This window comes from Pelobates fuscus, chromosome 1 (assembly GCF_036172605.1).
Source record: "Pelobates fuscus isolate aPelFus1 chromosome 1, aPelFus1.pri, whole genome shotgun sequence".
In the NCBI taxonomy this organism is placed as follows: domain Eukaryota; kingdom Metazoa; phylum Chordata; class Amphibia; order Anura; family Pelobatidae; genus Pelobates; species Pelobates fuscus.
This window is the reverse complement of record NC_086317.1, coordinates 384,649,956-384,781,466: the sequence shown is the minus strand read 5'-3', so window position 1 is coordinate 384,781,466 and position 131,511 is coordinate 384,649,956. Positions and strand designations below refer to the sequence as shown.

Sequence of the window (131,511 nt, the reverse complement as noted above, 5' to 3'; positions counted from 1 at the left end):
AACTTCCAATGACACTTTTAAAAGCGCTGTATTTATTCGCACCGTGCCAGTCAATGCCCAGTCCCTATGATCCCTATGATACTGCATTCCTCCATGCCCCTAAATATGCGAAGTATGGGTTGTTATCCTTAAACTTTAACCCAGGAGTGAATAGAAGATTAAACACACCGGCAAAACAATCATAAAAGTTGCAGTTCTACTGCTGCTAATGGGACATCTTTTGGCTAAGTCTGATATTGAAAACAAAATATTTTTTTTAATACTTTTTAATTATTTAATCTAGTATTAATCAATGCCCTGACTTTTCTCATCTTCCTCCTCTAGAAAAAGGCCCCGGAAATATATTTAAATAAATAAATCTTAAAATTGCAACAAGGCATGACGACGATCATTACATCATGAAATACCAATCAAAACACATCCTGTCATATTAAATTGGTAAAATCGATATTAATAACAAGATCACCTTCTATGAAAAATAATATTAATTATTACTGGTCATCAATATATGAATATAGGTGTGTGTTTATTAAACACTGAATTGAGGTAAATATGAAAAATAGGAAACATTTTAATCTAGGTGAGCTATAGTGAACAATTGGCTATATTAAGTGAATAAACCCTCTGATTTTTGTTTGTCCCTGCATTCATTATTCTGCTTAAATAAACTAAGCAATGATGAAGAATAAGCTGACTCTCTTGTATTTAAAGGGATACAAAATATATATCTGGACTTTTGTCGTAATTACTGTTACCAGTGGATTTGCAATATAAAAGTTTCCTGATAAAGGTACACTTTACAGATACAGCCCGCTGTAGTGGTTATGGTGCCAGGAGTCCTCTGGTTTAATAACTTCTGTTATCTCTTTTTTGGTACTCTGGCAGAGAGGAGGGTTGGAACAGTGCCATGCAGACCCCAGGTACAGTCGAACCATTGCTAAAACTACTTACACTGGGGGGTAGCTGTAATGGTTATAGTGCTAGTAGTGTTCCTTTCATCCCACAGTGCTGTGGAATAACGGTAATGAGAGTATAGAAGCAGCAATGAATAACAAAGTAACTGTGCTGGACGTGATGTGATGTGATTGGATGTACGGGGAGCATCTTCGGATGACTGTGACCCTGAGAAATGAATGCTCTGACTCTGACCTTACTAGGCATTGTTCTATAGAGCTAGGACGTTCCATGGAGATCCTGTGTCACTAACCCTGGAAGAAAACAAAACACAAAAATGCACTTTTTTATGACACCTCTTGATTTCAGGTCTTATCTCTCTGCCCGCCCCTGTCTCCTTTGAATGGAATTTGTTTGCTAACATCAAACTTCCCTGGCACACAGCACATCACCTGTCCTGCTCTAAATCACTCCGAGCACCTTTGTGTCTTCCGACTCTCAGGATGAAATATGTTAACAGCAGGCAATCATAGCTGAAAGTATAATAAACATGGTGAAAATAGGCCAAGCACTGTACTTACGATTCTTTAGAAGAAACACTTGTTATTAAAACAAAGTTTTATAGCTCTATACCCAACTATATATCCACTTAACATTCCCTGATCACAAAGAATTTCTTATATTATAACATTTTGCCTAAAATGGACAACACAGAAGACTAAAATAATAATAATAATCATGACAATGAAAATAATTACATCTTAATGGCCCTAGAGTAAACAGCAAATATAAAGGGTTTGCTTCTGTCCTGATATCAGGAAATGGCTGAAATCTCTCACCCAATCATGGTCATCCCATTACGTGTATTCTTTCTATGTTTCCATGTGTGGCAAGGCTTTATGTACACATGCTTGCATAGATAGGCTTGTTGCTTGCTAGACATGTGAAGGGGGGGGAATTGGTTTTGCTTTGCTTTGCTTTGGTACTTCAGGAATTTGTTTCGGTGATATTAGGTAATTATCAAATGGGAAGGAATCAAAATTCTTCATAAGTGTTTAAGAAAATTGGAAGTCTGTCTGGTAGCTATCTCACCTAACTTTGTACCCTTACGTCAGATTGCCCCACTTTGGTATCCTAAATTGGGGTTGCCACCAGGCAGTTTGTACAATCCCACATAAGGGTACCAAATTATGGACTTATCTATTGAACAGCACCCGAATTTGGTATCCTAAATAGGGCAATCCCACATATAGGTACTGAATTAGAGAGCTATCCACTAAACCGCAGAAAGAGCAAAAAAAATAATATTTATCTTAAAGGACCAATATAGGCACCCAGACCACTTCAGCTCAATGAAATGGTCTGGGTGCCTGGTCCATCTAGGGTTAACCCTTTTTGCTATGTTTGCTATGAGAAACTGCAATGTTTACCTATCGGTTAATCCAGCCTGTAGTGGCTGTCTCATTGACAGCCACTAGAGGCGCTTCCGCGCTTCTCACTGTGATTTTCACAGTGAGAAGACGCCAGCGTCCATAGGAAAGCATTGAGAATGCTTTCCTATGAGACTGGCTGAATGCGCGTGCGGCTATTGCCGCGCATGCGCATTCAGCCGGTGACGGAAGAAGAGTGAGGAGAGTCCCAGCACGAGGGAGCACGGCACTGGAAAAAAGGTAAGGGATTAACCTCTTCTTCCCCCTTCAGCGCCACGGGAGTGGGACCCTGAGGGTGGGGGCACCCTCAGGGCACTATAGTGCCAGGAAAATGAGTATGTTTATAAAAAAAATATAAAAAGCCTTGTTTTCTTAAATTTTCTCTTTCAGTTGGTTAGTAGATAAGTCCCTAATTTGATACCACGTAAGGATAGCAAATTAGGGTGTTATCTGCTAAACAGCTGAGACGTCACAATTAAGAAAAAAGCCCTTAAATGCTTTAAAATTTGCTATTTCTGTTGCCTATAGATAAGTCCCTAATTTGCTATCCCTATGAAAGAAGATGGATCTAATAATATTCATATGCTGTTGAATTCAGAAGCTTCCGAACCCAATTGCACACGTCAAGTGCTTGCATGGCTGTGAATGGTCTGGAAAAGGGTTTGCTTAAAGGAATACTATAGCGTTAGGAATACAAACCTGTATTCATAGTGCTATAGTGCCCCTGTCCACTGTTAAATACAGCCCCTACACCGTTTGCTAGGAAAATGAATACAATTATGATTTTGCATACCTTTTTTTCCAGCACCGAGACTCCCTTTGCGCTGGTTAAAACTACTCGTCCTACAATGTCACACTGTTGGAGGCACCTAATACGTATGTGTGGCAAGCGCTGCCCTCGCATTAAAGCTTCCCCATAGGAAAGATTAAATCAATGCTTTCCCATGAGGAATTTGAAGATGTTAAACATCCTCATACAAAGCGTGAGAACGTCCAACTTAGTTTCACAGAATAAAACTGTTAGATAGAAGAAGACAGCCACCAGAGAATCACAAACCCTGCAATGTAAACATTACTGTTTCAATGAAACTGCAATGTTTTACATTGCATGGTTAAGGGGACAGGGGCACTGCACCCAGACCACTTCAATGAGATTATCTGAGTGTCTGTAGTGTAATTTTAAACAGTCTAAGACTGTGCTATCTGATCCTCTAACCAGACTGTATTGAGAATCAGCCTGCAATGGACCCCTTACCAGATCAAATAGACAGCTCACGTTGCACTTACACTACTTGTGCTGTTACATACCTCCCAACTGTCACTATTTAGGAGGCACAGTCCCTATTTGGGCCCAAATCCTTTTTCTTTTCTATCCCAATGTCCCTTTTTTTTCTAGATTCTCCATATCTGAGTGCATACCACAGCTCCACAACAATAATACTCACAGTAACGTATCTTTAAACTATATTAAAAGTGATAAGAAATCAGTCTATGTATATAAGATACAGTGTTATTGTTCTAAATTACATTTTAGTTGCATAAATTGTTATTAGTAAGTCACCTAAAATTTCTCAAAACAGCACCATCCCTGGCCACACCCATACTCGCACCCCTAAAATTAATAAAATGTCCATTGTCCATCTTTGTCCATTTAAAATGTTGGGATGTTGGGGGGGGGGGGGGGCGTGGCCAACAGTGAACCGACACAGGCGTCTTTACCCTGAGCTCTGTCCGGGCCCAGGGAAAACCCAAGAAATAGAGCAGCTAAACACAGAGTTTCCACACCAGAACAACACCCCCTACTCACAGCGACAATGGGGCGCAAAAGAGGCTCCCTGTCAGCCGGATATTCGGCTCTTCGAGAGAGACCGCGACTGCAACAACAGTCCGAAATGGCGCCGGAGCCGCGGGCGAACCAGAGCCATTAGAGGCCTCTATGGAGGAGAATGATCCTCTCCCCGCTCCGGGGTAACTACTCCCACCTCAGCATCTAGCGAAGATGAGGCACCCTTGATGAAGGGAGACATCATCAAGGGGCTCCTGATTGACCTCCGGAGGGTCTGGCAGGAAGACCTCCAAGTGGCACAGGCCGAAATAAAAAGCTGAAGAAGCTGGAGGGGAGAGAGGCTCACAGGACCAAACACATACAAGCCACAGATGACAAACTGGGGGGACTAACCACCCAGGTTCAACACCTCCACAGAGTGGTGACCACTTTAGAAGTGCATCACGGAAAGAAAAATATACGCCTCAAGTATTCACAGAGACACTGCCAATGTTTCTAAAAGAGTTGCTTGCAAACATGGACATTATAGACACCCCTGAACAACCTATGATAAAGTCCACGTTCAAAGTGTGGAAATCAGCCCCGGCGCCAAACGGCGCATCCAGAGATATTATTGCGGTGACAAGAGATATCGCAGCGAGAACGGCGATTATGAATCGCTCACGGGAGATGGGGACCATTCAGTGCAAGGGTCATGCTGTAGCTATATATGCGGATATCCTGTTCTCGGTTCTGGTAGAGAAGAGGAAGCTGGCCCCGATAGCTAGACGACTAAGAGGCCACTCCATGAAATACTGATGAGGAATTGAGGGGTCCCTTTTGGTGGATAGTGGAGAGGAGACCATTATGCTGACATCTGCAGAAGACCCAGAACTGCTCCTGCAGGCACTGGGATTGTCTGGTGACCTACGAGGAGCTCCCATAGAGGCAACAACTAGAAACCAGGACAGAGAAATGAGAGGCAACCACAAGCCTATCCAACCGCTACAGAACACACACAAGAAAGAGCACCCTCTGTCTAGACACCGGGGTGCCATCCTCGGCACTTCGAGACCACTGAACAGTCCAAACTGTATCAAACACATCACTTGAGGTTCGTCAGATCAATATGGGCCACAGTCTGGCGACCCAACCACTTCCCGCTCGGAGGCTTGGACTAGACTTACCTACCAATGACCCCATCATAACCGAGTACCATATACCAAGTTTTCCTCAGCTGAAATGCCCGGTGCCCCCAAGTGCCAGCCCAACAACGTTATGTTACCAGTAGCTATGTTGCTACTCTTTTTCTTCCTCTATTCTTTCTAATATGTTGGTACTAAACGCTATTGTCCAAGTGCTGTGTAAAATACTCAAGGCTTACAATGCTGTACTTAACTTAAAGGACCACTATAGGCATCCAGACCACTTCAGCTCAATGAAGTGGTCTGGGTGCTAGGTCCATCTAGGGTTAACCCTGCAGCTGTAAACATAGCAGTTTCATTGAAACTGATATGTTTACAATAGGGTTAATCCAGCCTCTAGTGTCTGTCTCATTGATTTTCACCGTGAGAAAACGCTGCCGTCCATAGGAAAGCATTGAGAAATGCTTTCCTATGGACTGATTGAATGCGCGCGCGCCTCTTGACGGTGCATGTGCATTCAGATGATGTCGGAAGAGGGAATTTAACCCCTTCTTCCCTCTTCAGTCCAGCGGGGGTGGGACCCTGAGGGTGGGGGGGACCCAAAGACCCTATAGAGCCAGGAAAACAAGTTTGTTTTCCTGTCACTATAGTGGTCCCTTAATAAAAAAATATAAATTGAAAAAAAAAGAAAGGATATTATGCCATATTGCCTCATCCTATTGCACACTATGCCAAATGCTTAACTAGATCAGTCAACTTGTTCTAGATTGGCTCAACTATACCCCAGATAAGCCAAGCCCCTTATGTTGAACTGGTAAGAAAACAGGAAGTTGGCTAAAAACAACATGCATAGTATTTAAAGGGACACTATAATCACCAGAACCACTGCAGCTTAATGTAGTTGTTCTGGTTTCTATAGCCTGTACCGGCATGCTTTTCAATATAAATGCTGCTTTTTCTGAGAATAGGCAGTGTTTACATTGCTACCTAGTAATACCTCTAGTGGCAGTCATTCAGACGGCCACTAAAGTTGCTTTGGATTGACTGAGCATCAAGATTGATAGGGGCATGGCATAGGAAAAAAAGTGTGTAAACTCCCCCATCCCCATGCGATTGGAGAGGGGCTGGAGACCAAAATAGTTTAACACTATGGTGTCAGGAATAGTGTTCCTTTAACTCAGTGTGTATAGATGTATGTCTAGCAGTGTGTATCAGTCTGCACCAGTATGTGTCAATAGTAAGTGAACCTCTCCCGTACAGTGCAGACCTGGAAGTGAATGCAGAAGGTCACGTGACGAAGTGGTGTGTCGTGGGAACGTGGTTGCTAGGTAACAAGTATACAGTGGTGAGGACCGTGGAAAAAAATGCACTGATAGTGCTTGCCAAAGCATGGAGAATAGAGATAACCCTCCGCTCCCAGCGACTCAGCCAGCTTTGCTCGGTGCACAATGAATGACATTGTACCAGTATGTGTGTCTGTGAAATGTATCAGTACGTGCGTTTGGCAGTGTCAGTCTGTGTCAGCAGGTATGTATTGAGTGGACATTTTTTATTTTCTAAGGGCTCGAAGATTTCGGATAGAGGCCCTGGGTGCTTCCTATTTAGTGTAAAGAATCAGATCAATGAGTAGCAGGTTCACTTGAATAAGCATCCTTTCTTTGACCCTACAGTGGAACCTCGGAACTTGAACGTTCCCTTACCTGAACAATTCGGAAGTCGACCAAAAATCTGAGGAAAAAATGTCTTGTTACACAAACAATTCTCGGTACCTAAACAAATAATGCCACAAACATGTTCAATTATAAAGTTATGTCTCACTTTAGTCATATTTGAAAGGCCAGAAGAACAGTTACCTATCCCCAACCAAACAAAAATATATCTTCTCCTTTTTACTTACGCCATCATCTCTCAACATTACAGGTAAAGTTACATTTTCATTTAATTTACTGTACATTGTGTTTATTATTTTTTTTCTATATGATTTTATGCACGTAAGGCATTATTAAACTGTAAAATTTGTGTTAAAATGCTGTAATTTTGGGGGTCTGGAACAAATTAATCAAATTTACATTAATTCTTATGGGAAATGTTGATTTGGAACAAATCCATTGTAGTTCCTAGTACTCTTTTTTTCTGAAAAAGAAATGATGAAAAGGTGTGAATGTGGACAGAAGAGGGAGACAACGTGCTACATTGTTCACTTTATCATATATTTTTTTTTTTTTAACAAAACATATAAATAATGTTTCTAAGTTTGTGTATGATTAAATCATTATTATGGTCAAATCATCTCCACCAAACTCTTAACAGATTTCTTCACTACTGTAATTGGATTCAATGCTCCAACATTCACTTGATATAATTCCTCCCAGGTTCACTGCATTCACTATCAACTGAGCAGAGTGGATCTCGTGCTGCAGTGAGATTTATTTGACAATTAGCTCGACCAAACAGTAGTTGAATTTCACTGGTAACAAGAAAAAAAATAGACATCTTTAAAAAAAAAAGAAAAAAAAGGATTTTAAAAGTTTAGGGGAGACCATTCTCACACTATACGGTGAAATCGTCCTAATCTAATTGTAATGCTTAAGTCACATCTGACACATACTGATCCCCTAGCTTGATAATCAAACTATACATCCCATAGTATACTGAGAGGGGACATGGAACCATAATGGAGTAGGTCATCTACCACCAGACAGGAATGTTATTAGACAAAGACCACCTAGCAACCAACTGTGCATGATGTATAACAGAAGAATACCTAAATATGTCTAGTGTGATGAATGAATAATCAATAATGCAACACGTGTTCTGTATCGTTTTATTGTACATGGATTTATGTTTACTCCACCCCACTTTTCCTTCCTGTACCCCATCATCCTATGAAAAGACAAATCAAAATTGTCAAATTGAAGAAAATAAAAGTTATGGGGAGGGAGAGTTATCATTATTGGTATGTATATAGTGCCAACATATTCCACAGTGCTACAATAGATAGCACAGTACAGACAAAGCAATACAGAAGGAATAGAGGACTCTACCCCGTGAGTTGAGATCTAGCATTTATTGCCCTTTCATACAAGGTACTGTGCTCACGAGCTTACAATCTAAAGGACAAGGACATTATGGAGATTTGAGATAATTACCTGACAGCTGGGAGAAAGACCTATTTTTAAAGCGGCACTGTCATGCAGAAGTTACCTTTCCCCAATCGATTCCTCTTCTCTCCCTCTGTCAGGATCTGTTCTTCCTTTCTTCCTGTCTGCTCTAGTTTTCTTTAAAACATAAGACAAAGTAGGGACTACTTTGTCTTATGGAGGTTTCCTACGCCTGACCAGCGGAGGAGCAAAGTGTGCTTCATTTCCGGTGGTCAGAGCAATTTTCCCACAATTCTTACCTTTCCTCTGTGATCTCGCGATGCTTCCTGTCAGTATTCCTGATGTCCTGTCATTTAGACATTTGCAAGCAAATCAGCTAGCACAATCTAAAGGTAAGTTTTTATGCTCTTTCAAAATACCATAAGTTGTTTTAGGCAGGACAGGAACATTCCACACACAGGGCAAGCAAAAGTGCTTTACGTGACTCGAGTCTTTCATTTTCATCCAGACAGACAGGGAGGTTTTTGTTCCACTTCCATTAGCTCCACATTGAGCTCTACTGCAGCTTAATGAGAACCCTCTGATTTAAATATTTCCTGGTAAAAAGAGGAGGGCTTGGGGGCGTGGTCTGCCTGCCAACTGTGATGGCCACCTAAAGTCGGAGCTCCGCACCTGACAGGGGAGGGCTGGCAGCCTTAGGCCTGGGGGCCAAAACCAGTCAAGTGGCCCATTGCGCCACCAAATCAGTTCACCATCCATGCCCACCTTTTTCTGGTTTTATAACGGATATTGATGTTATGCTAATCAGTAGCTCTTTGCCATACCCGCTCCTTCACGGCTCTGACTTTCAATGTTGTCAGAGCACAGGCTGAGAATCTCTGAGCCTGTGCTCTGACTCACTAACTGAGCGCCGGAACCACAAGGGAGAGGATATGATCTGACTGCACCTACTGCTGGTGCGCACCAGTGGACCACCAGCGAATCGTTTAAATTAAATATGCTGGTGTACCCAACTTGTGAGCTGTGTTGGCCGCCGGGCGCCTCTGTTGTCATGGCACCCTGCGTGACCGCACAGCTTGCCCACCCCAACGGCTGGCCCTGCTGACACACACTGATGTTACTACTTAGACATCCCTCAATATTAATACAGAGATGAGAGTAAACACCAATAAACTGTGGAAACAGAGCTGATCCCCCAAAATTTATAAAGGTTTGCCTAGAGGATTTATTCAAGATTAAATCATGCCTCCTCCTCTCTCCCCCATGCGCTGCTCTGTAGGCTGGGAGGAAGTGAAGAGTAATCACAGTCTCCCAGCACAACGCCACCTGTGGCTGCATGGGGAACAGCTGTTTAATGGAATGCTTGCAGGACGGCCAGCTGCCGCAGAACCTCTTTGTTTCCGTCTCTGCAAAGGGCTCCAGGCACTGCTTGTTGTGAGTGTGAGCCACTGTAAATTAGGGGCAGAGGGCACTTGCACTGCGGTCAAGACGGGTCTGGGCAGGAGGAGAGTGCAGTGCAATCAGTGCACTCCCATCCTGTGGGTCACCAGTAGACTGGTGCACCTGCCCAGGATCAGAGCCGGTGCAAGGATTTTTGCCGCCCTAGACAAAATATAAATTTGCCCCCCCCCCCCCCATGTGACATCACAATGCCCCACCCATATGATCTGCCATATGAACTAACGCCAGTGCTGCACACAGTGTGTGTTTACATTAAAAAGCCTGCAGGGACCAGCTATAGACACCAGAACCACTTCATTAAGCTATAGTGTCCCTTTAATGTGAGGTAAATTATAGATTAGTGTCACTAATAATATACTAGATTGCCTACTTACAATTAGATGAGGATGATGATGGGCTGCAGTTTGGCTCCACTGGTCTGGTGTAGAACAGGACCTCTGGAGGCTGTTTGCAACTGTGGTCACAAAATTCAACGTTCTGGGAGAATTGGAAGCAGCTCCATTTTTTGGGGGCCTCTTACACAGCTCAAGGTCTGGGCCCCAGTGCCTGACGGTGAGTATGCCCATAAGGCCCACTCATAAGTCCACTTATATGTTCCACCCACCCATGAGCTCGCTCACAGGGAGTGGAGTGTGTAGGGGATGTGTTATGTGTTATCTAATATGTGTGCTTATGGTATGTAGTGTATAGGGATACCAGTTTGTGCAGGTGATGCAGTGTGTTTGTGTGTAGTGGAAGCAGTGTGTATTTGTGTATAAGGGATGTATTATGTGTTTCTGGTTGTGTGTGAGGGATGCATTGTGTGAATCTGTGTTTGTATGCATAAGGGATGCAAGGTGTGTGTCTGTATGTGTGTGCATTGAGTGTAAGAGATACATTGTGTTTCTGTGTGTATGTAAGAAAACAGTGTGTGTGTAAGGGTTTGCATTGTATGTTTCTGTGTCTGTGTGCAAATGATGCATTGTCTTTGTGTGTAAGGGTTGCATTGTGTGTGTGTGTGTAATGGATGCATTGTGTGTTTCTCTGTGTGTAAGGGAAGCATGTTCTGTTTCTGTGTATGTATAGGGATGCATTGTGTGTTTCTGTGTATGTATAGGGGTGCATTGTGTGTTTCTGTGTATGTATAGGGATGCATTGTGTGTGTGTGCGCGTAGTGTTAAAGAGCTCCCTGTCTTGCCCCCTGTCCTATAGAGCTGTCCCTTCTGTCCCTTAGAGCTCTCCCCTGCCCCTTAGTGGTCTCTCCTCTCCCCCACCCTCCCCTAGCAGTCTCTTCTCACACTCACCCACCCTCCCTGTGCTCTTCTCATCCCCCCTCCACCCTCCCTGTGTTCTTCTCACTCCTCCCTCTGTGTGTTCTCACCCCCCCTGTGTTCTTCTTACCCCACTCCTCCCTGTGTTCTTCTTACTCCCCCCCCTGTTCTTCTTACCCCCTTCTTCTTATTACTCCCCCTTCTTCTTACCCCCCTTCTTCTTCTTAACCCTCCTACTTCTTCTTACACCCTCCTTCTTCTTCTTACCCCATTCTTCTTCTTACCCCCCTTCTTCTTCTTACTCCCCCCTCTTCTTCTTACTCCCCCTTCTTCTTCTTACCCCTTCTTCTAATTACTCCCCACTCTTGTTCTTACTCCCCCTTCTTCTTCTTACCCCCCTCTTTTTCTTATCTCCCCTCCTTCTTACTTCCCCTTCTGCTTACTCCCCCCTCTTATTATCCCCCTCCCCTCTTCTTACTCCCTCTCTTCCATCTTCTTACTCCCCCCTCCCCTCTTCTTACTCCCCCCTCCCCTCTTCTTACTCCCCCCTTCTTCTTACTCCCCCCTTCTTCTTACTCTCCTCCCCTCCCCTCTTCTTACTCTCCCTCTCCCCTCTTCTCACTCCCCCCTTCTTCTTACTCTCCCCCCCTCCCCTCTTCTTACTCTCCCCCCTCCCCTCTTTTTACTCTCCCCCCTCTCCTCTTCTTACTCTCCCCCCCCTCTTCTTACTCTCCCCCCTCCCCTCTTCTTACTCTCCCCCCTCCCCTCTTTTTACTCTCTCTCCCCCTCCCCTCTTTTTACTCTCCCCCCTCCCCTCTTTTTACTCTCCCCCCCCCCCTTCTTCTTACCCCCTCCCCTGTAGGTGGCCGAGCTGCACTCCGGTCCGCAATCCCGGCCGGAGTGATAGGAAGGTACTCAGTGTGCACCTTCCTGTCAGTCCGGCCGGGTACAGGAAACAAACTCCTGTTCCGCGCGGAACAGGAGTTTCTGTTTCCTGTACCCGGCCGGACTGACAGGAAGTGCACACTCAGTGTGCACCTTCCCATCACTCCGGCCGGGACCGCGGACCGGAGTGCAGCTCGGCCACCTACAGGGGAGGGGAGGGAGGGAAAAGCAGCTGCAGCCGTCTGAGCGCTCTTTACAGAGCGCTCGGCGGCTGCAGCATTTAAAGGGCCGGCCCGCCGCGGCCGGTCCTAAAATAATTTCGGGCGGCCTGGGGGGCAATTGCCTCCCTGCCCCCCGGCCCAGCCCGCCCCTGGCACCTGAGGCTCATAAACACGCACTGTAACCAGCACCAACCTGACCCATACGCGTCCAGACTCGACCCCAGCGAACCCTAGGCTACCCGCCTGCATCGACCGCGGATGTCCAGCCGCAAGCCCGCCAAAAAGAGCCCAAAGGAAGCTCAGTCAGTGGCGGAGATGTTCACGGCCCAGAGGCCGTCGCCACGTGGCAATGTTGCCGACACGGGCCTCAGTGAGACAAGCCCGATAGACACAGCCGCCACCACCACCGCACACACGGCTCCCGAGGCCTCTTTCAGCGCCATCCTTAAATCACTGACGGAGGTGAAAGGATACTTAGCAGCTGAAATAACACGCACAGCGGCGGAAGTGAAGGCAGAGATTGCCGCCATTGGGGCCCGCACGACCAAAACGGAGCGCAGAGTGGCACATATGGTCACAGCGCAGAACGATGCCACTAAGCTCACCAACACCCTCCAGCAAAAAATTACTGATCTGGAGATTGAATTGGAGGACATATCTAACAGGTCAAGATGCAATAACCTACGTATTAGAGGCCTCCCGGAGACGGTACGGGACGAAGACCTAGAACAGGTGCTCTTGCAAAATTTCCGACAGCACTTGCCTAACATACCGGACCACCTTTGGCTGATTGACAGAGCATACAGAGCCCTCAGGGCCAAAGGCCCGAAGACCAGCCCGCCAAGGGACGTCATTGTAAAATGGCATTATTTCTAGACAAAGGAAACAATACTCAAACAGAGCAGAACAAAACGGTTCCAACATGAAGGTGCCGAATTGCAATTGTACAAAGACATCGCCCCAGCAACCCTCCTCCGTAGACGGGCGTGGAAACCAGTCACGAACCTACTGCGACAGAAAGGGATCTGATTTGCCTGGGGCTACCCCTTCAAGATTATTGTCTTCCATGGACCCTCACAGTCCATACTGCTACCTTCGACCAACATCCAAGACTTTCTGAAAGACCTGGATATACTGCTACCGGAGGACTTGCAACTACCGGCGACCGGCACCACAGACCTGCCACCCTTGCCTGCTAGCTGGGAGGATCACGACTCCCGATCGACCTGCGCTGTGGTCATATAGCAATATAGTAATGTATTTGCCAACTCTGAACTTGCACACGCTTCATAGCATCTGCTTTACTACTTTATGTACTGTTGCTCATAGTTAGAGCCTGTTGAAGGGGATTTGCGGTTACACTTAGGCCTAAGGGGTTAACGCTGGGGCAAGGGGGTAAGGAGAGGGAGGCATGTGAGGTCCACTGACCAAAGATCCACGGGATGGCGGGGGCAACATGGGGGCCCCGGTACCTCCCCAGGAGCATAGTACACACTGACCCAAGGGTGCACCACGCAGGTGCTACATTATGGCACATCGAGATGGGCCATACCTGGGCTGAGAGGGGGGGGGGTCCATATCCAACTAAAAACAAGAAGAAGAAGAAGAAAAAAAAAAAGGTGGGGGAGGGGTAATCGCTAAAATGATAGCTGATGCAAGGAGTACACACATTGAACTGCATTTGCTAGGTAGAGGGAAATGTGAGCCTGCAATGCATAATATGTCGAGAACTTAGGACAGCGACCAGTAACTGTCACAGACCACTATCCGAAGAGCGGGAATCTCGGGTCATGTGACCTGGCGCTCCCGCCTAAACCAGGGACAGGGACGTAAGGATGAGAGAAGGTAATAGAGAAGGTAATCGCCCAGCTGCCAAACAACTCCAGGGAGTCAGTCCCCCATCCCCATATCGCACAGACGCACTAATGACTGAGGGGACGGTGATGGATACATAATAGTAAGATCAGCTCAAGAGGGCGCAAATATGGGGCTACAATACCACGTAAGGTCACTGAGTTTCTTGTGTGCTGCTCAACAGTCAATAGCACCAATGGGAACAGTTCCCCCCCCCCCTCTAAGGCCACAACTTAGCAGGGAAGCCTAAATCCCTAGCTACAAGGATGGTGAACACGGAATACTGAGGACATCTTAACTCGCACACGATAGCAAACTCACTGACGCCAGCCCTCCGCCATTTTACTTGGGGCACCCCCCCCGGACCAGGGGACAACTGACATAAGGCATAGTAATGTGGAACGCAGACGGCCTGAACAAGCAGGGACAGTACAGGTGGACGACCCCTCTCCCCCCCCAGGCTAACCAGTAGACACAGGTTGTTTATATTTTGGCCGAGCCTCGGCAGGGTGCATATCGGCTGAGCTTCCCCCCCGTTAGAGGAGATACCCTCAGCGCGGTGGACACCCACCCCTTATAGCTCCTGGCGACTGGTAAGACCCGGATAATTTTATTGATTGTTTTAGCTATATTACGCTCATAGTGAACTTGGTTGGTTCACACAGAATATTGAATTGTTCATTCACCTATTCATTTGCTTCTTCTTAGGTTGTATATTCGCTACAACCTCCTACCTACCTACCTCAATCTTCCCCACCCCACCCTCCTCCTCTCCTCCGTCCCGCACGCATCCGTAAGAGACTTGGAAGAGGTTGGCCTCTGAGGACACACCTGCTGGGGTGGACGGCGCCGGTCCCGGCTAGAGCGCGAGACAGACTGACAAACCGCCTTAAGTTGGGTAAGCGGACGCACTATATTCCACACAGAGACATGGACTTAAAAATAACTTCACTAAATGTGAATGGGCTAAATATACCCACAAAAAGGAGGCTACTTCTCAGAGAAGTGAGGCGACAGAGGGCAGACATCACATTTGTGCAAGAAACCCACATACCACACAGCTCCCACATAGCCTTAACAGATCACATATATACGAGGGCATTCGCATCCCGAGCCCCTTGGAAAAAAAATGGAGTAGAGATACTCATCCATAAATGCCCTATACAGATCACAAACATACAAACTGATACGGATGGCCGGTACGTGGTGCTGTCGGGCACGATTCACTCCAACACCTATCACCTAGTGAATGTATATGCCCCGAACTCCCCCACACCAGAGTTCTGGACAGACCTCGAGACGAGGATCACCACCCTCCCAAGGGGAATATTGATAGTGGGGGGACACCTTAATGCGACACCCTGCCCAGCGACAGATCGGGGAGGCGGAAAACACCTCCCACGATCACAACACAGAGGGGGTCAAGACAAACTCCTGAACAAATCCATCCTTAACACGGGATTGTTAGATCCATGGCGTATCCAGCACCCGGGTAAACGTGATTACACGTTCTACTCTGCCCCTCATGCCACCTACTCACGCATTGACCTATTCCTCACGAACAAACTGGGTATGCAATGGGTCAAGACTACTGCGATAAATCTAATCTCTTGGTCTGATCACGCAGACCTAGAAATAACCCTTAAAACCGCTGGTACGCGCACACCCTGGAAGTGGAGGATGAATGCCTCCCTTCTTAAAAACTCGCAGATCCAAGAGAGTATTAGGCATGAGATAACACAATACTTTCAAGCCAACGACACCCCGGAAATATCTCCCACTACCCTGTGGGCAGCTCATAAGCCCGTTATCAGAGGCCTCCTCATTAAACTGGCCACACACCATAAAAAGAAAAAATACGACAAGCTCACGGACTTGCAAAAACAATTACGCAGAACAGAGCTGCAACATAAACAAACTGCCACACCAACCACATATAGGGACTTACAAGAAATTAGACGAATGATCAGGGAGTTGATGGTGGACGAAGTCAGCAACGACATTCGCCACACCAAAAGACTCTTTTACGAGAAGTCCAACAAAATGGACACCCTTCTCACAAGAGCCCTACGACCTAGAGCACATAAGATCACGACAATAATCGTCCAGAATAAACAAGGAACGATCCTTACCAACCCCACCGACGTCAATGACGAAGTTACACAGTTCTGTGCACAACTCTATAATCACTCTCCCGCCCTGACAGAGTCCAACACTGAGTACATGACAGAGCTTCAGACATTCCTCGCCAGGGCCCAACTCCCGAAACTCGCCACGAACTTGAAAGAGCCCCTGGGAGATGCCATAGAAATGGATGAGGTAGTAACAGCCATCGCAGGGCTCAAGGGGAACAAAGCCCCAGGTCCTGATGGATTTGATGGCACATACTATAAGACCTTCAGAGACGAATTAATGCCACACCTAACTAAAATGTACAAATGCTGGACAGAGGGTGAAACGCCGCACCAAGAACTCTCGACAGCAGATATAACCCTGATCCCTAAACCAGATAAGGATACCACAAACATAACCAATTACCGGCCCATATCCCTCATAAATTTTGACATCAAAGCCTACGCAAACCTCCTAGCCAACCGACTGAACCCACTTCTCACCAAATGTATACATGCCGACCAAGTGGGCTTCGTCCCCACAAGACAGTTATACGAGAACACACGAAGGGCGGTGGACCTCATATGGAGGACGGGGAAGAAACAGACGCCTTCTCTGATCCTCTCTTTGGATGCGGAGAAGGCGTTTGACAGGGTCCTATGGCCCTTTCTTTTCACGCTATTGCGCGACATGCACCTACCGGACACATTTGTCAACGCAATCCACGCCCTATACGCGAACCCCAGAGCACAAACACTAATACCCGGAACGACACAACGCCCTTTCTCCCTTAAAAATGGCACACGACAGGGATGCCCCCTGTCCCCCCTCTTATTCATACTAGCGCTAGAACCGCTACTGCGGCTCATAAGGGAACACCCGGGGATCAGGGGTGTCAGGATAGCGACAGAGGAGTTTAAAGTCTCGGCCTACACCGATGACATAATGCTGACCCTCACCGACCCGAAAGACTCGGTGCCAAACCTTCTCGCTCTGCTTGACGAGTATAAACGCGTCTCGGGGTACAAGATAAACGTTACTAAATCGGTGGGCATGCCCATTGGACTCTCTGATTCAGACACCACCTGGTTGGCCCACACCTATACCCTGAACATTAGCCGACGCCCAATTAAATACCTAGGGGTGGCGCTCCCCCCCCCCGACCCCAAAGACCTATATGCGGAAAATCATAAACGACTGATGACCACGTTAATAAAAGACCTTGCCAAATGGCAAGATAAACCTATTTCGTGGATAGGCAGACTGCATAGTGTCAAGATGAACATACTGCCGCGCCTTCTGTTCCTCTTCTCAATGCTTTCCTATGGACGCTGGCGTCTTCTCACTGTGAATATTACAGTGAGAAGCGCGGAAGCGCCTCTAGCGGCTGTCAATGAGACAGCCACTAGAGGCTGGATTAACCCTATTATAAACATAGCAGTTTCTCTGAAACTGCTATGTTTATAGAAAAAAGTGTTCACCCTAGCTGAACCTGGCACCCAGACCACTTCATTAAGCTGAAGTGGTCTGGGTGCCTATAGTGGTCCTTTAAAGAAATAATTTCTGGAGTTAGTTGATTATTACTCTTCCATTTTACTCGATAAATACCAATATACTCCATTGGGTATATTGATAAATACAATTCAAGATGGAAGGACAGGAAAATTAACAAAATAGAAAGTTATCAACAGCCACTTACAGGGTTATTCACTAAAGTGAGAATTGTTAGAAATTCAAAGTGAATTTCAAATTTAACGCCAAAATAGCCAAACCGGAAAAATTCTCCAAGTCAGTAATGCTTCCAGTTTGGGTATTTTGGCGTAAATTTCAAATTCACTTTGAGACATGTTTTTAATTCAAACTGAATTCGATCTGGTGAATAACACTGTAAATTAGACATTGTTACTAGAATAAGCTGCTTTTTATTTTTATGAAGAGCATTTCAAATCTTTTTGGTGAAAAATAATTCAGAAAAGTGATGTGTTTTATAGTCTGAAATAAAATTACATAATAAATGATTTATTTTTGTTACAAACACTCATGGCCTTTCCTTATTTTCCTTCATACATTTTTATTTGGGGCCAATGTCTTCATTAAATTTCATTAAACTTTCTTGCACTCATATGATTCTTCTCCTTTTAAAGCACACTATTTACATTAACCAATGATTTGATAATATTATATTATAGCATAGTCATAATAATATCATGCAACCAGTGGGTTGCCCATGTTACACTGACTCAGTCAGTCAGAGTGTCTCGGCCGCGCGCTTTCGGTCATTGCCCTGGGGGCGTGCCCGGGGGTGGGGGGTCGGGGGCGCGCACTGTCCTTGTCCCTATATGAGCCGGACCATGGCCGGGGCACGGCAGACAGCCAGTGCTGGGAGACAATTGGGGTTTGGGAGACAAGTGCTGAGAGGGCAAAGAGTCCCATGGGAGAGTCCACACAGCGGGCACTGCGGGGGGCCCTGCGCTGTCGGGGTGCTGGGTGAGAAAGGGGCCCCTGAGGGAGCTGACAGGTGTCTGGAGAAACTCATTTCGTTGTTAAAGAACTGTGTGCCCGGCTGGCACTCTCTGGCAATGCCCCCCAGTGAGGGAGCCGGGGTGCCCCCTCTTACCCGGTGCTAAGTGCTGCCAAATTCCCGCTGGGAGATCCTTCCTGAGCTACAGATTGGGCACGACACCCACTGCCGGGGGACACTTACAGATACACAGAGGGCACGGCACCTACCTGCTGACCAGGTGCGAGTGCCAAGCGGGATCCTCGGTGCCCCTCACCGTGTGCTGACAGCTCCCCGCACTGCGGACTGTGCCCGGATATCTGGCAGTGCCCGGTGTGATAGCTGGCAGTGCCCAGTGTGATAGCTGGCAGTGCCCGGTGTGATAGCTGGCAGTGCCCGGTGTGATAGCTGGCAGTGCCCAGGTAGCTGGTTGGCAGTCTTTGTGCCCAAGTTGTGGCTGGCAGTGTGTGTGCCCGGGTAGTTGGCTGTGAGGGGTTGGCAGTGCCCTCGGCGGGATGCCCGGCATGCAGTGACCGCGGGGAGATGCTAGCAGCCCGGGTTCTCTTGCTGATTGGCTGTTGCTGGCTCCTGCTGGTGCCGGTCCAGTGCTGCGGTCCTGGCCGGGGTCCGGTTGGCCGGCGCCGCCCCCCCACTCACCGGCTGCGGCCGCTCCACTACAAGCAGTTCGTGCCCAACGTGGCCGAGAAGACCCTGGGGGCCAGCGGCAAGAGCGAGAGCAAGATCTGCCGGGGCTCGGACCGGTTCCGGGAACTAGTACCGAACTACAACCCGGACATCATCTTCAAGGATGAGGAGAACACTGGGGCTGACCGGCTAATGAGTGAGGTGGGTACTTACCTGTGCTACCAGTGTGATCCCGCCTGGGCTCTGTGTGCTCTGATACTTACCTGTGCTTATAGTGTGACCTCAACCTGGGCATTGTGTGCTACTTACCTGTGCTACTAGTGTGACCTCAGCCTGGCCTGGGCATTATGATGTGATACTTACCTGTGCTACTAGAGTAACCCTCAGCTTGAGTCCTGTCTGCTGTGAATCGTGCCTGTGCTGCTACAACTGTGGCCCCAGTCTAGGCATTGATATGTGATATTTACCTGTGCTGCTAGTGTGACCCCCGCTGGGTGTGCTGCCTGTGATACTTACCTGTGCTACTAGTGTGACCCCCGCCTGGGTGTGCTGCCTGTGATACTTACCTGTGCTACCAGTGTGACCCCGCCTGGGTGTGCTGCCTGTGATACTTACCTGTGCTACTAGTGTGACCCCCGCCTGGGTGTGCTGCCTGTGATACTTACCTGTGCTACTAGTGTGACCCCCGCCTGGGTGTGCTGCCTGTGATACTTACCTGTGCTTCTAGTGTGACCCCTGCCTGGTTGTGCTGCCTGTGATACTTACCTGTGCTACTAGTGTGACCCCCGCCTGGGTGTGCTGCCTGTGATACTTACCTGTGCTACTAGTGTGACCCCCGCCTGGGTGTGCTGCCTGTGATACTTACCTGTGCTACTAGTGTGACCCCCGCCTGGGTGTGCTGCCTGTGATACTTACCTGTGCTACTAGTGTGACCCCCGCCTGGGTGTGCTGCCTGTGATACTTACCTGTGCTACTAGTGTGACCCCCGCCTGGGTGTGCTGCCTGTGATACTTACCTGTGCTACTAGTGTTACCCCAGCTTTGGTGTGCATTTTCGGTATTTACATGTGCTGCTAATGTGTCCCCACGGTATTGCAGTTCACTAGGTATTTCTATGTGCTGCTAATGTGGTCTTTTGAATCCTGCTGTTTTCTAAACTGTGTTTGGTTCTCACCTGTGCTGTGAGTATGCCCCAGCATTCTATTTTGATTGTTATGGTTCTACTAATGTGTTCTCCTGGGTTCTAAAGGTCGGGTCATTACTCGTGTTGCCACTGTGCATAGCAGAGTACTGCCTTCCAGGATTTACCTGTTTTACTATTGTCGTCCAGATGAACATGTTGTTCGGTACTTACTTGAGCTAAAAATGGGCATCTTGGCTACATGTTTAGTAAGATGACAATTAGATGTACTGTAGCATTAAGCTCAAATTCAGGAATTAAGAGTTTAAGAGTTTAAGATGACCTTAGTGGTACTATGGGTAATTAAACAAGTATCACTGATTTTTTTTTTTTTACTTAAAAGATGATAAAATTAATTTGACAATCAGGTTTGGTTGTAGCGTGAAACCATATTCCATTAATTATTAGTTTACCATTCATAAAGGTTATTGAATGGTCATTCATTTTGCTTAAATCACAAAAAAGTCCATTGCCACTCAGCCAACAGCCAGCCCCATTGAAGTATTTCATATTCCTTACCAGTATTGTATTTATCAGTTATAAAGGTCCAACCTGTTATGACTCATTATTTAACGAGGTTATTGAGCACACAAAAAATGTGACATATGTATAGAATGGGAGTTGAATTCTAATCCATATAGCTCATAGACAATAGGGAACCATATCAACATTGCATAATTTGAATGCAATTGACCTTATTCTGATAACATGGGAGCCAAGCCATAGGCAAATCACATATATCAGTGTGTAGTTTGTACAATCAAGCAATTTGAATGTTTACTTTCAGTGTAGTGCTAGTATCCCTCCCACCCCTACCCCCAGGATCTCACCTATCTTTGCAATATTTCACTTACTCTCAAAGAGTTAAATTAAAATAAGAGCGCACATTGGCCATTGCTTGCTAATCACTAATGTCTGTACAACATAAAATATATACTTGATACTTAATATGTTTGTGATCTACACCAACCATGATGCTAAGCCAACCTCAGATGGGCTGAGCATTATATGATTTGAAAGGAGTTCACAAACATCTGGATGTTAATACTGAGAATCACTAACATGATATTTCTTCTATATCCTGGTTTACTAAATCTTGGAGACTTGATTTAAAGAACCTTTAAGAATGAACTGTAAATAAAGACATATATCTGCAGAAAATCTCCTTCTCCCCTCCCCCTCCCCTCAAAAAATATGTCTGTTTTCCACAGGTAAATTATTTACTTTGAATAACAATTCGAGTTGTAAAACAATTTGACAAGACTAATAATAGTAAATGTTTCTAGTTGGGCAATAGGTCTTCCAAAAAGGCTAAAAAAAAAAAAGCTTTTTTTATATTTTTAGAGTTTTTCAATATGTTGTGTTGTACTTTTTAAATTTCTTTCTCAAAATGTTTTAGTGAATGAAAATGGTTAAAAAAAAGAAAAAGAATGAAGTTCTATTAAAACCATAACAGATGCAGGAAGTTTTGGGGCGTATACTGAAGCTGAGGCTTATTTTACTCCTCAAATATATAGATTATTTTTGGATATTCAACAAATGACTCCTTGCCTGACACTTCAGAAAACTCTGCTCATTATCCTGTACATTATTTGTAAAGCACCGACAAAGTTTGTAGCGCTGTACAGCAAAATACCAGAACTGAAGGTTTATATCGGTCATAATTAAAATAGCTTTTTCAATCACCTTTGTATGAGATTTTGTTCTTGTAGATCAGTACTATATAAACAGAGTTTTCATGATTTTAGCATACATTATCTGATGTCCAAAAAATGTCCATCCTGGCCACATTTGAAATTTGTCCAAAATGGTTTACATTCTGCAAGTTGCTTGTTAATCACCACAATTCAGTTTTGTAAATAGATCCTGCAATGAGTGTAGTGTGACATGGATTCGATTACAGACTATATTTATTTTTATGAGGATATTTCATGTTTTAAGATGCTGTTGCCCCTTTAGATGAAGGCCAGAGTCTCTCAAAATGTAACATTTAATATATTTTTATAATTTTTTGGACAGTGGAATTGTCCACCTGCAGCTGATATGAGATGTTTGGGGTTGTAGATATAATATTAAGTTGCCCCCCCCCCCCCCACCCCCCACCCCCCTCCCCACCCCCGCCCCCCTGCCCCCCTGTACTACAGGTTACACAGAAACCAGTGTTACAGCATGTTATGATTTTTATTTTTTTTTAAGGTTTGGAATTGACAATATCACCAGATTCACAAAATATTTATTTTAGAAAGGTTTGTTTCGCAAATTTAAAAAGCCAGCTCATATGCCATATAGCAAGAGTGGTTTATTTAAAATTAACTGCTAGCTATGATAGTGAAAACTCCATAAGAATCTATAAATCACACTTTATCTAGTTCCTGTTTTGTGACTGCAGATCTGCAGAGTTGTGCAATTAATTTCAATTCTTTTGTCATTTGTGTCAGTGAAAAGGCATTTTGAATACCTTCTATTGAAGCTCTCATGTAATAACCGTCACATTTTAAGGATTATTTGGAAGTGCTAAACAAAGAGCTGTTAGTTCTTACTTTGGCTATTCCAGACAGAAGGCTCAGTGAGTAGGGCAAGGGTTAAATCTGGAGCACTAGGAATTTTAGGCTATGTGTATGCGATTTAGGTACTCTACTCAACTGTCACAATTACTGCTACATATATATGGACAGGAATGGGCACCCAAATTGAGAACATACAGTGTAATAGACATATCCGTAAACAACCATCCGTAAACAACCTGTATTATCTTTATAGGATCTAGGGAAGGTTCACCAGACGGGTCTATATAACATATCACTACTATCTGATAGTGTTGATGGCTGGTGCAGGGCTCCAAAGGTGTACTCTGTACTGTGACGTTGGGACATAGTTGCTTTTATCGTATAAATGGGTACAAGTGTATTACTGTGTTGCTTGCTGACTTATATGACATAAAGACTGTTCCTTAAAGGAACTCCGCAGGCACCCAGACCACAAGATCCTCAAAGAAGTCCATGTTCTTTTCACTCTGTTATGTTATACATTTCTGTTCTGCAGAAACTGCAATGTTTACATTGCAGGGTTTAAATGCCTCTAGTGGCTGCCACACTGTCTGCCACTAGAGACTCTTCCATCCAAATAGCCAAATGAAACCTGGCTAATTTAATCAGATGGTCTGATAGAGACCATCTGATTTGCACAGAGAGACGTTTTGCCGCACATGCACACTGGCCCTCCAATGCTTTTTGATGGGATAAAATTGGATATGCTGAGATCATCAATCTTGATAATCTCAGCCATAGATGGCAGAACGGAGGCAAGCAGTGCTGGATAAAAATGAAGTAAAAATGTTTTTTTTTTCTTTCACAAAAACTGTGTGTTTTCTTTCACTTTTACTTTACTTTAGAATGAATTTCACACTAACCTCATATCATTAGCTAGTAATAGGTATATATTAACACTACCCTAATATTCTTTTAATTAATATATATAATATATTGTGTTTGTATGTCAGCCTGTCTACCTATCTTTTTGCCTGTCTGTTTGTTTAGAGATTACACCTTCTGCTTCCAAAAGTTAAAAATATAATCCTTAGTGCACAGGTGATTCTACTGTTAACTCATGTAGTTCGGACCACTGTTAAGCCCATGGCTATGACTCTTGCATCAAAGTGTTTTCAGATTTCACCCCTAGTGCTTTCCACAGATTCAAGACTTGGCACACTCTATACACCATGGTGTTCTATAATGAATACCAAATCTTATGATAATACCTATACGATTTGGCTACACAGATTTTTATAACTGCAGTCAGCAATATGAGTGGAGGCTAGTCCATAGGGGCAGGTGGGACAGCGCCCCCACCCCAGTGTTTGTTACAATTAAAAAAAATCATATCCATGCTTGTGGTAAAGCTTAATGGGAAATGTGCCATGATTAGTTCCGAGGTGTAGTCCCTCCTTTTTTGATGGCTGGAGATGAGCCTGAAAGGCAAAGAAAGTAATTATGTTAAGATGTTGTTTTGATCGGACAAACTGACATCACCCATTGGCTTTTCATTAGGTCATCAGATCCTGAAAAGCCCTAAAAGAAAGGCTTGCTTATCGTCCTGTGTTCATTGGGTAACAACATTGGGGCAGAGTCAGACTGCCTTAAAGTAGTGTTTGTTTCCCAAATACGTGTACGGGCATCTATAAGTATATGGTGTTAAACAGGGCATGTTGTAAGAGGTTGTACTGTACTGGGGTGGAATAAGACCCTATCAAGACAGGGAGCGGAATTAAAATCTGGAGATACAGTCTCGTGCCTTACCATCTTTAAATTTTACCAGCCTCCACTGCATTACACTGAGAAGCATTTCTGATCTAAATGTGTGTTCCACTAGAATTCAATGTGAAACCTTACCGGCAGTCCTTTTTCTTTGTTATTAGGGTCCTGGGAAAAACAAACAATGCAGTCATGGGTTAAGCCTATCTGGTAGAGCTATGCCTTTAGTACCTAAGATTCAATTATATTATTGTTCTACTGTTATATCCCAGAGAGTACACAGGGAATCAATCCATTGTACTCTCATATTAGTACTTTCTTTTAACACGCGCGTTGTGTTCAGACATAAACTGAAAACGTTATGTAAGTGTGCAATTTCATTCATTTAATACCACATGTCTAGCTATTGAAATTTATCAGCTCGCTTGTGTGATTTTTTTTTTTACAGCATTTATGATGCCACCTAAAGGGATACTATAGTCACTAGAACAGCTACAGCTTATTGTATTTGTTATAGTGAGTAGAATCATTCTCTTCAGGCTTTTTGCAGTAAACACTGTCTTTTCAGAGAAAATGCAGTGTTTACATTACAGCCTAGAGATACCGCCACTTGCCACTCCTCAGATGGCTACTAGAGGTGCTTCCTGGGGCAGTGCTGCACAGTGCTGCTTACATTCAGTGTCACCCCCCTTTGCATGGAGACACTGAACTTTCCTTATAGAGATACATATGAGGAGATGCTGATTGGCCAGGGCTGTGCTTGGCTTGTGCTGGCTCTGCCTCCTTGACAGTCTCAGCCAATACTATGGGAAAGCATTGTGATTGGCTCAGAGAATCACTTCTGATGATGTCAGCCAAGCAGGCAGATCAGAGGCAGGGGCAGCAGCTGCAGACTTGAATACAAGTAAGATTTTACTATATTTAGGGAGACAACAGGGGGGGCTAGATGGTGGTTTTAACACTATAGGGTCAGGAATGCATGTTTATGTTCCTGACCCTATAGTGTTCCTGTAAAATTGGAAACCTAAATCCTGTCTGTATACATTCTGTATGAAATATTCTTATATCATGGATAATAGATTTGATATAGAGAATAACTGTAATTTGCACTGAATACAGACAGCACTGAAGATTGTAATCCTGTGTGCGCAATCTGTGGCTCTTCAACAATTAATGAGCAGGGAGCCTATTAAATTCAGCCACCCTATTGCATGTATGTGATTGGATACTAAAACGGCCCCTTACCTACTCTATAATTACACCGAAAACGTTGGTGGCTCATTCTTGTCTTTATTAAGGAGAAGTATTTATAATTGAAATTTCATATTTCCATTCAAAGTAATGCTTAAAAGGCAAAAACAATTATGCAATTTAACTAAGGGTTATCCGATCTCTTGGTATAGTAACAACACCTGGATGTTGGGCTATGGTAACATCCTCAGGATGTACTTGAAAACCAGAGTAATCTGAATGTGCCTTTCCTGGTTAAATACATTGTTGTTGTTGTTGTTATTATTATTATTATTATTATTATTATTATTATTATTATTATTATTATTTGGGGCACACAGGTAGCCTAAAACCCATGCTACTAAAAGAGATTAATTTCCTTCATTATACACTGGGTTAGTTAGCTTGGGAGTAGGTATATACTGCCCCCACTTTAACCATGTAAAGGAAGTATCTGTTACCCCTAGTGGCATGTGTTGCATAACACACATAAAAATGAAAAACAATTATGAAATGTAAAATGTGTATTGCCCATCCCACACTTTACAAGGTCTGTCTAAACGAGAAAAACCTCTCCGGAAAGCAACATCACACATATCTACTAATGACATTCACACATTTAAAGACATTAATTAGGAAACTGGATGATAACAATCCCATTATTATTGAAACAATGTTTACAAAGAAACCAAATTAGTTAATATTACCGCTTGTTCTTTTGGAAAGCCTGGCAGCTAGTTGGTAGGCTAGATGACTTCTTTATGTTTCCTCCAAGGCCTCATCAGCCCCACACATGTCTACTAGAATGTTAACCCTTCCATATAATCTGGCTATAAGACCTTCATAGTCTTAGGGTGTCCATGGATATATTATTTTCAGACAGACTTCCGAAGACCCCTTTTCTTTGAATCTTTGCTACCAGTCTCGATTTTGTCCATTTTGGTTCACTTAAAAAATCATGCTAGCTATCTTGACCTAATCTCGTTAAACAATGTATAATAATTGTCCTGAATTTAGCCTTCTACCTTGGCAATGTGATTTCTACGTGATACTGTTTTTCCCAATGAATAGTTATGATAAATAAAACATTCTTCTCATCTAGCCCCTGTGGTTCTATCACGAATTTTCACTTCATTCTTGGTTATTTCCACAAGATTCCATTTTCTTGTAAATTATTTTAAAATCAGAAGAAACTGTGATCCTCCACTCCTCTTCTACCCATTGATTTATTTATAGAGAGACTGCAAAAACATGTGAAGTTTTTTCAAACATATTTATCTGCAGTCATCTCTCCAGAAATGTATTTTGAATGTTGGTACATTTTCATGGAAGTCACTTAAATCCTGAAAAAAACCTCTACACCAGGCCACCCATTTTTACACGCACACATATAGGTCGGATATCTATAGCTCTTTCACCCTCCCTTTACTGTACCTCCAAGCTTCTTGTTTAAATAGGATCAAGGTTTTCCGTGATCCTCTCGGGAATGTGTGAGTCACGTCACTAGTGAACGGCGCTGGGTGGCGTGTGTAATCCCCAGCCCCACCGTGACCAGGAAATCCGCTCAAGGTATGAGGCATCAAGTATTTATAGTCGTGGTATAAGGCAGTAACCTGCACCCATGTAATAATGCCTTTCTCCTGGCAGATGTTTCCAAAGTGAAGGGACTTAATTAACCCTTAATCGGCAGCGATCAAGCGTATATTAAAATACACTGTGTCCTGAATTGAACTCTAGTGCCGCTTTATTAGATGCCAAAGCCAAACAAACAAATCAATAAAACAAAATGTAGTCTGTAGAATATAAGGACAAGCTTGAAGGATGAACCAAGTGCTTTGAAAGGTATGTAATACTTGTGGCCAAATGTATGTTTAGAAACAAATGGTAGTCTTGCTTAAAATTTATGAAAATCCCTGAAGCCTGCTATTAAAATTTAGGCACTTTAGCCTCTTAGAATTCATAAACTTTTGGATTAACTATGTGAGTGCCAGAAGTCACACACAATAACAGAAATGCCTTACTGTACAATAATTACATAGGGTGTCATGTGCTATACAATGGGGCACTAGATGAGGACAGGAACGAGGTTAAAGGAGCTTAATAAGCAATGGTTTTATAAATAGAGAATTATCTTATTGATTGGATATAATGTATTAGAGCCCGCAATCAATGCACATTTCTGCTACTAGACTTTGTAAATACATTTACTTTTATATTCACAGTGCGAAGGTCAGTGATATCATAGATGAAAGTATTGCTAAAAAAAGACATCCGTTAAATCTTTATAACATTTTAAATTTTTAATGGATAAAAAAAAATGGGATAAATGATCCTGCAACTTAATGATCATCATGTGTTAAAAATCTGTGTCTTTGGAGAGTGTACTCATAAATATTTCATGACTTTGTCGCTACAAGGACTCTGGATTGACCAGATTTCCACCAGAATCTCCATATTTGCCAGCCAATTGCTAGGCTTCTAGGGCAGCATGTTAATCTCCATGATGTTCATTCTATTCCCAGCGACACGTCAGTGGTTTTTTAGTGATCTGGTCCTCTTTTGGGTTGTCCTACTAATCTTTAGTAGATTGCTACGTTGTCCTCAGAATCACACCTTTGTAGCTCCAATAGAGTAAGGTAGAATAGAAATAATCCCAGTGTCAGTTTTCCTGGAAGATGACTATACTTGTAGTGGGTTGGCATAATACGTAATTAACTCTGGGATTACACAACGGTATGTAGTAGGCATACTATAAGCAAACAAACTTGTATTCCTTACAGCAGGGGTTCCCAATTATTTTTTCCCGTAGAACCCTTTGACATAGTGTATCAAGATCGTGGAAACCCCCCTCCCCCCACCCACTCCTCCACCAAAAAAATTATTTGGTGCCATAACGTAAATCTTTTAATTAGCAGAGCATAATGTTTCTACTAATTTCTACAGATCTTAAACAGATTGTAGTACTTAGTCGCAGGTGTGCTTCTGTGTGTAGAGTTGGTGTTTGTGTATAATTATAGCATTTTAATACAGGGATGTGTTTGCATGTAATGTTTGCATTTGCGTGCAGAGATGTGTTTGGATGTAGTGTTGGATTTTTAAATGCGGATGTACATTTGTGTGTAGTATTGGTGTTTGAGTGCTTGTATATCATTTTAAAATTAGATTTCAGGGGTGTCTTTGTATGTCATGTTTGTGTTTGCAGGATTGTGTGTTGTGTTGGATTTTGATTGCTGGGATATATGTACATGTACTGCCCCATACTAACACATATACACACACATTAACAAACAGAAACACGCCGACACATACACAGTCATATACACACTAACACATACACACACACTGACACAAATACACACACTGGCACATACACACACTGACAGATACACTGGCACACACATAACACACACCTTGACACAGATACACACTGGCGCATACACACACACTGACACACAGATACACACATTGGCTCATACACATACAGATACACACTGACACACAGATAAACACACTGGCACATGCACACACTGACACACAGATACACATACTGACAGATACACACACCTTGGCACACAGATACACACGCTGGCACAATTATTATTAATTTATTATTTATATAGCGCCAGCAAACTCCATAGCTCTGTACAATGGGTGGATTAACTGACACGTAATTGTAACCAGCAGGAACAGAGGGGCGAGGGCCCTGCTCAATGAGCTTACATGCTAGAGGCAGTGATACACATATTGGCACATTGGCACACACATTCACACTGACAGATACACTGACACAAACACACACAAATACAATGACACACAGATATACACTGACAGATACATTGACACATAGATACACACACACAATGACACATACACACATCCTGATACAGACACAGAAACACACTCAGATACACATACTGACCGATACACACGCCTTGGCACACAGATACACACACTGGCAACTACACACACAGATACACACACACTGGCACAGTGATACACACACTGGCACAGTGATACACACATTGGCACATATACATACACACTGACAGATACACTGACACATACACACGCACACACTGACAGATACACTGACACACAGTGGCGTACTAAGGGAGGGGCGGGGGGGGGCGGTCCGCCCCGGGTGCCATCCAGTAGGGGGGTGCAACACTCTGTCCCTCCTGCTGGTCCTCTCCCTCGCGGCTCCGGCGCTCAGTGAGTGAGTCAGAGCACAGGGAGGGGATTCCCAGCCTGTGTTCTGAGTCATCACTGAGCACCAGGGATGCTGTTATGGAGTGTGCCAGCAGGGGGCGCAGAGCGTGTATTCTGCCAGGTTTCTCCCCTGCGGCCACTCTGCCTGCACCTGCTGCACTGCCTGGGCTGGGATGGAGAGAGACAGCCCCTGAATCATGGTAAGACAATATTATTGTAAATTCACTCTCACCCCCTCCCTCAGTCACCCTGTCACCCCCCACTCAGTCACCCTGTCACCCCCCCTCACCCTCTCACCCTGTCACCCCCTCCCTCAGTCACCCTGTCACCCCCTCCCTCAGTCACCCTGTCACCCCCCTCAGTCACTCTGTCACCAGTCACCCTGTCACCCCCCCTCAGTCACCCTCTCACCCCCTCCCTCAGTCACCCTCTCACCCCCTCCCTCAGTCACTCTCTCACCCCCTTCCCTCAGTCACCCTGTCACCCCCCTCAGTCACCCTGTCACCAGTCTCCCCCCTCAGTCACCCTGTCACACCCCCTTACCCTGTCACACCCCTCAGTCACCCTGTCACCAGTCACCCCCCCAGTCACCCAGTCACCCCCCCTCAGTCACCCTGTCACCCCCCTCACCCTGTCAACCCCCCTCAATCACCCTCTCACCCCCCCTCAGTCACCCTGTCACCAGTCACCCCCCTCAGTCACTCTGTCAGTCACCCAGTCACCCCCCCCTCACCCTGTCACCCCCTCAGTCACCCTGTCACCAGTCACCCCCCAGTCACCCTGTCACCCCCCCAGTCACCCTCCCTCAGTCACCCTGTCACCCCCCCTCAGTCACCCTGTCACCCCCCTGAGTCACCCTGTCACCCCCCCTCAGTCACTCAGTCACTCAGTCACCCTGTCACCCCCCTCACCCTGTCAACCCCCCTCAATCACCCTCTCACCCCCCCTCAGTCACCCTGTCACCAGTCACCCCCCTCAGTCACTCTGTCAGTCACCCAGTCACCCCCCCCTCACCCTGTCACCCCCTCAGTCACCCTGTCACCAGTCACCCCCCAGTCACCCTGTCACCCCCCCAGTCACCCTCCCTCAGTCACCCTGTCACCCCCCCTCAGTCACCCTGTCACCCCCCTGAGTCACCCTGTCAGCCACTCTGTCACCAGTCACCCCCTCCCCAGTCACCCTGTCACCAGTCACCCCCTCCCTCAGTCACCCTGTCACCCCGTCACTCTGTCACCAGTCACCCCCGTCACCAGTCAGCCCCTCCCTCAGTCACCCTGTCACCCCCCCTCAGTCACCCTGTCACCCCCCCTCACCCTGTCACACCCCTCAGTCACCCTGTCACCAGTCACCCCCCCAGTCACCCAGTCACCAGTCACCCTGTCACCCCCCCCTCAGTCACCCTGTCACCCCCCCTCAGTCACCCTGACAACCCCCTCCCTCAGTCACCAGTCAACCCCTCCCTCAGTCACCCTGTCACCCCCCCCTCAGTCACCCTGTCACCCCCCCTCACCCTGTCACCCCCTCAATCACCCTGTCACCCCCTCCCTCAGTCACCCTCTCACCCCCCCCCCCCTCAGTCACCCTGTCACCAGTCACCCCCCTCAGTCACCCTGTCACCCCCTCCCTCAGTCACTCTGTCTCCCCCCTCAGTCACCCTGTCACCCCCCCCAGTCACCAGTCACCCCCCCCAGTCACCCCCCCTCAGTCACCCTGTCACCCCCCCCAGTCACCAGCCACCCCCCTCAGTCACCCTGTCACCCCCTCCCTCAGTCACTCTGTCACCAGTCACCCCCTCCCCAGTCACCCTGTCACCAGTCACCCCCTCCCTCAGTCACCCCGTCACTCTGTCACCAGTCACCCCCCCAGTCGCCCCCCTGTCACCAGTCACCCCCTCCCTCAGTCACCCTGTCACTCCCTCCCTCAGTCACCAGTCAACCCCTCTTTCCCTCACTCTGCTACCTGTCACTCCCTCCCACGCTCTGTCAGCCCCTCCCTCCTACGCTCTGCCACCTGTCCCCTCCTCACTCTGCCAACCCTATCCCACAGCACACTATGTGCCTTACAATGCCCTACACACACTACATCTCACCCCCACACTATGTGTCTTACCCATACTACATCCCTATCACCCCTACACCAGGTCTGTCTCCTAAATTACTATCAATAAAGATTTGTATCAGGACAAGTAGGTTGTCACGGCAGACAAGTAGATTGGGCAAACACTTTAGTCCCTGGACAAGTATTTTTTTTTATTTTTTATTTCAACACCTCTGCCCTCTCTGCCATATACACCCCCGCCATATACACCCCTGCCTCGTCATGATACCGGAGAAACTGACGGAAGCGAAGCACAGAGAGATGGACACAGGTTTCTTCAGGAAGGAAGAGATTCTTTATTGGATCACCGATCGGGACTCAGAGGGACTAACGTCACCAAAATACAGCAAGTTCTGAGCCCCGGACAATAGTGCAGGCTCCTTATATAGGCACATAACTCCTCCCATATTAAGCTCCACCCGCACATTCTCTTAACCAATCAACACAAATAAGAATTAACTTCCTGTTTGACCGCATGGCTTGTCCAGCACAATGGAGGAGGGGGAATACTACATCCTGTATTCTTGCACATGCTCCGTACACTACTGATCGTATCTTGCCTCGTGCAACCAACTGATCGATACGTCAGCATATGCACGTACACATGCCACGTGGTAATCTCGGCCTACTAAATTTATTTTTACCGAGATTCCACCACATTCCCCCCTTTGATGCCTCTTGATATTTCACAATTACTTGAGGCATCACTTAACCTTGGTTTGCATACACCGCAAGTTACCTTGAACCAGACCAGACTTATCTTATGATGTGAATCTTCAACACTCATCTTCTTGCATTGGTTCTCCCTGATTTAGAGCCTTATACTTATAAATCGCCATTATCTGTGCAGCAGCCTTCCTCTCTGCTATATTTTCTATCAGGCTTTGCACAGACCTAACTACTAAGGGTATAAGACACGGCAGGAGTAGACACAACATTAAAATCAGTAGGACTCCACCTACCACTGCCTTAAGCCCTCCAAACCACTCATACCAGCTACCAAACCAACTACTTGGATTATACCCTTTCCATACCTGAGTAGGCACATGCGCTAGTTTAACCATATGGCTAGTAAGCTCAGCTATTGCTTGCCCTTCGTCATCTATTTGAAGACAGCAATTGCTCAGGTTAAACTTCCCACATACACCTCCCTCTACTGCCAAAAGGTAATCCAAGGCTAATCTATTTTGGTAGACTGCTGTCCTCATCCTGGTGTTATGCTTTGCTAGAAGATTGAGCGCTTGTGATGTCTCGTTAGTAATAATCTCAACCACCGCCTGTAATCTTATAATACGGTTGAGCATATAAATAGGGGTTCTGTAACCAAAGGTACCATCCTCAGCCCACGTGGCTGGCCCATAATAATCTATGATACGCTGGGGAGGCCATTCATTATCTTCCCAGGCGCCTATCTCTATGGGTCCCCTTTTCTTCCTATGATTCACATCATACACTTTAACACCTAAAGTCTCACCTGTTTCAATCGGTAACAAGAAGAAGGATGGTTTGAGCATACCCAACACACATGCCCCTTCCCAGTCCTGTGGCAACTCCGAATAGGCTTTCTTACCACAGATCCAGTACAAATTTGCTGGGGCTCTCCAGGTAGATGTGATGGATAAATCAAACCACACATCCTTTAAATTGGCGTATCTAGCAAACGGGTTAGATGGTTCCGAGACATTTGAAGCCGACCACCAAGTTGTATTCTTTGTATCATCATCATAAGCTTTTTGCCCTAGACAAGTTAATTCTCCTACAGAAGTATTATACATTATTCCTTTCCTTGCTATGCAAACATAACCTATGATGGAGGTCTTTAATCTCCACTCAGATTTACTTCTAACACTCATATGATAATCGGCTTGTGTAGATATCAGTTGGTCAACTGCCTCAGAACCGGACATTACCTCCTTTGCTTCCCAAGGCCATTGGTCTCCCATGTTAGTACCTCCACACACATAGCAGTTGGTAACATTAAGACTACCGGCAATACTTTCGGCTAAATCGATGAACAGGTTTTTAGCATTATGGGGGATCTTATTATCTATACTCATCTCTTCATAAAAGGAATGGTATACTTGATGAGTTTGGGGGGATACCGTATCAGTCTCTATCCCTATAAACAATAATGTCCCAGGATCTAAACCCGTCCCGTATATCTGAAACCCAAATAAATTGCCATATTTGTCTAAGAACTTATCGGGGTTATTTATAAGTATATGGATGGGATTACATTCCATAGACTTACAATATGGGCTAGTCGGCAACTTAGTCACTATCATGTCTTTGTCTACTGTCTGTCCCCAAGTCGCCCACCCCACACAAGACCAATATGGGCAAAAGTTATAATCTTTATTTGGGCATCTAGGACTCACATATTTATTTTTACTACTGGGACAAATATATTTATCATTAGACCCATACGTCCTCTCCCATCTAAGATCCCCACATACATTCCACGGCTTTCTACCACTCGATATCGCTTTACACGCATCAAATAGCAGAACACCCGAAGAATGTACGGATTCTAACACCGTCTTGTTAATTAGGGTCCCCTGAGGATCTCCATTCCTGAGAGTCAACCAAATTGTACGAGGTTGATACTCTGGACTGAAGCACTTAGGTTCTCCTACTCCTAAATGGCACACACTATAGTCTATATTTAAGTATCTACATCTCGATACATCTCCTTTACACTCGTATTGTGAATGCCAAATTAGGGTTTGGGAAATATGGTTACCTGTTCTCGTAGTCTTAATGCATACCTCACAGCTAGGAGTGTCGGTACCTCTACCTTCCTGAATATAAAAACACATATAAATAAACACTATCAAAAGCACATCTTTCGCCGTCATCCTCAGTCTTCGTCCGTGCGAAGGCGCCTCAGCTTCCAGGATGTGAGGGCTGCAGGGAATGGAGTCCTGCTCGTCTTCACAGGTGTCCCTTCGAGACTTTCCTGGCTTATATACTATGTGTTGGTAAGCGGACAGGCTTTATTATGGCCTTCTCACTCACGCACCAAATCCCTGTAACAATAAAATTTGTAATCCACACGATTCCTCGTTACTCCGACTGAGTAGTGCGTTTTAACCGGATCTTGCAGGGATTCTCTGGATCTGCTGTAACTTGCCAAGAATCGACTGCTGCTGGTTTAACCCTGGAGTGATGTATCCACGGAGTCACTTCGGCTACTTTTATCGCTGTAGGGGTAGACAAAAGAACAACATAAGGACCTCTCCACTTGGGCCCTAACGGTACATTATTCCACTCTTTAATCCACACTTGATCTCCTGGATGATAACTATGAACAGGGGGATAAATATTCACAGGTAATCTATCTTGTACCCATTTCTGTACCTCCTCCATAGTCTTACCCAACTCTACAACCTGCTGCCGGGTAATTCCTTCTCCCAACTGACTCAAGTCCCCCCTTAAGTTACCAAGTACGGGAGGTGGTCGTCCATACATGATTTCAAAAGGAGAGAGGCCCATCCTTCTGGTAGGGGTACTGCGGATTCGCAATAGAGCTATGGGTAAGAGAACGTTCCACTTAAGTTGGGTTTCCTGACACATTTTAGCCAACTGATTCTTAATAGTTCTATTCATTCTCTCTACCTTACCAGAACTCTGGGGTCTATATGCAGTATGAAGCCTCCACTTTATACCAAGCATATGAGTCAGTTGTTGTAGGCACTGATGAACAAAAGCTGGACCATTGTCCGATCCTATAGAACAGGGTAGTCCATATCGGGGTATTATTTCTCGTAGCAGGAATCTTACAACTTCTCCTGCTTTCTCTGTACGAGTAGGACATGCTTCTACCCAGCCTGAATAGGTGCACACAATTACCAACAGGTAACGATGTCCACCCGATTTAGGCATCACTGTAAAGTCTATTTGTAGATCGGACATGGGGAGTCCCCCCATAAACTGGACTCCTGGTGGCTTTACTGGTCCTTGTCTTGCATTATTTTTAGCACACGTTACACATCTTCGTACAATGGCCTGAGTCAAGTTGGACAATCTTGGTATGTAGAAATGTTTTCTAAGAGATTCTTCAGTGCTGTCTCTCCCAGAATGTGTCCCGTTATGATAATTTTGGACAATTTCTACCGCTAGTGATGCTGGTATGACTATTCTTCCATCTTCTAGCTGATACCACTTGTTCTCCAAATACTTTCCTGGTTCAGTCTTTAACCACTCCTCTTCTTGAGCTGTATAAACTGGAGTCCATTGGGACAGTGGAGTTGGTATAAGAGCAGCTATATGCCCCACATACTCCTGTCTTCCTGATTCAGCAGCACGCTTAGCTGCACTATCTGCCATCCGATTTCCCTTGGTTACATCACCATCTCCTCTCAGATGCGCTCGACAATGTATGATACCGACTTCTTTCGGCTCCCACACTGCTTCCAATAGTTGTAGGATTTCAGCTGCGTATTTGATTTCTTTGCCTTCTGAATTCAGTAGTCCTCTTTCTTTATACAAAGCTCCGTGGGCATGAGTGGTTAAAAACGCATACTTATAGTCCGTATAGATATTCACTCTTAAACCTTCAGCCAATTGTAACGCTCGTGTTAGTGCTATTAATTCTGCCTTTTGTGCTGATGTTCCTTTCGCCAGTGGCCGAGCTTCTATCACCTTGTCTATTGTTGTTACTGCATATCCTGCATAGCGGATCCCTTCTTTCACATAACTACTGCCGTCGGTATAATATTGAACATCGGGGTTCTGGATGGGAAAATCACGAAGATCTGGTCTACTTGAGAATACTTCATCCATTACTTCCAAACAATCATGTTGACTTTCAGTAGGTTGTGGCAAAAGGGTAGCTGGATTTAAGGTGTTTACAGTCTCTAAATGCACTCTTGGGTTTTCACACAACATTGCTTGATACTTGGTCATACGGCTGTTACTAAACCAATGATTTCCTTTGTAATCCAACAACGTCTGTACTGCATGTGGGACTCGTACATAAAGTTCTTGACCCAGAGTGAGTTTATCGGCTTCAGCTACTAGCAGGGCGGCTGCAGCTACGGCTCTTAGACAAGGTGGAAGTCCGCTGGCCACTGCATCCAATTGCTTAGACATATAGGCAACAGGTCTTTGCCATGATCCCAAGTACTGTGTCAATACTCCCACAGCCATTCTTCTTTGCTCATGTACATATAAGTAGAATGGTCGTGTGTGATCAGGTAGACCTAATGCTGGGGCACTCATCAAAGCCTTCTTCACATCTTCAAATGCCGTTTGCTGTTCTTGGGTCCATAAGAAGGGGTCGTGCTCTGTACCTTTGATAGCTGCGTACAGAGGTTTTGCCAGTATCGCATAGCTGGGAATCCATATCCTACAGAAGCCTGCTGCCCCCAAGAATTCTCGCACTTGTCTTCTATTCTTGGGTATTGGTATTTGGCAGACAGCTTCTTTTCTCTCTGGCCCCATAATTCTTTGACCTTCAGAGATATGGAATCCCAGATATTTGACAGTTGGCAAACACAACTGAGCCTTCTTTCTAGACACCTTGTATCCTGCCTTCCAGAGAATGTGTAGTAGATCGTGCGTTGCTTGCTGACAGATCTCTTTTGTAACTGCTGCTATCAACAAGTCATCTACATATTGTAACAATACACACTCTCCTGGGATGGACTCGAAATCCAGTAGATCTTGACTTAGGGCTGAACCAAATAGGGTAGGTGAATTTTTAAACCCTTGGGGCAGTCTTGTCCAAGTCATCTGGCGTTTTGAGCCCGTTACAGCGTTCTCCCATTGGAAAGCGAAAATACATTGACTTTCTGCGGCAATTCGGAGGCAAAAGAAGGCATCTTTGAGATCTAAGACTGTGAAGTAAGTAGCCCCGCCCGGAATTAAAGCAAGCAGGTTATATGGATTGGGTACAACTGGATGTATACTAACAACCGCATCATTGACTGCTCTCAAGTCCTGCACAGGTCGATACTCATCTGTACCGGGCTTTTGAACAGGCAGCAATGGGGTGTTCCAGGGGGAAGTACAGAATTTTAGGATACCATACCGTATGAACTTATCCAGATAGGATTGGATGTTCTTCTTAGCCTTCTGCGGGATGTGGTATTGTCTTAGGCTCACTGGATAAACCCCAAGTTTTAGTTCAATTTTTATAGGTGGAATATTGCGGGCCAGTCCTGGTGGGTTGTTCTCTGCCCAAACTCCTGGTATGTTAAATAATGTCTCATCACTCCTAGGGTTTTGGCTAGTCAACACTGTATAAAGTCGCCACTCTTCTTCCTTTGGTACGGATAATGTCATGATACCTGAAGGTCCATTAAACTTTAAAGATGTTGTTCCATTTGGTAGGAACGTAATCTGCGCTTGTAATTTTGATAGCATATCACGTCCCAGCAATTGGACTGGACATTCAGGCATATAGAGGAATTGATGTTTTACTACGTGGCCTCCCAATGTACAGAGTCGACTTTTAAGAACCGGTTTTTCAGCACTTCTTCCAGTTGCTCCTATCACAGTAATAGTCCTTCCAGATGGAGGAGCAACTAGATTAGTCACCACTGAATGTTCAGCACCAGTGTCGATCATGAACGCACTCCTTTTTCCCCCTATTGATACATCGACCATAGGCTCCGCTCGACCAAGGGGGATGGAGCCCGGTCGGTATCAATAGTCCTCCATGACCGTGTCAGCCAATCCTACGAAGTCCCTACCTTCTCTATCGCGGGACCTTTGCGCTGCTGGAATATACCTGTCTTCCCTAACACTTCCTCTGTTCCCATTACTCCCTCTATTACCATTACTCCCTCCGGGGCCTCCTCTACCTCTCGCTCTGCCTCTAAAGTTTCCGTAGCCTGCCCTGGGTAGGTCTCTCTGGTACTGCTCTCTTTGCGGACATTCGTTCCTCCAATGCCCTTCTTCCTTGCAATACGCGCACTGATTCCTACTCAAAGGCTCCCTACTCCATCTACTATCGCCTCTATCTGGGCCCCGTCTATCTACGCCTGCGATCGCTACCGCTAGCATATCAGCCTTTTTACGCATCTTGCGCTCTTCCTCTTTCTTACTTTCTGTTTCCCTATTCATATAAACTTTATTCGCTACCTCCATTAGTTGGGTGATTGACATACCTGCAAACCCTTCTAACTTTTGTAGCTTGCGCTTAATATCTCCGTAAGCTTGGCTGACAAAGGCGGAGTTCACCATTCGGGAATTATCTGCGTCTTCCGGATTAAAGGGGGTATACAAGCGGTATGCCTCCAATAATCGGTCATAAAAGACACTGGGCGCTTCATCGCTTTTCTGAATCACCTCAACTGTCTTCGACATGTTAATAGCTTTCTTTCCTCCGGCTTTCATGCCAGCAATTATAGCGTCTCTATAGGCTCTGAGTTGGACCATATCAGCACCATTTACGTTCCAATCGGGATCGGTGTTGGGATAATGTGTTGCGGCCCATGCTGCTGGATTAGCTTGGTTCAAAGCACGGGCTCTATCCTCTAGTGCTTTAATGGCTGCTTGGTTAATTCTTGTCCTTTCCTCATTGTTAAACAAAGTCATTAATAACTGCTGGCAATCAGCCCATGTCGGGTTATGTGTCTGTACTATTGAGGTGAACAGATCAGTCATAGCTTGTGGTTTCTCAGTATACGAGGAATTGTGGGTCTTCCAATTTAAAAGATCGGTTGTCGTGAATGGGACATATACAAAGACTGGGTCAGCATGTGCCATTTGGCCTGCGGCATCGATATAGGCTGACCCAGGATTCAGACGAAGAGGCATCTGATAGTGTCTTAATTGTTGGGCACCGGTCAACTGTCGGGTCTGTATGGGGCTACGTGGAGGGGCGTCAGTCATAGGTTCCAGTCGGGGAGAAATAGGGTATGGGGATATGGGAGCTTGGTTTTGGGAAAAGGTTGTAAATAAAACACTTCGAGCCGAGCTAGATGAAGCTTGACCGGAAGTCTGAAGTGGCGCCAAATCAGGATATTCGTTTTTAATGGGGGTTGGTTCTGATTCCGGAAGGGGAGATTTAGTACGAGGGGGGGTGGATCCTGTACTGGAGGAGGAAGCGGAAGTGGATGAGGGTAATGAGGGGAGGGTTGCAGGACTTCCTGCGTTTGCGTCACTTCCTCTTAACGGAAAGTAAGGGGGCGGCAAAGGGATCTCGGACTCAGGGGGCGTGTCCAAAATGGGCCTAACACCAGTCCTAGTGGACGAACAAGTCCTAGCTACCATGAGGCGACACTGCTCCTCGTGGCATGTCCGGAGCCATTTTGGCGAGTCATTTACGGCCTGTCTCCAACAATCAATATAAGGAAACTGGCCGTAAAGTTCAGGCCTACCCGATACAGCCACGTGTAAGCGCTGTACCAGAGTTGGATCCAAACTGCCACGTGGCGGCCATGCCGCAACCAAAGTAGGCCACTCCCTAGTACACAAAGTGACCAAACGTACAGGAGACATTTTAACCCCAAAATCACAAGTTTTGAATCCCTTTTTAAAATTCTTCACCATACAACCTAAGGGATCCGGAATCGTTGACTGCGACGCACCCATACTTAACAATGGAACGTCGTCGACAACGAATACTATGCACGCGTACTATTCAACAGTCACACCCGTTTCCTCTGGCAACAGCACCACGTGGTACGGTTACCAAGTGAAACGTACACAATAACAATAAACACTCAGGGAATTCCCGTACACACACAGCTGCTACACCAGTCACTATATAATCAATATTATGCCCTTTGGCGTAACTATACAGTCACCCACGCTATAATTCTCTATATACGAATTACCCGTCTATAACACACCCCAGTAACATCGTCTTTTACAAATAGCGGTTACAGTACGGTTAGCATAGGTCAAAGCACAAGTTAAGGTCACAATACAATTATTAGTGGTTATGGTGTTAAACATGCAATGGACGACAATGATTAGTACTTATATACAGTGTCAGTAAATATACAGGGTTATGGTACCGTGCACTATAATACAGCAACACACTATTAACACTCTCGCTAGACGGCTGAGCTCGCGCTATCTAACAAGATATACACTTTACTAAACAATCGTTAACACATTTACAATTCCCAACTAAACTATTGGCCAGTACCTTGAATGGACTACCTAAAACTATATACACCCGTTTTGGTTAGCCACACTGCCCAATCACCACATATAGCGAGCTAGAGAACCGAATTTACACAGGCGCCTCTTAGTCGCACTATCAAAAGTCTAGTGGGTTCCAAATTTACACGCCTTCCCACTTAGCCCAGATAGGTTGAGAGCTAGCGAACCGAATTTACACAGGCGCCGCTTAGTCTCCCGGTCCCTCCGACCTAGCGAACGTAATATACACCCTAGAACGCTAGTCTAGACAAGACACCGGTGTCCGGCTAGGGCTATTTACACCAGGACCCCGCCTGACTAACAAAATCAAACGGTCTGACTAAAGAGCGTTCGATCGAGCGGTGCGCCTTCGCTCCTTCCCTCCGACAGAGGGGGCAGATACACAGATTCAAACCCCTTTGGGCCTACCGCACAATCGGTATACCCCTAGTGGGTCCTGCCGTCTAAAACAGCAGTTGTCTTACCTCCTCGTTCCTGAACCTGAGTTCACACTCATCGACGGGGACACCCCAGCACTTCTTACGTAGAGGCCGATGATCTCCTGGACAACAGACCAGTGGCGCCGAGACGAAGGGAGGTCCACGCAGAAGTTCAGGGGTGCAGCCGTAGAGAACGTGGGCAAAGATAGACCGTCTCACGCCTCTGCCTCTCAGCTACCGTTGAACGATGAGCTTCCCGGCCAATGCACCAAATGATACCGGAGAAACTGACGGAAGCGAAGCACAGAGAGATGGACACAGGTTTCTTCAGGAAGGAAGAGATTCTTTATTGGATCACCGATCGGGACTCAGAGGGACTAACGTCACCAAAATACAGCAAGTTCTGAGCCCCGGACAATAGTGCAGGCTCCTTATATAGGCACATAACTCCTCCCATATTAAGCTCCACCCGCACATTCTCTTAACCAATCAACACAAATAAGAATTAACTTCCTGTTTGACCGCATGGCTTGTCCAGCACAATGGAGGAGGGGGAATACTACATCCTGTATTCTTGCACATGCTCCGTACACTACTGATCGTATCTTGCCTCGTGCAACCAACTGATCGATACGTCAGCATATGCACGTACACATGCCACGTGGTAATCTCGGCCTACTAAATTTATTTTTACCGAGATTCCACCACAGTCATAATATCCTCCCTGCTATAAACCCACTACCTGGTCATAATTCCCACCCTGGCATATACCCCTTTAACATGTCATATAATACCCACACTGCCATAATCCCCTCCCTGCTATATACCTCCACCGTATCATAATACACACCCTGCCATACACCCTGGCCCTGCCTTGACATAATATCCTCTCTTCCATATAACACCCAATCCCATTGTTCCCACCCGTGACATAAAACACCATATACTCACCACCTCACCTGCAGTCACCTCCTTCAATCCACTGTGTGCAATGGCACACACTGTCATAGTATCCACCACACTGTCCCACCCTGCCATATACCTTTCTCCTGATAGTAATACTCACCCACTTACATATACATCCACGTTGTCACATTCCCCCAGACAGATAGGACAGATATATACTGGAAGGCAGTGAGATGAAACATTTTATGGACCATATAGGAGTTTGTGTACGCCCTGCAGTAAGCCGGCAGCCGGGGTATGACGTCATCCTGGCATCGGCATCACTACTGGTCGTGCAAGTGAGCTGTGAAGGAAGAGCACAGAGATCCCAGCCCAGCAGCAACCGCTTGTCACTCCCAGAGTAAGGTAGGGAGGTTGGTTGGACCTCTTAATAACTAAATGCGTGTGTATATCTGTGGTTGTGTATATGTTTAGTAGATAGCTCCCTAATTTGGTGTCCTTAAATATGTCAATCCCACATAAGGATAACAAATAAGTGAGTTATTTACTAAACAACCTAAAGATTAAAATTAAGAAAAAGGCTTTTTAAATTTTGATCTTTTAGCTATTTAGTAGAGAATTCCCTAAATTGGTGCCCTTATGTGAGATTCCATATGTAAAGATACCAAATTAGGGTGCTGTTTAGCAGATAGCTCCCTTATTTGGTGTCCTTAAATATGGCAATCCCACATCTCAGCATCTTGCCAACACTACACACAAACACATCCCTGCATTCCAGTGCAAACACTACATACAAACACACCTCTGTATTAAAACATCACCATTATATATAACCACACCACTGCATCTCGCCAACACTCACACTTACTCCATACAAAAGCATGCTTACATTGAAACATGCAAGCACTGCTCAATGCTACATACATTAAAAAAATGTGGGTGTTTTGTACATTTTAAAGTGCGGGGGGGGGGGGGGGGTGTGCCAAAACTAGGACCCGCCCCGGGTGCCATATGCTCTAGGTACGCCCCTGCTGACACATACACACACACAGACAGATACACACATTGACATACAGATACACACAGTGACACATACACACATCTTGACACAGACACAGAAACGCACACGTACACACTCAGATACACATACTGACCGATACACACACCTTGACACACAGATACACACACACACACACACTGGTACAATGATACACACATTGGCACATCCACACACACACTGAGCGATACACTGACACATACACACGCACACACACACTGACAGATACACTGACACATACACACACACACATAGATAACACACACATTGATATACACATTGACACACATATACTGGCAGATACGGTTGGTGTACTGCTCAGTCCATGCTGCTCCCTCTCTTCCTCCAGCCGGCATGCTTTGTCTATGAGGAAGTGCTGTCACTTACTCCCAGCATCCCATACTACAGGGGCCCGGTCGCTGTCTTAGATGGCCGCGGCACCTGAGCAGACCCCTGTTTAGTGATACCCATCGGGTGGCCCTAAATGTTTGGGCCACCCAATGGGCAAATTGCCTTGGAAACCCAATTTTGTTTTCACAGAACCCTAGTGTTTCATGGAACACCAATTTGGAAATGCTGCCTTACACTATAGTTCCCTCGCACACTCCCCTAGCAAGTCACCTAGCAAGCAGGAAGTGCCTCTAGTGACTGTCTGACAACCACTAGAGGCAGTCTTAGTCCTGCAATGTGGGGCAACGCAGGCACTGTGGCAAATGATGGGATATATGTGCCACTTTGTGAAGTTGGATTATGCATGGCACTGGCAATTTCATTTGGTTATGTGTTCAGTGATGCGATAGTGGGGCCCCAATGCAGTTTTACTATGGGGGCCTGCAATATCTGGATCCCTATATAGTAATAGGATCCCTATATAGTAATAGGAGTCATGCTGTACCACCTTCTGTGTCTGGTTCAATATATAATTATAGGAATCAGGCTGCACCACTGTCTTTGTCTAGATCAATATCATGGGAGGACACAATTTTCGGTCCTTACCTCATGCACAAAAGGAGCTAACTATGGTTCTCCTGGATAAACAAAGTGACTTAACTCCTAACTGGCAGAGACTTGAGCAGCAAGACTGCAGGGGCATATGATCTATAGACCAAAACTGCTTCATTAAACTAAAGTTGTTTTGGTGCCTATAGTGTCCCTTTAATGCTTTGTCCCCCATAACAACTACAGGGATTAAACCGTTTAATGGTTTAAAGAATTTCTCCAACCCTTTTTTGTACAATATAGAATATGCCCTATTGGCATTATTTTATCTGTTTCCCCCAATGTAAATGCTCAAAGAGCGTTTTAAGAGAAGATTTACTTGCCTCAATCCAGTTCCGGGAAAAGCTCCTCGGCGCTGCTCGGCACACCCCTGTGTGATGGCATGGGAGCAAAGCCGAGGTCCAATCAAAGGCTTACCATGGAGAAGTCTTTGATTGGAGGATTTAAAGGGCTCAGTGTGCATGTGCACACTCTGAACTCACAATGGGAGGGGAAAGGGAGGGAACAGAGCCAGAGGAAGGGCAGGCTATTACGGATGGGATAGTGCGGTAGGAGGGCTTCCATCGGTGTCTGTGAGAGGGAAGGAACACAACACCTTCTCTCTTGCTGGTCCTTTCTGAAAGGGAGAAGCCGTTACGTCTGTTGGCAACGTGCAGTGCGAGCTGACAACAGACGTAAAGTGAGCACAGAATTGACATTGTAAACAGAGTTCTGGGCTGCCTATGTCACATGTGCTGGGGGTTTAACTATCCCCCAGCACACAATCAAATATCGCTGGATGTGCAGTGTTTCAACCTGAGACACTGCAAATCCAGGCTCCTCCCACCATGACCACTTCAAAAAGCAGACGTGGTCATGGTGCTTTGAGTTACTTGTAACTTTCACGTTGGTCCTCCAGAGCACTAGATGTCTACATCCCAGCGTCCTCTCGACTAGGCAGTGCAGTCTAATAAAGGGGTTGCCAGACTTCTGCTGATAGGATGAGAGTATCAAATCAGACCCAGATCAGAACAGGCACACCAAATCCATGGCAGAGAGCGATGTGAAGGTCCAAAATAAGAAAAAATAAAATGGTATTGATGAAATATCTGGCAATATGGTATTTTGCACTGAAAACCTGCAGTGTGTAGGATAAATTTAGCAAGAAAATAAAAATGCCTATGATATTTTGCAAAGTCTATTTACAAATTAGAATCTGTTGGATTCCATCTCTTGCTATTTATGTGTGTGTTCATGGGTCAAGAGAATTATGACTGATCATTCTAGTGTTGGACAATGAGGTAGCAGACAAAACTATGCTCTGTGCTCTTTTGTATTGTCAAGTGGTCTCTAAGGGATCAGTATGTCAAGAATAGCAGTAAATAAGTAGAACAGTCCATACTAGATTTGGATCGGTCAGACCAAGAATCTGAAGATGGCATTAACATTCATTTAAGGAACACTCCAATCACCATAACCACTAACATTCTCAGCCAGGGGAGCTCCTGCTTAAGAATTTCAGCTCTCCGATGGTAATAATGGTAAAAACTTAATACATTCAAAAACGGTTTGACTACTTACTGTGGCGGTGTGTTACAGCACTTCAGGCCCCAAGCAAGCTGTAGTGGTTATGATGCTTGGAGTGTATCTTTAATAGGTTAATAATGCAATAGGACTTCTCAATTTTCCTTGTACTTTTTTTGTGACTAGTCCTACTAGAAGTCAGCACTACAGTGGTAACCTCTGCATTTTTTTTGCAATTATTGCTCATTTTTTTTCATCCAAGGGGATTCTTCATTAAACAGTGACTTTGAAGTTAATGTATAATAGCCCTCCAGACAGTCTAATACTGAACTCACGTAGATGGCAATTTTAACTTGAATTTTGTAAGCCACCTCCTCAAAACTCGCATTTTATAGTTAAACTGACAGATCATTTGACATAGGGAGTAAGGAGCTGCATTTTCTACTTAACGCAGAAAAGTGTTAAAAGATAAAAAAAAAATTAAAAATGACCAATCTTATCTGCCCATATCCTAATTAAAAATATCGGCTTTAATTCTTGATTGTCTTTTGTACTTAGTTCAGTGTTTCTGGCATTCCTAAGTTTCCGGAAATCCACTAATATCCATACAGTCACCGTCTATCCCCGAAAATATTAGTTCCTCTACATTTACCACAATGCGACATCAAAGCATAGCCTGTTAATCTACCCAATCTCCAATGTTAAGGTTACACATTTGCTTTTCTGTGCGGTTCTTAGAAACTTTTTTGTAAACAATGTTACTTATTAAAATCTGAAGCTAATATTCACAGCAAATATGGGCAAGAACCATCCAATCGAAAGGAACAAAAGTACAAAAAAATAAAATCTACCACAACTTTAAAACGGGGCCCAATATCTATATCCATATATTTTAATTAACCCTCAATAAAAGAAAGCAAAGACATGCAAGTGGCATTCCTATAACCATGATGAAGTAAGGATCAGCTTGCTCACCCACATTCTTTCACCCAACCTCCAAGGGTTAATAATATAAGTATCGTTATCTTGCTTCACACAATGTGTAAGGGTTGAGGACTTACAGGAACACTATAGTCACCAGAACAACTACAGCTTAATGTAGTTGTTCTGGAGAGCATAGTCGGTCACTGCAGGCTTTTTGCTGTAAACACTGTGTTTACATTGCTCCCTACGGACACCTACAGTGGCCACTCCTTATGGCTACTAGAGGTGTTTCCTCTGTCAGTATCTTCACCCTCTGCATGAAGATACTGAACTTACCTCATAGAGATGCATTGATTCAATGCATCTCTTTGAGGAGATGCTGATTGGCAAGGGCAGTGTTTGGCTCCACCCAAGCATCCGCCTCCTTGGCTGAGATCATAAGAATTGCCAATCTCAGGCAATTCAATGTGATTGGATGAAATCATCACTTCTGATTATGTTAGCCAAGGAGGCAGATCAGGGGCAGAGCCAGCAGCAGCAGACTGGAATAAAAGTAAGATGTCACTATATTTAAGGGGCTAAGGGGGGGACAGATAGTATTTTTAACACTATAGGGTCAGGAATACATGTGTGTGTTCCTGACCCTATAGTGTTCCTTTAATACAATTAACATTGCCCTCATTAGTATTGTATAGTATTGTCATTCTACTACAGAGACATTTGTAAGGACACATTTTGAGTAGATGTCCACACATCTCATTGTATCCACTGTGGAGAAAATTGCAACCAACTCTGGGAAATATGTCTTAATTGACACATTTGCAGGCGATTTTGCCAGCTTAGTATATTCAATATGTAAACTTGCTTGAAGTTGCCATTGTTGCCACACGTTTTAAGTCCCTTTAGCATCCTTTATGTTTGTAAAGCCTTGGAGGTTTTATCCTGAATTGAGTACAAACAAGATTACACAAGGTTCCTATAAGGAAAATGTTTTTCTGTGCTAATATGTCCATCTGTAGAATCCGGCAAACCTAATTTTCCTGTATGGAAATTCCACACAGCCTCTTGCACATCATCCAAAAAATACTGGTAGACTAAGTTTCACATTCATACAGGCAATAGGTTTAGTTTGAACAAGAATTATGATCTTATTAACAGAAAAACAAAATAGTCAAAAATGCATTTATGTAAAAAATATTGTCTATGAGCCATCTTAGAAGGTTGCACATTCAAGGGCTTGGTGAGAGTTTTAGAATTTATGGGATATAGAAATACATCTAGCCCTGTTGATTTTAAATAAAATAAAAAGAAATGTTTGGTAATAGCTTTTAGCATTAAAGATTTATATTTCCAATATTTGTCACTACTCCTACCAAACAGGTGCAATTTTATTAAGTACAGGGTGGGCTGTGATGTTGCTCAGTTTGACAAGAATGTTCTGCTCCGTGGGGTGAGCCCCTAGGCACCTCAAACGAATATCATGACAAGAATGCCCTTCCTCACAGATGCTGTCATATTTCTCCTGGCATCCATCATTAGATCCTGGATCTTGATTTACTAGGATCCCACATCACCGTCGTACTTGTGCGTGTTCAAGGGTAGAACACTGATATCCATGGAAGATTCCATAAGACTCTTTTTGCAACAACTTGACAGTTTAAGCTGTGCTGTTAACTTTTGGACTTGACCATAACAATGTAGTTCCTAATTTACCTTATGATATTGTTTCATTGCTTTGGAATTTCAATGAAATTCCAGCTTAGTCAAAATGAGTATGTCATAAAGATTTTATCTTCATGATATGCTCAGAGGTGGCACAGACACTTTAACAACTGCAGATACTTTTGCATCTGCAGCAGACCTTTTTTTTTCTTTTTAATTATTGTTAACGGAAAAATGCATTTATTTGTTTTAATCGTGTACATTCATGTTATAATTCCTAGGCTTGTGCTATATTAGTGAGCTAGCAGTCTCTTTGAACTTTTCCTCTGATCTGTAAAAAACCTATTGCTTGGCTTAATGTTTAACATCTAGTAGTTTATATACCGTATGTGTTTGCATCAAATCAAAAGGGTAATAACAGCAGGCACATGACCTACTAGAAGTCATGCCATCATACATGTTTCTTGTGAAAATACATGTTTCTTGTAAAATGTAATATAAAGTAAAAGAAACTTGCATTTTGCAAAAGAATCAGCACATTCAGTTTTAAGTGTAGTTCACTTTAATTGCTATGAGTTTAAAGCAACGCTAAAGGCACGCAGATTACTTTATCTCAATGAAGTAGTCTTGGTGCCATGTTCCCCTCGTTTCAACCGTGCCGCTGAATGGCAATGGTTTCATTGCTGGGTTAATCTGCCTCAAGTAGCTGTCATTCTTACAGACACTGGAGGGGTTTCTCTGGAATAGTGAAGTAAGACTCCACTTTGTATATCACATGGTCTCAGAGACCATCAGATTGGTGTAGCGTGTTGTTTAGCCGCACATGTACGTTAACCCTCTGCAATGCTTCCCTATGTGGAAGCTTCGGATTGGCCGAGATCATCAATCTTGATGATCTTAGCCAAAGAGTTGGAGCTGCATACCAGAGACCAGCGCTGCATGAGGGAAAAGTTAAGTAAAATCACCTTTTTAACCCTGACAGCAGGGGTCCGGTAACCTAAATGGTGGCTAGTGCTTTATAGTGTTAGGGATAAAAATGTTGTATTCCTAATGCTATGGTGTTCCTTTACATATGGAACTACTGATTTCCCCCCTCCACCACCACCACCGTTTTTTCTCCAACTGTTGTTCTAAGACTCTTAATACTGCAAACGCACTAAAACAGATGGGCTTATTGAAATGACTGCAACCCCTGCTCCTGCCAGCCAGCCAGCCAGCAAGGGTAATATGCTAAAGGTGATATTCTGGGGAAGATCTTTACTTCACATTTGGTAATTTCACATTAAAGTCACACGTCACTTCTCAATACCTTTCTATTCTTCCTAAAGCATTTTCTTTTCTTTTCTTTCTTTTTTTCTTTTTTTCCCAAGAACCCATCTTACATTCTTCTTAACTGAATGGAATGGCAATTATTTCAAGGATTTTGAAGTGTTATTTATTTTTTTCTTTTTATGGGTGATAAACTTTTGCTGACCCTGGAGCACTCCTTGAACTCACAAAGCAGTCAGCCCCCTTTGAGAAAACATAGAACCCCCCCCCCCCCCCTCCCTACACACCTTGATATCTTCTTCTATTTGAGAGTGCTCTCTGCAGAGCTAACTGGCTGCTATATTGGTTTCTAAGTTGTACACTTTGTTTATTCCATACCTACCAATAAATCAGATCATGGAAGAGAAACACTGATGTTTTAGGGGTACAGATGACGTCTGATGAGTGCGTGGTGTATTATTAATAATTTTCAGGACTTCACGACCTATAGATGGCTGTTTATGTAATTGGGTAAGTCATGCAGAACAAAAGCAAAATATTGAATTTACACAAAGTAATTTCTAAGCACATTTAGTGCAGTTTAGACACACATTACTGTGCGTTTTATTGCTGTTGGGCCCTGTGAAACAGTCACACACCAAGTATAACGAGCTCCTGGAAAAGGAAATCAAGTCAGGAATGAGTGGTTGAGAGTTTAAGTGAATAAAAGAGGTATTCTACTTCCAAAATAAAGCCTTGTGAATATATATATATATATATATATATATATATATAGGGGTCTTTTCATTAAACTGTTCAGTGTCTGTTTAGCAAAACCCATATCTGCAGTAACATAGTTACCGAAAAGAATACAAAAAAATAATTATTCAGGACCTTATGAAGGCTCAAATTAAAGTAGAATTCACAAGAAATGTTATCCAAAAATAAGAAAACCAAATGCCAAAACCGATTTATATTAGCCCCTACCTGTTTTATCTAACAGGGGTTTGCAAAATATTGTTGGCCTAACTAAGCAAGTTTTCTGTATGGCATAATAACATGAAAGGGTGAAGGTCAATCATTCAAAGATTGCTTTCTTCAAACTTGCTCCTCCACCCATCCCTTTCTGTTGGATACGAGTAACTCAGCAGTGCAGTGGAATAATTGTCCTGTACACACATTTCAATATTTTGTATGCCTACCTATTCCTCCCTCTGTGCTTCTTAAACATATTCTCCACCTCTGTGATTTTGTTGAGCTCTATAACTAAATTTAGATAAAAAGAACCGAGATGGAAATACTTTTCACTGGGGGCAGATTGGAGACTTTTTCAAACTCTGCTGTTTTAGCTTTAAATGAAGACAGTTATAAGTTCACTATTAATCACTGTTTAATAAATAAAAACTGTATTCTATGTCTGCACAGCATAGTGCATGTGTAATAATGCCTCCCTTATGCCCGTTGCCCCTCTGAGTCATTACTATCTACTAGCAAACTAATACGAACATATCTAATGGGGTCTTTTTTTCCCCCAGGAAACAGGATAGCATTGTGTGTCACGTCACGTTGTGTGTCCGCTTATTGGAAATACTATAGAACCATTTCTTCTTGACGTTATTGACTTTGTTAATCTTGCAGTGGAGTAGGTCTAACTACAGGTTGTAGTAGTGGTAAGTCCTGATAGCCAGAAAGTATGTCTAACAGAGACTTTGGTAAGAGGGAATAGGACAGCAAATAAGTGAATAAAAGCTCAGAAACTGGAAAGAATGGGGTTTCACCAAATCCCAGAAGTATAACAAGTTTAGAAATAGAGTAATCCAGGAGTTTAAAAAAGGTGAAATGTGAATATGCAGCTAGTAAATAGCAGACATGCACTGCAATTATACAAAGATATAAAACTCTTAAAACATCAAAAAATATTTTGAAATAAGAATAATCCAGGGGCTTGAAAAACTCTTAGAGCATCAAAAAAATTCAAATTAATCAATATATAGTTCCTTAGTCCAGTATAGCAGCAATATATAAAGGTCTAAATCAAAAGTCCAAATTATAATGAATCAGTCCAAGCATAAGAGCAGATCAATCTGTTATCTTTCCTCCTTTGTATACGATAGTAGAATAATTCATAAGTACCTCCGCTGATTTTGCTATATCAAAGGTGTTTTATGATACATATCTAGTACTATATGTGCAATATTGATCTGCTCTTATGCTTGGACTGATTCATTATAATTTGGACTTTTGATTTAGACCTTTATATATTGCTGCTATACTGGACTAAGGAACTATATATTGATTAATTTGAATTTTTTGATGCTCTAAGAGTTTTTCAAGCCCCTGGATTATTCTTATTTCAAAATATTTTTTGATGTTTTAAGAGTTTTATATCTTTGTATAATTGCAGTGCATGTCTGCTATTTACTAGCTGCATATTCACATTTCAAATTTTTTAAGCTCCTGGATTACTCTATTTCTAACTACAGGTTGTGTCCAGCATTCATCCCCGGCATAATGAATTACACATACAATTTCCTTCCATTTTTATTTATATATAAATCCATTAGAGCAACTGTTGTTTTACAATAAACCGTAGTGGGGATGGTGCTTTAGCCACGAGACTGATGTTCTTTTAGTAACAATCCAAGTGTTATGGTACTTTTTGAAAGTAAACCAAAATGTTCAAATGTCTATCTGTTCCTGTCCAAATCAATAAAATTAAATTGCGTATATACGCTGAAGTAATTAAGTCTGACACACAAGGTTCAGGTTAAAATAACTTCGGGAAAGTTTATTGGCAAGTGAAGAAAAAGCGGGCGCGCAGGCCCTTTTAAGAGGCATTTTGCGTCATCATTGATTATTAGAATATCAGCAAATAAACACCATCAATTGGATTAATTGTTAAGTGTCGGTGTTAGTGTCTTACCTATTGGTTCAAAAATAAAAAAAGGTTAGTCCCGTGCCCACCCATCAGAGGTGGGATTATTCTGGACACGGGTGGGGATAAGGGGGTCCTAAGCGTCATTTTACACGGTCAATGATATCAGGCTTCATGTCCAGGTGCAAGGTCTCTTATGAATAGAACATTTCATTACTACTGTGTTCTGTGGCCTTCAAACTATACTATCTCACAAGTTCTAAGGAGTAGCCAGCAAGTCTTAAGGAGTAACCAGCACCTCCTGGTATTTGTCCTTGTAGGAAAACACAGTCTTTGTCTACTGTACTAATTGGGTTGAGAAGTTCAGTCACGTAACGTAGTTTTAAAATGAACAAGTCAAGTCATGAGGACAAAATGGAGGATTGAAAGAGTCAGGTTAGGGGGACAAAATGGAGGAGGAAGTCACAGTATAAAGTTAAAATGGAGTTAGTACAATAATTCAATACAAGTACAATAGTAATTTTTAATAATTCCACATCAGTCCCCCCTATGAAATGTTAGATTCTAAGAGATAAAACTTTATTATGTTAGTATCAGAAGACGTGTTAACCCAAAGGCACAGAAACCCCGTGGCCGCTAGTTAGGTGTTAATGCAAAGTGCAAGTCTGTCCCTAGAGCTGACCCTAATAATAGGCTAACTCATCCATCAGTATGGCTCTCGAACACTTCACACCCATGGGTGTCCCATGGCAGCTAACCCACCACTTCTCCGCACGGGGCCTTTACCATTCACTGACAGATGCTGTCCCTAAGCTAGTCCCTTCCTAGAATTCCTGCACTTTATCAACAAAAGGGAATGTTTGCAGCGGCAGACAGGGTGAATTGATGTCTTGGGATTCTTGGTCATCAACTTCGAGATGGGTGAAAGTGGGTGCCGCTTGGTCAACAGTCTTCATGAGGGATTTTCTCAGACATGGGAGGATACAACAAAAGAGAAGAGCAAAGATAAAAAGAAAAATTAGTATAGCCATACCAATCTGCATTAAAGCCTTTTGCCATCCTGTCATCCAACCAAACCATCTTTCCCAGGGATATTTTATCCCAGAATTCCTTTTTAATTCTTCAGACAGGTCGTTTAACTTTTCTATGGCTAATGTAACTTTACCATTAGGGCTTGTGTTTTCTGGGATATAGGTACAACATGTCATGGTGTCGGGCAAAATTTTACAAACCCCTCCTTTCTCGGCTAAGATCATATCTAGGGCCATTCTATTCTGAAAAGTCATTTGGGATGTGGCCTGCAGCTGTTCGGCCAACCCCTGGAGGGCGTCTCTGGTGTAATTAACAAAACGCTGTTGGTTGTAATAAATATAATTTATCCAGTTTAAATTCTTGTTTGCGGTAACTATGGTAAAAATTGATTCAAATCCTGCAGCAACCTCATCTCTTGCTTTAAACTCATTGGGTACCCCCCTAGGCACCCCAATGGCATCAATGTAAATGTGAGGGTCAAAACTTCCTTTTACTGGGGCTTCACGTTTAACCTTAGTGTGGCTGGGCTCATGGGTGTTGAGGTGTGTGTCAGAGATGATGTGTATAGGCATAATGGCCTTAGTCAAAGTACACTCCCCCCACCACTCTGTGTCCATTCTGGATCTTAACTGTAAATCCCCACACAACCAGTAAATATCTCCTAATGACCTAGTGTGATGCTGCAGTAAACGTACAGGAACAGTTCGATATGTAGCACAATATCCTTCGGGAAAGTTACCCACAAATTTACCAATCCCATCGTCCATGGCATAGCAAGTGTAATTACCTTTATATATTGTAATACCATCTGGGGGTTTGACATCCTGGGTTAGGAGAGGATACTCCTTTGTCCATGCAATACATATGGACCTGTTAAAATTATAGTGATAGGCAAAAAGGCTTAAAACACATTCTTCTATATCTACTGGTAGGATTAAAGGCACGGTACCCAGGTGAGGCCGGGCACCGCCACACACATAACATGCAGTTCTATTATGCTTATTAGCATTGTATTTCATCCATTCTAACCATAGATTTACATCATTAAAACCTGTTTCAGCGGCCATGGTATCTTCAAAAGTGGGGTTAGCAATGGCCATCATGTCTTGAAAGGTCTGGATATGAGGTTTTAATGGGTTAGGGACCATATGGGTGGCCCCTTGCCACTCAGAAGAGTTGCACATATCTTTGAGGTAGAAATGCCCTAATTTTTGGTAGGAACCCTTTTTCCAATACATTCCCATCACATACTGGTCCGCATCTGTTGGGCTTGGATGCTCAATGTTAAGAATTAATTTCATTGGTGTACTCCCCCCAGGCTTTCTCAAAGTCATCCTCTGGAGGAGGGATCTACCATGATCATCTACTTTAGATACGGCACTTTTTGGTTTGTAACCCCAGGCAGGCCCGGCATTCCATCCCGCCGCCCCCCAATGGTCACAATTGTGCCCCCATTGCTTGTCAACTACACAAACATATGGGTCTTTCGAATGAGGGATATCTCTATAGATGCTCTGGATTTGTGGTGTGGGAAATGGGCATTCTACAATATCACAGTAGTCAAAGGTATAAGTAGCCACCTGGGTGCACGATGAATTATACCAGAAGGTGTACCCACTAGTGTCTTTGGTAATGGCTACTTGCTGGGCCTTCATAAGGTTAATTAAGGAGAAGATGTACCAGAGATACATGTTTGTGCGATATTCGCTTCCTCTGGGGCAGGAGATTTCTTGCAGTGGGAAGCGTGGATCCAATTTGGCCTACCGGCCAATTTGACGGAGGTTGCGGTAATCAGGAGAACTTGGAATGGACCGTCAAATCTTGGTTCTAGGGTATTTTTCCGCACAAACTTCTTGACCAGGACCCAATCTCCGGGAAGTAGGTTATGGGAACCTGTATCCAATTCGGGATCTGGAATTGAAGAGAAAACTTGGGCATGTATTTTGTTTAGGACATTTGCAAGTTCAGTTACATAGTCTACTAAAACATCTGATTGGAGTTGCAACTGCTGCGGATAATAACAACCTAGCCTGGGTGCTGTCCCAAATAGAACCTCATATGGGGACAGTGAATGCTTCCCTCTAGGTGTGTGTCTAACACTAAATAAAGCTATTGGTAGGCTTTCTGGCCAGGGCATCTTTGTTTCTTGTGACATTTTTAACATTCTGGTTTTTAGAGTGCCATTCATGCGCTCCACTTTACCACTACTTTGTGGGTGGTAAGGGGTATGGAAGGCTAGAGTCACCCCTAGGGCAGTCCAAATTTCTTTAGTCACAGTTGCTGTAAAGGCTGGGCCTTGATCACTCTCAATGACTTCTGGGAGTCCGAATCTACATACAATATCTGTAAGTAGGCGCCTTGCGGTTGTTTTTGCAGTGATATTGGCCACTGGGTAGGCTTCTGGCCAGCCTGAGAACATGTCCACTATTACTAGTGCATATTCATGGGGCCCACTCTTGGGCATTTGGATGTGGTCAATTTGAATCCGCTGGAAGGGGTACATGGGCTTTGCCAGGTGTTTCGCAGGTACTTTAACTGGTCTTCCTGGATTGCATTTTGCACAAATGACACAGGCCTTGCAGAAGCTATTGATCAATGTTGTGATTCCAGGTGCTTCATAATACTTCTGTATGAGGGCGGCCATCAATTCTTTTGACAAGTGTGCAGGCCCATGTGCCCATTGGACAACTGCTGGATACAAATTTCTGGGAAGACAAAATTTGAAGTTGTTGTAATATATTCCGTCCTTTTGGACAGCTCCTTTCTTTTTCCATTTCTGGATTTCTTCAGGAGTGACTGCAGCTTGTTGTTCTTGTAAAATTCGCAAATCAGTAGGAAGAGTTTGCAGAGCAAAAATAGGGACTTCTTCTTCTTCTTGTCCGGACACTTCTTCATCCACTTCCTGCAGATCCTTGGCCGCTAGCTTAGCAGCCTGATCAGCTAAATGGTTGCCCTTTGCTACATCTGTATCCAATTTCCCATGGGCCTTGACTTTCAAAACGGCCACTTCTTCGGGAAGTAGGAGGGCATCCATTAGCTCCTTGATTGCAGTGCTGTGTTTGACTGGTGTACCGGCGGTGGTAAGAAATCCTCGTGTCTTCCAAATTAGGCCGAAGTCATGTGCCACACCCAGAGCATATCTTGAATCTGTATAGATGTTGGCACGTTTTCCTTCGGAAATTTTGCATGCTGAAGTCAGAGCCTGTAATTCAGCTTCTTGCGCAGACATTGCTGGCGGTAAGGATGATGATTTGATGACTTCGTCTGTTGTGGTTACGGCATATCCTGTGTGATATGTTCCTCCTTCATCGGCATATCTTGATCCGTCCACAAACAGGGTAAAATCCGTGTGGCGGTACCAGCCTTGCCACTGGGCATTGGAGAAGACTGATTGCCAGCCTCCTGCCATGTGACTATGGCCCCTGAGATGTATTGCCTGCTCTCCTGTACTGCTGAGGATTGCTACCCCTTAGGTGGATTTGGCTATGGAGCTTGTGTAGTGCCCTCTGTTGGTAGCAACAGTAATATGCACTACCTGAATAGCAAGACTGGTAATTTGCATATTCGGGTAGATTTGCATATCGCTAATTCTGCATGCAGGAGAGACATTTGTGTTAATTATGGTCTTCCCCACCTATTTATAAATATGTAATTATGTTATAATAAGTCACTGAATGTTGCCTGCTATGATTTGACTGTTTGTAATTTTATTGAGTTTTCACAGCAATGTTAATGTAATGACCAAATGGGCTAGTCCCAAGTAAAATAAAGATTTTGTCAGTTCTACTTCACCCTCAATTTGGAGTCCTGTCTCTTATTGGGGGAATCTGCTACAAGGGATTGCTATGCTCTGCATATTCCCTTGCTATAATCACTACTAAGCTCTTTTAAGAGCTCGTTCCTGCTTCGCTCTGGAAGGAAGAGAGGTTCGTCCTGCGGTGGTTGTGTTGTCTGTGTTGTCGGCTAGAGTGCTTGGAATCCTCAAGAAGCGCTAGGAGCATCCATCAACGGAGGTACCCAGTCGGGGTGCCAGGTGATCCGTTACATTGGTGGCAGCGGTGGGATGGCTTCCTAGCCTTGGGAAAACCAGCACTACTTCAGAGATGGAAGGCCGTGCAGTATCTCCCTTTGATGCCAGGCTCCAGCAGCGACTACAGGATGTGATGCGCAGTATGGAGTATCCTATCCCAGAGGAAAAAGAGACAGAGTGGAGGGTGGCGCTTCGTACCGATCTCTGGAAGGAGGACATCGACGAAATTCGACCCTTCCGGTTCGAGGAAATCCTGACCACTAACCAGCGCCAAGCAGAACAACTAGAGCTGCGGATGCCATTATTGGGAAACCAGCCCTCAGAGGAATGGGTAAGCGAACTGGAGACGCTAGTTGAGACTGAGGTGTGGCTGGATGATTCCTATCGGGCCCTGCGGTGGCATGCTTACCACCTCTACCCATGGCTGATCGAGTACAAGTGTATTGAGGGGGAAGACTACGATGGCCCTGGTTTGTTGTGGGATACTATTGAAACTAGTCTCTGGTTCGGAGACACCGACATTGCTCGCTTCTGGTCCATCCGAGCTGAGCGGGCAGACAACTGGGACCTTACGGAGATCGATGCCATTCAGCCAGATCTATCTTTTCTTGCCAACCGGGAGTGGGAACTAGAACAGGATTATGTTTGCCTATTCCAATGTATAACGCCGCCTGTCTCTGACATGATGGGGCTTATTGACTGTATGCCACCGGAAGCATTGAGTTTAGTTCTTCCTCCCCAGCAACCAAGCCTGTTATCAGGGGACCTTGGTACTGTACCACATATGTCCCAACCAGCACCAGAGATGGAAGATCTTATTGACTTGTCCTGGGAAGACACCCAGCTGGCAGGTGGAGATGGGACCGAGGTCTCTCTACCGGCCCTACAGGGATGCTGGGCAGTCGGCCCAGATCCCCAGCGGCAGTATGTATCCCAGGGAGCTGAAGGTGCCGTCCTTCCTCCCCAGCGGCAGTGTGTGTCCTTAGGAGAGAAGACAGTTGGTCCCTCTTCCCAGCAGTCCAGTGAGTCTCAGGGAGCCGAAGGTGCAGTCCTTCCTCCCAAGCGGCAGTGTGTGTCCTTAGGAGAGGAGACAGTTGGTCCCTCTCCCCAGCAGTCCAGTGAGTCTCAGGGAGCCGAAGGTGCAGTCCTTCCTCCCCAGCGGCAGTGTGTGTTACAGGGAGCTGAAGGTGTCGTCCTTCCTCCCCAGCAGCAGTGTGTGTCATTAGGAGAGGAGACAGTTAGTCTCTCTCCCCAGCGGCTGAAAGTATGTATGGGAGAGGAGCTTGTTACCCCCTCTCCCCAGCAGCTGAAAGTATGTATGGGAGAGGAGCTTGTTACCCCCTCTCCCCAGCAGCAGCTTAACCCACCAAGGGGAGACAGTAAGCTCCACAACAGTGCAGATGGGACCGTGGTCTCTGCACATGCACCACTAGGGGTAGGGACAGTCGGTCCTGTCCACCAGCAGCAGGGCTGTTTAGCCAAAGGGGAGACAGTCGGTCTCCCCCTCCAGCAGCAGGACTATGTAACCAAAGGGGAGACAGTCGGTCTCCCCCTCCAGCAGCAGCCCCAGATCCCGAGAGAGGAGCCTACCAACTCTTCTTTTCAGCATGGCTCCAACCAGGCTACTCCCGTGGTAGCGCTGGCACTCAGCAACCCACCAAGGCAGCCTATCAGTACCCCACACAGCCTTGTTGAGGCACCTGGACATGGACGAGCTAATCTTTTACCCAGGTGTAGTAACCATGTATTGTGGGTAGGCTGTATTACTGTTTGTGCTTCGTGGGTGGGTTGCTGGACTAACCAGGGCACTGACCGGCAGGAGGTCAGATACCCTGTTAGTCTGTTTGGAAAAGGGGAGAAATGTGGCGGTACCAGCCTTGCCACTGGGCATTGGAGAAGACTGATTGCCAGCCTCCTGCCATGTGACTATGGCCCCTGAGATGTATTGCCTGCTCTCCTGTACTGCTGAGGATTGCTACCCCTTAGGTGGATTTGGCTATGGAGCTTGTGTAGTGCCCTCTGTTGGTAGCAACAGTAATATGCACTACCTGAATAGCAAGACTGGTAATTTGCATATTCGGGTAGATTTGCATATCGCTAATTCTGCATGCAGGAGAGACATTTGTGTTAATTATGGTCTTCCCCACCTATTTATAAATATGTAATTATGTTATAATAAGTCACTGAATGTTGCCTGCTATGATTTGACTGTTTGTAATTTTATTGAGTTTTCACAGCAATGTTAATGTAATGACCAAATGGGCTAGTCCCAAGTAAAATAAAGATTTTGTCAGTTCTACTTCACCCTCAATTTGGAGTCCTGTCTCTTATTGGGGGAATCTGCTACAAGGGATTGCTATGCTCTGCATATTCCCTTGCTATAATCACTACTAAGCTCTTTTAAGAGCTCGTTCCTGCTTCGCTCTGGAAGGAAGAGAGGTTCGTCCTGCGGTGGTTGTGTTGTCTGTGTTGTCGGCTAGAGTGCTTGGAATCCTCAAGAAGCGCTAGGAGCATCCATCAACGGAGGTACCCAGTCGGGGTGCCAGGTGATCCGTTACAATCCGGATCTGGTAATGGATTCTCATGCACAGTTGGTAAGTGTACTGTTTCCATTTTCATCTGTTCAAAACAGTCATGAGGTGTTTCTGGGTCATAATCATTCTTTATGACCAGGTCTTGAAATTCCTTTTCCAGGAAATGGCGTGGCCATGCTTCCAGAGAGTCAGTTGTTGGGTATTTGGCAATACCATTTTCCTGTAGCTGTTCTTCATTCATGGTGGCCCATAGTTTTGCCATGGGCCCAAGATCATTCCATGACCTTGTCTTCAACTTGGTAACAGGAATATGTGGGATAGCGGTATCCCAATGGCGGTAGAGGTAGTTAAGTTGTTGAGGTAGCTGGACCAAGACCATGCTATTACCTTCAGAGTCACAATAGAAGTCTTGTGCAGTGAGCTTTACATCGGTCCAGTGGTAAAGCTCATCTTCATAGCAAGGTTCGGGAGTAATGTTTGGCTTGTACCACATGGTACAGAAGGCGTAATCCGGGCCTTCACAAAGAGGTGTCTCATCTTCATAAAATGACAAATGTGGATGCATGACTTTCTTGATACATCCACAGAGCAGGTAGATGTAGGTTTCATCTGTGATAAATCCATAATAGATACCCCCCTCAGGGAGTGGAAGAAGAGTGGACGGATTAAGCACTTGACATCTTTGGATGGAAATGTTGTCAGGCAAAAGAAGATGACACTGTAGGCGCAGGTGTCTGGCTGGAGACACGTGCTTGAGCTGGACTTGGTTGATAATAGCAGAAATGTCATGAGGGGCCAAAACAACCAGAGGGTGGCCAAGGACCAGGTCCGAGGTTCTTTCAATGAGCTCTCTTGCGGCAAAAACAGCCCTGAGACAGGAAGGAGTCCCTCTGGCCACAATGTCTAGTTGACATGAGAAATATCCAATAGGCCTCTGGCGGCCTCTTAAGTCATTCGTTTGGGTGAGAACTCCTGTTGCGTGGCCTTGTCTTTCAGAGACAAATAATTTGAAGGGTTTGGAGTAGTCAGGTAGGCCCAAGGCAGGAGCAGAAGCAATGGCACGTTTTAAAGCACCGAAATTGTCCAGAGCTTCATTGGTCAGACAGAACGGGTCAGACTTAAGAGCATCATAGAGAGGTTGCATAAGCAGAGAGGCTTCTGGGATCCATGCTCTGCAGTAGGAAATGAGGCCTAGGAAGGCATGAAGAGACTTTGAAGTCCTTGGAGGTGGAATGTCCAGAACAGCTCTTACCCGGTCCCGAGTAAGATGTCTGGTACCTTGAGATAGGCAATGTCCAAGGAAGATCACTGAAGATTGACAGAACTGTAGCTTGATGAGCGCAGCTTTGCATCCTTGTTCTGCCAAATAGCAAAGGAGACTAATTGAGCAATTTTCAGTAGTGGGTATATCAGCTCCACAGAGTAACAAATCATCCACATACTGGAGCAGAACAACTTCTGGGTGCTCGGCTTGCCATGGATCAAGGATGGTACCCATGGCCTTTGCAAATTGACTTGGAGAATTTTGTGCCCCTTGGGGCATGACAGTCCAGGTATACTGTTGCATCTCATGAGTGAAAGCAAATAGGTATTGACAGGAAGGGTCCAGGGGGACACTGAAAAAGGCATTGGCCAGGTCAATGACTGTGAAGAATTTTGCAGATGGTGGGACTCCAGAGAGCAGAGTATGGGGATTTGGTACAAGAGGGGTATCCAGGACGGTAGCTTCATTGACAGCACGGAGATCCTGGACCATCCTGTACTTCTCCGGCTCACCCTTTGGAGTTTTCTTTTTCACAGGAAATAGTGGGGTGTTGCATTCAGATTTACATTTTACCAGGGCACCCTTCTCTAAGAGTGCCTTGATGTGGATAGAAATGGCAGCAGACTGTGCTGGTTTTAAGGGATATTGTGGTTTTCTTGGTAGCTTAGCTCCTGGAATGAGCTTCACCACCACAGGGGGAACATTTAGGTGACCTATGTCCTCTGGGCCTGAGGACCATAACTTGGCGGGCACCTGTGTTTTTAATTCCTCTGGGAAATTAGACCTTAATTCTGCTGCTTCCTCACGGGGCTTTTCTAAATGCAGCATCAGAGGCAAGGAGCACAGGGCTGAAGTGTCTGATACAGATAGAGGTGTAAACATTTCTACCTGCCCATCCGGGGTAAAGGTGATGGATGCTTGCAGGCGTGAGAGAACATCAGCACCTAACAGGTTAATTGGGCATGTGGAGGATACTACAAAGCGAGCGAGCAGGCTAGAACCAACTCGTAGTGGAGTTGTTAAAGGGCTATGTCTCGGCTGGCCATCCACTCCAACACAAGAGACATCAATATTTGACAGAAAAGATGGGTCTGGCAGGTCTTGTTCTCGCAGAACACTACGGGCTGCACCTGTGTCAACAAGAAATGTGGTGGGGTGGCCTTCAATGGGCAAAGTCACTGTGGCAAGTGGCCCCCCCTTTTTTTTTTTTGACAATCTTTATTTTCAATTTTCAGTTTACACATAACGAGCGACAAGGACAGGCTTTAGCTCGTGTTCATCATCAATAGCATAAAAACGTAACATAAATGAGTGGCATAAGTGGTAATGACACGGCGAGATTAAATCACAACAAAGACATAAATAGGGTGCCTAAGAGTAACCAAACTAAGCAACTGGTAGACATGCACGTACATATTTTTGTAGCCAGTGGTTGACACCATCGTGAGGTCTGTACCGTGCTACATGGGGGAGACTTAGGGTGCCTCGAACCAATAGGGCGTACTGAGGAAGACTCCCAGACGTAGACAGTAGCATGTGTGGTGGTAACGGTATCAACATATACCACAAGCGTAGGTACAACTACATTGGTGAGTCACGTAATAAGGAGACACAGTCTAAGCACATTCATTGGCTAGAAAACATTCAGGTGATCATGATCATCAATACCCGCTGGCAATAGAGCATGTCCTGTATCATGCTATGGGGGGGAGTGAAGGGACTCCTCTAGCCCGTTGGGCAAGTGGGGGCCCACTCCTGATTATGAGTAGTGTCTCGCATGAGGGTAACAGAAACGGGGCGTAAAGTACGTGTAGTTTCAGGAAACATAGAGAGCTAACGCGGGTGGGCGGTGTGAGATTATATAGCCCAAAACAGTGAAACCAAGTGGGGACCACCTGTGGGGTTACTCAGATTGACCATAGTGGTAGTTGAGTTTCCAGATTCTGCGGCTGTCAGTAACTGGGGCTACCGGTGTATCGGCCTGGAACATGTCACGTAAAGGAAAGGTGGGGTCCCCAGTTTCAAAGGACGGTTTACCTCACCTGGTCGTGGAGTGTTTGCGGGGCGGTCTGGTGAGTATAGGTAGGGTTCGTCTGGGTCTATAGTCTAGGGGTCCAGGTCATACAAGGTCCGTAGTGTCGGGCATTCGTCGGGTTTGGATCCGGTACAGTCAAGGTCGGGGGGTGTCATCAACCCTATATCCGAGGTCGAGATATGGGTGGCAGGCAGTCTAAGCGGGGCAGGGCTTGGGTAACGGTTAGCCTATGTTTCATCGCAGGTAAGTGGGGAGGGTGTGGGGGGAGGAAGGGATGGGGACGAGGGGGGGGGGAGGGAGGGGATCCACGGGCTCCGGTCCCGTCCATCATAAGGTACCACAGCCATGGCATCCAGATGTGGTCACATTTCTCTAATCTGCCTTGCAGGGCTGCCGTGAGTGATTCCATGTGATGTATCTCCCCAACCCTGTCTAGCCACCGCTGGAAGGTGGGCGCGCCCTTTTGTCTCCACATGGTAGGTATGAGTGCTATGGCTGCAGTCAGTAGGTGCCTAAGCAAGGGTTTTTTGTAGGCAGAGATGGACATGTCAGTATGGTGTAGGAGCATAGTGAGGGGGTGGAGGGGTAGGGTGATATCTGTTATAAGGCGGATAGCTTCTCTGATCCGTGTCCAGTAAGGGACAATATCAGGGCAATTCCACCATATGTGGAGGAAGGAGCCGTCTGGCCCTCCGCAACGCCAGCATTCATTAGGGATCCCAGGGTCTATGCGGTGGGCAACATCAGGGGTCCTGTACCAGCGTGTGAGAATCTTATAGCCTGTCTCCTGAACTTTAGAGCTGATGGAGGTTTTGTGCGTCAGTATAAAGATCTTGTCCCATTCCTGAGCTGTTAGAGTAGTCCCTGTCTCCTCTTCCCACTTTGTCACATATCTGGGGTGTGTCTGGTGTTCGTTGTGTAAAAGCGTCGCATACAGCATAGAGATTCCCTTGTCTGGGTGGGTTCTAGAGATGCATAGGGATTCGAACTGCGTGGGGGGTCTGTGTAGGCACTGTTTGTTTGGGAATGTCTTATAGTAAGCCCGTATTTGAGCATAGCGGAAGTGATCCAGTCCAGTGGGTACCTTATCGCCCAAGAGGTCCGTGAGGGGTCTAAGTTGCTGTCCCTGCAGGAGCTGTCGGAAGCTAAGCCAGTCGGGGTCGGGGAATGAGTGTAGGTCTGCCGGCGTGAGACCACCTCCCACACCCGGATTGTGTGTAATAGGTGTGAGGGGGCTGTCAGTAGAGGTGAGTTGACGTGTATACCTCAACGAGCACCAGACCCGTAGTGTAGCGTCAATCAAGGGATTGCCTGTTTGCAGTGAGGAAAGCGTGAGGGAGCTGAGCCATAATCGGGAAGGGAGCGCTCCCCTTGCCTGCCCATGTTCCATGGGGACCCACAGTTTAACCGTGGGGTGGGCATGCCAGTCTATCACTCTGAGTAGGTGTGTCGCGTGGTAGTATCCTTGAAGGGATGGGAGGCCCGCGCCCCCTTTGCTTTTGGGACGCTCCAATAGCGCCCTGCTGACCCTGCTCGCCTTCCCGTTCCATACAAACTGCCGAATGGCTGTGTTCAGAGATTGGAAGTATGCTCTGGGGATAGTGATAGGGACGGCCTGGAACAGATACAGGAGACGTGGCAGCACGTTCATTTTTACCACGTTGATGCGGCCGAACCAGGAAACGTAGAGGTTCCTCCAACGTTGGAGGTCTGACTGTACTGTCGCGAGTATGGGTAAAAAGTTTAGTCGGTATAGGAGTGACAGGTCATTGGGCAGCCAGACGCCAAGGTATTTAAGTTTGGAGTCACACCAGGAGAAGTGGAATTGCGATTTTAGGTGCGCGACCTTCTCTGCCGTGAGAGATATCGGTAGGGCTTCCGACTTGCTTAAGTTAAGTTTCAGGTTGGATATACCGCCGAAGGTCCTAAAGGCTCGGAGCAGGTTGGGGAAAGAGATTGTGGGGTTATCTAGAAAAAATAGCATATCGTCCGCATAGGCGGCCACTTTGTGTTCTGCGTTGTGGAGTCTGTACCCACTAATTCCCCCGTCCTGTCTGACCGCCTCCAGGAAGGGTTCTAGAGTGAGGGCAAACAGGAGGGGGGACAGAGGGCACCCCTGTCTGGTTCCGTTCCGGATGGCAAAGGGGGCAGACAGAGCGCCGTTAACCCGAATGCGGGCCGTGGGGTTCGTATAGAGGGAGAGGATCCATGAGCGGATATGAGGGCCGAATTGCATGTGGCGGAGGGTGGCTTCAAGGTACATCCAGTCTACCCGGTCGAACGCCTTTTCCGCGTCTGTGGAGACCAGGATTAGGTTCCTCTTCGTCGACCGGGCAGAGTGGATCATGTGTAGGGCTCGGGTGGTGTTATCACGCGCCTCACGCCCCGGAAGGAATCCCACCTGGTCCGGGTGGACCAGGGTGGGGAGCACACGGGAGAGCCTCATGGCTATGGTTTTGGCGAAAAGTTTGAGGTCGGCATTGAGGAGGGAGATCGGTCTGTAGCTCCCGCATTCCGCGGGGTCTTTGCCTTCCTTCGGTATGACCGTTACGGTGGCGCGTAGGGCATCAGTTGGGAACCGACCTTCTTCTAGTAGAGAGTTGAAACCTTGCACCAGGCATGGGAGCAGTATGTCCCTAAACCTGCGCAGGTACGAAGTGGGCAGTCCGTCCGGGCCTGGAGCCCTATGGGTTTTGGAACTTTTGAGTGCAATAGCTAGTTCCTCTACCGTGAGCGGTTGTTCCAATTCCTCAGCCAGGTCTTCCGGGAGCGTGCGGCCTATATGGTCCGTGAGGAAGTCATCTATTTTGCGCCGATGTTGGCGCGCGTCAGTACTTCGGTCGGTGGTATCCAAATTGTAAAGCTCTTCGTAGAAGAGCCTGAAAGTCTGCAGGATATCTGTCGGGGTCCTTTTCATTGTCCCGTCCCGTCCTTTGATTTGGTGTATGTGATGCAGTCTCTGTCTCTGTTTCAGTGTGCGTGCCAGAGTCCTACCGCATTTGTCAGAGAACTCATAAAAGTGTCTGTTGGACTTGCGAATGGTGTGTAATAGGTTCTGGGATAGGAGGTCCTTGAGTTGTCTACGTGTGTCCGTGAGGTGTCGATAAGTGTCGTCCGTTTGGTCAAGTTTATGTCGCGTCTCTAGGGTGGAGATCTCACGTATCAGAGCTTGGGTTTTGGCGCCGTGTTCCCTCTTCCGTTGAGTGCATAGCCTGATCAAGTGTCCCCGTATTACACATTTATGTGCCTCCCATATAGTGAGGGGGGCGACATCTGGTGTGGTATTTTCCTCAAAGTATTGGGTCAGTGTCTGGGCTACTTGTGTGGTGATAACATTGTCAGTCAGGATATTTTCATTAAGTCTCCAGTGGCGTTCACTGGGTTTAAAGAGCGGAGATTTGATTGTAACCTGGACCGGTGCGTGGTCCGAGTCGTGCTGTATGCCAATGGAGGCGTCTATCAGGAAGGGGAGGTATTCCTGTGCAAGGAATATATAGTCTATCCTGCTGTATCTGGTGTGGGCCGCTGAGTAGCATGTGTAATCCCTGTCTTCGGGGTGCGCCACCCTCCAGCAGTCTATCAGGCCTGATCTAGCTAAGGATTGTTTGGCCTGTCGTATACAGTGTGAGGGGATGGTGCTGGTGCCCGCGGATGAGTCCATCCGCGGGTCCAGAGGAATGTTGAGATCGCCCGCCAGGACCAGCGTTCCCTCCCGGAATTTCTCTAATAGTGCAAGGGTTTTTGTCAAGAACCGGTGTTGACCCTTGTTAGGGCAGTACACCGTGGCGAAAGTGTACCTATGGTCGGCGATTTCACCCTTGACAAATATGTACCTGCCCAGGGGGTCTGCCTGCGAGGCGGAGCTGACAAAAGGGGTGTTGTGGGAGAAGAGAATGGCGACCCCCGCTCGTTTGGCTTCGGGGTGATTGGCGTAGTAGCCTAGGGGGAATCGTTTATCGCTAATCAGGGGGGCATCTTTACCTTGTAAGTGTGTTTCTTGAATAAATGCCACAGAGGTCCTTTGTGCCCAGAGGGAGCGTAGTAAGTGTCTCCTCTTTTCGGGAGAGTTAAGGCCTCGAACATTATGCGTTCGTAGGAGCAAAGGCGAGGGCAGATAGCTCGATGCCATGGCTGTGTTCGGGCTCGGAACGCGTGGGGGGGGGAGGGGGGTAGAGGAAGGAAAGGCGATGCGGGGGGGAGTAGATAGGGGTCGGGACAGGGGTTGAGTCAGGGGTTATAGGCAACCGTGGCCCTAGGTCAGGTATGGGTGACCTAATATACAGGTGGGTCCGTTGCTGGGGGACTAGGAAGTCACGTGTATGTGGTCCGTCAGGTGGTACCGGGTATCACGTTCCCCCGGACCACTTAGGGGCGGACAGCAACACTCAGGGGTCGTGCGAGTTAGGACGCATAGGATAAACAATATATGGGAAGTCAACGGTCTTATTGAGGGGCTACGGAATCATCAGACGTTGGGCATTCCGTGCGGGCTGGCGTGGGGCGGAGCAGGGGACTAAGCCGTGGTACGGTGGGAGTCGGAGCCGGGGGGGCGCCCTGTCTCGTCAGGCTGGCTTCCATGGGGGGGGGGACGTCTCTTGGGTATCCCAAGCGTGGCTGGGGGGGCGGAGGTCCAATAATGGTCTCAGTATCCGGAACTTGGGGTGACTTCAGTCGGTCGGGGCGAAACAGGGGGGGGGGGGGGGAGGGGAGGGATGCGCGGGCAGGGAAATTGCACACATTCTGATAAAGGGAGAACAATTTTGCAGAGAGCATACAGTACAGGCAACATTATTCAGATTTAACAGTAGATAAACCTTTAGCAAAGTTCCCCTTATGCTCACAGTTCCCCATGTCTTAGCCACTGGGCAAAGGGAGGTTCGCCAGTACCCGTGGTCATTGAGAACTGCGGCATTATGGGGCGCAACCGGTATATCGGCTATCCTGGGATCGTACTGTGTCTGACAGGGCGTGGGCGGTGCAGGCTGCTCACTATCTTATTTGTAACACCCCGTGCAGCGTGCAACTCCCAGGCCCATTCGAAACTCCCCGCAAGCCCCCCTCCCCCCCCCCCCAACTAAGGAGCGGGCGGCCGCTCCATCAACAGCAAGGGGACGTGCCAGATCCGGGAAAATGGCAACTTCAGAAGGGTGGGGTGTATGGTGGTTATACAGGTTAAGACATGCATACAGTGGCGAATTTACTAGTATCTTACATAACGGGCTACAATATAGTTGGCATGCAATATAACACTCATAACCAGAATCTCCCAATTCCCCCCTCTCATCCAGCGCCCCACCCCAACCTGACACTGGACCCCCCCAATTCTAGCCGTAGAAGTAGCTAACGGTTCCAGGGAGTCCTGTAAAATTAAGGGAGGTCTCGCCATTCGGCGTGGGCAGTCGGGCGGTTCTGGGCTGAAAACTGGGTAGCGTCCCGATCTCCGACCCTGGTGGAGTCGGATGTCAGAATGAGGCATAGTACCCCAGTCCCCTGGTCGGGAAAAGATCCGCCGGTGGGCAGTCCCGATACAAGATAATGAGGGCCTATTCCCGCTCCCCACCCAAAAGCAATAAACGGTGTGTGAAAGAGAGCCCCCCCCCCCATAACTGGAGTGTCCCCAAAATGTCGGCCCCGGGTCCCCATGGCCTGCGTGGAGAGGGTAATAACTATGCCCCCCACATGAGGTTCAGTGTGTGTACTTAGCTGTCGTCGATGCTTTCAGATAGGCACATCATCATACGGGGGCAGTTCTGGAGGGCCAGATGACACCGGGGTCGGGATCAAAACGGGTTCAATTATTCTTCGGGCCCATTAGGGCCTCCCCAGCGGATAGGTTGCGTGTCGTTACGTGCTCGGTTGCGGAGCGGCTCTGGAACCTCAGGATGGTCCGGGCGTGGCGGAGGATGGTCCAGTATCCAATTGCGAACGTTGACAGGTGGCAGGTCCATCGATCTCAGGAAGCCGGGTATGTCGTTGGGCCACCTCAGGGTGCACCACGTGTTCCCCCGCTTAGCCTGGAGGCTGAAGGGGAAACCCCATTTGTAGGGTATGCGTTTCTCCTGGAGGATATGCGTGAGTGGCCGCAGCGCCCTTCTTGCGTCCAGGGTGAGGGTAGATAGGTCCTGGTAGAGCGAAACATCGGCATCTTGGAAGGTGATGGTCTGAGCACGTGCTGCTCTCATGATGGCGTCTTTAAGCTGGAAGGACAGTAGGCAGCAGATAACGTCACGTGGGAGGCCATCTCTCCTGGGGGGACGAAGGGCCCTGTGGGCTCGTTCTATCTGGTAAACTTCTGGGGCATCTTCACCCAGAATATGGGTGAAAAGCTGCGTAAGGGTCGTGCCTAGGTTTTCATGCTCAACCTCCGGCAGGCCTCTGATTCTTATGTTATTACGCCGTCCCCTGTTGTCCAGGTCCTCCACCTGTCTGCGAAGCTCGAGCAGAACCGAGCCCTGTCTAGCAGTGGCGTGGTCAGCGGATTGGGAGTGTTGGATGGCCCTGATATTCTCCCCTTCCAGCTCCGTGACTCTTTCCTCCAGGGCAGTGAGGTCCCTACGTACCTCTTGGATCTCTTCCCTGATCGCCGCCCTCAGCTCCGCCACAAGCGCAGTTTTGTCGCCCTTGGAGAGCATGTTAGCAGATATGGACGCTAGTTCAGCAGTAATGTGTGCTAGCTGGTCGCCCCCCGCCGGGCCCGACTCCGGGCCTGCAGTATTGTCCAAGTCCGGTGGCGCGGCCGCCATCTTGTCCGCGTGTCTCGCGGCTCGGGGGCCGTCCGGGTATGCTAGAAAATCATCCAGCGGTCCGGCGTTTTTCCTCACTGGACTCGAGCCCGATGGTCCTGGGGTGCCCTGGCGCTTAGTTTTCCCCATTTTAGAGGTGAAATGTGGCATAGATAAGGGGCTTTGTGGTCCGGGTTCGCGGAGCTCCGGCGATATGCGACTCACTCCATGCACGGCAAGCCACGCCCCCCCAAGTGGCCCCCCTTTATCCCCTGTAGACACTGCCATTACAGGGGTTACAGACACAGGCTTGCCAGCTTCCTAATCATCTGGTTCTTCAACAATTGGAACCTTTTTCTCGGTCTTGGGGCCTGGGGCAGGCTTGGAGAACTTTTTGGGTGCCCCTGGTTCCCTTTTAGGTTCCGGACAGTCACTTCTGTAGTGTCCCTGAGCTCCACAATTAAAACAAATTACATCCTCTAACTTGACTCCCTTGGTGCCAGAGGTGATGGGGGTAGCGCGGGCCACCATGAGGGGAGCTGGATTGGATCTCCTTGGGGTCTGAACAGATTCCAAACCTCTAGCAACTAGAAGCAGGGTATCCAGGGGAACAACCTTATATTCAGGGCGTGCAGCAATGATTCCCTTACGTATAGAGTCTTTAACACCTTGGACAAACGCACCTGACAGCATTTGTGAATGAATTTTGTCTGTAAGATCAAATCCTAAATCTGTAAACATTTGATACAGTCTTGCATGGAACCTTTCTACTGATTCTCCTTTGTCTTGAACAACATCAGTGAGGCCAGCAGCCTGATCCGCAAGTTTGTCTTTAGCCCATTCTCTTAATTGGGTGCAAAAGGTTACCCCGGAGGGGTAATCAACATCACTGGAAAGTAGATCTGTACTGAGGTGACGGGCCATGCTCGGCCAGTATGCATCCCCTGCTTTAATAGCACAAATGCTCAGCAAATCACGCCATGCGGCGGAATAGGTCTTTTGAATTTGAACTATCCCTCGGTAAAAAGGCATAGGCTGTTTTTCTGGGTCGGGGAGCGATTTCATTAATGCGCTAGCTTGAGTGGGGTTAAAGGCAACATATTTAGGAGGGGTCCGTTCACCCCGGCCCTTGTGTCCAAAGGGATCATCGATGGAACGATGAGTTGAGGCTCCTGCAGCGGCTCCTGCAGCCTCCGACGAGTCCTGGGATGAACTATCCTCATCTCCCTCATCTAATTCTATGATCTGAGCTTTCTTTCGTGCAGGGCCCGGGTAAGGTGACAGGACCGGAGGATGAGCGGGGGTCCCAGATGCGGGGGTGGCTAGCGAGTCATAACCGGGGGATAGGTAGTCACCGGGAATTACCGGCATCAGGGCTGTACTGGGGGCCGCCATATTAGTGGCCGGAAAGGGTATTGTATTAGGGTTAAGGGAAGAAGTGGCGGCCATGTTGGATGTGGGCACATCCGGAGCAGACTGTGTCGGACTGGGCATGACCGGGACCTGGGGAGTGGCTTGGGGAAGGGGTAGTGGATATCCGGGATAGGGCAGAGTCATGGGATACGGGAAGGGGTAGGGCCAGGCTGGGGAGGGGAAGGAGGTGGGGTATTGGACTGGGGTGGAAATGGGAGGGGACGGAGAGGGATTGGTAGGGGTGGGTGGAGGGGGAGGAGTCGGGGCGAGGGTGGAAGAGGTGGTTAGTTGGGCGGATGAGGAGGGGAGGGGATCATGAACGGGGAGGGAGCGTAGGGAAGGAATGGCAGATGAAATGTTAGGGAGAGGTACAGCAGGTAGCGTAGGGATGGATGAGGATGATGGGAATGTTAGGGACGGGGAGGGGGAAAAGAAAGATCCATCAGAATTCAGGACCGGGCAAACAGGGGAGGTGGCGGGATGGGTGTTAGGAGGATTGGGAGTGGGGAACATAGTCAGCTGGCTATCACCTACTGCTGACTGAACCTTGGGGATAGACGTCCCCTGGGCGCCACTTTGGGGCGCTGGCTGAGGGTAGACCCCAGCAACACAATTCTGATGATACACAAACAATTTCACACCTTTGTGATTTATTTCTTCCTCAACCCAACCTTCTAGCTGAATAGCCTTCGCTACTCTGTACCATGCTTCAGCAGTCTTTAATAAACCATTATCTGTAAGCTTGCCTTTCATTTCTGCCAGTAACTTACGCCAACTTTCTGGTTGCAATCTTCCACCCGTTGGTACAGTAATTTTACATACTTTTGCAATCTTTACAACACCTTTAACCATCTCCTCACCCTCTCTGTTTTCTACCAAATCACATGCTAACCAGCCCTTACTGGGCTTACCCAAATCCTGCCCCATAATCCCCCTACCCCTATACCAGCGTCCTAGATATAGAGAGAGAGAGAGAAAACTGAACAAGAACGTCTACAATGCTCGACTGCCACCCGAGAACCGTGGGACTTTCTCAGGTGCGTCTTCCCAAAACGTAGACTAGTCACTGAATCCGCCTACCCGGGGTGGTAGACACGGATTGGAGCGAGGTGAGAAGTGTGTGACCAATCACTTCTCTTTTAAGAGGAATGGGAGTGGATAGTATAATAATATAGGAAGTATAGAAAAGATGAAAGGCGAGGAAAATCCTTAGAGACAGACACAGGAGTTCATGAGACTCCTAATTAGACAAACAAGACAACAATACAATTGAAATACAGTGCATGCATCACAGTACAAATGAAATCAACAATAATCCCTTTCCTTTTACATGTGCTTACTCCAAAGTCACCTCCCTCAACCTCGTAGTGTCCCCGCTCGGAGAATGACTTCCTCAAGTCTCACTATCACAATTAAATAATCAGTGGACCTTCAACTCAACTAGAGCCGAAGGGTCCGGGTCAGGACGTCCCCAACTCAACTAGAGCTGGATGGTCCGGGTCAGGACATCCCCAACTCAACTAGAGCTGGGTGGTCCGGGTCAGGACGTCCCCAACTCAACTAGAGCTGGATGGTCCAGGTCAGGACGTCCCCAACTCAACTAGAGCTGGATGGTCCGAAAGCGCACAGTGAAGCTAGCTAGGCTATCAAAGTGACACAAAATTATATCACAGGAAACTATGATTCTACACAGATCCCACAGTTCCACAAACTTCTTTTTCCATACAGCCACAGCCACGAGGCTCCTAAAAGAAGTAAACAGGCAACGGAAGACCCCCAGGAACACATCCACAGGTCAACCCCCCTTTATCCCAAAAGGGGTAAAATACAAACAGATAGACAGATATACTGAAAATCCAGGCAAGTCCCCTCAGGTCCGCCCCCCTTTATCCCAAAATGGGGAAACAGACAAACAATTCAGACACACCCAGGCAACAGACTAAAATGCAGGTAAACAAGTGAGTAACGAGGCACCGGGCAAGATATTACCTGTCTTTGATGTCCTCCCGGGAAGCAGTCACAGACACGTGGACGGGTCAATCAAAGGGGCCGGAACATACCGGTGGCTCTGCAGAAGTCTCTACCGTGTACCTGGAGGCGATCAATCTCCTTTCCTTCCCCCCGGATTCCTCCGTCCACCCTTGTCTTCCTTAGGACGGCTCACCGGCCGGACATAGCCCGATGCCCCACGTTGGGCGCCAAGTTGTTATGGTACTTTTTGAAAGTAAACCAAAATGTTCAAATGTCTATCTGTTCCTGTCCAAATCAATAAAATTAAATTGCGTATATACGCTGAAGTAATTAAGTCTGACACACAAGGTTCAGGTTAAAATAACTTCGGGAAAGTTTATTGGCAAGTGAAGAAAAAGCGGGCGCGCAGGCCCTTTTAAGAGGCATTTTGCGTCATCATTGATTATTAGAATATCAGCAAATAAACACCATCAATTGGATTAATTGTTAAGTGTCGGTGTTAGTGTCTTACCTATTGGTTCAAAAATAAAAAAAGGTTAGTCCCGTGCCCACCCATCAGAGGTGGGATTATTCTGGACACGGGTGGGGATAAGGGGGTCCTAAGCGTCATTTTACACGGTCAATGATATCAGGCTTCATGTCCAGGTGCAAGGTCTCTTATGAATAGAACATTTCATTACTACTGTGTTCTGTGGCCTTCAAACTATACTATCTCACAAGTTCTAAGGAGTAGCCAGCAAGTCTTAAGGAGTAACCAGCACCTCCTGGTATTTGTCCTTGTAGGAAAACACAGTCTTTGTCTACTGTACTAATTGGGTTGAGAAGTTCAGTCACGTAACGTAGTTTTAAAATGAACAAGTCAAGTCATGAGGACAAAATGGAGGATTGAAAGAGTCAGGTTAGGGGGACAAAATGGAGGAGGAAGTCACAGTATAAAGTTAAAATGGAGTTAGTACAATAATTCAATACAAGTACAATAGTAATTTTTAATAATTCCACATCACAAGCATCATAACCACTACAACGCACTGCAATAGTTATGGTGCCTGGAGTGCTCCGGCACTCCTCCAATGTAAGCAGTCAAACCGTTTTAGAACTGTTTGACTTATTACCTTGATTCTGCCAGGTGCCACTTCTGACTTCACTACGACCTTGAGAGAGCTGGAAGATCTCTGTCTCAACTTAGCCCAGTAATGCTTATCAGAGATCAGCTGACACTCTCACCCAATGAGCTAGCGCTACATTCCGGGGTTTAGCTCAGGAGAGCTAACAGAAACTTCCAAGTAGGATATAATGGCTCTCTGAAGGCTGTGGAGAAAAGTGCCCAGTGGACCACAAGTAAGAAGTCAAAACCACTCTAAAATGGTTTGACTACTTACAATTGCATGGTGCCTGGGCACTCCTAGCACCATCATCACTATAGCGAACTGTAGTAGTTGTGGTTCTTGTAGTGTGCCTTTATTAATAGCTTTGGTATTTATCCACTTGAACTTATTCTCACAGGCATCCTGCCTCGTCGTTACTATATTTCCTTTTCACTGCCTTCTCGCATAGTTACTCTGTCTATAATTTAAACATACTATAAACATAATTGTTATTCGCTATCACTTAGTTTCTATTACCCTAAATCGCTTGAAAATGACAGAAAAGCACTGTAAGATACAAAATATCTACAAGTCAGCCTAGAGAAAGGATACATAAAAGAGGAGAAATATTTTTGGTCATACGCATGCAGTGTTCTAAAAGATCTAAAAAGTGCTAGTTTTCTCCATAGTAATTTTTTTTTTTTTTATTGTGTCTTTAAAATAAATTCTATACATAATATTTCATTCATTTTCTGGTTGCATAGTCATCTTTTACCCATATCCAGTTTGTAGCTGAAACACCTGTATTTTACCTGTATTTTTATACCAGGAGCGTTATACAATCTTCCTTTGTGTATTTTGTGTTTGGGATTTATTATGTCATATATGTATGTCTCTAGGTAGTATGTGTAAAGAACACTGGTATCTCCTATACCCGTTTGTCAGTTTCCTCCCGAACGGCCAGAGCATGAGTGATTATAACTCGCCGTTCAGGAAATAAAGTAAGCGATTCTCCAATACGAATAAACAGCTTCCCAAGTAGATTCTCCCAGTAAAGCAGACAGGTACCCAAACATCAGCCGAAGTCTAGATGAAGGGTATAACAGAACTGAATTTTAATGGGTGCCACACATTATACAGCCAATAAAATACAGGGTAAAACTGTGACACTCCCAATACAAACATATAATCCCCTCCTCTCTGCCTGGAGATAATTAGGTCAAAATAATGATAACTTAATTATCTCCAAGCAGAAAATTCACAATTTCCCCAGAATGTGAAATCGTACCGTAAAATATACGATATTCTCATAAACGTCATATCCCCTGATAGCCCTGATCTGGGTGACCAACATATCCAAAAATCACCCTGATAAGTTCAGGGGTTTTCGAATTACATGGAAGTCTTAGGTGACCGGCCACACACGAGGCTCCTGCCCAAAACAGTTCCATAAGATTTAGTGGTTTGGCCGGTCTATTTCGTGAAGTCTGAAAAAACAAATAAAAGCACAAACTGCTCCCCCTGGCTCATAGTAGTGATTGTTCCCCTAGTTCGTGGTAACAAAAATACCGAACAACGCTCTCCTAGCTGTTCGGGAAAAGGAAGCAGGTGTTCGTACAATTTGGACCAGTGTTCAGGAAGTCGAGTGTCCGATTTTAGACACTCGACGACCAAGTCCCACTGCCTCCTTTCGTGTGAACAAGGTGGCCACCGTTTTCTCATACACGTGGCATTCGACTATATGAACGGCGGCCACACAGGGAGAGTGCTTAAATGACTGTTCTCTTTGAAGTTAATGAGCCAGGGGTGGTCGGTGTTTGGTAGTTACATCTACCAAATGGAACAAAGTAAAATAAACAAAATAACTTGGTGATTTCTTCACAGTATGATTATAATGCATGACACGGATTGGCCAGTTGGCACCCTAACTGCTAACAATTGTGATTCTGGGAAGCTGTCTATATAAATCTTTCATTAATATCAGGTGATTGTGTAACACAGTGTACATTAGTATAGGGATTTAGAAGGGCAGTGGATCAATAAGCAAGGTTGCTGCCTCATTTCATCGTTCACCGGAGTCAGAGGATTTGTTTAGGTCTATTAAAGGAAAGTTGTGTTATCCAGCCATTGTCATTTACAGATAGAAAGCTTTGTGACCACAGACCTCCTCCTTAATGCAGGATGCTTCAGGACATGCACTCTGATAAACTCTACATTGATACAAATATATCCTTGAAATGCCCTGCAAGGGAATTGAGAGATAAAATGCAAGGTTTTTCTCTGTGAAAGAGAACATTGTGACATCTGTGAGTATACATAGGGTTTGAAATCAAATAACTTATAGTAAAGGACGTGTATACCTTCTATCACATATTCAGGGAAACAAGTAACTTATTTTTTAGATAGCACTCTGTATTAAAAAAAAAATATTTTCTCTCCTTTTATCTTAAAGGATCACTATAGTGTAAAAAACAAAGCGGTTTTCCCATAGTGCCCTGAGGGTGCCCCCACCCTCAGGGTCCCGCTCCCGTGGCGCTGAAGGGGTTAAAACTCCTTTAGCCTCTTACCTTTATCCAGCGCCGAGGGAGCCTGGCGCTGGTGACCTCTTCTCCCCGTCCGACGTCAGCTCCCCTGTCCGACGTCACTGGAGCCGAATGCGCATGCGCGGCAAGTGCCGCGCACACATTCAAAGTGTCCATAGGAAAGCATTTCTCAATGCTTTTCTATGGACACTCTGCGAGATGGAGGCGAAATTCCTGAAGACAGCCACTAGAGGCTGGATTAACCCCAAACGTAAACATAGCAGTTTCTCTGAAACTGTTATGTTTACATGTGAAGGGTTAAAACCTGAGGGACCTGGCACCCAGACCACTTCATTGAGCTGAAGTGGTCTGGGTGACTATAGTGTCCCTTTAATGAAGTTGTTTTGAGGGAAGAACGCTGCCTTACCTTAAAGGGTTAAAGACGCACTCCAGGGAGCATAAAAATTTCATTTAAATAAAGTTGTTATGGTGTTAGATGACCCTGGCACACTCTTACCTCAAGGAGTTAAACTGTTCTCGAATGGTTTCACCCCAAAATGAGCCTCCAGTGCCGATCTCTACTCCCCCTGGGGGGAACCATAACAACTTAATGTAGAACATGTCACCCACTACCTACAGTGCCAGCTTTGTCCCCAAAAGGCTTGTCTTCTCCATCTTTGTGCCCAGCGTCTCAGTAACATCTTTGTCCCCAGACAACTGGCCAAGCCATCTTTGTCCCCACACAGCATCCCAGTGCTATCTTTGGTCCAAAATCGCTAATCAGTGCCATCTTTGTTCCCTGAACAGCTAATCAGTGCCATTATCTTTACGAGGGGACTTGTAGACAGGAAAATAGTGGAATTTTCCTTTCTTTCCTACCAGGACCTATGTTATTCTCTACTTTTACCATGTTTTTTACAAACTAAAATAATAATATCGCCTGAAAATGATTGTCCTAGTGTAAATAATAAACCTTTTTTAATATTATGATGATCAGTGATGGCCAGCAATAAGATTTTTGGGAAATGTTGCCTGTCCATCATTGGGGTTCTTCCAAACTCCCCTAGTTGTAAACCTTTTAACAAGATATATATGTATATATATATATATATATATACACATATACCGGTACATATTAAAAAACCAAAACCTCCAGTTATGTAAATATGCATAGGGATTTGGGATAGTGCGCAAGTTATGCTATTCTTTGGCTTTAATTGTATCGTTGCCGCCGCCCAAGAGTAATGTGAGTTTGAGCGCAAGACTTATTTTTGTATAAAGATATATATAGTGTCTTTGGAAAATCATCAGCCTTGGTGCAAAGTTTATTCCGGTTACTGAAAAGATAATCTCTTGGGATATTGACACGGGATTACTTGCATTGCTGACCTTTGATCATTCCAGGGCTAGAGTGCTCACACTTTATATCCAACAGATCTGTTACCTGGACAGGTAAGGGAGGGAGGAGTATATTGTAAGTAAACTGGAGAAACGACCCTAGCAGATAAGAATAATACTAATTAGGATGATTCACTAAACTGAAAATGGTCAGAACATATCAAGGGATATTCAAAGTGTAGGCCAAAAGATATCTTAATTTATAATTCTATTGGTGTCCCCCTACCTATCTAGATGTCCGACCCCCCCCTCCCTCCCCCCCCCGTGCAGGCGTTTAAAAGGTATTTTTTCACTAACCTTACATCCTGCGATGCGTTGATTTTGTCGCTAACGCTCCGCCTCTTTGAGCAGCATTGGGAGGCTAGTGCACATGTGCGGCAAAACATTGCCCTGTGCCAATCAAATGCTCTTAATGGGTGTCATTTGAACTATAACAGAGTTTAACTGGGTTACTGGGGTAATACCCCTTTCTGACAGCCACCTTTACGCACCTTGGGTCCAACTGTGAATTATCCCAACCATTGCTCACTATTTTGCAATTTTTTTTTTTTTACATCTCTATGGTCTGTGAATCATTGAACCAGCTAGTGCATCTAATGTTGGGGCAGGCTAGCTGAATCTCCTCTGCCTCCCTCAGTACAGCTATGTGTCTGTCAGATAGGCAAGGGATTTACCAAAATATTTCAGTATACTTTATTAAAAATAATAAAAATAAAAACGTTAAAAAAAAAAAATATTCCAATGCTAAAAAAAATAAATAAAAAAAAAAATAAATCATGACAGTTGTCTTATAAGTTTAGAAGGGGCTAATCTTGAGTCGATGTTTACAAATACATTAACCACAAGGATTGATTTGTTACCATAATTATAATTTATACACATTTTGCTGTTTTTTTATTGTCTTTATACCTGTGAAGGGTATAATTCTGCATTAATAAATATAATAAATGTAACCAACGCTTTCAGAAATAGTGGGATTAATCACAATAGTTGATTGTGAATTGTGGTGAATTAAAGATTGAATTTGCATAACTTGGGTCAAAAGCATTTTCTCATTTAGCAGTATTCCCAATTGAGCTTTTTTTTTTTTAGTTTAAATTTGCAAATGCCGTTTAATTCAACATTCAGCATTTACTGAATAATTCACCAGGAGTTCTTCTGAAACACTGTGCCCTTAATATTTGGATTTTCAGTAAAGATTTGTTTGCTGCTTGTGTCCTATAAATTTTTATCATGCCTTTAGTCTTAAACGCTCAGTTGCCCTGACATAGAGTCTCTGAATTAACTCTGCCTAGAGATGCCATGAGACGTATTAATAAATAAAGTGATATTTCGGTTAGATTGCTTTGAATGGAATTTCAGATTATTACATTAGGTTATTAAATTTACCCAATTCATCAACCTCACAGCACCCCTGAGACCTCCTGTTGATTTTAGAGTAGCTCTGGCTCTCAAAGTTATATATGGTGTTTTTTTTGTTTTTTTATCATATATGTTTCAGTTTGATTATAACTAGGATTTGTTACTGTTGATTTTTTGGCAAAGTGACTTGTATTTCATATCTCTTTAGCTCCCCCAAAAAGTATATTTTTTGTACTTTTTCTTCAACCACTAGATAACTGATGCAAAATATCATATATACGGCCTAAAGTATGTGGACACCTTTACTAATGATTGAGTTCAGATATCTTATTGCTAACAGGGGTATTATATCCAGAACATAACCAAGAAATCAACATAGACAAATATGGGTCATAGTGAAGAGCTCAGCGACTTTAAACATAGCACTGTCATTAGATGTCGCCATGGATGCCACAAATTAGTCTGTGAAAGTTCTGCCCTACTAGATCTGCCCCGGTCAACTGTAAGCGCTATTATTGGGAAGTGAAAGCATCAAGGAGTAGCAACAGCCCGGCTACGTGCTGGTAGACCACACATACTTATAGAACGCGGCCACAGACTGCTGAAGTGTCATTTCTTCTGGTATTGGAAGCTTAGTAGGTTTGGACCCGGTTTTAGTACTTCAATGGGAGACCACCTGGGAATACCAAGTGAAGCAGCTTTAGATTGTAAGCTCATTCACACAGGGTCCTCATCAACCTATAGTCAACGGTGTAATAGTTTGCTATCTTTGTTGATAAATTTCCCTCTTTATAATATTGTACAGCGCTGCTGAATAAGTTGGAGCTATATAAATAATAATAATAGGGTGTTTTTTTCACAGCACTGAATAAATAAAGGTGAGTTGGACAATATTCTAATTGAATTTTAAAGTTCAGATTTATATTCACTGGAAATCACTATAGTTATCAAACCGCAGTGGAATTCTTTGCAGGTTCTACAATCCCTTGTATGGCATAGATGCCCAATTGTATACATTCAGCCAATATTTTTTATTGTTTAGGGACATAGATTTCCAGGAAAAACAAATTAATTAAAATAAATAAATAAATATATTAATATATGTATAATACTTTGTAATACTACATACTGCAGGGCAGTGGACTTCATGTGCTGCCCATCAAGAAGTAATATGTCTCTACTGATACCTAGATCCCTGTACTGCGTTCAGCTTCTGGTATCAAAGCTCTGTAGATAAAGACATAAAGTGTTTTTCACTAAAGTGTGAATTGTCAGGAATGTTAACTGAATTTAGAATTTGAAATTCACTTTGAAATCCTGGCAATACACACTTTACTGAAAAAACCCTGTTAGTGTGCAGGCATTCACGGTCAGTACAAACCAGGCTGCTCCTAGTGACAATACCCTCCTTTTAGCCATGAAATGATTGCACAATTTCTGACACATATCCAGAAACACAGCCAACCGAAATTCAGACTATACCCATGGTATTTGCTGGTTCTTTTATACTTTTATATCGAAACCTATTGGGCTCCCTTCTACGTCAATAACACCTGAACGTGTTGTACACGCCCACAGAGCAATGTGAAACTGTTGAGAACCACTCTAAAGTACTCGGTGTAATTCCAGTGGTATTCACGGAGCAGGAATGAAATACCAGAACCACCGAATAAGTGTGTGCTAGTCCATACCTAGCTCTATAGCATTCAATACAGACAGAGTTATGTAGATATTAAGGAGTGGTATCGAGATCTAAGAGGGATCATTATATTACATGTTGTGGAATGTGATTTGCACGCATAGCACCCGACTGTCCCAGTCTTCATTCTTTCAAAAATTACTAAAAACTCACAACAAAATAAGAACAAGAAACAGTGTAGTGCTAGTGAAATAATATTAAACATATACTTATACCAAATGAATAGATATCAAATGAAACATCCACTATCCTAGAATTATAAATAACATAACATAGTGTAATAAGTTTTAAAATAAGTGAGTCTATATAAAATTAGTAGCACTCACAAGCATAGAGCTATTAGACTTAGCTCAAGCGTAAAAAGGTATTCGGGTTCGTAAAGGCGACCCACCCCTGGTCTTCCAACCTTGGTCCACCAATCTTATCATGGAAGTAAATAACACGAGAACATAGAGTAGCACAGAACTATACTGGCTAAAAATTTATGAAAGTAAATTAAATACTCACAAGCCTGGAGCCTCTTATGTGGCTCGGTAAATGCACGATGTGTAGTTAAGGACATGAGGCTTGGAACGCGACGGAGCTCCAGGTGAGAGCAGCCGCCGCGATATACACAATAATTATATGAGTTGGACCACGGCGCACTCCATAATTAATTGGAAAACACTTATGACCAGAAGGATCATTTTACCCTGCCGAGGTAGCCACTTGAAGTGGTGAAATGCGTTCTGGGACTATTTTAAGATTTTCAGATATTCTACTTTTGTTTGTTTTTTATATATATATATATATATATTTGTTTCATAATAATCATTTTATATTCTATTCGTTCCTTCTGGCATCTGATACTTTGAAGCAAGGGAGTGTAGTCCTAAACTACACATCGTGCATTTACCGAGCCACATAAGAGGCTCCAGGCTTGTGAGTATTTAATTGACTTTCATTAATTTTTATCCAGTATAGTTCTGTGCTACTCTATGTCCTCGTGTTATTTACTTCCATAATAGGATTGGTGGACCAAGGTTGGAAGACCAGGGGTGGGTCGCCTTTACGGACCCGAATACCTTTTACGCTTGAGCTAAGTCTAATAACTCTACACTTGTGAATGCTTCTAATTTTATATAGACTCACTTATTTTAAAACGTATTACACTATGTTATGTTGTTTAAAATTCTACGATAGTGGATGTTTCATTTGATATCTATCAATTTGGTAAAAGTATATTTTTTATATTATTTCATAGCGCTACACTTTTTCTTGTTCTTATACTTCTCTACACACCTCACTAACTCGCTTCACTCCTTCTCCTTCAAATGCATCATATAACAATTAATGTAAGCTCTCCTAGAAACTAACATTTTCTATGTATAAAATATATTTTACCTTTACTTCTTCTTCCCTTAGAATATAAGCGCGTTGGAGCAGGGCCCTTTCCACATTGCTTCACGTATGTCTTTTTTCTTAGTCCACCTATTGTACACCTATTGTGCTTTACAAACGATCATAATAATGGACACAGAGTCATGCACATATTTATGTAGTGAGCGTTTGAAACATGCTTCTGGCACTCAAAGGGTTAATATTCATTCTGATTCCCTGTGCTGTCTATGCATTCATTTTAATCAATGGTTCAAAATCCAGTTCTCTATCACTATTCCTATGGAAACAGGTTTGTGAATTGCCTCAATCCTGGACTGTCTGTGTTCTCTGAAAACAGGTGGAACCAATGAAGTAGGGATAAGAATAAAACAGGAATTCACTTGGTGACTATTGTCCTATTAATACAGTGCTGACACTTTTACAAAATATACTGAGTGCTGACCAAAGCAGGTTTCATACAAAGTGACTGTTCGTCCCATTAATCTTAGAATTACATTTGGTGCCTGGAGCACTGGAAGGTGTGATGGTAAAATACATGACTAAGGAACTAGAGCAGAATAGGCAACCTTAGGCACTCCACATGTTGTGAACTACATCTGCCTTGATGCTTTGCTGGCATTATGGCTTATAGAGGATTATGGGAGATGTAGTGTAGAAGGCAGCCTACCCCTGACTAGATTATCATGCTTACTGTGTAGGAAAGCATCTTTCGTTCAAGGGCCAAATAACCTTTCATTGTGCACGTCCTCTTTTCATGCAGCAGGGTCACAGTTACGGTGCTTACTAATTGGCCTACCCTCCTTCTGTCACTCTTATCCATTTGGTACTACCTTACGGCATTTAATGGGGGATAACGGATTTCCTCTAAATAATAATACAAGAGTAGCACTGTCAAAAAATTACCAAATGCAGAAATTTCCTCTGTGTAAAACAAAATAGCCACGTAGATCTTATAGTTATAATACAGTACTAGCCAACAGGGAGCTGTCAATATGTTGTTCCTGTGCCATGATCCAAATAGGATCAAATTCTGTTTGGACGCAATGGGTGATGAAGTTCAGTAGCTGCTGTGAGCTACCCTCTGTTCTAATGATTACAAAGAGACAACTGCAAATTTCCCAAACTAACTGAATCTCTAATAATGCATTAAACTAATTAGAGTGTGAGCTCTGTGGAACAGAGACCATCTCATTCTAGTGCGTTTTTGTTACTGCACTTTGTTAATCTTGTCTAGTTTATGTGCATATAATTTCAGTTTGAGCTGCTACACTTTCAAACAATCCACACTGTGATTTAGGCATTGAAAGAAGCATAAAGAACAATTTTGCTCTCATGTGTTGATGTGCATATTTTGTGTGACCTTGCATTAGTGGATTTATCTGTACGCCCGTGGCACAGATTTGATGTATTTGTCCCACACAGCTAGAGGACTGTTTCCAGTTTGGCCAGTACAGTAACAAATCTTACGATGATGTTGCATTTCCAGGGTGAGCAAGTTCAGGTTGGCAAAGAAGAGGTATCCACAGGGCTTTGTTTGTGCCTGTGGACTGTGGAGAAGGAGGGGAGAAAGCAACGACGTACACAGGGCACAGCGTTTTCTCTTCAGTCCCACGTTGCCCTTTCCTCCGTTTGCCCCGCTTCCTGACAGCAGTGACGTCTCTGAAAAGCTTCTTTGTGGGCTGGCTGGGGAGCTTGATGGTATGTTGCTTCTGAACTCTGCGCTGGCAAATTCTCACCCAGTTAAGTCATTTGGAGAATGGAAAATGGCTATTGTTTTGGGCTTGGCAACGAGTCCAAGGACCATTCCGCTTTGAGACCTTTTACACTTTTAGATACTTAAAGGTGTAGCCTCCCTAATTAATACCACTCATCCATCGAGCCCCCCTTTGCAGTTATAAGTGTCCCCCTTCCAGTTATAAAATCCTCTCTATTTCCTTAGTCTGACTTTCTTTGCTCTTTTTCTTTGCTCTGGAAAGCAGGAGGTCAGCGTCCTCATCCTTGCTCGTACAGTTTGTGGGAGGCTGGGTGGGGAGATGATGTGTGAAACATAGCTTGGAACCCAGAGGACAAAACCTGCAGAGAGCTCTGAAAGTCACACGTAACAAAGACCATTGTTGTGCTACAGAATAACTGGGAACTCTGAAAAATCAACATCCATCAACATTCCGCCCGTCCCCTCTTTCTGCATTGAATCTCATAGATTCAAGATATGTTATGGGCAGAGTAGGAGGAGTTGCTGGTACTTTACAGTGTGGCAATAAAACATAACAGGGCTTATTCAGCAGCCCGCAGCTGCACCATGCACAGTAACCCACTCAATCGCTCTAAAAATTGTACAAAATATGCAGACACAATCCACATAATGGGCAAGCAGAGACAAAAAAAAAAAAAAAACAAGCGCAGTTGCTGTTGGTTTCATACACAGGGAATGGAAACATTTGATTTTGGACAGACAATACAAGTTACATAAGTTTATACTGTGTTTACTGATGGAGAAAAATACAATGCAGTCTCAAAGTATTTAGACATTAGCACTGTCGTTATTCTTTTGGTACGTTGCTCCCAACACTTTGAAATGAAAAAAGATAATAACTGACAGTGAATTGCATGGCATTTTCATCCATATACATTGAACAGTGAATCAATTCACTGGTGACGTGTACAGCACTAAAAAGGACATGTTGTCCTGTGCGCATGTGCATCTGGATGACAGCTACTAGGGTGCTCATGTGTGGTATGAAGTACTTTGGAATTCCTGTACAGTGGAATGGTGAGTGTGTTTAAACTTGTGTTAGCTAATAGCTAGTTAGCTGCACCTTTCTCTGGTGTCCCTAGAAGTGGAACACCAAAGAAATAAAATACCAAAGATAATAAAATAAAATAATCCTGGACCGTGCTTTTGTAAAACATCTCCTTAACATTCTTGAAGAAATAAAATGGAATGGTGGACTGTGCCTATAAATTATTGGCAATATAACCACTACTCGGAGCTGTTGGAGATATGGTAAATCTGGACATATTAGAGCATCAGTGTTAAGTAATTCAGGAAGGTTACTATATCATGATCTTTAATATGCAGCAAGTTACTCAGGTACTTGATGTACTCATTTAGTGGCGTGCTTTAATACTTGTGTAAGCCATGCTATTATTCTATCTCCAAAACAAAACATCTGGTTGTAAGTTAAACCTACATCCAGTGTTCCCCGTGAAAAAGTCCTTCAGTTTCTTCATTTTCCATGCGTTCCTCTTTCCTTCACTGATCGGTTTCTTCTGTCCATTATTTGCGTATCACATCCCATTTCAGCACCATATTTCTTCCCTCCATGAAACAGGATGTATCAATTAGTCATTCCAGCCCATTCCTTCTTTTGACATGAATACTAGATAAGCAAAATTATATCTATAGTTTTACCATCTCTGTTGCAGGGCTACTGGTATTAGTTGCTATTGTAGTTTGCATTGTGAGGGGGGAGGCTGCCGTGGATAGGAGATGCTCCATAGAAAGAGTTTCAGGAAGACACAGTGAAAGGAAGGGAAGTTACCCTGTCAGTGTGTTGACAGCCGGATGAAAGTCCTTGGCATCTTCACTACGAACAAATGACTCTGTTTCCTGTGTTGAAGAGTTGGCATCAAAAGACCCAACAGCCAATCAACATGAAAAGCTCGGTCACCTTACTGTTATTTTAAAAAGAAGAACAAGAGATTTATAGTGCGAACATTTGCATCAACAAAAGCCATCACTGGAGAAGGAACCAAAATGTCAGCGGAACACACAGGATGTTTTTGCTAATAGGAAAACTATAGCTAAAACATGAGTTGTGTCAGGTTTCAATCCATGATAAATATTAATTTTGCAATTTTCAAACCATGATAAATTGTTATTTTTATTTTTTTTAGCATTATTATTTTATGTATTTTTTTACAGACTGGGACAAGTGATTTTTGCACTTGTTTTAAAATGCTTGCTGCCGTGTTTGTACTTCAAACCTCAAAATATAGCTGCTCCTTGACTACTAAATTAGGGAAGTAATTTAAATGGATGCATCAGACACCTGAGCAACTTTTAGCATATAAATTGTCATGGTACACATTCCATGTAATGTGTGTATGTGGCTCTGTATTGGTGACTGTGGCTGGTTGGGTTTGTGAATGTGGGTTTTTGCGTGGTGGTAGGTGATTAAGTGGCTTGATAGCTGTAGTTTACTGTGTAACAATACTGGGTGACCGTGGAAGTGACTTAAAAAATTACATTTAGCAGTGTGGATTGCTGGGGCTAGATGACTTGGTATGGCATACGGTGGACTGTTGGGTGCATGCAAGTGACTGGCTGGGTGGGTGTATGTGGTTAGGTCAGGTGGCTGGTGGGTGAAGGTGACTCGGTAATTCTAAATCTTGAACTGGTTATGTAATTATGTCACTTGCTTGTAGTTATGTAACAGGATGCAAGGCTGGGCTGTCACGGTGCCCATTCGGCACCTCAGTGTAACCACGCCTGATCAGAGGGGTCACGCTTTCACCGTGCCCGATCGGTACCGCGATGTGACTGCATCTGATCGGTGCGGTCACACTAAAGGAGGGAGAGGTTACTCACCTAGCCTCCAGCGCCTCTCCCTCCGCACAGCTCCTATGACTGCGGACGTGTCCAGGGTTAGGAAGGACGCCGGCCGCTGCTAGGTGGCGCTATATGATAGTGCTGCCCACTATGACGTCTCTAGTGACAAGAACGTGCGTGCGACGTCACGTTTTTGCCATGCAAGCACGTTTTGGGGTCATGGGACCCAATTTAGCAAATAGCAGGGTTACAGGGTTATTTAAACCCAAACCTGCAGCTGTTCAGTGCCCTTTCGTGGTTTCCATCCTGTTGGTTATCCGTGAGCGCTTTCCTGTTTACTGTTATTTGGTTATTGAGCTTGGCTTGGCTTGACTTTCCGTATTTCTGATTCCCTTACCCTTTGGCTTTGTTCTTACCGTATATGTTCCTTTCTGTATTCCTGACCTGAGCTACTGAGCTAGTTACTGGTTATTCTTATATGTTAAATCCGTCCACTCGGACGGTAATACGAAAAGGCCCGGTAATACGTTGTTTCTGTTTGTTATTTGTCCATGTTGGGCCACTGTTTCGTTCTGACATGGTTTAATCTAACAGAGTGAAGTTGTGTAATAAGTTGATGGTATGTGAGAGGATTGGTGAAAGAGTAAGTAGGGCTGGATACGAGTAGGTAACAGGGTGGGTGACAGGGTTAATGTGTTGGTGTATGTGATGGCCAGTATCCATGGCTGCTATTAATTTTTACTGTCTGTCTGCTGTAAACAGGCTAGTTTTGCAGAGTGAAGTTTCAGGCCACCGTGACTGGTGGGCGCAGTGTCACCCATGCATGTTGCTTGCATCTTACAACAGGATTACCCTTTTTCTAACTCCTGATATGTATGTATGTATGTATATATATATATATATATATATATATATATATCTTTACTGGCTCTCAAACAAGGTCAGCAGGAGGCTAATAGCAGTAAACTACTACCCCCCATTCATATTTGTTTAAGAAGGTAACTCCATTGTTCTCCAAATGCTTGTGTTGAGAGTTTCAAGTAGTACTATGTTAACTACTTTAGTACCAGAGGGGTCACATTCCCATGTTGGCCTATTTGCTATTCTTAACCTGTTACAAAGCTTATGAGAAATTACATACATATCACAGTGATGGAGACTGCCAAACCTAGTGTGGGAATTTAGGTATTTCTTACTGGTGTTTGTGTCGCCATGTTAGGCAAACACATTAAAAACATTAATAAAATATATTTTTGATCAGGGCTTGACAAATTTGCTTGGAATCTAGGAGCCAGCTAAAAAAGTTAGAAGTAAGGTTTTTCAATGCCAAAAAATTCTTAAAGGGACAATATAGTGACCAGAACTAAAGTCTACAGCCAGTCCATGCAGGCTTTTCAATCTAAACACTGCCTTTTCAGACAAAAGGCAGTGTTTACATTGCTGCCTAGTAACACCTATAGTGGCAGTCACTCAGACGACCTGTAGAGGCAATTCCAAGTCCAGTGCTGCACAGTGTGCAGCACTGATGTTCACTGCTCAATGCTCCCCATAGAGATGCATGTATTCAATGTATCTCTATGAGGAAATGTTGATTGGTGAAGACTGGCGTTTTGCCCTTATAACACTTCAGCTCTGGAGTATCTCTTTAATTTAGTACACTAGTGATCAGACCTCACAGCCATCAACAAGCCAGGATTTAATGGTCACTCATTTCTGTTCAAGACATGACAATATAAAATCCTCAGGGGCTTTCTTAGGAAACCCCACTAATTGAACAGAGGCCACAATTCTCCCAATACTCTCTACCTTTCTGTATCTGGTTTCCCCCAGTCTCCTCTTTTTTTTAATCTTATTATTTATTTTTCTTCCACCATTTTTGGATTGGGCAATACAATAACTCAGACATCATTGCATATAACTAAACAAAATATTGAAAAGAAAAATGGTTTGCATAATTTAGTGTCAGTGGCTTTGGCCCATTGTCCAATCTTGAATGCAGTATGTATTGTCAGATAACCCATTAAATAATCAGTTGTCATAGACCTTGAAAGCCTTTTTTAGAATATAATTTACTGTAAAGGGATGCTCTAAGCACCAAAGCCAGCTTAATGTAGTGGTTCTGGTGCAAAGAGGTGCTAAAATTCTAACATAATAATTTAATACTATAATATATATACTTTATATTATAAGACTAAACAAACGTTCTGGAGAACCCCTTCTCTAAGCCTCTTACCTCTGTCAGAGAAGTTTAATTGCATCAAAGAAGGCAGGACTGCTACTGTAAACCAATTATTACAGGCAGTTGTATAGGGCCTAATGAATGTAATGAGCTTGTTCCATTCAGGAAGTACACATAATAAATTGCATCCAAATTGGGGCCCAAACCCAGAGGTTAAGAACCATTTTATTAAAGTGAGTGCATAATGATGAATGTCGGTAGTGTTCTTCAATGGAGCATAATACGATGATAGCAAGAGTTCAATGATCCATGATTTGTTTTTGTATATTTTTTTTAAAAGTACAAAATTACATTGAAGTTTTAAGCATAGTTGTATATACATTGTACTGCATTCATCTATTCCATTGTATGTCTTTAACTTGGTCCCCACTGTTCTGATGCCCCCTGGTGGTCCAGTGATGCGCTTCTGGCTTCTGCAGAGCAGCGGTCACAAGTCATTGGCTGAGAGTGTCAACTGACTGCTCTTGTCAATTACTTTCATTATGTGCAACAAAAGTTCCAGGCTGGCTGATGATACCCCTATGACACGGCTGGAGGACGAGTAAGACCTGCAGCAGCAGAGGGGTTAATCTCTGCATGTGCAGAGACTCCAGGCACCATGACCATTTCAAATCACTGAAGTGGCCATTGTGCTTGGAGTAACCCTTTAGGTTTTCATGTACCCTAAGCAGAAACCTATATCTCTCATATAAATCCGTGATTTAGTTTTGATTACTGTTCACCAGTTTTGTACACTGTTGAGATCTATGATAATGATCTGAATTACCGCTAACCTCACATTACCTTTTACTGATATAATTTATTTGTTTAGAAGATTCAAATATTTGAACAAAAGTTCATATGCTGCCATTTATAGCTTGCTGTTTCAGGAAATTATGAAATCATTTTTACGGAAAGTTAAGAGGGCTTATAATTTATCCAGTAGTATTGCCATAAACCACAATCCCCATGTGAATTGCATCCACAACAGGAAGAGAATAGCTGCTGCTTTACCTATAATTTAGACACTGTGGTTATTTATTTACACAGCACTGCAACTATGTCCATGAACAAGTATGACTGCAAAGTGATGTAACAAAAATCTTTCTGATTGACCCCTCTTCCACCTACTAATCTCCATTGACTTCTCCAGAGAAGGCATGAGAAAAAAACAAGACATTAAAGGGACTCTCCAGACCCCTAAAGCACTTTAGCTTGATGAAAAGCATTATGTGTGAAGAGTGTGTCCTTGTTTTTTTCATATTGGAAGAAATGCAGATTTCAAACGAAATTGACACTTTTTAAAATTATACTTGTTCCCCCCCTGCCCTCACCCCACTTTCCAAGCAGGTCCTGTTGCTTCCTGAACTCAGAACGCAATCGCTCAGAGTACCTGCCTTGCAAAGACTTCTCATTGAGCTGTATTGGGAAGTCTGTGATTGGACAGCCACAGAAAGTCTGGGTGGGGTTAGAAGAGGAGGTCTTGCAAAGGCAGCAGACAAGAGAAATTCTGATTTTGCAAGATGTTTTTAGATATACCCCAATGAAAAAATACATAATTAAATGTATGCAAGTTTGCATTTGGGGTATATCTACTAAACAATGATTTTTATTTATTTTGCTGTGGAGTGTCTCTTTTTTTGTTTTTTTATTCTTTTTTTTTTTGCGTGAAAAAGATTACAGGCGAGTTTTTATTGCCACAACAGCATAAACAATCAACACATTTTTTGTAGTTTGAGACAGTAATATTGCAATTGTAGGTACTGCACATTTTAATGATGATAAGAGAGAACTATTGCGTAGACATATGGTGAGAGTATTAAGTGGATCAGTGTGCAAGCTAACATGTCTGCAGCTAAAGAGAAGTTAAAACAGTAATGGTAGCATACTTTGAATTGGTAACAGGCTTATCTCAACAGGAGAACTAATGGCATGCTGCCCCTAGGAGGCTTCAAGCTGGTTGCTTGGTTAGATAGGGAGTAAGTGTGTAGGTGTAAGTGCCTAGTAGGTGAGTGGATGTCTGCCAGAAAATGGTTACTGGTACTTGGGCTGTATTTGTGAGAGGCAGCCAGAGTGATGAGGAATAAGTCTACAGTCACCCGATGCCAATAGTTGGTAGATCAGAGTGCATGAGTATGCAGTGACACTTCAGGCTCTGGGACCCATGTGAGAGTCGGCAGGTTTGATCAGAGACCGGGAGCAGGGCTCTCCACGACACCCTCGGCTTGTTGCTAGGTTCATGCGACCTCCGTGCTGCTTTTAGTGCAGGTGAATTCCGCCGCTTGCGTCTCCGCCATTTTGGGGCCCTCACTGCCGGTACTATTGTGGATACCCGGTGGAGCTTTCATGCCCGGGGACTGTGTGGAGGACCCTGCGGGTACGGTGGTGTCTGGCAAGGTATTCTGTCCTCCAACTGCCGCCATAATTTGTCGAAGTGTTCCTTGAGCCTGGACTTAAAGTCCGAGAGTAGGTCGATGATGCTAGGGCCACACGTGGTCTCCGCCATTTTGCGTGGATCGCGGAGGTGTGGCTTCCACTTGTGTGTCAGCTGGAGCTGTGTTGCCTCCCAGGGCTGGACCAGGATCACCCCTGCCGGTCCAAAGGGGTTCCTGTCGACAAGCAGCTTCCCGTGCGCACCCCCGGACCAGGAGATCGGCGCTTCTCCCTCCCGGGCAGCACCAGGCCGCATCCTCATAATGGAAGGTGGAAAGCTTCCTGCAGTCCCTCGTCCACTGTGAAACATGACAGGCAGGTTGGTAGGTAATAGCTTCTAAATCTGTGTCTCAATTGGAGCAGATTATGCAGGAAGATTCGGTATTATGTTAGTAGTGGAGGAGCTCGCGGGAGATGCGTCTTTCCTCCATGCCTGTCAGGCCCCGCCCCCATTGAGAGATTGGGTTCATTGAGAAGATATGACTTAGAAGCACACCATTTAGATGTTAAGTGGTAATTGGTGAGAATTTGGGGTGAACATCAGGATGGACTTCAAGGAGCAGATGTTATGAAGATACATATTTTATTGACTGAGAGAGAAATATACAGTGCTTGCAGGGCTTAGAAGTTCATGTCCTACACTACTTGGTAGGCCTAAAAGATACTCACAAATGCAAGTCTGGAGGGTTCATGGCACACTTATTAGGGTGAATTTCTATTTGAGCCCTGGTATGTGCACCATTGCTTTTATTAAAGAGAAATTGTCATTTCAGCAAACATTACCGATGCTTTTGTTAAATGGAAGAATAGAAGGGGGTATATGAAATCAATTTACCCCTACCAACTGAGATTTACTGATATGGTTTGTTTTTGTTTTTTTGTGTGCATGTTTAAAAGGACACTATAGCCACCTGAACAACTGTATTTTAATGAAGCAGTTTGTTTTATAGATCATGCCCTTGCAGTCTCACTTTTCAATTATCTGCAATTTATGAGTTAAATCACTGTGACTATGGCTTATAATTTCAAATGGTATGTCATGGTGGGGTTTATTTTAATTTCTGGGCTGCCATAACGTCTCAAAGGTAACATAGCCAATCTGCCAAATAGCAATTTACAAAAAAACTAAATTGGCAAATCTTATGTTTGATCCTGTAACTTTCCAAATCACCATAAAACCTATACTTCAGGGGTACTGTTGTACTCATGAGAGATTACTCTACACAAATATAAGTGTTTTAAAGCAGTAAAATGTATTATACTGATAATATCATTGGTGAAATGGCAGTTTATGTATAAAAGATGCAAAAAACAAATATAGATGCTAATTTTAGCCAGGATTTGTGACTTAGTGGCTACTAAAAAAGAGTGGACATACCCCATTATTTTTTTTTTTATAATTCTTTATTTTTGGAGTGCAAGATAGTACATACGAGTCACATACGCCACAACAGCGTGCATTAAAACTGGGATACATGCTAGTAATACAGTGGGCGGTGGGAATTGCACAAAAATTTTTTTTTTAGTTTCTTTGAAGAACACAGTAATAGGCTTGGTAGTTAATAAATGAAGTACTATATATGAACTACAGCTAGGCGATTAGCCTTGAGTAAACGAGAGTATCACGTTGGTTCAGTTGCCCAGGTAACATCCAGCTCATTGTGTGCTAGGCCATTAATGGGCAAGCGAGATTTGAATGTATATAGGTTACATTGAAATAAAACATAACAAAGATTCTAACTTGTTAACCTCTTGAAATCGTGTGTTTTAACTTAAATAGAAAGTGTGCTCGTGGTAAAGAGACGTCTCTAGACTATATAATATAATACGATAATACATGGTATAAAACTATGTAATGATTGTAGAAATTATGAAGTATTTCTAGTTGTGCTCAGACGTGTCACTGACTGCAAAATTAGGTATGCGGTACCTGGTTACTGCCTCGCCGCTCCCCCCCCCCCCGCGCCACCCGCGATCGGGGAGGGGGGGGGAGGGAAGGAGCCCCACGTATGTCTAGGTGCGTTTGAGAGTAGTTTGGATCAGGTGAGGTGCCGGTATGGGCGTATGCATAAGTGAGCTGTAGTGTGTGGACATGTGCAGTACAATTAATGAGCATTATTAAAGTTCACATTAGAGCAACAATAAGGACACTTGAACTTAAGTGGCCCGCGTAATATGTCATAGTGTTCTAGTGCGGCCGAGTGGCCCATAGTCCCGTTCAGAGTGATCTGCATTTGGAAAGACTTCAGGGCCCCTTTAAGTGCCGTTATCCTCGGCGGTGGTCTGTTCCGGTCCGCGTGGTACAAATATTTTGGAGCGCACTGGGTCCCATCTGTGTTGCTGGCGTGGGTTCTCTTGGTGTACCGGTCCAGGGATCGCATCTTGGGGTAGGCCCAAAATGTGCTGTATGTTTCTTGCGTCCTGCATCGAGTGCACCACATGGCTGTCTTCCCCTTTCCTGACAATTAATGATCGGTCAAAGCGCCACCTGTATTTAATGTCCCGTTGTCTGAGGAGGGTAGTGAATGGCTTCAGGGTCCCCCTCCATGCTAGTGTGCCACCAGTCACATCGGCGAAGAAAGTTAATGAATGACCCTCGAACAAAACCTGAGTTCTGTTTTTAAGTGCTGCCTGGAGTGTGGCCTTGTCCTTGCGGTGGTGGAAACGGACTATGAGATCACGGGTTGCAGAAGCCGGGGCTCTAGCCGGTTTTGGGACCTGGAATACGGATTCAACTGGGATGCTTTTAGGCTGTTTCGGTGTGAGTAATTCCGTAAGGAGCCTGCGGACTAAGTGTGGCAGCTCCTCTGCCAGTATATCCTCCGGCAGCCCCCGTACCTTTATATTGGTGGCCCTGCGCTCTTCCTCAGCGGCGGTGAACCTTCGATCGTATTCCTCGTTTTTGAGTTGTAGGTTAGTAATTTCCGCCTGCATTGCGGTGATTTGCGCGTCTCGCGCCACAGAGGCGTTTTCCAGGGTTCCCAGCCTGCCGTTCATGCCTTGTAGCTCCGTGCGTAGGGAAGCCATGTCCGCCTGTAGTGTGGTCTGGAGGCCCGCCAACAGGGTTTTTAGTACTGCAGTGGTCACCGGAGCGTTGTCCGGGTCTGGAGGTGTATTCCCCGGTGCAGGTAAGTGCGTGGTCATTGGGACTTCTCCTTCTTGATAGAAATCGTCCGAGTAGTCGGAGTATGTGTCAGTGTGGTCGGCCATTTTGGGCCTTGCCGCCTCGCGGGCCTGTCTCCAAAGAGCCCCGATATCTTGGCTCTGCCTCGGCTGATCGGGTTTCGCTTTTTTAGATTTGCGCCCCATATCGGTTCTGCCGGCTCTCCCTTTCACCAGTGATGGTTTGTGAGAGGTTTAATGGGCCGAAATGGGTGAAAGTTTGCTTTTCCCACGGGAGCTTCAGTCCCATGCGACTTCTCCGCTTCGTGGCTCCCATACCCCATTATTAATACCGTGGGTTGTCTACTTTAAAAAAATATATGGTTTGATGGGGGTAAATTACATTGGACAGCTTTAAAAATGTCCCAAATAGGACATGGGTGCATGATGAACAGCTGTGAAAATTTCAAGTTGGAAAATTGGAATGCACATCCTCCAAATAAGGTCTTTTTGCCCCAAGAGACACACCTATACATGGATGGTATCACTGTACTCAGGAGATGTTGCTGAACATATATTGGGGTGTTCTTTGGCAGTAACCCTTAAAGTTTTCAGTACATGTATTCTTGAACTGCTACGTGTGTCAAAAAAATCACCAATTATTTAATTTTTTTTTAAATGTGGCATAGATTGGTGGTAAAATGGTTGCATGAAAAGAGCATTAAAGAATCAAAATACTCCAAGTTTATTACCTTAGGTTGTCTTTCTTTAAAAATATATACAGGTGAAGGGTTATGCAGGGATTCCTGACAGATATCAGTGTTACAATGCAACTTGTGTTAATTTTTAAAAAAAAATAGTTTGAAAATAGCAAAGTGCTACTTGTACTTATTGCCCTATAACTTGCAAAAAAAAAAAGCTAAGAACATGTTAACATTGGATGTTTCTATACTCAGGACAAAATTTAGAACCTATTTAGCACAGGATATTTTTTGGGTGGTTGTGTATGCGTAACAGATTTTGGGGGTCAAAGGTAGAAAAAGTGTGTTTTTTTTTAAAAAAAATGTCATCATATTTTATAATTTTTTTATAGTAAATTATATGATATGATGAAAAAAATGGTATCGTTAGAAAGACCATTTAATGGCGAGAAAATCTGTATATAGTATGCGTGGGTACAGTAAATGAGTAAGAGGAAAATTACAGCTAAACACAAACATCGCAGAAATATAAAAACAGCCCTAGTCCCAAACGGTAAGAAAATTGAAAAGTGTTCTGGTCACTAAGAGGTTAATTTAAAAAAACAATTCATGAAAAAGTTCATGAGCAAAAAAACCTAGTTCTGATTTATTTTGAAATTGCCAATTTTTAAAAATAAGACAAAGAAGACCGCCAGTTAATCCTTGTCCCCTGGAAGCTGAAGTGCTTGAGTGTCCCTTAAAAGTGGCAATACGGCAGGAATCAGTCATGGTACTTTGTGCTAACCTCAGGATTTTAAGTTAATATCAATCTGAGTAGTTCACCATAAAGTGGCTTTGATTTGTTTTGTTTTTTTAGATAATATTGAGTCGGTTATTTTGCTTTTTACATGGTAATATTTAGTAAAGCAGTGTAGCTTTTCACAGCTGGATATTGGAATTGCAATCCTAGGATTGACATGGTTATGACTGCTCCTTCTCATTCCCTCTGGGATATGTAATGAAAATATTTTTTCATATGTAAGCCATAATCTGTTCCAGAATACTATATGGATTAAATGCATTGGTATCTAATAATTATACACATTATAAAACAATCCCAAGTAGTTTATACTCCCAACTGCTCTGCCTGTGTTGTGAATGTAGATCAAATACTGTAGGTAGCCCCATTTCCCTAAACTTAAACATACAATGAATTAAAGATTTTGTGGGTCATTGGTAAAATTGAGATATCAACTTCCATTGATCCTCTATCACCCGCTAAAATTGAAGGTCAGTTTCTGAAGAAAATTTGCTGCAAGTTGTCCTCACATATCTATAAACAAACTTTTTAAATATTATCAGCTCTAGAATAGAATAGTTCATTTGGGCGGTACGTATGTGGGAAATCTGAAATGAAACTCTGAATTGCAGCAAGCCCAGTAATACAATAATTCTCTACGAAGTAAATACTGCTAAAGAATCCTACAAAGTAAGAAGTAACTGAGTGATAATTGTTTCAGTTGCAATTAAACAGTAAATTTATGGTTTAGTGAATAGAGTCAAATAAATAGTGTGAAATGCTACAAAGCCGTTTTCCTGGCACTATAGTATCCTAGACTTTAATGATCTGAAGTGGTCTGGGTGCCTACAGTGTCCCTTTAACTCTACCGCTACAACCTAGATCAGGAGACTTCTGCTTGCCATGGAGTGCCGATGGGCATATTCAAGCAAGTTCCTAATTCTGTTACTGTGATCTTTCCAGGAAAAACCTTGATTAATATTTGTTTACCAGGCCAGGCACAACACAGCAAATAGGTTTATTGGGATGGTAATGAAGCAAGGTGATCCATTGGAATAGTAAATGAACTGGCAAAATAAGAACAGAAAACTGGAGTACACTAATTCTGCTTGGCTTCAAAGATAAACTGGGTTATAAAAATCAGAGTGGCAGTTTCCATGCACTTTGCTCTGATTTCCTGAATTAAAGGTGTAAACGAGTGCATGGCAATCACAGAATTGCATCTTAAGGGCATGATTCTCTGACACAGATTGTTGCCAGGAATAAAAAGTCAACATATTACTGTATACTAAATACATAGAGTAAGTTGTCTTTGAGAGAATAGAGACTTGCCAGTCACTTGACTTTGCACATAGCTGAAACTGAAAGGTGCAGGACAATACAACCTCAGCTTGAACATTTATCCTGTGACTTCAGAAAACATTTAATATTTAACCAGCCAGTTACACAAACATAAAATCTCCTTAACACCAAGATTGTCAGAATGTGTGCAGAGCAGATAGGAGTGGGAGAGTTCATGTTTTATAGGATATACAAGATGTGGTTAGAAGGAAATATGACTGTTGTTTAATGTGCATAACCTTTGCATGCTGATGTGTCTGAGCATGGTTCACCTCTTTTGCGGAGGCCATACAGGGTTCCATTGCAGGGGCGACAGTGTCATCCTCCATATCAGCTTGTATGCAACAGTCGTGTCCGGGAAAATGTGTTATCTACTTTACTAAACCCAATTGTGTAATCTAGGTTACATCTCATTTGGGAGTAATGGTCTAAATCTTCTGAACTGAGGTGTGGAAGCATTGTGTATATCAGGCTGCGTGTCTCTAAGTATGCAAAAGGAGGGATGTTAAGGTCAGGATATGTGTGTTTGATTTGCTGGAGCTTAAGGATCGTTGTGTATGTCGGTATGGCCTGCGTGACGATAGTGTGCAGCTAGGGTGTACCATTTTAGGTTTGGGAGATATTTAAACCTATATTAAATCTGGGTTGAGATAGTTTGTGCAATGCTATATATGGACATTATTGCTTCCAAAGAAATTTACTTTACTTACTATTGGTAAGGATTGCAGTAGATATAGGATGTGACAAAATCCCTATTTTGCCTTCCGCAGAGTCATTCTTCTACTCCATTCAGGCATTTCGTTGTTATTTGGTTACCTATTCATCTGATGATACTAAATACCGAATACCGACCACCCCCTGGCTCATTAAGTTCAAACAGACCACAGGAATTCAGTGCTCTCTTTGTGTGCCATCTTGTCCCACAAAAGCAGGCAGCGGGATTTGGTCGTCGAGTGCCTGGAACTCTGAGGTGGCCACTCGAAGGCCCGAACACCGGTAAAAACGTACGAACGCTTGCTTCTATTCACGGAAAGCCAGGAGAGCGCTGTTCGACAGATTGTTTGACGAGAACTCCCGAACTAACCCCACACTATGAGCCAGGGGACCCATTCCCCTTTTTTTGTATTTGTGCACCGTTTTATTTCGCATGAAAACTCTCAAACTAGACCGACCGCTATCCCTGAAACTATGGAACCATTTCTGGGCAGACATCTCCAGAGCGGTCAGTCAATTCTTCACCCCAGTGGCAATTCGACTACGTTTGTGGGATCTGAGCGCTTTTCGGATATGTTGTGCACTCAGATCCAAGCTATCTGGGGATGTGCAGACTATGGGGGTTCGGTTGTACGAAATATGACTTTATGTATTTTTAAGTGTTTTTGTGAATTTATAAAAGAGTGAATATTTTCTGTACCTGGAAATAATTGAGTTTAAGCCAGCCACTTAACTCAATTATCGCCCAGATTCAGAGGAGGGATTATACTGTTTATGTGGGAGTGTCCTGGACCTGGGTGTCATTGCCATTGGGTGATTGTTTTGTGTTACTATCCCCACTCAGGTCCAGGGGGGGGGGGGGGTGCCTCTTGCATGGGGACCTGCATAAAAGGCCAGCTGTGGCTTCCATTAAACAGAATGCTTTACCCCTTCATGAAGTCTTGGCTCATGTCTGCTTGGATTTCGGGAGATTCTGCACGGATATACTCAGCCGGAGTATAGGGGATCCGTTACATAGGTGTTTCTGAATTATAACTGATTTTAGGAGAGTGGCACTCCTGGAGAGAGTTAAAGGGAGATGCTCTCATCTGGAGGGAAGATATTTTACCTCTGTCAGAAGTGGTGTCAGATTGTTTTTGTATCTAGTGGACATTTTAGGGGAATTAACACCCCTAGATATTTAATATTTTAGGTTTAACATGAAATTGTAGAATGGAATTAATAAAAAAGTGGTAGTTTACAATTCTAAAAAGATGCGCCCAGGATAGTTGGTGAAAGGTTCTCTGAGCATCTAGCCTGAGCAAACCTGCCTATTTTTTATTGGAGTGGTTGTCATATAAAGAGGCTTTGGCTATTGCCTTTCTAATTCCTTGGAAAAATTGGCTGCTTCTAGTAAACTTCCTGTACAAACTTTAAGAGTGGAACAGCCCTTAGTGGCTGTTCATGTGACATATATTCTCAGAAAATGCTCATAGACCCCTAGAGAGCTCTCTCAGTCACACTCACAGGTTTATCCACAAGCACTCTTACACTCACAGACACACTCACTCACTTCTACAGGATCAGAGGTACTTTTACTCAGAAACATGCGCTATGACAGTCTTTCTCATGCACTCTCTATTTCAGCCACTGTTACACTCCTACTTGTGTGCAGCTGTTTAAATGGCCCTGGACATTAGAGAGAACTGAGACACAGAAAATTGAGCCAGGCCATGGTCAATTCTCACGTTCCTTCACAGAATTCAGCTGATATTCCTGGTAGCTGTGACACTCACATGACTCTCAGACAGTGGGGCAATACACCATCTAATTGTCAGTAACAGTGAGGACTGTCCCAAAACAGGAGAGCATGGACTGTCATACTGTGACAGCCACACCACCTGCTGCAATGTGGTAGTGCTGCACCACTTGCTCTATTTCCAATCATGAATTCGATATGTGGGAATATGGCTAACTAAGGGGGGAATTTGGCTAAATCAGTGTGCGTGTGAGAATTTAAATGACTTCGTGTAACTGATTGTGTGTATGAGTGTACTTTGTTATGTATTCATTTTATATTGTCATGAGGACAGCTGTTCAGGAGTGCATTAAAATAGAAAAAAGTGAGAGTGGTTAGAGAATTCTCAAACACGTACCAACTGTGACATCGCTGCTGTGGGTTCGGTGGCCAAGAGCAGGGAAGGGGGGGTAAAGTTTAGTTCTATTTACCTGAACCTGTTCCTCATGGGCACAGCCAACTTCAGAACCAGTAGCCGACGTCACTGCTGTACTCTCGCACATGCATAGACAGAGCCAATTCCCTGCAGCCATCACTGCTTGAGGACTTGACAGTTCCAGATGTTGATAGCTCCGCCAAGTGTCTAGAAGTGTCAGGCGTAAGAAATATACAGAGACAGAGTAGTCCCTACTTTGTCTCAGTATATCTATTGACTGGTTTCTAATTTTAATGAATTCAAACACAAAAATTCTATCTTTACGAAATACTCTTTTTTATTTAAGAGGTGGAGGGGGGTGATAGTGGCACTTTAAGTAATGCGTTTTTGGGAGCAGCTAATTAGGTTTTGTGTGAGAGAGAGAAAGCTAGGTTAATTAGGTATGAATGTGTAGTAAGTCATGTGTGGGTACGAGTGGTTAGGTGGGTATATGTATGTGGTTAATTAGATGTCTGCAATATGTGGATAATTAGTCATGTGTTGCAAAATCTGTAAAAATATGTGGCTAATTAGATTTGAGAGTGTGGCAAACAGGTATGTGTGGCTGTATGACTAACTGTGTGTATCGTGGGGGGAGTTTTTGAGAGAGGAAAGCTAGTTAGGTATGTGTGTTATAGTGTGTCTCATTGTGTGTGAAAGATTAGATATGTGTATGAACGTGGAGAAACTAGATGTGCAGATGGTGAAGAGTATAGGTAAAAACCGTTTGTGTAGGACACATTTTCCCACAACACCCTGTTATTCCCCAATCTCATCTGTGTGATTCTGATTTAAAAAAAAATAAAAATTTGAATGGATTTGGGCACCAACAGAATCCTCCCCCATCCTCTGGATGTGCCATATTGAAGTTTGGTTCTGCATATAGATTGATCTTGTCCAGATACCTAATTCATGACTGTGGGGAGTTCAGTGAAGTAGATATGTCCTGCTTTTTCACACTAGTCCACCAGGGGCGTAAAAACATTCGCTCCATGACTGGGCATACTGTTTTGTGTAGGGTGTGTAAGGGAGAATGCTAAAAGTGGGAGAGCTGCAGGAAGCAATATCTGAAAGTTTTTAAATTTTCCACATTCCAAAACATTAATTTGCATGGTAATCTAGTTAATTAATGACCAGTTATTAAAGTGAAGTTATTGAGCCGTATGCTTTGTATCGCTGTGACTGAAAAATTACTTAATGCTTCTCTTAAGGGCTCTGAGATTTAAATATTGCAGTTTGTAATGTTTAATGCTGACATATACAGGGTGGGGCAAAAAAGAATAGAATTTGACAGGTATTTTTTAGCTGTTTTTTGTTGTTGTAGTTACATATTACAACGGAGTCTTAGGAGATTCACCATGGGTAATGTCACAAAGGAACAACAAGTAAAAATACCAATTTATTTTTTATTTAAGACATCGGGGATATGATTTAAAAAAAAAAAAAATTCTGTTCTGTAGTCCTGAAATGTGGTTTCAATAGGATAGGGCTTTTGCCCATACAGCCAGGGCACGATGGACTTCCTGAGACAACTGTTCAGCAAGCGGATAATTTCAAGACATTTCCAGATTAATTGGCTGCAACGTTCACCTGACCTTTCAACTCCCGTTTACTTCCTGTGGGGATACCTGAAGGAGCGGGTGTACGTGAACAAATTGCATACACTTGAGGAGAATATCCTCAAACGTTAATTAATGTTATGAGCAATGCAATCGAAAGAGCCCGACTTTGAGAAGTGGCAAACAGAGCTTATTTAGAAGATGTCATCTTACATACCTTGTCAAACAAATCTCCATACTTTAGGCATTCATTCTATGCAATATCATTGAAATTGGTTAATTGGCTCCTCAAACCCTACCCTGAATTTTGACCCACCCTATACTTAAAGTTTGATATGGTAAATTGCTGTTATATATCACTGGCCTTTGTAAAATTTGACACAGGAATAATTGTTAGGATAATTTCCCTTCCAGACACATATATCAAAAACTCTATACATTGGTGGCACTATGTATATGAATAATTACAATTGTTAAAGACAAAGGACTGTTGTGGGTATGAACTAGGATGAATTGGTTAACAAGGACCTTGCCTGGTACTCTGGACACCTAGTTTGATGGCAAAAAAGTATGCAATTTTTTAATTTATAGGAGAGTTTAGTGATTTACAAATTTTAGGCCAAAATAGATACAGAAATAATAATAATAAAAAATTCCCAAGTCAGCTTTTGAGTTAATCTATTTTGAATTCCCAAAAATGTACACTTTTAGCGAATAACCCCATAGGTTAACATTTTTGAAATTGCAGAATGGCAGCTTCTGCAGTGTCTTAAAAGAACACTATAGCTTTGGAAAACAAACATGTATTCCTGACTCTACGGTGTCCTGCTAACAGTTTAGGTGTCCAGGACAGAACACCTCCCCCACAGAAATAATTTAAATAAACAAACAAACCTATCTTTCTTTCTTTGCTGTGCTGCTCTCTGAGATGCCGCCCTGCTTCCAGGACTGAGATCATCAACCCTGATGATCTCAGCCAATCAAATTCTTCTCTGACCCCCCCATAAGAAATAAAAAAGCAAGTTTTACTAACCTTTCTTACCATACTGTGCTACTCTCCACACTGTTGCCAGCTTCCCTGCCTAAGATCATCAAGATCATCTTAGCCAATTATTTATTTATTATTGCCATTTATATAGCGCCAACAGATTCCGTAGCGCTTTACAATATTATGAGAGGGGGATTTAACTATAAATAGGACAATTACAAATAAACTTACAGGAACAATAGGTTGAAGAGGACCCTGCTCAAACGAGCTTACATTCTATAGGAGGTGGGGTGTAAAACACATTAGGACAGGAATTTACAATCAAATAAGGTGGGCTGCCCTTTAGGAGAGGGCAAGAGACAGGTATGTGAGGTAAGGGTTAGTCTTGGAGGCCATAAGCTTTCCTAAAGAGATGGGTTTTAAGGCACTTCTTAAAAGATGCAAGACTAGGGGAGAGTCTGATGGCGGTAGGCAGGCTATTCCACAGGAAGGGAGCCGCCCGTGAGAAGTCCTGCAAGCGCGAGTTGGCCGTACGAGTGCGGACAACGGACAGGAGGTGGTCACGGGCAGAACGGAGAGACCGAGAAGGGACATACCTATGGATCTGTGAGGAGATATAAGAGGGGCTAGAGTTGTTCAGTGCTTTATAGGTGTGAGTTAGTACCTTGAATTGACTCCTATAGCATACAGGAAGCCAATGTAAGGACTGGCAGAGGGGTGAGGTGTGAGAGAAACGACTAGAGAGGAAAATCAATCTAGCAGCAGCATTCATTACGGACTGTAAGGGTGCAGTACGGCTATTGGGAAGACCAATCAGGAGAGGGTTACAATAATCCATGCGGGAAATTACTAGAGCATGGACAAGCTCCTTGGTAGTATCTGGTGCAAGAAAGGGGCGGATGCGGGCTATGTTTTTAAGATGGAATCTACAGGATTTGGCAACATGCTGGATGTGAGGCTCAAAGGTGAGACCAGAGTCAAGTATGACGCCAAGACAGCGTGCTTGCAAGGATGGACTAATGTTGGTACCACAAACTTGGAGGGAGAGCGAAAGATGAGGATCAGTATTAGGAGGAGGAAAGACAAGGAGCTCCGTTTTTGAGAGATTGAGTTTCAGAAAGCGGGAGGACATCCAGTCAGAGATGGAAGAAAGGCAAGCAGTGACACGTTGCAGGACGGCAGGGGAGAGGTCCAGGGAGGAGAGATATAGCTGGGTGTCATCAGCGTACAGGTGGTAGTGGAATCCAAAAGAGGTAATAAGTTTGCCAAGAGAGGCAGTATAAAGAGAAAATAGAAGGGGACCAAGGACGGAGCCTTGGGGAACGCCAACTGAGACAGGGCAAGGGGAGGAGGTATCATTAGAAAAGGAGACACTGAATGAGCGTTGGGAGAGATAAGAGGAAAACCACGAGAGGACAGAGTCACAGAGACCAAGTGATTGAAGAGTTTGAAGAAGGAGAGCATGATCAACGGTGTCAAAGGCCGCTGAGAGGTCAAGAAGTATTAGTATGGAGTAGTGGCCTTTGGATTTAGCTGCGATTAGGTCGTTAGTAACTTTGATAAGGGCAGTCTCTGTAGAGTGGAGAGGGCGGAAGCCAGATTGAAGGGGGTCAAGGAGAGAGTTGGAATTGAGGAAATGAGACACACGGGTAAAGACAAGTCTTTCCAGAAGCTTTGAGGAAAAAGGGAGCAGGGATATGGGACGGTAGTTAGAGGGGGTGGATGGGTCGAGGGATGGTTTTTTTAGTATAGGTACTACAGTGGCATGTTTAAGGTCAGCAGGGACGATGCCAGAAGAGAGCGAGCAGTTGAAGATGTGTGTTAGAGAAGGCACAAGCCAATCTATTGCTTTCCCATCAGGAGGCTAGTGTAGAAGCTACACCATTTGATCTTTAACAAAGTTTGACTCAGTTCTCACAGGGAAGTGGTTATCAGGAAGAGAGCCTAAAGAGGTCTGTTTAACCCTACAACAATTAAGGACTATTAAGGAGAGAGCGCAGGTAACTTTTTTTCCTTTGGTTTTTAACTATATATTGGGGCTGATGTGTACTGTGGTCATTGCTGCCGCCCAGGAGTGATGGGAGTGAGTGCAGGACTTATCTTTTTGTATTTGTAACCCTACAACAAAACATTGCTGTTTCTACTAAACAGAAATATTTGACATTGCAGAATTAAAAGTAAAGGACCACTGAGCCAGATTTCAAGTCTTACTATACCAGACAGGCCCTAAAAGTTGCTTGCCACTGTGAGCCATGACATACTTTTCAGGATTGAATTTCTATTCTCCAGGGTTGAATTTCACACGCAAATGACTACAGCCCTGTTTACCCATCATGCACCTTGCATACTCTTCCTGATTGGCTGCTCATGTTGATTTTTTTTAAATGCATTTTATTGCGAATGCGGGTTGTAGTAGGAAAAATAAATGCAAACACCACACATGAGCTTGTTCTGTGCCATCATCATCAACATTTGGGATTTCTATTGCATAACTAAATACAAGCAAGTTTTGGGTATATCTACTAAACTGTGAATTTTAGTAATTTGGGATTTGGGCAGTAGAGTGTCCCTTAAACCCCAACAGCCTGGTCAGTTATAAAAATATACATAAAAAACATTATGTCAGATATTCCCCAGCCTGGTTCCAATGCTCACATCCACCTCCATAGGCTCCATCACATGGTCTGACCATGCAGATATTACGCTACAACTCACATTACCTGACATACACAGAACATGGACTTGCCGCCAACACCCTCCTGGCTCGTAAACTCAAGCGTAGATCGGACCGCAAACACATAGACAAAATCTACTCCCCTGACAGCAACACCCATGACCTACCAGATCGGATAGCTACTATCTTCCAAGAATACTTCACCACCCTTTACAACCACAGCCCACACTTTCGCCTCGAACCGGGACGAGTAACGTCACAAATAGACACATATCTGGAATCGATTAAGCTGCCCTCCCTCACCCCTGCGGGCGCCAACCAACTGATAACACCAATCACACCAGAAGAAATAACAAACACATTCAAAACGCTGAAACCAAACAAATGCCCAGGCCTGGACGGGTTCTCAGGTCTTTATTATAAAACATCCGTATCCCTATTGATCCCTCACCTCTTTAACTCCCTACTAGAGGGCGACGCACTACCTCCAGATATGTTACAGGCGAACATTTGCCTTCTCCCTAAATCTGACAAGTCCCTCCTGGAACCGGGTCATTATCGTCCCATCCCACTGTTAAATGTGGACATCAAGATATTCAGCAAACTCATGGCAGAAAGACTCAATCCCTTCCTCCCACAAACAGGCCAATGACAATACTAGAAGGACTTATGACCTCATTTGGTACGCAAACAACCGACAGATCCCCACTTTAATCCTATCCCTAGACACAGAGAAAGCCTTTGATAGATTAATATGGCCTTCCTCTTCGCCACCCTCAAATTCAGCATCCCTCGCCCTTTCATAAGAGCACTACAATCACTATATTCCTCCCCTACAGCCAACCTAATCCTCCCCTGAACGCAGCCCCCCTCCTTCAAAATCCTAAACGGCACTCGACAAGGCTACCCCCTCTCCCCAATCTTATTTGCGCTATCTCTCGAACCACTACAACAAACACTCCGCACACAGGTTAACATCAAATGAATTAGCATCAGGGGCGAGGAATACAAGATAGCCGCATATGCGGACCGCCTGTTACTGACAATAATGGATCGCACAAACTCTATGCCCCCACTTCTAGTGGCCTTACAAGATTATGCCAACGTCTCTGGATATAAATTAAATGTGGATAAGACAGAAGCCCTCCCCATACAGGTCCAATTACAAACCCTCAAGTACCTTCAAAACCTATACCCGTTTAGATTCCAATCCGCCGCAATTAAATATCTGGGCACCGTACTACCGGCTGACTATCCCAAACATACCACTGTAATTATACCCCGTTACTGTACAAAGCCCACCAAGATTTAAACACGTGGAACACTATGCCCATCTCTTGGCTAGGACACTTAGCGTCCGTAAAAATGAACCTCCTGCCAAGGTTCCTATATCTTTTCCAGGCCCTCCTTGTGACGATTTCACAGCAGGATTTCAAAACTCTCCAATTCCAAATAGATAAATTCATATGGGCCAACAAAAGAGCCATGATCAAACGCCAAACTCTGTATGTCCCCAACAGAGCTGGTGGACTCGGACTCACAAACTTCACCCATTACTTTCATGCAGCATAATTGGCACAGGCACAGAACCTACACGCACCATATGGCATTAAACGATGGGTAGACATAGAGCACACCATACTAGGCTGGGTCTTCCCATCCCTATACATATGGCTCCCACAACATGCAAGGCCCCAGCTACCCCCCACCTCTCCTGCGATCCTCACATCCATTAAAATTTAGGATCAAATGGCAATAAAATGCTAACTGATCTCCAATCCATCACCGCTGACACCTATACTCTGGAACACAGACTTTACCCCGTAATGCACCCCAAAGACTTCGCACGATTTGAGGACAATGACTTAGTCTGGCTCCACCAATTCTACGCCAACCAAAACATAACACCATTCACCACATTTGAATTTTTTCGATACATACAAATCAGAAGCTTCCTGACCTTACCCAACAACAAACAAACAGGAACAATACCCCTAACCCCCTTTGAGAGGGCCTGCCTCCGGAGGCCCATTCAGAAAGTACAAATATCCACAATCTACACCCTTATCGCCCAACACACGGGAGAAGGTTCACTGGCATACAAATCGGCTTGGGAGAGGGACTTGGGACCTATTGGGGATTTCTATATGCGTTAACCACAAAGAATAGGCGTACAAAAAGCTCATGCGGTGGTATCTTACCCCGCTTCGGCTCAAACAGATGGGCAGGACAGACTCAGACAGATGTTGTGGGGAGAAGGGTACCTTTATTCATCTTTGGTGGGAATGTGACCGAATTCCACCGCTGTGGCACAAAGTTGTGCACCTAACCTCAAGAAATCTTACATACTGACATTCTACTAGATTCATGGACCTGGCTATTGTCCAAACCCTGTGGGGACGCGCCTAGAGCTCAAAACAAACTCATCACTAAAATCGCACTAGCCGCTAGGAGAACCGTAGCAGCCAAATGGGGTAGCCCAGAAATCCCCTCCCTAGACAAGGTAAAGCAGAAGATGAACGAAGCTAGGAAAATGGACAGCCTTTCAGCACTCATCCACAATACCACCAAAACTTTTCAGAAAATCTGGGATCCCTGGCTCGTCAAATCCCCCCTCCCCACATAATCAGATTACTATGGCGCAAGGTAAGGTAATTGAGGAACACAAACCTTTCCCCCCTCATCTCTATACTAACCTACTACTTCATCACGTATCCTCGACACCTTTTAATATCCTCTCCCCATTGATCCTACATAACCCCTCCACTGTTACAGGAAATGTACCTACCACACCCAACCACACAGTATTACTGCAAACTCCTCCACGACATGGTTGAGGGTTCAGTACGTATTTCTCACACCGCGGCTACCCCTGGGCTTGCACAACAGAGCCTAACAGGAGGAACCAGAACAAGACAAATCCCATTCTCCTACCCCCCTCTTATATCACAGCGACAACCGATGCTATGTACATTGAACCACCATAGACTACAGTGACGCCGTCATAGTAGCCATAGACATTAATACCAGGGCCACAAACGGTTACAAACCCTGTAACTTACCGGCATTGATGGACCCCCATACAAGCATAGTCGACAAAAGTGAAAGTAGTACATGAGTTCCCCCTTTTGGGCCATCTCCTTCTTGTACCCCCTCCCCACCCATGACCGACCATAACAAAGGCAGACAACCTCACTACAGTAGAAGCTTTACTCAAAATATACACAGGTTAAATTCTGCATAAACCACTGTTGTCACTTCCGTACATTTGTACAATCTGTAGGACTGTCAAGTTGTAACAAAATAATGTTATGCAATATATGTGTTATACAATTTTATCCCCGACTCTTATTTCTGTACCCCTTCCCCATAAAACAAAATCTTTGAAATAAAGAATTTATTTAAAAAAACAAAAACATTATGTCAGTGATGATGGAAAGAAAGATGGAGAGGTGGCTCTCTATCGTGACAGTGAAAGTGTTAATGTAGCTTTTTTTGCTCTACATGACTGGAGAAACACATTCATTCACACTCTAGGTCATGTTTGACATTGTATCAATTCTACATTGTATTCCCTTCGTTATCTATTTTCTTTCTCCGTATTCTTCCTTACTTGTGTTTCTTTTTTTTGTTAGAAAGGATGTTTCTAACCCTTCCTGTGGTTCCGATCCTTCTTTCTCAATTTTTCTTTTTCTTTCCTATTTTTATCAATGTTGCACTATTTTCCCTTCTTGCAGTTTCCTCCCAATTCCGTTTCTTTTCTCTCTCTCTCTTCTCTCCTCTGTAAGTAACAATGACTGTTTTCTCTTGTCGACAAATAGGTGGTTACATTTTAGAACTGTATCCAGTTTTAGAAAATGCTGCTGTTGGTTTATGCCCCTCCTCCACACAGCACCCACGGGTATGACCAGTCATTTCTGGTATGCCAGCTCAACAGTCAGTGCCCAGGGACATTCCTGCATTTGTCTGAATCTGGCCACTGGCACTGAGAGATGTTTCTTACTCTCTCTCACCTTTAGTTCTAACATTCATCTAAGTCCTAAGCACATTGCAGGTTAGTGTACTGTATTTTATGTGTGCACTGATTGCCATTTGTGTATTTTGTATAAAGGAAGGTCATCGCAGTAAGACATATATATTAGTAATGAGAGGTACATGTGGCATGCTTGTTAAACAACATGATTTATTTACTAAAACAGGAGTTGTTAAGAATTGACAAGCGAGTTGTACACATCCCAAAATTGGAAGGTTTGTATAAAGGGGCAAGTCACCAGAAACAAAGGGCATGTCAGCCTAACTAGCAGTAGCTCTGGCCTGCGAATATGCAGAGAACTTTCGGAGTGCTCTTGCACGGGCTCAGTGCTCTGATTTTACTTTGTGCAATGCAAGCATCTAGAATGATGTGCTGTGCTCTCAGAGGCCGGAAAAGTATAGGCTAAAATAGTTGGAGTGGGAGAATGTTTCCAATTCAGCTATTATGCCCTGCAATTTGCCTTTCAATTGTATAGATTTTCTTCTGTTAGTTGATGGGTTTATTATTATTATTATTATTATTTTTACAAATTATTTGAGTACTTGAATACTTCTGATTTCAATAAAGTTTTTGTCCAAATTTTTAGGGACTTGTTTAATTTCATTTTTCCTCTTTTAGTAGGGGTTCTTTGGTATTTGTTACACTGTGAATTTTAATGGAGATCGATATGGATAAGGCCAACTTGCTGTTAAATCTCTTCATAAATGTAAAAACAGCATCAAAGGATTGTAGTGTATTAAAGCAATTCTGTCACCATTTGCAATCTTTGCATATTTTGCAAAGACCCAAATTGGTGTCTTCGCTGCTGGCAGTATGGTGGCCCCAGATACAGAGAAAGGTGAGTTTTACATACCCGAAGCTGCCCCTCACGGCCGCTGCCACCTTCTCCTGTGGGATACTCTTTGACTCCTAGATCTTCATTGGATAGGAGCTGACATCAGTACTGCACTCTTACAAATGCGCCGGGGTACAACACTGATGTCAAAGTGGTGTACAAAGATTTTTCCCTCTAAGCCCTCACCAGTGATTGACAGCAGTAGCTCTGCCTGTTGGTCAAACTTTGTCAAGTGCAGGAAAATTACATAACACAAAGTAGTCCCTAATTGGTCTTTTTATACCTTTGGACTGGGGTGGAATTTTAGTGAAATTCCAACATAGTCTTTATAAACCTTTCATACAGATTTTATCTTTATGAAATGCTCATTATTATGATGGGGAGTGGGTAACAGAGACGCTTTAAATAGCTACATATTAAAATTTAACTACAAAATACATAAGCTGTAAAAATATCAAGAATAGAAAATGTTTTGAAATTGGCAAACAGCCTAAACATTTTCAATGTACGGTAGTTTTCAAATCATCATAAGTCATTCTTTAGTAAATATCAGGTGAAATGAAGGGCTAGGTACTCCAAGTTCCAGGAACAGCGGCGGATGTTAAAGTTAAAGATGGTGGATGCTGTGCCCACTTACCCCTGACCTGGAGAAATCATGAGACTTTACCATACCGAAAGATTATTTATTTATTTTTTAAACAAAAACTGGGAATACATTGTCCCTCCTGTCCCTGTAACCTTAAGAAAAATTGCCAATATTTATTGCTTAGAGCAATGCTTCCCAAACTTTTATGGTCCGAGACCCACTTTTGAGAATGGTAATTTTTCTAGACCCATTTGCTTTGAATCCATATTTTAAAAATGAACCCCATGATAATCCGCTTTAGAGGCATACAATTAGTTGGCACACCATGGCAATCACTTTTAAGAGGCATAAAATTGGCACACTGTGGCAATCAGTTTAATAAGCATAAAATTGGCATACCATGGCAATCATTTTTTCAGGCATAAAATTGTCACACTATGGCAATCAGTTTTATAAGTATACAATTGGCATACCAGGGCAGCTTTAGATGCAGAAAATTGGCACACCATGGCAATCAGCTTCAGATGCAGAAATTGTCACACCACGGCAATGAGCTTTAAATGCATAAACGTGGCACGTCATGGCAATCAGCTTCAGAGGCATATAATTGGCACACCGTGGCAATCAGCTTTAGATGCATAAAATTGGCATATCATGGCAGTTTTAGAGGCATACTTTTGGCATATCATGGCAGTGTTAGAGGCAGAAACTTGGCATATCATGGCAATCCGTTTTAGAGACCTACAACTGCTTACTCACAGACTCAGGCAGGATCAGAAGCACTGTGTTCCACTCCTTCATCCAGGCATCTCATGTAGAGTATCCCAGTGGTGAAACTTATGGAGAGAGGGCCCTGGTGCAAGTATATTTTCTGGAAACCCCTTTAGTGCAAGTGTGGCCAAAAGGTGGGTCCCCATTTGTCGGAGAACTTCAACAATGCTATGCCAGCTGGGGATCTACCATTTGCCCATCGTTACAGGGTTGTATTCGTGAGCAGTGTTTGAGCGTTTGAATGTAAGTATGTTTTTGTATGAAGTATATGTGTGCATGTATGGGTGTATTTATATGTGCTGTTGCCGTTGGAATGTAGTGGTGTACTTGTGTGTAGTGTTTGCGTCTGAATGCAGGGGTGTGTTTGTATGTAATGTTTGTGTTTGATTGCAGTGCATGTGTATATTGTGTATATAAAAATATACATATACACAATGTGTGTTTAAATGTAAGCATGTTTTTGTATGGAGTATGTCTGTGGATGTTGATGTTTGAATGCAGGTGTGTATTTGTGTGCAGTGTATACACTTTTACACACACTGAAACACATATAAACACACACACATACAGAGACACACTCTGACACACATGCGAAAATACACACTGACACAGCAATACACACACACACATACAATGACACCTACTTTCCCACACACAGATACACAGATACTCATGTACACAGACACACATGAACACACAAATACACACACACTGAAGCAAAAGGACACACAGATACACAAACACACAGATACAGGAGGTGAGAGTGACAGTGTGGGAGAGAGTGTGTGCTGGTGACAGCGTAGGGGGGCAGTGTGAGAAAGGGTGACGATGTGGGGATGGGTGAGAAAGGGTGACAGTATGGGAGTTGGAGGGTGAGATATGGTTACCGCGTGGGGGGGGCAGTGTGAGAAAGGGTTACAGTGGGGCGTAACGAGTGAGAAAGGGTTACAGTGGGGGGCAAGGTGAGGAAGGGTTACATGGGTGGGGGACAGGAAAAGAAGGGGTAACAGTGGGGGGCAGACTGTCCTACCTTTATTTTTAATTGAATAAATTCCCTGGTGGTCCAGTGCCCTCCCTGGTAGTCCAGTGGGTTGACTCTGCGGTCTGCAGCTCCGACAGGTGCAAAGCTGCAGACCGTGTGATAGAGGTCTTGTGAGCTCCCAGAGCACAACGTTCTGGGAGCTCGCGAGACCTCTGTTACACAGTCTGCAGCTCTGCACCCAGCGGAGCTGCAGACCGGAGGTCTGGGCTCTTTCTTGGGCAGACTGATGGAGGGGCCTGGCGGCATACAGGGCAAGCCACCGGGCCCCCTCCTGGTGTCGGACCCGCAGTCATGGACTGAGGGCCCCACCTATCAGTCTGCCTGCCTGCCTCCCGAGTCCCCGGCGGCCTTGAATGTGTGGGTCAGTGCGACCCACTGGGAATCACTCGGCGACCCACACTTTGGGAAACCCTGGCTTAGAGTGTCTGGGTAGAGACAGCTTTACATATCAGTTGGTCCCCTCTCTCTCCCCCCCCCCCCCCCCCCCCCCCCCCCCCAAAGAAATATACGGTAATTAAAGTGATTTTAATGAATGTATTATCTCAACTTTGCAAGCATAACATCTCATAATCATAAATTTGCATTTGATAACAGAACTGTATTCTTACACTACATTGTCCATTAGCAGCAGTGCTTTGTCCCAAACCCACCCAAAAAAGAGTTAAACACCCTTTTTTAATTAACCTGAGGTCCATCCTTTCATGACATCACAGCAATTTGGGAACCTAATGCGCATGCACAGCAAGCGTGTGCATTAAGGCTTCCCCACAGAAAAGCATTGAATCAATGCTTTCCTATGGTATTTTTGCAAAGCATGAGGATGTCCAGTGTTATTTCATGGAGTTAAGTTCTGTGTAAATGGAGGAAATGCTTCCAGTGGCTGTCTGGTAGACAGCCATTGTCCCATGTTTTATATTATATTTTATTTGATGAAAAACTGCATATTCTCTGTATAGCAATAAAAAAAAGAAAAAACCTATTACTGATCTTAAACTATTTCTGCTGAAACGTTAGTTTTGCTTTGGATTTTGAAAGGCTGTGGATGTTAAATAAACCCCTGTCTTATATCTGCCATGGGTAGAAACACTGTATTTTCTGATTAGAATTACTTTCCAACCAATCTTATATATAGCATGTCAAAAGCATTCAAAGGTGACGATATGATGGTCCAAATCTGGGTGTTCACTAATGTCAAGCAAAAAAGGGAATGTACACTGTCGTAGATCAGTTAGAAAGGCAATTCAAACCTAAAAAAAATAAAAAATTAACACCATCATCCCTCTGCTGCCTTTCAGAGCAGGCTCATAATAAGAGATCTAATTTCAGCTATGTATATATAAAAAATAAACTCTCTTCGCAATGTAATATATTTCCCTATTTTATTGCAGCGCTGTAAGGACAGAGTGAATGCTTTGGCTATCTCTGTAATGAACATGTGGCCAGGTGTAAGGCTGCGGGTTACTGAAGGTTGGGATGAGGACGGTCATCACTCTCATGACTCCCTGCACTACGAAGGGCGAGCTTTGGACATTACAACATCAGACCGAGACAGGGACAAGTACGGAATGCTGGCCCGTTTGGCAGTAGAAGCTGGCTTTGACTGGGTGTACTATGAATCCAAAGCACACATTCATGTTTCTGTGAAAGCAGGTACTATATTAGGAGACATGTTATATTATCAGTCAGTGGGAGTGAATGTCTGTCTTTTTGGACTATTTGTAACTTAAATAAATTATAATGATGTAACAATTCTGAGAACAAAAAAGTACAAAGGAACAGTATCATACTTTGAAATAATGTTTTATAGAAAATAAAATTAGCTTATGAGACAGACATGGCATATGTATAAAAAATGCCTAATCATGAGAATGCAGTCTTGCCTTTACCTCTTTATATTATGTCTTATATCAAATCATATTCTAAAAAGAACATATCATCAACAAACAACAAAAAACAAGGAACACACTAGGCACTGTAATAAATTTAATGACACTGATCCACTACTCAAAAACTCAGTCATCTGACTGGTCATGTTCTATGTCGCAATTAGAGGTTGAACCAGGACCCCCTTTAATATTGATTGGACCCTGGGCAAGGATTTGCTTCGGCCCCCTGAAACCACTCCCTTGCATGCCATTACTCCTTCCACCCCAACGCAGTGGAAGAACTAAAGTAGAAAGAGTGCGGTATTCATATTTGTTTATGATTATGATTAGGAGGTTATTGTGGGGTTAAGCCTCGAATACCTGCACCTTGCGTAATTGAGTGCCAGCACACAGTGTGTTAAAGTAGAAAGAGCCCTGGTGCAAGAATTTTATTGGACCCCCAATTGCAAGGTTGGACAAAAGGTAAAACCCTAGCTGTCGTACAACTCCAACAATGCTTTGACAGCTGGGGCTCTACCAATTTCTCATGCTTGCAGGGTTGTATTTAGCACTGTGTTTGAATGTAAGCATGTCTTTGTATGGAGTATGTTTGTGTGTATGTGGTGTTAGAGTTTGAATGCAAGCGTGCATTTATGTTTAGTGTTGGTTTTTGAATGTATGGTTGTGTTTATATATAATTTTGGTGTTTAACACAGAGGTGTCTTTGTATGTAGTGTTGAGGTTTCAATGCAGGAGTGTGTTTTTACATAGTGTTGATGTTTCATTGCAGGAGTATGTTTGTATGTAATGTTGCAGTTTGAATGGAGGAATGTATTTGTATTTAATGTTGATGCTCAAATGATCAGACACACATGTACACACACTGACACACATGCAGATACACAGATACACAAACTGACTACATACAGATACGCACACAGATACACACACTGACAACATACAGATACACAGACACATACAGATACACTGACAGACATAATGACACAAACAAATTGTCAGGGTACCTGAAGCCTCTACCTCTGAGAGAGGTAGAGACTTAGAAGTTTATCCGTCCGGACGGCATGTCTCCTCGGCCCCTCGCGGTTCACTCGGTCTTGCTAACGCCGGCCGCGAGGGAGTCACTTCCTTTTATAGCAGGAGGACCGGAGATCGACGTCATGACGCCAACCCGGAACGTCCTGTCACTCAAATCTCGGGAGACGAATCAGGACTCGCCGGAGGCGTGTCTTCTCTCCCTAACCAGGATACTTAACAGTGGCTCTCTCATTTACTCATTGCCCTGTCGTGGTTCTAGCCTGCCTAGTCACACAGTGCTTTGTTGTTCTCTTGCCTTTTGGTTCTGACCCGGCTTTGGTATTTACTCTCCTGTCTTTCTGTTATCCTTGACCCGGCTTGTCTCTCGCTTACCTGTCTTCTCGTTCCCTCGACCTCGGCTTGTCTCTGACCATTCTATCGTAGTTTTACGTTAAGTCCGGCCATTCTAAGGACCGGTATACGTATCTGCTACTCTTTGTACTCTGCGTGCTGGATCCCTGACCCGATCCTGACATTACGACAGGGCCATGGATCCTGCAGGTACAAATTGTCAGCTTGGTTCTCCTGATCCTAGGTTTGACGCCATGGATCATAGGATGGATCAGATGGCTCTAGCACTACAGGCGCTGCTATCACGTCCTATTAATCCACCTGAGGAGATGCGTAATACGTCTGCTTCTTCTGTGGGTTCAGGGCTAGAGGTAGCTACTGTAGGTGCTTCTTCCCGAGTTACCCCACCTGTACGTTATGCTGGTTCTCCTGAGAGGTGTCGTGGGTTTTTGAACCAGATCAGTATCCATTTCGAGCTACAGCCCCGTTCCTACCCTACTGATAGGGCAAAAGTGGGATTTATTATTACCTTACTCATTGAGAAAGCTCTGAGATGGGCTAATCCGTTGTGGGAGAATGATAATCCATTAGTCTATAACTATAATGCCTTTGTAGCTGCTTTTAAAAGAACTTTTGATCCCCCTGGCAGGAGGGTCAATGCAGCCAGATTACTGTTGCGCCTTAGACAAGACAACCAAACACTTGTGGATTACGCACTAGAGTTCAGGTCTTTGGCGGCAGAGGTAAAATGGAATGAACAGGCCTATATAGACGTATTTTTAAATGGATTATCCGATATAATACTTGATGAGGTAGCGACAAGAGAGCTTCCCGAGAACCTGGAAGACTTAATTTCCTTTATCTCTCGTATTGACGAACGTCTAAGGGAGAGGCAGAATACTCGAGATAGAACCGGTAAATCTTCCTTTAGACTAGCACCATCATTTCAAATTTCTGAAACCAAAACTCCACAGGTTTCAGAACCTATGCAGTTAGGCCTTACTCGTCTGTCAGAGGAGGAGAGACAGTACAGGAGAAGGGAGGGACTGTGTATGTATTGTGGAGCCAGAGGTCATGTACGTTTGAGCTGTCCCAGTCGTCCGGGAAACGCTCGCACCTAAGTTTCTCTAGAGGACAGACCTTGGGTGTTTCGATTTTGTCCTCTACTCATAACTACAAAGAACATAGACTCCTATTACCGGTCTCTTTAACTTGGGAAAAGGGAACTTTAGAGACTATGGCATTGATAGACTCCGGCGCTGCTGAGAGTTTTATCGACCAAAAGTTTCTCACCAAACACACTATCCCATCCCAGTTAAGGAAGACACCCTTGGCTGTTGAGGCCATTGATGGTAGACCTTTAGTTGAGCCTGTGATTTTCCGGGAGACCACACCTCTTAACTTAACTACTGGTATTCTACACAAGGAGGAAATATCCCTACTACTCATTTCATCTCCTTCTGTTCCCATAGTCCTGGGATACTCCTGGCTTAAGAGACATAACCCCGTTATAGATTGGAGATCAGGGGAAATAGTTTCGTGGGGTCAGGATTGTCAAGAGAATTGTTTAAAGAAAGTGTCACCTCTTTGTAGTGTCAACGCACTTAATAACGCTACCGATTCTACCAAAGTACAGATACCGTCCTTGTATCAAGATTTAAAGGCAGTATTTGACAAAGGAAAGGCTGATACCTTACCACCACATAGGCCTTTTGATTGCAAAATTAATTTACTTTCTGGTACTATGCCCCCCAGGGGCCATGTATACCCTTTGTCTACGAATGAAAACTTAGTTCTAGAGGAGTATATTCGTGAAAACCTAGACAAGGGGTTCATTAGAAGATCCTCCTCTCCTGCTGGGGCTGGATTTTTTTTTGTTAAAAAGAAGGATGGTTCTTTAAGACCCTGCATTGACTACCGAGGTCTTAACAAGATAACCATTAGAAATGTATATCCGATTCCCTTGATCACCGAGCTTTTTGATCGATTAAAAAGTTCTAAGATTTTCACTAAGTTAGACCTTAGAGGTGCTTATAATTTGGTGAGAATTCACGACGGAGACGAGTGGAAAACTGCATTCAATACTCGATATGGGCACTATGAGTATACTGTAATGCCTTTTGGTCTCTGCAATGCCCCGGCGGTATTTCAGGACCTTATTAATGAGGTTCTTAGGGAGTTTCAAGATGACTGTGTGATTGTATACCTTGATGATATACTTATACATTCCAGGGATATTGAAACTCACCACGGACAAGTCAGAAGGGTTTTACACAAACTTCTTCAGCATGGCTTATACTGCAAATTAGAGAAATGCAGCTTTGACCAATCCCAAACTACCTTTCTTGGTTATGTGATTTCTGGGGAGGGGTTTGAAATGGATCCGGAGAAGCTCCAATCTATATTAGATTGGCCTTTACCTAAGGGTCTCAAGGCTATCCAGAGATTTATTGGTTTCTCCAATTACTACAGACGTTTCATTAAGGGATACTCCTCTATCATTGCTCCCATCACCAATATGACCAAACAAGGGGCTGATACTAAGAATTGGTCTACTGAAGCACTTCTGGCTTTTAAGACACTCAAGGAGCTGTTTGCTTCCGCACCAATTTTAGTTCACCCTGATACTACACTACCTTTCCTACTCGAAGTTGACGCTTCGGAGACAGGTATAGGTGCCGTTCTGTCCCAAAGATTGGGTGTAGATAAACCATTACATCCTTGTGGATACTTTTCCAAAAAATTGTCAGGTACTGAAAGCAGATATGACATTGGTGACAAGGAACTACTAGCGGTTATAATGGCCTTAAAGGAGTGGAGACATTTATTGGAGGGTACTTTGCATCCTGTTACTATTTTGACAGATCATAAAAACTTATCCTATATTGGAGAGGCTAAACGACTATCATCTAGACAGGCTCGTTGGTCCATATTCCTCACTCACTTCAACTACGTACTCACATATAGGCCAGGTTCTAAGAATTCTAAAGCCGATGCCTTGTCTCGCCAATATGAACCTGCTGCCGTATCTGAGCCGGTTTTGTCCTCTATAGTACCCAAGTGTAACATTATCGCTAACACTACTCTCAAAATCCATTCTCCGCTACTTGATCAGATAAGGAGCTTGCAGCATCTGGCACCTAGACTGACTCCGGCTTCCAGACATTTCGTTCCTCCTAAACTCCAATTGGAGCTCTTACAGTGTCTTCACGAGAGTAAGGTGGCTGGTCATCCGGGTGTTCGCAAGACGTATTCTTTGATCTCCAAGGATTTCTGGTGGCCTTCGTTACGGAAGGATATTAAGGATTTTATCGGAGTTTGTGAGGTCTGTACTAAAACTAAACTACCGCATTCGCTTCCTTGTGGCCTTCTACAACCTCTGGAAATTCCTGACAAACCTTGGTCCTGTGTGGCAATGGACTTTATTGTGGATTTGCCTGTTTCTAAAAGGCACACTGTTATCCTCACCGTAGTCGATAGGTTTACCAAGATGGCACATTTCGTACCTTTGCCTAAACTCCCGACTTCTCCTGAATTGGCGGAGATCTTTGCTAAAGAGATTTTTCGCTTGCATGGGATTCCTTCGGAGATCACTTCTGATAGAGGCTCCCAATTTGTTTCCCGTTTTTGGAGATCGTTCTGTTCTCAATTAGGCATCAAATTGAATTTTTCGTCCGCCTATCATCCTCAGTCTAACGGAGCTGCCGAACGAACCAACCAGAAGATTGAGCAATACTTACGTTGTTTTGTTTCCGAACACCAGGACGATTGGGTCGGTTTGATTCCTTGGGCGGAGTTTGCGCACAACAATCTCGTTTGTGACTCTACGCATTCAAGCCCCTTCTTCATGAACTATGGCTTTCATCCATCTATTCTTCCCTCGGTTTCTCCTTCCCAAGGAGTGCCGTCGGTTGATGTCCATGTGGCCAATTTGAGGAAGTTGTGGGATCAGACTCGACAGATTCTTCTACACAATTCTATGCTGGTTAAGAAACATGCTGACAAACGTAGAAGGGCGGCTCCGAATTTTGTTCCAGGCGATAGAGTTTGGTTGAGTACTAGGAATATTCGCCTTAAAGTTCCTTCCATGAAATTCGCTCCTCGTTATATTGGTCCCTACAGGATCTTGACTCGAATTAACCCAGTGGCGTATCGTCTAGCTCTCCCAGCTACTTTACGCATCCCGAACTCCTTTCACGTGTCATTGCTGAAACCTCTAATCTGTAACAGATTCTCCTCCACAATCGCCCCTCCGCGCCCTGTTCAGGTGGAGGGTCAGGAGGAGTATGAGGTTAACTCCATTATTGATTCTCGTGTCTCCCGGGGGAGAGTACAATATTTGGTTGACTGGAAGGGTTATGGTCCTGAGGAGAGGAGTTGGGTACCACAAGAGGATGTTCATGCTCCTCGCCTTCGCAGGGCATTTCACTCCCGCTTTCCATCTCGCCCCGGCTCCTTCCGCCCGGTGGGCGTATCTGAGAGGGGGGGTACTGTCAGGGTACCTGAAGCCTCTACCTCTGAGAGAGGTAGAGACTTAGAAGTTTATCCGTCCGGACGGCATGTCTCCTCGGCCCCTCGCGGCTCACTCGGTCTTGCTAACGCCGACCGCGAGGGAGTCACTTCCTTTTATAGCAGGAGGACCGGAGATCAACGCCATGACGCCAACCGGAACGTCCTGTCACTCAAATCTCGGGAGACGAATCAGGACTCGCCGGAGGCGTGTCTTCTCTCCCTAACCAGGATACTTAACAGTGGCTCTCTCATTTACTCATTGCCCTGTCGTGGTTCTAGCCTGCCTAGTCACACAGTGCTTTGTTGTTCTCTTGCCTTTTGGTTCTGACCCGGCTTTGGTATTTACTCTCCTGTCTTTCTGTTATCCTTGACCCGGCTTGTCTCTCGCTTACCTGTCTTCTCGTTCCCTCGACCTCGGCTTGTCTCTGACCATTCTATCGTAGTTTTACGTTAAGTCCGGCCATTCTAAGGACCGGTATACGTATCTGCTACTCTTTGTACTCTGCGTGCTGGATCCCTGACCCGATCCTGACACAAATACATACAATGACAGACATACCGACACACAAATGACAAACATACTGACACACACAGATACATAAATTAACAGACATACTGACACATACACACAGATGCCTACACTGACAGACATACTGACACATACACAGACACGTACACTGATAGACATAATGACACATACAGACACATACGCAGGCAGAAGCTCCTGTTATACAGTCTGGGACAGAGAAAAAGTGGATGTAGTGAGTGTAGAAGAAAGGAATATGCCACAGTGTTAGAGAGACTGAAGCAGCAAGAGCATTTGCATAATGCGCAAATTCAGCTTTACTGTCCAGGGGGCTTACCTGCTCGCCAGCGATCCCACACCAGCGATTGCAATGGGGGACTTACCTGGCATCCCATAATTATAAATATATATAATATAAAATAAATAAATATATAAATACGTTAAAAATGAAAAATAAAAAAATAATAAAAAATAAATGAATGAAAAAATATATATACATATATATGTGTGTAATTTCATTCTGTTTTTTAATATTAATATATATATATATATATATATATTTATATCAAAATACACTTAGAATGAAATAATATGTATATCTATATACATAAATATATATGTATATACACCTATATATAAATAGAAATAATTTAAATATATATATATATATATATATATATATATATATATATATATATATTAATTCTACATATATTTATGTAATATTTTTATATAATTAAGTCATTTTATTAATTATAATTTGCGGGACCTGCCTGATAACCCAGGCAGAAAGTCCAGAAAATGTAATGAGCTGGCACTATATTTAACCCTGTAACATTGCAAGACACTATAAACCCTGTACATCGGGGGTACTGTTTTACTTGGGAGACTTCTCTGAACACAAATATTATATCATCAGTGAAAGTGAAGTTTTTTGTATTTTTCACACACAAACTGCACTTAAACTGACAATATAATTCTTGTGATTAATTTTACTGTTTTGAAACACTAATACTTGTGTTCAGAGAAGTCTCCTGAGTATAACAGTACCCCTTATGTACATGTTTTATGGTGTTTTCAAAAGCTTCTGAGTCAAATATAAGATTTGCGTTTCAGTTTTTTCACATGGAAATTCGCCAGATTGGTTACGTTGCCTTTGAGACTGAATGGTAGCCCAGGAATGAGAATTACACCCATGATGGCATACCATTTACAAAAGAATACAACCCAAGGTATTGTAAATGGGGTATGTCCAGTCTTTTTTTAGTAGCCACTTAGTTACAAACACTGGCCAGAATTCAAATACGTTTTTTGCATTTTTCACACACAAACAAATATTAACACTAACTTTGGCCAGTGTTTGTGACAAAGTGGCTACTAACAAAGACTGGACATACCCCATTTGCAATACATTGGGTTGTCTACTATTGGAAATGGTCTGCTACGGAACACCCACATAAGCTCCACCTTACACCGTACCATCTGATCTTCGTATCTAGAGAACGATCAGTAGAGTTCATTCCAATCTTTGCTCATCGTGTCCAAGTCGGGGACCTAATTCATGTTCATGTCAATGGCACTCAACTGCTACCATCCAGAGTCACAAGGGTGTCTAGGCAGGAAGGCATTGGGGTGTATGCTCCACTCACTGCTGCCATAAAGTCTTAAAGGCAACGTAACCAATCTGGCAAATTTCAATGTGAAAAAAATGAAAAATTAAACATGCTATATTTGACCCTGTAACTTCCCAAAACACCATAAAACCTGTACATAGGGGGTACTGTTTTACATGTGAGACATCGCTGAATACAAATATGTATTTTATTGCAGTAAAAGCAAACAGTATTATGAATAAAATAATATATAATAAAAAATATATAATAAGTGTGGGTGCACTTAATATGAAAGAGGTGAATTACGGTTGAACAGAAATATAGTCAAATTCCAAGTTTTGTTTACGTTTTATTTTGATCAAAACGTGTACATTTGGCTCAGTCCTTAAGGGGTTAAGCAAGAGCATGTGAAGAATAGTAAAAAAATAAATAAATGTATTTTGCTGTAGCTCCATCAGCCCCTATGTTAATCTGGCCCTGAACCCTCTCTCGCAGCAGCTCCTCTCTTTATGGGAGAAAGTGACTTGAGGCTGTCACTTCTTCCCATGCTGCCGAAAAAGCCAGGGTCCCGGTCACACTCTTAAAGGGCCATGCCTGATCGGGCCCATGCTGATACAAGCTCACTAGATGACCTTAAGTGTATGGGCCACCCGGTGGTCCTCCTTACAGTGCCGGGTCCAGCTGCACTGGCGGGGTAAAAAATATTCTTGAGAGCAGCGCGACTCACGGGGCAGATGGTAGTGTTAGCATTGAGAAAAAGACCTGGATGAATGATATGATGCAGAAAGAGTCATAGAGGATTGGTAGAAAAGAGAACATATTTATATTTATCAGCAGATTGTATTCAAATGGTAGACCGAACTAGGGTTAAAAAAACAAAAACAAAAAAGCCATGAGAGAAAAGTAAAGGTCAATGTTTTTTGGATGTAGAAAGGCATGGACAGTTAGTTGAGTTCAGTTTACATTTAGAAAGAAATGTCATGACAAATAACAAGAGAACAATATTGTTAGAGGACGTGGAGATTTATTTAAACACAATCCAGTCAAGTCAAAGATAAATCAGGGGCCATAGAACACTTAGGACACCATAACACCTTTACAGAAATTAAGTTATTAAGGTGCCAGGAGGTCCCTGGCACTGGATTATCTTACGAAATTCTCTAGCGGTTTAATCCCAAAGTCTGTGGTCCGGTGCCAAATGTACCTTGTGCTCTTGCAGAATTGGGCAGTGGCACCGCTGATTGGCGGTCAGCTGATGCTCTCAGCCAATAAGTGAATCCCCATTCATAAAACTTGCATGTTATTTTTAAAGCAAGTTTTATGAATTGATTGATTGGCTTAGAGCGTCAGCTGACCGCTTTCAGCCACCAATCAGCAGCAATGCTACTCGACTCTGCAAGTGCCTTCCGGTTTTCAGACATCTTTCAAAAATACAGTTCTTCTGTGAACAAAATTTTCTTTCAGCTTCAACTTGTACATATAGCTTACAATGACTTATTTTTTTTTAAAGTTTAAACCCAAGGTGTATCAAATGCTATCTCTCTAACATCTTCTTCCTTACAGATAACTCTGTAGCTGTCCGTTCTGGTGGCTGTTTTCCTGGAACTGCAATGGTGACGATGATTGGTGGGCAACGAAAACAACTCTCTGAACTGCAGTACGGAGATGAAGTGCTGACTGCTGACGAATCAGGACAGTTGACGTCTACAGAAGTATTGCTCTTTTTGCACAAGGATCTGGATAAACTTGTCACATTTGTTGTTATTGAAGCTACGGAACACCCACATAAGCTCCACCTTACACCGTACCATCTGATCTTCGTATCTAGAGAACGATCAGTAGAGTTCATTCCAATCTTTGCTCATCGTGTCCAAGTCGGGGACCTAATTCATGTTCATGTCAATGGCACTCAACTGCTACCATCCAGAGTCACAAGGGTGTCTAGGCAGGAAGGCATTGGGGTGTATGCTCCACTCACTGCTCATGGTACCCTGCTAGTGGATGGCGTGTTAACATCTTGCTATGCAGCAATGGAATATCATCAACTGGCACATCAATCTTTTGCCCCTCTGAGACTTCTCCATAGTGTATACTCCACTCTCCCAGAACTGGTATGGAGCAATGGGATTCATTGGTACTGCAACATCCTCTATGTGCTGGCTAAGCAAGTTCTTGGTTGGGATATGCCTTGAGTTAACCACATGTTGAAAATAGATACATTTGAAGGTGCTGCTTAAAAAGTGGGGGTTTTGCAGTTCTGGAGGGACGCGACCCATGATATCCTTCTGCTGACCTATGTCAAGGTGTAGCTTCAAAGAGTAGATTCAACAGAGTTATCTAAGTGGAATAGCAACACAATTTCCAAATGCTCTAATACTAACTAATTATTTTGTTGCTAGAAGGACAGAGGTTTAAAAACATAAAAAGCCTTGTGACAATAAGGGCATTCCGCAAGTATCTGCTAGTTTAACCCATAAAGCTGCGTTCTTTAATGTTATAATATTTTTTCAGATGACTGCCGTTGGCATGTTATATGAAAAAGGTTAATTATTATTAAAGGAACAAGGTAACTTGGAGTCATTTAAAAGCAGATCTTATTAGTTTTGTTTTTTTCTTGTGATTGTGTAAGCTTGTAATCTTAGAGTCCACAGTCATATCTGATGTAGCTGGACAGTGCAGAACATCATTGGCAACAATGGAGCATTCCTAGTAACACAATATTTGGCAGTTATAGAATGCTGTTAAATTGTAAGTACCTTTTTGAGGCAACCAAGAATGGCAATCACTTGCTTTTAGATCTTTGAGTAAGCCCTGATAGTCTTTTATCTTTGGCTCATGACAAAATGGTGATCACTCCATGTTTATGTCCTCTCCATCCTTCCTGTTGTCTCACAAGAAATCCCAAAGCATGGATTCACATCTCAGTCAAACAACAGAGACTTGCATCACACCTGTCCCCACAGGAACATTTTAACTAAGAACTGGTTCCAAAATCCAGGAGGGGTTTGAGGACAAGATGCACTGATTATTTATTTACCGTATATACTCGAGTATAAGCCGAGTTTTTCAGCCCATTTTTTGGGCTGAAAAACCCCAACTCGGCTTATACTCGAGTCACTGTCTGTATTATGGCAATTTGCATTGCCATAATACAGACCGGGGGAGAGGGGGGCTGGCAGAGCTGTAACTTACCTGTTCTGCAGCTCCTGTCAGCTCTCTCCTCCTCTGCGCCGTCCGTTCAGCACCTCGGTCAGCTCCCAGTGTAAGTCTCGCGAGAGCCGCGGCTCTCGCGAGACTTACAGTGTGAGCTGATAGAAGGAGCTGCACGGACGGCGCAGAGGAGGAGAGAGCTGACAGGAGCTGCAGAACAGGTAAGTTACAGCTCTGCCAGCCCCCCTCTCCCCCCCACTGAACTGCCACTGGACCACCAGGGAAGGAGCCCCCCTCCCTGCCATGTATCAAGCAGGGAGGGGGGACGAAAAAAAATAAATATATATATAAAATAAAAAAAAATAATAATAAAAAAAAATTAATAACAAAAAAAAGGGGGATAAGGACCACTATGGGAGGGAGGGGGGGTATAAGGACCACTATGGGAGGGAGGGGGGGGGATAAGGACCACTATTGGAGGGAGGGGGGTATAAGGACCACTATGGGAGGGAGGGGGGGTATAAGGACCACTATGGGAGGGGGTGGGATAAGGACCACTATGGGAGGGAGGGGGGTATAAGGACCACTATGGGAGGGAGGGGGGTATAAGGACCACTATGGGAGGGAGGGGGGGTATATGGACCACTATGGGAGGGATGGGGGGGGATAAGGAACATTATGGGAGGGAGAAGGGGGATAAGGGCCACTATGAGAGGGAGGGGGTGGGATAAGGACCACTATGGGAGGGGAGGGGGAAGTAAGGACCACTAGGGGAGGGGAGGGGGAAGTAAGGACCACTAGGGGAGGGGAGGGTAAGGACCACTAGGGGAGGGGTGAGTCAGGACCACTGGGGGGGGGGGTGAAGGAACACGGGGGTGGGGAGGTAAGGACCACTGAGGGAGGAGGAGGGGAAGTCAGGACATATGGGGGGGGGAGGGGGCGGCAAAAATTTTTTTGCCTACGGCGGCAAATATCCTTGCACCGGCCCTGCACACACTGCATTCACACACTGCATTCATACACACACACACTGCATTCATGCACACACACACTGCATTCATGCACACACGCTGCACTCATACACACACGCTGCACTCATACACACACGCTGCACTCATACACACACGCTGCACTCATACACACACACATACGCACACACTGCATTCATTATACACACACTGTAAATAAATATTCAATTAATATATTTTTTTTAGGATCTAATTTTATTTCGAAATTTACCAGTAGCTGCTGCATTTCCCACCCTAGTCTTATACTCGAGTCAATAAGTTTTCCCAGTTTTTTTGGATAAAATTAGGGGCCTCGGCTTATATTCGGGTCGGCTTATACTCGAGTATATACGGTATTTGTTTGTTTTTAATTAACTGATAGTTGTATGATTTTCTAACATCCAACCTATGGAGAGCAATGCAAAGGAACTCTATATAACCTTTCTGTATAAAGTCTGAAAATGAATTGTCTTTAAAGTGCTATTTCCATCATCAGTGGCCTTCAAACTGCCCTTGTTCAGTATCGTGGCAGCTGAAATCCAACTGGAGAGCCAAAGTTGACTACCTCTGGTCTGGTCTTTCTTTTTGGTCAAACCATGTTAATTTTCAATTTGCCTGGCTGATTGTTCCTATAAAATACTGCAATATTCTTAACATACAATAGCTATCCAATGGGCATGGAAAAATTGTGTATTTGTTGCATTTTTAGCCCTGCAAATATAGTGCAGACCCTTATTACTTTGAACCCATTGGGGCCTAAATATTCAGCTCTGTTATTATTAATATAAAGATTTGTGAGGCCCACGAAAAGTTATCTCTTTATAAGTTGAACTTGCTGTTGCCATGGGCTAACTGCTCCAGACAGATAAACTATACTCTTGACGAGTACAATTCATAAAGACTACATTTTTAATGGTTTAGCAATGTCATATACTATCTGCTTACTACATATAATAGGGCAGGAGATGATCGGATCCTGAGTGTTGTCATATTCCTTGAATGAATGAATGAAAATATATTTTTTTAGAACAAGTCTTATTGTAATGTTCTAAAGGAAATCTGCTTTAACACAGCTGCTGCACAATCAGTCTTAGAGTATATTTTTCTACTTATAAATTGTAATTTAATTTTTGAAGGGGATTATTTTTGTTTTGTTAGTTTGTCTGTTTGTTACACCGTTCCAGCTTCATTTACAGCCATGAAGGTTTGTGAACTCTTCAGCATTATCTTTATTGCCAAAATTGCCAGGCAATATTCATCAAAGTCTATGGTTCCCAATCCAGTCCTCATAGCACACCAACAGGGTTGGTGTAAGGATTTTTACCTAGATAAAGATGCATTTTGAAGCCACCTTTTACACTCCTCACATTTTACTCCCCCAATTACCCAATTACATAGTTACATAGTTATCTAGGTTGAAAAAAGTCCATCAATAACAACCCCATTATCTTAGGTCGATGATCCAAAAGAAGGCAAAAAAAAAAAAAACTAAAACAATTGTAGCCATTTCCAATTATGCCACAAAAGGGGGAACAATTATTTCTTGCTGGTGGCAATCAGATTTCTCCTTGAATCAACAACCTGTTTACATACATCAAATATACCCTTTAGTGTTCTGTTTCTGCAAAAAAAAAAAGCATCCAAGCCTTTTTTAAATGTATCTATAGAATCTGATAACACACACTCATGGCCCCCAAACAGGGAAGATTTACTTTTAATGTGTCTGCCTCCAGAATTTTGGAACATGCACAGTGTCTCACACACACATACACATTATTTTACATACACATGTAGACACTCGCAAATCTTTTTTATTTATTGTGTTTTTGTTTGGGTTACCGGTGGGAGCTGCTGGGATAACAGTGCTCTGCTTGCACAGTTCCCTTGTGTACCCTGTAGTAATTCTGGGGCCAGAGTGATGTCACATCCTGGCTCCCAGTATCACTACAGGGAGTGTGAGGGAGCCAGAGCACAATGAGTACACAGCTCTCTTCTGGCTGCCTCCTGGACACTGTACATTTGGACAGAGTAGGTGCCTGCTGTGTGAGTACCTTCATGGTATGCCCTATGGCCAGTCCTGTGCGCGAACAGATATTTCTCAATTTGTTTCCAATGGGGATGCTGACAAAATATGGACCACTAGTGTGAGTGGACTGCTTTGGGAACCATTGATCTAAGTGATATTAATAGAGAAAGAATATCTAGATAAACAAATAGAAAACACACAAATACTATATTTTTCGAAGGTTTTATTAAACACATTGATCACAAGTTTGCTGTTGGAGAAAAGTATATGAACCGTTGAACACACAATATACACGTTTATTCACTAAACTCCAAATTGTAGTGAATTAAAACCTGAATGGTAAAATTGAGGTTAAAAAATCTGCCCTGCGACGAGCTAGGTTGGAGAATTTTTCCAGATCAGTTATTTTAGCCTCTTGTTTGGTATTTGGATTTTAATTCACTAAAAGACAGAATTTATTGAATACCCTTCTAAATGTTCCCTGTAGTAGCTGATCAGTTCCCCACACAGACCTGTGCAAACCGGTTAGAAACCATGTCCCCTTTTGACTAAGAACATCAGCTGACCCTTCTTAGCCAATGAACACAATTCTTTGCAACAAAAGTTGCATAGTATTGTCATTAACCAGCCCGAAACTTTAGTTTCCACGCTGCCTAATGACACCCAAATGATGCTCCCAGCGCTGGAATCTCCACACGCCATCCAGCAGTTGGGTTAATCTCTGTATGTGCATATAGTTCCATAGTGAAAGTCTGCACATACAGACTCCAGGCACCATAACCACTTCAGATCACTGAAGAGGCCATGGTGCTTGGATTAACATTTTAAGATCAGGATTTTACTGAGGTATACCAGGACAATTTATTGTCTACTATTTTCAAATATTTTCTACTTCAGACATTCAATTGTAGATTTTCTTGTATTCCTGGGATCATTGATGTGCTACATTTTATTAAAGGGGAATTATGTAAAGAAAAAACAAAAGAGCATCTTTTTGAAGTATACATGTAGCAAAATATGCTATAAACGTAAGTGTTCTTAAAGCGGCATTGCCTTTCCCCCTTCCCCCACCCTTTCTTTATGCCCCCTGTATCTTAATGATTATACTCCCCTCCTTGCCACTTGCCTTTATTTATATTTAATCTATTTTCCTCCTTGTGTTGGATTGTCAATATCAGTGAGTATCCATTTTATTCTCCTCTGCCATGATATCTGCAACTGGCCTTTCTACGGGATTTATTTTACTGATGGATTTTGGGTAGATTTGATTGGCAACTGAAACAGGACCTTGCTTTAAGCTCCGCCCATTGTCACGTTTTGTCAACTTGTCTGCTGTACATAAGGAAACTTTTATTCTACTTTTCTTTATGTATTTTATGAAAACTAGAGCATCCCTTGATCTTGGTGTGAATCTAGTTTAATTACCACTACTGGTAACAAGGTAACAGTTGTGTTGCATTTCCTTCATATTTATATACTACCTACCTGCCAAAGTCTTTAGCAATGACTAACTAAT

General features: G+C 44.0%; 1 protein-coding gene across 1 annotated transcript; it reads left to right on the top strand.

Moving 5' to 3' along the window:
- Positions 1 to 18,503: 18,503 nt before the first annotated feature.
- DHH (desert hedgehog signaling molecule) lies at positions 18,504 to 126,842 on the top strand. The gene is made up of 3 exons (XM_063426090.1): positions 18,504 to 19,464; positions 115,299 to 115,560; positions 125,376 to 126,842. Exons 1-3 carry the CDS (start codon positions 19,162 to 19,164, stop codon positions 126,002 to 126,004), a joined length of 1,194 nt encoding a protein of 397 aa, XP_063282160.1. The 5' UTR covers positions 18,504 to 19,161; the 3' UTR covers positions 126,005 to 126,842.
- The last annotated feature ends 4,669 nt before the right edge of the window (positions 126,843 to 131,511 follow it).

Excerpts from the sequence above, each read along its gene's own strand:
- DHH (XM_063426090.1), top strand. The coding sequence starts at position 19,162 with ATGCTAGCAGCCCGGGTTCTCTTGCTGATTGGCTGTTGCTGGCTCCTG. Across the intron at positions 19,465-115,298 it reads CTGACCGGCTAATGAGTGAG|CGCTGTAAGGACAGAGTGAA; the intron begins GTGGGTACTTAC and ends ATTTTATTGCAG. Across the intron at positions 115,561-125,375 it reads TCATGTTTCTGTGAAAGCAG|ATAACTCTGTAGCTGTCCGT; the intron begins GTACTATATTAG and ends TCTTCCTTACAG.